The 144,179-nt window shown below is 36.3% G+C and overlaps 1 long non-coding RNA gene across 3 annotated transcripts; it reads right to left on the minus strand.

The window, feature by feature from the left end:
• Positions 1-22,148: 22,148 nt before the first annotated feature.
• LOC144332698 (uncharacterized) lies at positions 22,149-103,085 on the minus strand. Of its 3 annotated transcripts, none has more exons than XR_013400675.1 (6): positions 102,829-103,085; positions 73,260-73,425; positions 71,425-71,543; positions 71,147-71,202; positions 31,684-31,799; positions 22,149-24,689 (listed from the first exon to the last, which is right to left on the minus strand). It is a non-coding gene; the product is annotated as an uncharacterized LOC144332698 (long non-coding RNA). The 3 variants fall into 3 exon arrangements; XR_013400674.1 differs by having other exon boundaries at positions 31,684-31,842; XR_013400676.1 differs by lacking the exon at positions 71,147-71,202 and having other exon boundaries at positions 31,684-31,842.
• Positions 103,086-144,179: the final 41,094 nt, after the last annotated feature.

The raw sequence follows: 144,179 nt of genomic DNA on the forward strand, positions 1-144,179 counted from the left end.
GAAATGAAAACGAAAAGCACCTGATGAGGATGCTGTGGCATAACCTGACTTCGTGTTTAGATGGTAATCAGTCCCAGTCTAAAGAAAGAGAGCCAATGCCACGCCAGTAACCTTCTGGGCCATCGTTGTTCACTGATGAAGAATTTGCCTTCCTTATATTTTCTTTTCTTTTTCATTTAACACAAACTTCCCCAAATCTTACTATTCACATTCATACTTACCTCCTTCCCTCAAATCTCAGAGAAAGCAGTGGCATTTATCTTTTCAATATAAATTCTCCACCTGTGGTTTTAATCCCATTTCTTTCAGCCACTTCCAGGGCCTTATTCTGATTATTTTTTGTCTCTATTTTCTTTTGTTTTCATTTTCCCTTCTATTGAAATATAATGACATATAGTAAAGCATACAATTCAATCGTAAGTGTACAACTTTATATTTTTACATACGTACACTCATGTAATCAACACATTATTCACATTTATACACACACTGTATATATGAGTATATGTGTCTACTGTTAGTACTACCAGCTCCCAACTACTACTACTAACTACTATCCTGACCTCTATTACCATAGATTGTTTTACTTACTTTATAATTTCTGATAAATGGAATCATTGCTAAGCATTATATCTGTGACGATCAGTTATGCTGTGGTGTCCATTCTTTTCAATGCTCTGCATAACTGCATTGCATGAATAGATCACGATTTATTTATCCATCCTACTATTGATGGGCATGGGGTTGTTTCCAGCATCAGACTTGTATAAGTAATGTTGTCATGAACATTATAATACAATTTCTTAGTGAATACATTCAACTCATTTCTTTCACAAGTCTACTCAGATTAGAATCAAAGGGCTATGGGATGTACATAGGTCTATCTTTGGTGAATACTTACTAAACAGTTTTTTAAAGTGTTGTGACATTTTTTATTCCTACTAATACTGTATGAGTTCTTATCACTTTGTCTGCTTGTTATCCTTTGGTGTTATCTCTTCTTCATTTTAGCCATTCTGGTGTAAAATAATGGTAATTCACTGTGTTTTTAATTTGCATCGATAATGTTTAATGTTGCTTAGTAACCTTTTATATACTTTTTGGCTGTCTACATCCTCTTTTATTAAGTGACTATTTAAGTCTTTTGATCTTTTTTTTAAAATCTAGATTGTCAATCTTTATCTTCTAATATATCTTAGTAGCTTTTGGAATTAAGTTTGTGTCAGATACATATATTGGGAAAATCTCACAGTCTGTAGTTTACATTTTCATGCTCTTTATTTTGTCTTTTTAGAGACAGCAAGTATTTATTTTAAATAAAGTCCAATTTATCAAACTATTACTTTATGAATAGTGCTTTTGTATCTTTTTAAAGAAATCTTTATCTACTCCTTCATCATAAAGATATTCTCCTACGTTAACTGCTAGAAATTATTCTCCTTTGTTAACGCCTATGTGAACTGCTAGTATACTTCTGCTTTTCTCATTTAAATCTGTAACATCTTTTCAACTACTTTTACTTATGTTATAAAGTAGGGGGTCATAATTCAGCTTTGAATATGGTTATACAATTGATCCAATCAATAGATATTTAAAAACAATTTGTTAAAAAAAATGAAGCCTTATGTCACTGAACTACGTTGGTACCCTAGTTAGATATCAGATGAGCTTCTATACTTAGTCTGGTTCTGGAAGCTCTACTCTTGCTCTGTTGGTATAATTGTTTACCTTTGAATCAATCCTACTCTACCTTAACTACTTTAGCTTTATAATAATTTTTGATATTTGAAAATGTAAATCATCCAGTGTTGCTACCTTTCAAGATTATCTGAATAATCTAGAGCCATTGGTTTCCATATAAATTTTAGATTCAGCATTTCAGTTTATACACATATTGCACTGAATATATATCAAACTGGGGAGAGCTAGCATTTTTAAACCATTTAAACCATTTTAGACTTCAACTATTTTAAACATAAAACTCATTTTAAACCATTGAGTCTGCTAATATATGGATATGAATCTTTCTCCATTTTTTTAGATTTTTTTTATTTCTCCCAGCAATAATATATAGGTTTCCGGTGGAGGTCATGCACATTTTCTGTTTAAAAAATTTCTAGACATTTGATATTTTGTTGTCTTATAAATAACATTGGTTTTAAAATTTAGTTTTCAATTTATTCATGTTGAGTGGCTAAAATACATTTGATTTTTAACATTAAGTTTTTGGCTTTCTCTAAGAAAAGCATACATTTTCAAGTACAATCAGGTCTTCTTATAAGATAACAGTGTTAGTTCTTCATTTTCAGTTTTTATAAATTTATTGTTTTTATTTTTCTTAATATACTGGTTAGAACTTTCACTACCATTTATCGTTTGTCGAAGCTGGACTCTTGCCTCTCCCCAGCAGACACTAGGAGACACAGAACTTATCTTCAGGTGTGTTCTAGTAACACACAGTAAATTCTTTTTATTATTATTATTATTATTATTATTATTATACTTTAAGTTCTAGGGCACATGTGCAAAACGTGCAAGTTTGTTACATATGTATACGTGTGCCATGTGGGTGTACTGCACCCATTAACTCGTCATTTACATTAGGTATCTCTCCTAATGCTATCTCCCCGCCCTCCCTCCTCCCCACAATAGGACCTGGTGTGTGATGTTCCCCTTCCTGTGTCCAAGTGATCTCATTGTTCAATTCCCACCTATGAGTGAGAACATGCGGAGTTTGATTTTCTGTTCTTGCGATAGTTTGCTGAGAATGATGGTTTCCAACTGCATCCATGTCCCTACAAAGGACATGAACTCATCCTTTTTTATGGCTGCATAGTATTCCATGGTGTATATGTGCCACATTTTCTTAATCCAGTCTGTCACTGATGGACATTTGGGTTGATTCCAAGTCTTTGCTATTGTGAATAGTGCTGCAATAAACATACATGTTCATGTGTCTTCATAGCAGCATGATTTATAGTCCTTTGTGTATATACCCAGTAATGGGATGGCTGGGTCAAATGGTATTTCTAGTTCTAGATCACTGAGGAATTACCACACTGTTTTCCATAATGGTTGAACTAGTTTACAGTCCCACCAACAGTGTAAAAGTGTTCCTATTTCTCCACATCCTCTCCAGCACCTGTTGTTTCCTGACTTTTTAATGATTACCATTCTAACTGGTGTGAGATGGTATCTCATTGTGGTTTTGATTTGCATTTCTCTGATGGCGAGTGGTGATGAGCATTTTTTCATGTGTCTGTTGGCTGTATGAATGTCTTCTTTTGAGAAGTGTCTCTTCATATCCTTTGCCCACTTTTTGATGGGATTGTTTTTTTCTTGTAAATTTGTTTGAGTTCTTCGTAGGCTCTGGATATTAGCCCTTTGTCAGATGAGTAGATTTGCAAAAATTTTCTCCCATTCTGTAGGTTACCTGTTCATTCTGATGGTAGTTTATTTTGCTGTGCAGAAATTCTTTAGTTTAATTATATCCCATTTGTCAATTTTGGCTTTTGTTGCCATTGCTTTTTATGTTTTAGACATGATGTCCTTGCCCATGCCTATGTCCTGAATGATATTACCTAGATTTCTTCTAGGGTTTTTATGGTTTTATGTCTAACATTTAAGTCTCTAATCCATGTTGAATTAATTTTCATATAAGGAGTAAGGAAAAGATCCAGTTTCAGCTTTCTACTTATGGCTAGCCAATTTTCCCAGCACCATTTATTAAATAGGGAATCCTTTCCCTATTTCTTGTTTTTGTCAGGTTTGTCAAAGATCAGATGGCTGTAGATGTGTGATATTATTTCCGAGGGCTCTGATCTGTTCCATTGGTCTATCTCTCTGTTTTGATACCAGTACCATGCTGTTTTGGTTACTGTAGCCTTGTAGTATAGTTTGAAGTCAGGTAGTGTGATGCCTCCAGCTTTGTTCTTTTGGCTTAGGATTGTCTTGGCAATGCGGGGTCTTTTTTGGTTCCATATGAACTTTAAAGCAGGTTTTTAATTCTTTTGGCAGTCTTGAGCATTCCCAGCAGACATTTTAAAGACGTGGGGTCATCCCTGGGAAAAAATTTTAATCTGAAAGAAGCCATGTTAGAGTTTGGTTAAGGAGAGACTCTTTGCCACTTCTTATAAGAACTGTGCTGTACCTGCTACCATCTTCACTTCCCAATTTGTTTTCTTAACCAAATATAATTATTATATTATATAATATGATCTAAACCATATTATAATATTGTTTAGATTTCTGTTTTCTATTCAAATAATTTTTGTTGTGATTTTCAAAACAAAATAGACATATCCTTGTTTTAAGACTTTTCTGCAGATTTTGCCTTTTAGCTATCACATCCTTCTTGAAATTCTCTTCTCCCTTGCCTACAAAAAGATCACATTATTCTTCTAGCTCCTCAAGTGTTTCTTTTATTCTTCCCTTGGTCATGTTTCTGCCTCTTTACAATCCTTAAAAACTAGTGTTTACTTGGTTTGACCCTCTGTACTTACTAAACTACTGATCACTATACTATAGCCTAGAATTTTCCTAAATTTTAACGTTTAATTCCTCCTGTATTTCAGACATACTGAGGCAGGAGAATAGGGTTTGGATGTGGGGAACCTAAGGCTGATTCATGCTGGCTTCCTAGATCTGAATCAAAAAGAAAATCCCACCTCTACGCACAGAAATAAAAAAGGATTAAAGACTACTCCCTTTGCACTGCATTGCAGAAGAAAAATGGAAAGTACCTTTGATTGGTACCTTCCTACAACTAATCAGGCTAGTCACAGTCCTAGACTTCATTTATATAGGATGCAACTAAGTAACCAATGGAAAATGGCTAGAGCATATTTAAACCCCCCCAAAATTCTGTAACCAGCGCTTTAGAGCCTCTTGCTAGAGCCTGCTCCCACTCTGTGGATTGTACTTGGGTTTCGGTAAATCTATGCTTTTGTTGCTTCATTCTTTTGTTGCTTTGTCTGTGCGTTTTGTCCAATTCTTAGTTCAAACTGCCAAGAACCTGGACAACTTCTAGTCAAGACCCTCCACTGGTAACAGTATTTCCAGCCATCTGGTGAAAATCTTCTAGCTGGGTGGATCCCTGTAAGACTGTAATTGACAACAACCAAGTTTAATGCTGCTGTGTCTTCGTAATTAGTGTATCTCCTTCTTAGAAGGCTTTCTCTTTTCCTTCAATCAATTCATGCCTTAACTCATTATTTAGCATTCTAAATTTAACTTAAATATTATCTCTTGTGAGAAACCTTCCCTAAACCTTTGAGGATTATTCTGTCTTTTCTCCTTTTTTCTTTTCCTTATCATAAAACTTGTTTTTTCTATCGCAATTATGTAACTTATTATAGTTTTTAAAATTACTGACTCTATTTTTGCCCCAACAAAACGTTTGTGATAGCTTGTCTTTATTTAACATATCTCTTTAAGAGCAGGGTTCCAGAGTAGGATGTTGAATTAGACTCGAATTTCCTTCCAACTCCACAGGTATTAGGACTTTGTTAGTTCATTTTCTATCTTTGTACCTAATGAAGTGTCATGCATTTGGAAGATGATCAATACAGTATTTTCCAAGAATGGTCACTAAGTGGCTTGTGAAAAAGAGAAAGTATGCAATCTTGTCTTCTCTTACCACTATCTTGCTGATGGTTACAATTCTGGAATACAGAAAAGCAGAAGAAGCTTTATGCAGACATCCTTAACATCCCTTGAGACTCTCATAGAGAAGGGTTAGCTAAGTATAGGCTGGAGCTACAGAGATTTATCCATTCTCCTCAAGAATCCGGTCTTCAGATGGATGACTGATGCCTATCAGAAAAGATAGGGACATTTTGTATATATTTGGAGAACTGACACATTTTTGAGTCCCTAACTTTGATACATTTCTAAATTAAGCTTCTCTTCATTTAACATGCCTCTCTTAAAACAGTATTCAATTATTAAATATTGAAATAGACTAGTGTTTTCTCTTAACTCCAAAATTTGCATTTCATTCATAAGGTGTCAATAAATAAAATAAGTGCATTCATCTCTGCATGAATGAACCAGTCAAAGATTTAGTAATTTTGGTAATTTGCAGGTGTTTGCTGTTTTATCTTTAAGTTCCATCTCTGTTTCAATTTTAACATCACCTAGATTTTTCCTTTTTTCAGAAATCTTGTTAGTATCATGACAATTTAAAAGTTCTTTGTTGTTAGGTTTCTAGGAATAGTGTTCCATATCCCTAATATTTTTAGGTCAAAAATTTTATTCTTCGAAGTCTACCAACATCTCATTTCTTGAACTTTCTCTAACTACTTTATTGATCTCATCTGCATTCTGGAATTAATAACTAAACATTTTCTTTGCTCTCCATCCTTCCACTTCTTCCTTCTTACATAAACTTTGTCTCTCTTCTTGTCTTCAAAATCTTTTATGGCTCATACCGTGGATAGAAAATGCACACTTAAAAAAAATTTGGATCAAATCATACTTGTTTCCAATTCATTTTGTTACAGGATTTCTTCTTTCTTATCATCATTGTGTCCTACTCATTCAGCAAACATATTAACATGTCTAAGATAAATATTTATATTTTACAACTTTATCTACAAGAGAAAAACTTACAAATAATACTATTTTCTCTATAGCACATGAATTTGAAAAGTAAAAATAATAGTTTCAAAAGTCAAATATCTTCCAAATTTCTTACAATTTGAAAAATAAGTTATTAATAAAGTAAAGCACTTTAAATACTTTCAGGAATGAAGTGGGATTAAAATATTAAAATGACAAAACTTAACTGTTGCTATAATAATGCCTAATGTCTATGAGGTGATTAAAATGTGTCACAAACTATGTTAAATGACCCAAAGGCATTATTTCATGTAATCTTCAGAACAACTTTATGAAGTTTGAACTACTATTATTTCCATTTTATGGATGAGGCTACTGAGGTTCAGAAAAATTAAGGAATGTGTCCAAGATCCTACAGAATGTAGAAGGAAAAGCTACAGGCCTATAATCTTCTTCATGATGTGACTCTTGCCTATTTTTCCAGCTAGACAAATGTGAAATTCAAATACATTGGAGACAGCAATAGTGATACTGAATGAAGATGAAACTATCATTAACAGTTTTTATGGCATCGTTTTCCATTATTTGGCTGTCATTTGAAACAAGAATGGCCTAGCATTTTTTAAACTAGGTCTAGTCCCCATTTTTCTTAGTTTTCCTTAGAAGAAAGTGGATGGTCTATCAAATAAAGTGTCCTCAAAATGACCTCAAGATATACACTCATCAAAAGAACAGACTTCCACCTCAACAAGAAAATAACGGACTCTCTGTAAAAGGCCAGCTTGTAGGAGAATACTTGGGTATTTAGGAAACAACTTCGGGTAAAAGGAAATAAATCACTTTATATAATGTAAAATGACACTTCCACTTGTGTAAATTCATCCTTAGCCTTTTTTTTTTTAACGAATTCTGTATAACTTTACTCAGAAAATATTTTATGTTAAACTTTTTAATTTATTTCAAAATCAACTTTATTTTAACTCTTCCCCAAAGTTCCTTGGAAGTTTATTTTTATATATTTTAATTTTGATGTTCTTCTTCAATCTTTTTAGCATCTGTATAGCAAGAGTTTTTAAGATCGCATTTTTTTTGTAAGTTGGAAAATGTTTTCCAAGTATTCAACTTTTTTCCAGTTGAACCAATAAAATGCTGCCTTCCAGATATAAAACTAATCAGGTTGGTTTAACTTGGGATTGCAATGGAATGAATAAGACTGTGTTTTGAACCTGATGTTCCCTCCATTAGCCTGATCAAATTATGTTTCAATTAATGGATATGCAGTTTTAGGAACACCTTGAAAAGCGTAGAAGAGTGAGCAAACTATATAAATATTGTTGCAAAGATGACTTTTGTCCACTATATGTGGCCTGTGGAGGCAGGTCTTGATTGGTTATCATAAAGCAATTCATGAGGACATTGGCACCTAATGGTGGTGGTAGGGAAAAGGCGAATATGAAGGTCTCCTTGCCTATAGATATGCTGTTCTCCTTTTAGTAAAACACACTGCCCTCTTCCCATCTACTCAACTCTTACTCATCCTGAGATGCTAAACTGACAGTTGGTTCAGACATATGCATGTGAAACTACTGAGTTAGGGAGCTGGGCCTTGGTCAGCTCATAGACCACCGGCAGTGTCTAACTCCATATGGAGTTATCTTCCTTCTTCTTTTTTTTAAACCCAGAGAGTTTCTTTTTATTTTAAAAACTACTCTGAAGTTGGAAAACAAAACAAAATGAAATACGAACTCGATCATTCAGTCTTCCAAAACCTTACTTTTTATATCTCAGCAAAAATTTAATGCCTGTTTTCCCCCTGGTTCTGTTGTGACGATTCCCTCTTGGGTCAGTGAATGCTTTACAACTAGCTATTGATGTAAGAGAGGGCCTCAGGATCAACAAAAGTACAGTGCCATTTCCAAAATTCTTCTTACTTTCTCAGTAACTTGGGGCTAATACATGTTAATCAGATATTTACACTTACATTAAAGAGCTGGGTTAATTAATAAGATAATTATCAAAACCTAGGGCTAAAGAAGATTTTGCATGGTAATCTTTCACCTTCTTATAAGACCAAATTTAACCTCTACAAGGCAGATAATGATTATATTTTCTACTTCTAATACTACAGCCTCTGATTATGATCCAGCTCAGGTATTTCTTATGCGATGTAATTACACGACCATCTAAAATTTGGTTAAGATGGAAAGGGTAGGAAACAAAGAACCCTTGATTAATCTCTTTTGGTGATTATGCACTAGTCCAGCTTGATTCTTTTTTTGTTGCAAATCATTTATGATCCCAATGTGTCTTCCAAAACAGTCACTTTGCCTTGTTTTCAGAGAAAAAGTCCAATATTAATAGAAATAGTATCAAAACACAAATTTTCTGAGCACTTATATTCTAGAAAGGCTCAGTTCCTATGTACACAAAATGTAAAGTCTAGGAAAATGTTTTAAAAGTTGATTCTTTTTTCATTATTTTTAAAATTGTATATATTTGCGGTGTACAACATGTTATGACATATGCATACCTTGTGAAATGGCTAAGTCCAGTTAGCCTATTAGCCTATGCATTACCTCGCCTACTTATCATTTATTAGTGGTGAGAACACTTTAAAATCTACTATTGTAGAAATTTTTAAGTACACAATGCATTGTTATTAACTATAGTCACCATGATATACAATAGATCTATTCAATGTATTCCTTCTGTCTAACTGATGTTTTGTATCATTTGACCAACATCTCTCCAATATCACCTCCCCATGTCTCCCACAGCTCCTGGTAACCACTATTTTAATCTCTGCTTCTATGAGTTCAGCTATTTTTAGATTCCACATGTGGTATGTAAGATCATGTGGTATTTGTCTTTCTGTGCCTGGCTTATTTCACTTAAGAGAAAGGTCCATCTCTGGGTATGGATAACAAGGGTTCTTCTTTAATAAAAAGCAAACACAGAAGCCATGATAAATAAAACATTTCAAATGGCAATGTAATTTTATGTCAGATGTAATCGATGAAAATCATAGAGAAAATCCTGATAATTAAAAGCTATTCACTCCTTGATGCCAAAGCTCTTTCAGGGAAGACAGGGCTGTGGGGCAGTGTTTGAGGGCATTCACCCTAGAGTAAGGCTGCTTGGGATTAAACACTGGCTTCACCATTTACTAATTGTGCAGCAGACTTTGTGACTTAACCCTTTTCAATTTCAGTTTCCTCATTGCAAAGTGACAATAATGATAGAAGCAACTTCATGGGTTGTTGCAAATATTAATTGAGCTAATATAAGTAAAGTGCTTAGCAAAGCAAGCATTCATGTTTTATTTATTTATTTATTTATTTTGAGACTGAGTTTTGATCTTGTTGCAATGGCTGGATCTCAGCTCACTGCAACCTCCGCCTCCTGGGTTCAAGAGATTTTCCTGCCTTAGCCTCTTGAGTAGCTGGGATTAGAGGTGCCCACCATCACGCCCAGCTAATTTTTCATATTTTTCGTAGAAACGGAGTTTCACCATGTTGGGCATTTTGGTCTCGAACTCCTGACCTCAGGTGATCCACCTCCTTCAGCCTCCCAAAGTGCTGAGATTATAGGCGTGAGCCACCACGCCCAGATGCATTCATGTTTTAGCCATTAACCACTGTTTATATTGTTATTCATTTGACAGTTGTTGACAAACAGCTTCTGAGATATGAAAGATAAGTAAGTCCCCTGCTCTCAGTGAGCTTATGTTCCAAAGAGAAAGGTGAATATGCAAACTGTTGTAAATCACATTACATGAATAACAGAGATGTGCCAATTGTGCTGTAGAAAGGAAGAAATGGGGCAGAAAACAGATAAAGATAGAAACAATCAAGTTACATTTTTATGTGAAACAAGAGAGCTCTTTGGACCTCTTGAAACAGAATAATTAGATGCTTCATCAAACTCCCATTGGATTTTTAAATCATAGTAAATACAAGTATCTTATAAAACCAAGTTTACTGGTATTTAATAGATTGAGAATGAAAATAGAATACTCAAACTTAGCAACACCATCCCATTTATGTACCAGGGTGAGGAGTTATGGACAATAATATAAAACTATGTTTACTAAAAAATATGTTTTCCAAATAGGAAAATAATTGCTCTTCTAAAAATTGCAGAGAAGTAATAGTTTCAAGAAAGCACTGATGAGAGTCATTTTACCCTCAAATGCAGTTTAATTTCAACAGCAGACAAGTCTAAATACGTGTATGCAATATGATAGGAAAATCACTCATTTTTTAGACCTAGGTCTTCAGCAGGCAATGAACAGTATTTAATGCCATATGGAGGTAATTTAATAAGAATTTTGCAATACTTGAACAAGCATCATCACCAAATCTGCTAAATGGAGTTAGTGATTTTGTTTCTTTCTAGCATAATGATTTAGTTGTGCAATGGTGCTGTCACCAGATGAGATTAATCACAATAATGATGCGTCTTTTTGCTAAGGACATTATCATAAATCATTTGAATACAGCCCAAGAGAAAAAGCTTCTAGTTGAACTTTCTAAATGTTACCAAATGGTTATAAAGCATGAGCTGTTGAAAACAGGAATATTTTTATTTCAGTTTGGAGATCATATGGTAAAATCATTATTCATTGACACTGAAGTTATTACACACACACACACACACACACACAAATCTCAAGAGATATTGAAAATGATGATTCGTATTGTTCAAATTACATTCATATGACCTTAGTTAAGTGATTTAAAATTGGGTATTAGTTTCTTTACCTGTAAAGCAAAAATAATAATATCTATCTCTTAGAATTTTTATGAGGCAACATATTTGTAAAGTACTTTATAGCCTAAAATAATTCTTTTTTCTCCCCTTTTTTCAACTCTGTCAACTCATTTTTCATCTTGCTCTACTTCTTCTACTTTTTCTTTATTGTCTTTTTTTCTCTCTTTTATCTTCTTTTTCCTTTTTCCTATTTTTTTTTGTTCTATTATTAATTAGCCTTAATTTTACCAGGTCAAATATATATGATGTGCACCTTCAGGAATACTTTGTATGCTTGCTTCATCATCACAGAGCTAAAGCTAAAATCAAGGAAATTTTTACTGTTCTACAATTGTGGGTTCCAGTTTATGCAATTTTCATATTGTGTTTGTTTTTTCTAAAATCTACTTACTAATCAAAAGAATATAGTATCAAATTGACAATATAATCTCTTAGTTGAAAGCTTAGCACATGAACTTTGATTTCCTTATCTTTTAATAATAATCAATTTAAAACAATTGAGCATAATATGTAGTTTAAAATATTCAAGTGTTACATAATTTTAATCACACAATCTGTAACACCTGCTTTCTTTATGGCAGTTTTGTGAAAATTAACTAGAAAATAATTGTAAAATTCATTGCAAATTCTGAAAACTTTTGAAATACTATTAATGAGAAAGTATGGAAAATATTATTTTAACATTTCAGTTCCCAAATTTTTTAAATTTGATTTTGCCTTTTTAAAAAATTTTTAGTTTATCAGTAATTACTGATAAGTATGACTCCTAATGTAGCCACATATAGTAACCGCTAGAAAGCTAAAGAAAAGATGAGCTTCTCCTAAAACAAGCTAAGGGTTAATTTTTAAAAATCTCTTTGGAATACAATGTTTTATAAACATTTGCATCACATACACACTATATTTCATTCCCCTTAATTGAAATAGAAAGAATGAAGTTAATTTCAGTACTTGCAAAAACATTTTAAATATCCTGTGGTTGCTTTTTAATAAATGCGTCTTACCCATTTTGTGCTCCTGTAACAAAATGTCACACTGGGCAATTTATAAACAACAGGAATTTATTTTTCAGAATTCAGGGGTCTGAGAAGTCCAAGATCAAGGTGCCTGCACCTAATATCTGCTAAGGGCCTTCTTGCTGTGTCCTCACATGGGAGAAGGTGAAAGGGCAAGCTAAAACGGGACAAAATTTCTCATTCAAGACTTCTAATAAGGATGCCCAATCCCATGCACAAGGGAGGTGCCCTCTGGACCTAATCACGTCCCAAACACCCGATATCTCAACACCGACACATTGGCAACACCTGAATTTTGGAGGGGCCACATTGAAACCATAGCAAGATGAAACCTTTTAATTGATCACACTATGGGATACCACAACTGGAAAATCTGGTTTTCCGTGGTGCATTAGATATTCTAACTTAATAATCAAAGAGGGACTTAAACAGAAGTTGAGGTTCCTTCAAGAGGATAGGGTGATGGGGGAGATTAGTCAATTGCTTTTAAGAAGAAAAGGAAAGAGCAGTGTGTTTTCTCCAGTTGCTTATTTTTAAAATATTTTGTTTTATTTTATTATTTTTTTGAGATGGAGTTTCACTCTTCTCGTTCCGGCTAGAGTACAATGGCATGATCTCAGCTCACTGCAACCTCTGCCTCCTAGGTTCAGTGATTCTCCTGCCTCAGCCTCCTGAGTAGCTGAGACTACAGGCATGCACCTCTACGCCCAGCTAAATTGTTTTTTGCTTGTTTGTTTGTTTTGTTTTATTTCATTTTGTATTTTTAGTAGAGACGGGGTTTTACCATTTTGGCCAGGCTGGTCAAACTCCTGACCTCAGGTGATCTGTCCATCCCGGCCTCTCAAAGTATTGGGATTACAGGCATGAGCCACCGCACCCAGCCTCCAGTTGTTTATTTCTGTGCCTGAGCTTTCCCATGTATAAAGATGGTAATGAAAATAGTATCTACCTATCTCGTAAAGTTTTTCACATAAAGAATGTATCAGTTAAAGAACATACTAAAACTACATCTGGTACAAAAACAAGAATAGCAGTTGAAAAAAGAGTGTTGTTAGGATAAATAAGTGTGCTGTGTCTGTAGGGCTTCCTATGGTTTTCATAACAAGCTTCTCAGTGCCTTCTCCCCACCTGCTGTTGCTTCCCTCTCCTTGCCAGCTTCTTCTCTTCTTTTCTTTCCTCTTACTCCCTGACTATGGTACGACTACGGCCGTTTTATTTTTCTCTCTCACTCTCACTTTCAGACTATGAGTTCCTGAATTCTTCTCTCCGAATTCCCATCCACCCATTCTTCTCTCTTTTTATCTCAGTTCTTGGCCTTCTATTTTTGCTATTGGAGGTTTTTGGAAATAAAACTAAATTATTCTTGATCTCTGTTTTAAGTCAACTAGAATACAATGGCCATCACAGAGTTGACCTTCGGGTGTGAGTGCTGGCAGGAGAAGGGTCTTCCAGAGAGATTCCCTCAGTGTTTTGAAGGAGTGTCCTTCAGTGTTGTGGGTAAAGGAGGCACAGTGATGCTTCTGGGATGTCCCTTAGAGGAAAAGTACCAATTTCACAGGTTCCCATGACAAAAAACTCTTGCATATTCATTAAATATCTTTACGCTGATTGCATGTGGTGCTGGTTAGAGGTCTGAGGCCAGGTATGGCCATTATTCTGTGACTCATCAAGCTCCAATGAGGTGCCACAACACAGATGAATCTGTCTTTCTCAGATGAGAGGCACAAAGCTGAATGGGAAGCTATGGGTAGGCTAAAATCCAACAGTTTACTTGTGTCCCACTGTTTTTTCTCCTTAAATCACAGTTCCCTTTTTTACTAGTCCAATAACAAGCTTGAATCTTACTTGACAGTGATTACTAAAATTTGTTAAATATGTATTTTGTTGACCAGTACCTATAACACACACTTTGATGGTACCATCATGTGTGATTTTTCCAGTGTTCAGAGGTATTTTTGTTTTACACATAAGGAAACTGAGACTTACAGGATTTATATAACCTACCTGCTTTGATACAGGAGATTAGTGTCAGAATGTTGATTCAAACCCAAGCATCTGAGGCCAGAGCTCAGATTCTTAATCATTTTAGGTTAATGCAGGGAAGAAAAGTTTGTGCAACTGCAGTTACATGATTCCCTGTGGGAAATACTGAGCTGGGTCTTCAAAAGTATTTCTACTTAGCTAGAAAATGTAGAGCTATTGCTGTAAAATACTGAGTAGATTTATGTTGTTAACGATGAAAATGATATAACACATACATTTGCACATGTATGTTCTTTCTAATTTGTGCAAAAAATTAATTCAACTAAATTCTCCCCTTTAATCTCTCTCAGCTCTCTTATCTAAATTGATCCTAACATATGTAGTTTCTTGGCAGGATCCAAATAGCATCTTATACTTAAATAGCAATCCATTGATGGGAACTCCTATTATATACTGAACAGTATTAATTATTAATGGTCCAAATGCAAGCAAGTCCCTGGGAGCTGCTGAATCATTAGAAATTCTGAGGTTCATCTTCAAGGATGTTATGTAAACCAATTCTCTGAAGGATGACCATCTGAGGGACAATGTAAGCCATGACTAATGAAGTCATTACAGAAAAAGAAAGCACTGTTTTCAGACAGGAAAGGCAGCTTCTCTTTCCCATCTTAGGAAATACTGTGTGTTTCGGGATTTAAGTATTTTATTTATTTTTGAGCACAAAGTAGTACAGTTTTATTCACATGTTTTCTGAATATTTAATATACCTCTATTCACATGAAAGATATTCTTGGAGGAAAGCACAGAATGAGAAGCAGACACAGCATTTCTAAATTATAGACAAGAATCAAATACATTTTTTTCCAATCATTTTTTGTTTGTTTGTTTCATTACCTAGGTAACCCTCCTGAGGAAATTAGCAGCATTGACAATGGAAAATACTGTTTTATCTGTCTTCCCTATGAGAAAGAAATCTGTTTGAAATAGAAAAAACAGTGAAATAGGGCTCCATTTCTGAACAGATTTACATCTACAGAAGTTATATCACCGCTGAAATCCTTGGGATGCTGTGAGGATTTTTTTGGTTAAACTGAAATATCAACATAGAGATATAAAAAATAAAATAAACTGAGAAAACTAACCGCTTATATTTTGGAAAATTAAATAGCAAATTTATCTTTTATATATGGTTTCAAATGTGTATTTCACCTCACAGTAAAACTTCATAAACATTTATTATTTATAAGCGTGTAATAACTATTGTACAATTAATTAATTGCAGAAATGTAAGTGAAAACTGTGTACTTTCCGGTGAAGTGTTATATAAACGTGTAATGTTCAAAATCATCTACAGATTTATAAACCAAAAGTCAGGTGGACTGACAATGAAAAAAAATAAATTTTAACAACTAATTATACCATGAGAAAATTATATTATATTTTGGTAAATTATGACTGCCAAATGTGTCTCAATAAGGGTCGCTTCTTTTTTCCTAGACTTATTTATTCAATTAGTTGTGCTTGCAAAATTGAGTAAGAAAATAATTTTACCTGAAATTAATTAATTACATGTCTTTTAATTCAAATGTTTGAATTATCTAATTCAACAATTATTATGTACATGTAAAAAGGGAGATTTAGAAAAATTTTTAAATATGCACTTTATAATCTTTTCCCTGCTTATTTCTGATGCTTGTAGGAGGAGAAAATGCTATTAATTGAACCATTTTTGTGACATGAAGTAGCTTCCCTTATGCTTACAGACAAAATAAGATTAACATTGCATTTGTAAAAGCTACAAGGCTTTTAGAAAATTATTTATTATATATAAAGTTTAGGTTTTATCTCTGCCTATTCCTTTTTATTATATATCAGGCATACATATTAACTAACTTGAAATATCACATATAAGAATCCTGAGGTACATTATGATATTTTTAACTCTTCAAGCATAGAATTGGATGTGTTTTTATCTGGAATGCGTGAAATGTCCTCTTCTTTACCTAATAGTAACTGGTATGTCTTGGCTCAGCAATGAAACAACAAATTTAACAGCCAATAGATGGCACTGGAAGTGTTCAAAACATTTTCTATATCTTTTCTGTTCCATTGAGTGTAATTATTTTTTAAAGAAAATGACAATTTATATAGTTAAATTAAAAACAAAGGCACATTCAGAACATCCATATTGAAGAAACTCAAATATTATTGCCCGGCCGTTGAAAATTCTAGCACTTTAACAATATGAAATGATGCCTGCATTCTCTCCCATGTTATAACTTACTACTGTGTCATTCAAAGATGTTTTACCACCACCTGTTAGGATTTCTGAAGTCTGTAAACTCAATTGGTATGTGTGATGTCTGCAGAGATTTCATTTTTTGGTACTATTCCCCTGATTATGTGATCCTGGTAGAGTAAGGATTACAGCCAAATGTAATTAAATAATTTCATTATTGGTTCTCACCTGCATTTTTCTAAAACCAACTTCGCAAATAAACCTTTCATCCTCTGTGGTAAACAAGCCCATAAAATGTTCAATGAATCAAGCAGAGTAAAAGAGAAAATGCATGACAGTATTTAAACACAGATTTCAGTGAACAGAGTAATCCATTTATGGGATGGGACTAATTTTCCTCTAAAATTGGTTAACAATGTGCTTGGTTATTTAGGTGTGGTAGAAAAAGATCCCATGAGAATGAGATGCCACCTACGTAGAAAGCCAATGAGAATGCCACCTACGTAGAAAGCCAAACTACTACTATATCTGTTTTTTAGTGAGGTCCAGCAACTATGCTTTAATCTTTGCCTTTGGTTATTTATTTATTTTTTTATTTTTGCTGTTACATCAAGCATCTCACAATGCCAGGTGATATTTTCAAAGAAGTGTTATCAGCATGATACGGCATCAAACATTACAGCTATTCCATCTTCATATAACACCCCTCCACTTTTTCAAAACTTTGTCTTAAAACTATTGAAGGAGCTATTGCTTTCACCTAAAACAGTTTTAAATCATTGCTTATGAAAATTTAGAACCTAATTAAAATTTGCGTAGCTAGGGAAAGACTTCCTTTTAATCTATTTGTGCATAAAATAATAAAACATTTAAGTTATAAATGTGTTGACATTTTATTAACACTATTTCTTTTACATAGGATATCACCATGAAATAAATGCATGCATGCATATGTTTATATTCATATGCATATTTTCATGATGATGCCTCTTGTGTATGTACATATAAAATGAGATAACGTACCTAGAAGGCCTATCACAGACCTGGCTATTTTTTGAGTGCCTACCACAATAGGTTGCCGGATAAACAATCGACTGAAAAAATCTGTTACTTGTTCAAATACTAAATATGTGTTTTTGGAAATAATGGTAGTACAACGTCCCACATCACACTTCACTAAAACCATCCTTCTTTAATATCTGGCTTTAAGAAACTTTCTACATATCATTCCACATAGGAACACTCCCTGCCCTAGAAATCATTGTGTAAGTGTGATCATATTCCTCAAACTTCCTATACCACACTAGCTTTATATATATACAAGGAGTAAGTCTGTTTTTTAATTCTTCTCAACAAGATTGGATGTGTTTTCTTGAGCTCTGTGACACCTGCAATTGAACTAAGACAATTCTTTAATGAGTCCAAGGATGTTTGAAGTTAATATGTTAAGCGAGACATGGGGTTGGGGAAGAGGTTCACAAAAGAAGTGTTCACAAGTAATCCTCAGAAACTTTTAGAATTCTATGAGGGAAAACTCCTACAGAGTACTGCACTATGGCCCGCAGACACTTTTATCTGTAATACAACAGTGTGACTTTGATGCCTTGGGGGACCAGAATGACAACATTCATCTTGATGTCTGCATTTTCCTCTCAATATTTTCTTTTTTTCTAAAATCATTAAGTTCTCTTTTCCAATAAAGAAAAAAACAGACCACAACTACTCTTATTTTACAAATCAGGTACATTTTTTAGAGCAAAGGATGTGGAAATGTATGAAAGTTTAACAGTGATTATTCAGCTATCATACTGCAAGATTGTTAAATAAGGGTTGCAAATGAATGAATGAATAGATGCATACATGCATTACAATGTAGGCAACATGACACTGAGAAAATTGCTTAATAAGAAGTAACTCATACTAAGAGAAAATAGGAAATTTAATTCAGAATGTTTAAGAGAACAAATTCAGTTTAAGAGAACAATGAAATCAGTGTCAAAGCTGTAGGCCTTCTTCATATCACAAGGAAGAAAAAAACACATATGTCAGGAATGTTTTTTTCTGTCTGTGTTTTTATGGACTCAGCCTTATGGCTGATAGTCTTATGGTTGATGAACATTGAATGAGGTAATCAACAAATTGTAGGTGGTAACTTTGAGTAAGTTCCCTAATTTCTCAAACCCTCAGCCATCTTATTAGTGTAATAATTTCTACCTACCACAGGAGTGTCTTAAAAACCTCATTTTAAAATTCATATGCTGGCCAGGTGTGGTGGCTCACACCTGTAATGCCAGCACTTTGGGAGGCCGAGGCAGGTGGGTTGCTTGAGGTCAGGAGTTTGAGACCAGCCTGGCCAACATGGTGAAACTCCACCTCTACCAAAAATATAAAAAATTAGCAAGACGTGGTGGTGCGTGCCTGTAATCCCAGCTACTCTGGAGGCTGAGGCAGGAAAATTACTTAAACCTGGGAGGCAAAAGTTGCAGTAAGCTGAGATCATGCCACTGCACTCCAGCCTGGGTGACGGAGCGAGACTCTGTTTGAAATAATAATAATAATAATAATAATAAAACAAATTTCATGTGCTGAATGTAAAATAGTATGACCACTGTTGATAACCATTTGTTGATATCTCAATAAGTTAAAGATAGATTTACCATATGACTCAAAAATTACACTTCTAGGTATTTACCCAGAATAACTGAAAACAGATATTCAAACAATAACTTGTACATGAGTGTTCATAGCAGCATTTTTCATAATAGTCAAAAACAGAAACAACCCAAATGTCCACCACCTGAGGAATAGATAAATAATATGTGATATATACATACAATGGAAAATCATTCAGGAATAAAAAGAATGAAGTATTGACACCTGCTATAGCATGGATGAGTTTTGAAAATATGCTAAGTGGAGGAAGTCAGACACAAAAGGCTACATATTGTATAATCTTATTTATAGGAACTATCCATAATATATAAATCCATGGAGACAGAAAGCAGATTAGTAGTTCATAGGAATTGAAGGAGGAGAGGAGGGGGAAGAGAGAATGGGAGAAGAGGGAATGGGAAGTTATGGATAATGGATGCAGTTTTCATTTTTGATGATGAAGAAGTTATAGAACCAGATCATAGTGATAGTTGTACAACATTCTAAATGTAGTGAATGCCACTGAATGGTATATTTTAGAGTCATTAAAATGGTAAATTTATGTTTTGTCTATATATAACCATTATGAAAATAATAAGATAAATAAAAACAAACACTGTAAAAGTTCTGAGCTCTCAACATTGACCAATGGACACAATTTTGAGCTTGCCAGAATTTTTTACAATATGTGGCATATGTGAAGATTAGGAAACACTCAAAGATATATTGATAAAAGACTCTAGCTTGGGTAAATCACAATGAGGTTATAGTTGCAGATTCCATGTATATATCATCTAATTAGTGAAAGCAGCATTGTAGAGTTCAAGGTCTAGTCTGGTAGATTTTGGGTGGCTGTTGATAATATTATTATTATCATTATTGCTAATAAATATGCTGCGGCAGAAAAGACATTTTGTTCATCTGGGCCGTATAAAAAGTGGACTTTAGGGAGAACACACAGGATCCAGCTGTGTTTTGTTCACCTTAAAACAATTATTGTTTTGCAGGCTGTTAGAGCTAAAGAAAATTAGAGATAATATATCTCAAGTACTTCAATTTTTAAATGAGTAAACCAACACTCAAAATGGTCAAATAACTTGCCTAAAATCAGTAAAAGAAGGTGTATGACATTTTGATGCTGCCTAAACACTTTATTGTAAAAAATATTGTCAAGTAACAGACACCTCCCTACCTATCCCCAACCTCTACCTACCCACTCTTCAATCAGATTTGCAAATAAAGATGCTGCTCAGAGAGGTTTGTTCCAAACACATTACTTGGAAAGAAATTCCAAAACTTTTACACTTCGATGAGAAAACACTCATGCCAAAATATCACATTTTACACTAATTGGTGGCAGATTGAATAAGAAATATTTTTCCCGATTCCCAAATGATTGTCCCACATTTCAAAAACTTTTGTAAAACAGTCTTATGATCATTGTATGCTTTTTGTCCTTCTTCCTAATTCCTACACCCTTGTAACCCCACCTGTTTTAATATATTGCATACTAAGCCTTCTTCTTAGAGTTGACTCATTTAGAATACTATTGCTTTATATCGCTTCTTAATGGAAGAAGCTCTCAGATAACATCTCAAGGACATCCAATGCTGTTTTCACTACACTGGGGCTTTTATTAATAGAAATGTCTAATAATGTATTACTACTCTCCGATTGTCAAGTAGTAATAATTGGATGATTTTAAAAGTACTGTGTAGTCTGCCCATGTCATCACCAAGGCAATGAGTCATTTCTTAATAAACGTAGGTAACAGAGTAGAGGTGTTTCTACATCTCCCACCAGCCCCACGTGCTGGCATTGCTCTTGGGGCCTGACAGCTTGCCTTGCACATGCTGTCCCTCAGTAAGTGGTTGCATAAAAAACAACTGAACTCTACATAGGGAATCCCCTCTCTAAATGAATATGAAGAATATAGTCTCTGATTGTGTCTCTCACCTAAAAGCCATATCCCAATTTTCACTGAGTATGCAGTGCTCATGACTGCACAAGGTTCTGACGTTCTGACTCTGTCTTGAAAGGTATTCATTAGGTACAGTTAGATAATAATATATGACCAGTGTTCATTTCAACTGTGGCCATATTCCTGGTGCTGGTGAATCTGAGCCTTGAGAAAATACTTGCTCATCTTCAGCGCTGAGTAAAATCTGTTGACTTAATTTGATTTGTTTTCATTGTTTCTTGCTGAAAATTAGGCTAAGCAAAGCTCAGGAATACACTGATGGATAGTTTGTTTATTTAATTTAGAAGCTAGGTCCCTCATATATTGTTCTAAATTATTTGACTTTGAATGAAAATATGAAATGCCTATAATCCCAGCATTTTGAGAGGCTGAGGTGGGAAGATCACTGGAGGCCAGGAGTTTGAGACCAGCCTGGACAAGAAGGCAGGACCTCCTTCTCTACACAAAATTTAAAAATAGTAGCCAGATGTGGTGGCATACATCTGTAGCACCAGCTATTCAGGAGGCTAAGGAAGGGGGAGTACTTGAGCCATGGAGTTCAAGACTATAGCGAACTTACAGTGAACTATAATTGCATCACTCTCACTCCAGGCTAGGTGACAGAGCAAGATGAAAGAGAGAGAGAGAGAGAGAGAGAGAGAGAGAGAGAGAGAGAGAGAGAGAAAGGAAGGAAGGAAGGAAGGAAGGAAGGAAGGAAGGAAGGAAGGAAGGAAGGAAGGAAGGAAGGAAGGGAGGGAGGGAGGGAGGGAGGGAGGGAGGGAGGGAGGAAGAGAGAAAGAGAGAAAGAAAGAGAGAGAAAGAGAGAGAGAGAGAGAAAGAGAGAGAGAGATGGAGGGAGGGAGGGAGGGAGGGAAGAAAGGAAGGAGAAAAATAAGAAAAGAAAACCTAAACATTTCCCAGTAACAGGTTAAAATTTTTGTTAATACCTTGTTATAAGTGGATAAATATTTTCTTACCTTAATATTGCCATTTCTGTTTTGTTTTGTATTTTTATTTTTTGTGGGTACGTAGTAGATGCATATATTTATGGGGTATATGAAATATTTTGATACAGGTATAAAATGCATAACAATCACAATAGAGTAAATGGGATATCCATCACTTCAAGTATTTATTCTTTTTTTCACAAACAACCCAATTATACATTTTTAGTTATTTTTAAATGTACAAAAATTGTTGTTGACTGCAATAGCCCTCTTCTGCTATCAAATACTAGATCTTATTCATTCTGTCTGACCATAGTTTTCTATTCATTAACCATCCCACTGCCCCACTACCACCACTACATTTCCCAGCCACTGGTAGCCACCGTTCTAAGCTCCATCTTCATGAGTTCAATTGTTTTCATTTTTAGATCCTACTCAAATGAGAATTCACAAAGTTTATTATTCTGTGCTTGGTTTATTTCACTTTACATGATGACCTTCAGTTCCATACATGTTGTTGCAAATGACAGGATTTCATTTGTTTACATGGCTAAATAGTACACCATTGTATATATATATCATATTTGCTTCATCCGTTATCTGTTGATAGACACTTAGGTTGATTTCAAATGTTGGCTTTTGTGAATAGTGCTGCAACAAACATGGGAGTGCAGATATGTCTTAAATATACTGATTTCCTTTATTTGGGGAATATACCTAGCAGTGGGATTGCTGGATCTTATGGTAGCTATATTTTTACTTTTTTGAAGAACCTTCAAACTGTTCTCCATAGTGGTTGTACTAATTTACAATCCCACCAAGAGTATATGAGGGTTCTCTTTTCTTCACATTCTTGTCTGCATTTGTTTTTGCCTGTCTTTTGAATAAAGTCATTTTAAGTGGAGTAAGATGATATATCATTGTAGTTTTGTTTGTTTGTTTGTTTTCTGAGACAGGGTCTCACTTTGTCACCCAGGCTGGAGTGCAGTGGTGTGATCTCGGCTCACTGCAACCTCTGCCTCCTGGGTTCAAGAAATTCTCTTGCCTTACCTCCCAAGTAGCTGAAATTACACACACACACCACATAGTCTAGCTAATATTTTATATTTTTAGTAGGGATGGGGTTTCACCATGTTGGCCAGGCTAGTCTCAAACTCCTTGCCTCAAGTAATCCACCTGCCTCACCCTCCCAAATTGTTGGGATTACAGGCATGATCTACCACACCCGACCTCATCATAGTTTTGATTTGCATTTCTCTGATAATCAGTGATGTTGAGCACTTGTTCATATATCTATTTGCTATTTGTATGTCTTCTGTGAGAAATGTCTGTTCATATTTTTTACTCATTTTTAATTGTAATGTTAGATTTTTTTCCTATAGACTTGTTTCAGTCCGTTATATATTACGCTTATTAATCCCTTGTCAGATAGTTTGCAAATAGTTTCTCCCATTCTGTGAATTGTCTCTTCACTTTGTTGATTGTCTCCTTTGCTGTGCAGAACCTTTTTAACTTGCAGGGAGGGAAAGAAGCTTTTAATTTTAAGTGACCCTGTTTTTTCATTTTTGCTTTTGTTGCCTATGCTTGTAGAGTATTAGGCAAGAAATCTTTGCATAGTCCAATGTCCTGAAGAGTTTCCTCAATGTTTTCTTGTAGTATTAATAGTTTTACAGTTTGATAAGTTACTTTTAAGCCATTAATTCATTTTGATTTTATTTTTGTATCTGGCAAGGGATAGGGGTCAACTTTCATCCTTCTGCATATGGACATCCAGTTTTCCCAGCACCATTTATTGAAGAGACTGTTATTTTCCCAATGTATGCACTTGGCAACATATCACAATGAGTTCACTGTAGATGTGTGGATTTAGTTCTGGTTCCTTATTCTGTTTCATTGGTCTATTTTCCTATTTTTATGCCAGTACCATTCTGTTTTGGTTACTATAGCTTTGTAGAAAAATTTGAAGTCAGGTAATGTGATTCCTCCAGTTCTTTTCCTTTTGTCCAGGATAGTTTGGCTATTCTGGGTCGTTTGTGGTTCCATATAAATTTTAGAATTTTTTTTTCTATTTCTGTGAAGAATGTCATTTGTACTTTCATAGCGATTGCATTGAATCTGTAGATTGCATTATGTAGTACGGACATTTTAACAATGTTGATTCCTTCAATCCATGAACCTAAAATATCTTTCCATTTGTTGGTGTCCTTTTCACTTACTTCTGTCATCAGTGTTTTATAATTTACAATGTAGAGCTATTTTACTTCTTTGGTTGATTCCTAGATATTTAATTTTATTTGTAGCTATTGTAAGTGGAATTGTATTCTTGATTTCTTTTTTGGATTGTTTGCTTTTGGCATATAGAAATGCTACTGATTTTTGTATGTTGATTTTGTATCCTGCAACTTTACTGAATTTATCAGTTCTAATAGTTTTCTTGTGGTTTCTTCAAGTTTTTCCTAATATAAGATCATATCATCTCAAACAAGAGTAATTTGACTTCTCCCTTTTCAATTTGTGTTGTGGGAAGTAGGGACCTTGAACGGAGGAACCGGCTGGAGCTGTGGGAGAGGAACATAAATTGTGAAGATTTCATTTTAATATGGACATTTATCAGTTCCCAAATAATACTTTTATAATTCTTATGCCTGTCTTTACTTTAATATCTTAATCCTGTTATCTCCATAAACTGAGAATATATGTCACCTCAGGACCACTGTGATAATTTTGTTAACTGTACAAATTGATTGTAAAATATGTGTGTTTGAACAATATGAAATCAGTGCACCTTGAAAGAGAGCAGAATAACAGTGATTTTTAGGGAACAAGGGGAGACAACCATAAGGTCTGACTGCCTGTGGGGTCAGGCAAAAAGAGCCATATTTTTCTTCTTGCAGAGAGCCTATAAATGGACATGCATGTAGGAGAGATGTTGCTAAATTCTTTTCCTAGCAAGGAATATTAATATTAATACCTAGTGAAAGGAATGCATTCCTGGGGGGTGGTCTATAAATGGTTGCTCTGGGAATGTTTGTCTTATGTGGTTGAGATAAGGACTGAGATATGCCCTGGTCTCCTGCAGTATCCTCAGGCTTACTACGGTGGGGAAAAACTCTGCCCTGGTAAATTTGTGGTCAGACTAGTTCTCTGCTCTCAAACCCTGTTTTCTGTTGTTTAAGATGTTTATCAAGACAATATGTGCACCGCTGAACATCAACCCTTATCAGTAGTTCTGTTTTTGCCCTTTGCCTTGTGATCTTTGTTGGACCCTTATCAGTAGTTCTGCTTGCCCTTTGTTCTGTTCCTTCAGAAGCATGTGATCTTCATTAGACCCTTATTAGTAGTTCTGCTTTTGTCCTTTGAAGCCATCTGATCTTTGTACCTACTCCCTGTTCTTACACCCCCTCCCCTTTTTAAAACCCTTAATAAAAACTTGCTGGTTTGAGTCTCAGGAAGGCATCATGGTCCTATCGATATGTGATGTCACCTCTTGTGACCCAGCTGTAAAATTCCTCTCTTTGTACTGTCTGTCTTTATTTATCAACTGGCTGACACCTACAGAAAATAGAAAGAACCTATGTTGAAATACTGGAGGCAGGTTCCCCCAATAAATTTGGATGTACTTTATATTTCTTTTTCTTATCTGATGTCTCTGGCTAGGACTTTCAGTACTATGTTCAGTAACAGTGGTAAAAGTGGGCATCCTTGTTGTGTTTCAGATCTTATAGGAAAGGCTTTCAGATTTTTTCCCATTCAGTATGATACTAGCTTTTGATCTGTCATATATGACAATACATGTTGAGATACGTTCTTTTTATATAAAGTTTTTTTTAGAGTTTTTATCATGAAGGGATATTGGGTTTTATCAAATACTTTTCATAGATAATTAAAATGATTATATATATATATTGTTAAATTTACTTTAAGTTCTGGGATACATGTGCAGAACATCCAGGTTTGTTACATAGGTATATGTGTACCATGGTAGTTTGCTACACCTATTGACTGATGCTCTGAGTTATCTCCCCTCATCCCCCACTTCCCAACAGGCCCTGGTGTGTGTCCTTCCCCTCCCTGTGTCCATGTGTTCTCAATGTTCGACTCCCACTTATGAGCGAGAACATGCTGTATTTGGTTTTCTGTTACTGTATTAGTTTGCTGAGAATGATTGGTTCCAGCTTCATCCATATCCCAGCAAAGATATGATCTTGCTCCTTTTTATGACTGCATAGTCCATGGTGTATATGTACCACATTTTCTTTATCTAATCTATCATTGATGAACACTTGGATTGGTTCCATGTTTTTGCTATTGTAAATAGTGCTGCAATAAACATACATATGCATGTGTCTTTATAGTAGAATGATTTATATTCCTTTGAGTATTGACCCAGTAATGGGATTACTGAGTCACATGGTATTTCTGGTTCTAGATCCTTGATGAATTGCCATACTGTCTTCCACAATGGTTGAACTAATTTACATTCCCACCAATGGTGGGCTTTTGTCCTTCATTGTATTTATATGATTATATTTATATGACTGATTGGTTTGTGTATGTTGAACTATCCTTGCATGTCAGGGATAAATCCTACTTGGTCATGATGAATGATCTTTTTAGTGATGTTGAATTCAGTTTGCTAGTATTTTGTTGAGGATATTTGCATCAATGTTCATCAGTCTGTAGTTTTCTTTTTTTGATGTGTCTTTGTCTAGTTTTAATATCAGAATAATACTGGCCTCATAGAATGAGTTGAAATATTTCCTCCTCCTCAATTTTTTAAAATAATTTGAGTGGGACTGATATTATTTCTTCTTTAAATGTTTGGTAAAATTTAGCAGTGAAGGCATTGGGGTCTGGGTTTTTCTTTGCTGGGAGATGTGTTATTACAGCTTCAATCCTGCTTGTTACTGGTCTGCTTAGATTTTGGATTTTATCATGGTTGAATCTTGTTATGTTGTGTGTGTCTAGGAACTTACTCATTTCTTCTATGTTTTTCCAGTTTACTGGCTCATAGTACCCTCTAGTGATCCTTCACATTCCTGTGGTATGAGTTGTAATGTCTTGTTTTTCCTCTCTGATTTTATCTATTTGGGTCTTCTTTTATTCTTAGTCTAGCTAAAGGTTTGTCAAATTTCTTTAGATTTTCAAAAAAAATCACTTCATTTTGTTGATCTTTCATTTATGTTCTTCATTTGAATGTCATTTATTTTTTACCGTAATCTTTATTATTTCTTTTCTTTTATTCATTTTGGGTTTGTTTTTCTCTTGCTTTTCTAGTTCTTTAGATGTATTGTAAGATTGTTTATTAAGTTTTCTATTTTATTGATGTAGGTGATTATAGTTGTAAACTTTTTTCTTAGAAGTGCTTCACTGTGTCCCAGATGTCTTGGTATGTTGCACCTTCATTATCATTTGCTTCAGGAAATTTTTTTATTTCCTTCTTGATTTCATCATTGGCTAACTAGTCATTCAGAAGCATATTGTTTAATTTCCATGTGTTTATACAGTTTTCAGAATTCCTCTTGTTATTGATTTCTAGTTATATTCCATCATACTCAGAGAAGATACTTCATACAATTTCAATTTTTTTTAACTTTTTAAAGACTTTTTATGGCCTAACATATGGTCTATTCTTCAGAATGATCCATGTGCTGAGGAGAAAAATGTGTATCCTACAGCTGATGGATAATATGTTCTGTAAATATTTATTAGATCCATTTGTTCTACAGTGTGAATTAAGTCTGATGTTTCTTTGTTGACTTTTTGTGTAAATAATCTGTCCAGTGCTGAAAGTGTAGAGCTTAAGTTTCTAGCTATTAGTATATTGGAGTCTATCTCCTTGTAGCTCTAATATTACTTGCTTTATATATCTGGATTTCTGGTGTTGGATGAATATGTTTTTACAGTTGTTACATTATCTTGCTGAACTGACCTCTGTACCATTATGTAATGACTGTCTTTGTCTCTTTTTGTAGTTTTTGTAAATAAATCTGCTTTGTCTGATATAAGTATAGCTACTCCTGCTCTTTTTATTTTTTCCATTTACATGAAATATCTTTTTTCATGCCTTTATCTTTTATCTATGTGCATCTTTATAGGTGAATTGTGTTTCTTGCAGGTAATAGATATTGGGTCTTGATTTTTTAATTCATTCACCCACTTTATATCTTTTGATTGGAGTGTTTATTCCATTTGCATTAAATGTTATTATTGATAAGAACTTACTTCTGACAGTTTATTTCTTTTCTGATTGTTTTGTGGTCTTCTCTTCCTTTTTTTCTTCCTTCCTGTCTTCCTTTCAGTGAGGATGATTTCCTCTGGTGGTGTTTTAATTTCTTGCTTTTTATTTTCTGTGGATCTGTTTTATGTCTTTTGATTTGAGTTTACTGTGAGACTTATAAATAATACCTTATAACCCATTACTTTAAACTGATGACAACTTAGCATTGATTGTATGAACAAACTGACAAACAAGTAAAGAGAAAACCAAGAAAAATTCTACACTTTAACTTCATCCCCCATTTTTTAACTTTTTGTTGTTCTATTTATATATTATTGTGCTGTCTATAGTCATGAAAAGTTGTTGTAGTAGTTATCATTTTTGTTGATTCATCATTAGTCTTTCAATTCAAAGTATAAGTAGCTTACACACCACAATTATGGTGTCATAATTTTCTGTTTTTCTGTGTGCTTACATTACTACTGAGTTTTGTATCTTCAGAGGACTTATTTTTGTTCATAAATGTCCTTTTCATTCAGGTTGAAGCATTTTTTTAAGCATTTTCTCCTAGAAACCTCTGGCATTGATTAAATCATTCAGCTTTGATTTGTCTGTGAAAGTCTATTTCTCCTTCATTTTTGAAGGATATTTTTGCTGGATATACTATATTATTCTATACTGTACTATACTATACTATAGGGTAAAAGGGTTTCTTTAACTTTTTATTTTTTGTTTTTCCTTCAGCACTTTAAATATGTCATGCACCTGTCTCGTAGACTGTAAGGCTTTCCACTGAAAATGTCTGCTGTCAGCCATATTGAAGTTCCATTTTATGTTATTTGCTTCTTTCCTCTTGCTGCATTTAGGATCCTTTCTTTATCCTCGACTTTTGAGAGTTTGATTACTAAATTCCTTGAGGTTGTCTTCTTTGGGCTAAATCTGCTTGGTGTTCTATAACTTTCTTGTACTTCAATCACAATGTCTGTCTCTAGGTTTGGGAAGTACTCTATCATTATACCATGAAATTAACTTTTTATCCCTATCTCTCTCTCTGCCTCCTCTTTAGGCCAATAACTCAATTTGCTTTAAGGGTATTTTCTAGACCCCGTAGGCATGCCTCATTCTTTTTATTCTTTTTGTTTTATCTCCTCTGATTGTGTATTTTCAAGTAAACTGTCTTCAAGATCACTGATATTTTCTTCTGCTTGATTAATTCTGCTGTTAAGACTCTGATGCATTCTTCAGTGTGTCAATTGCATTTTTCAACTCCAGAATTTCTGCTTGATCTCTTTTAATTATTTCACATTATATGTTAAATTTATCTGATAGATTCTGAATTCGTTCTGCATGTTATCTTGAATTTCATTAAGTTTCCTCAAAACAGTTATTTTGAATTCTCTCTCTGAAAGGGTACATATTTCTGTCTCTCCAGGATTGGTCCTACATGACTTATTTAGTTCATATGGTGAGGTCATGTTTTCCTTGATGACCTTGATGCTTGTGGATGTTCATTGGTATCTGGGCATTGAAGAGGTAGGTATTTATTGTAGCCTTCACAGTCTGGGCCTGTTTGTACCTACACTGCTTGAGAAGGTTTTCCAGGTATTTAAAGGGAACTGCATGTTTCTGTAATCTAAGTTTTTAGTCACTACAGTCATATTTGCATTTGCCAGAGAAAGACTCTCCTTCTCTTCCCTTATTTTCTCCCAAACAAACAGAGTGTATCTCTCTGTGTTGAGCTGCCTGGAACTGGGGAAGGGGTGACATAAGTAGCCCTGTGACCACCACTCCTGGTTTGCACTGGATCAGAACTGAAGCCAGCATATCACTAGGTCTCACCCAAGGTTCATAGTAATCACTGCCTAGCTACTGCCGATGTTAGCTCATGGCCCCAAGGCTTTACAATCATTGGCAAACCCAGACAGGCTTGTGTCCTTCCATTCAGGGTGGTGAATACCTTTTGGCCCTGGGTGGAACCAGAGATGTTATTCAGGAGCTAGGGCTTGGAGTTGGAAACATCAGGAATCTACTGATTGTGGCTGAGCTGGTACCTGAGCCACAAGATAAAGTCTTTCCAAACTTCCCTTGCCTTTCCACAAACAAAGGAGTCTCTCTCATGGCTACCACCACCCTAGGCCAATGGAGAGTACTGCCTGGCTATCTTCAATGTTAATTCAAGGCCTAAGGGTTCTTTCATCAGCTCATGGTGAATGTTTCCAGGCCTGGGACTCTCCTTTCAGAGAGGTGGGCCTCACTCTTCCCCAGGGCAGGTCCAAAAATGCTGTCCAAGAGTCAAGACCTGAAATTGGGGATCCCAAGAGCCCACTTGGTACTCTATCCCACTGTGGCTGAGATGATATCAAAGCTTCAAGACAAAGTTCTCTTTATTCTTCTCTCTTGTTGTCTCAAGCAGAAAGAGTCTCTCCCTTTAGCCACCACACCTGGAAGTGTGCTGGGTTACACCTGAAACCAGCAGGTCTCTGAGTCAAACCCAAGGCCCAAGGCAAGTACTGCCTGACTACTACTACTGAATATTCACAGCTCAAGGTGTCTTTTGGCAGCAGGTAATGAATCTTCCTAGGACTAGGTTCTTCTTTTCAATGTAGCAAGTTTCCTTTAGGCCCAGACAGTGTCTTGAAATGTCATCTGAGAGATAAGGCCTGGAATGGGAACCTCTGTACTCTGTCTGGTGCCCTATCCTAGAGTGGCTGAACTGGTATTCAAGTTGCAAGACAAAGTCCTCTTTACTCTTTCCTAGCCTTTCATCTGACAGAGGAAAATCATCTCTCTTGGAGCTGTGAGGTCTGCTGTCTGGGTTTGGGGAGGGGTTGTGCAAACACTCCCTTAGCTACTCCAGCTGCTATCTCACTAGGTCATGCACCCTTAAGTCCACTGGCTCCAAGGCCAGCTGAGTACTAGAACTTGCCCAGGAATTGCAGTCCCTGTGGTCTAGACTGCCTTTTACGTTTATTTAGAACCTTCAGCACTTTAGCTTGCAGTGATGGGGCTTGCTGGAACTCAGGTTCCAATAGCTGGGATGAACAATTTCCCTTCGGCTGGGGCTGATCTAAATGCTCCCTCCAAGCATGCTGGCTAAGTTCTGTCCTGTGTTGTGTTTTGTTGTGACTTGGCAGCACTGAATTCCAATGCAAAGTCCCATAATCACTGTGCTTTCTCTCCTCCAAGCACACAGATTTTTTTCTCCATGCCATGTAACCTCTGCTCAGAGGATGGGGGAGAAGTGGCATCAGCAATTCAAGACTGTCTGTTGTACCCTCTTCAGTGCCTCTTTCAGCGATATGAAGTTAAAACCAGGTACCTTGATCACTCACCTGATTTTTGGTTCTTATTAAGGTGCTTTTTGCGAGGATAGTTTTTCAATTTAGAGCTCCTAGGAGGAGCATGATCAGTAGAGGCTTCTATTTGGCCATCTTGTTCTGCCTCCATCCTGCCATTTATTATTAAAGTCAGAACACAGATGAACAGAAATACTGAGTAAAGAAAAAATACATATGCACATATCATTCAAACATTTCTGAACTCAATGACATACTTTTGCATATATACTTATTTGTTCCCATAAAATAATTAACTGCAGAAACCATCTTTCATATAGTCTTACCTGGAATGGTTTTAGAAAAGTTAATGCTTACTGAATTCAAGCTTGAAGAACATATTATCCTGACTTACCAAAATTACATAGTGAAACTAGGAATAAAACCCAGGACCTAAACAACCTGTATTCCTTATATGTAATTTTGTATTACATTAATTACAATACATTAAGATAAAAAATACCTATCTTGATTAGGAAAATATCAAGTGCCAATTCATATAAGCATATTGTCTTAGATTATGTTTGTGCATTCTTGTGTGCATTCACACATACATGCCTGCACATATGTTTAGTGTTTATCAAGCAGATGAGGGAGAAAAGAAGTATGGGAATAGGTATGAATAAGACACAATTTTTGTCTTGAAAACTCTTGTTTGTCTTAGAAGCAGTTAAATCAAGAGAACTTATTTTCACCTTTGTATGTGATTTTGCTTAATACATTCTTAAGTGTTTTAATAGAGAAACTCATAATATAAAAATTCCAGTTGCTTTCAGTGCAACTCAGCAGTACTCTCACCCTTTCCCCGTTGACTTCCTACTAAATATCCCCCTAAAGTAATTTCTAATTTCCTCTAATCTTCCCAGGTATCCTGATCTGCCCTGCTTTTCTATCCTACAAGCTGGTAACCCCTGTATTGATTTTATTGAGATTAAGGTCATCAGATAAGAGCTCCCTCAACTATCTTTCCCTTCCACCAAAATTCTCTGTGAATTATGCAGGCATTTCTACAGTTCATCTTGCCCAAGGAGGAGTGTCTTTTCTGATCTAAACCATATTTCTTTCTGAGCTAAACTTTCTCCTTCTCAGTATCCTGCTAGTTGTTCTACATTTGATCCTTTCCATCCGTACATGATTTCTCGCCTTTGCTGCCTTGCTGTAAGTTCCAGAAGTCTAGCCTCTTTAAGCTAAGTCACTCAGCCACTCAGGCCCTCTGCTTTTCAGCGGGATTTAGACAATGGCAGCAACTGGAAGAAATCAGAGTATGGGAGGCAAAAGAGATCAGGCTATTTATTCCTCCATCTCTATACTTCTCCTGCTTTGCTACAATTCTAGCTGATTCTGTATGTGGGTTCTGGCTCCTGTGAGTGACACCTCTTGCTCTGCTTCAGCTCTCAGTTGGACTTGACTGAATCATTCATTCTCTCCTTGCTCCCTTATGCCTAGGGAACTTAAGGGACTTCCTGCTGTTACAAGTCCTTGGGTGCCTCACCTACCCTTTTTTTTTTTATTCTCCTTCCCCTGTTCACACCTCTATGGACACTTCATTCCCTTCAAATAAATCCTTTTGAAAATGCCATCTGTATCCAACAGCTACCTTGACTGATCCAAGCTTCTTTCATCCTCTCTGGGTTCAAATTGCAACTCTTTTTCTCACAGTTGTATAGCTTTTGTTTCACTGATTTGTAAATGTATTCAAATTTCCTCCATATTGTGAAGCCCTCTCTCAACTCTGTTACAGTTTTAAGTTGTTGCTCTGTGAAAATTTTTAAATTCTTTCTTCAAAGTGTTGTCTACAGATATTAAAATAAGGTATCGGTTCCACAAATGTTTAAATATAATTAAGCCTTATTTTTATTAATATGTAACAAAGCAAAGAAGTCGTAAACACCCAGCTTGACAAATTAATGGAGGATAATCACTCTGCAGTCCCCGCTCAGATCAAGACGTCAAATATATCAGCTCCCTAAAAGCTTCCTACACAGGCCTTCTTGATCATAAATTTCTACCTGCTTCCTGTCTTAATACCTAACGTGAATATCATAGTATTTACTTCCTTTCTTTAGAGTATTACTACCAAAATATACATCAGTAAAGAAAGGTTAATTTTCCTATTTTTTAATTGTATATAATGAAATCATACAGTACGTATCCTACTGTGTTGGCTTCTTTCCCTTAGCATTATGCTTTCTGGCCAGGTGCAGTGGCTCACGCATATAATCCTAGCCCTTTTGGGCCAAGGCAAGAGAGGATCACTTGAGTCCAGGAGTTTGAGACTAGCCTGGGCAACATAGCAAGACCATCTCTACAACAACAACAAAATTAGACAGGGGTGATGGTGGCACGTGTCTGTAACTTCACCTACTTAGGAGACTGAGGTGGGAGGATCTCTTGAGCCTGAAAAGTCAAAGACACAGTGACTTGTGATTGTGCTACTGTACTGCAACCTGTGTGGCAGAGCAAAACCCTATCTCTAAAAATAAAATAAAAGAAAAAGAAAAAAAATTGCCTTTAAGATTCATGAATGTTTGGTTTGGGTTATTTGTAGTTTTGAACTATGCACTATGAAACTTCAAGTACATGTGTGCTGGTAAATATAAATAAGCATTTCTGTGGGGTTTATACCAGTGCATGAAATAGGCTGTACTATACTATGTCTTCCAGATCTGTGAGATATGACCAATTGTTTTCCAAAGTTATCTTAACAGTTTACAATTCTGCCAGCAAATTGTAAGAACTCTATTGATCTATGTCCTCGCCAATACTTAGTATTATTACACTATTGGATTTCTGCTATTCTGGGGACTCATGAGTTGTATTTTATTGTGATTTTCAGATTGTGTTTACTTTCCTGATTACTAGTAAGTTTGAGCATTTTTGAAGTGGTTTTTAAGATGTTTTTCCTTTTCTAGTTCATCTTTTGCTTCTGCTTTTAAAGAAATTTTAATATGTTCTGAAGTTTTTTTTATCTTTTATTTTATTGGTTATATATATTGCAAATATATTTTTTTCTATCTGTGGATTGCCTTTATACTCTTAGAAACTCTATTTTGATGAGCATGGTTTTAAATTTTAATGTAGTGTACTTATCAGTCTTTCTGTTTTTGCTTAATTTTTTTTTTCTTTTACGTCTTGTATAAGAAATCACTCTGTAGTCCTAAGCTCCTAAAGAGTATATTGGAAATCTATTATACTATATTCTGGAACTCTTTTTGTGTGCTTTTCAAATTTAGGTCTGTGATTCATCTGGAATCGATTTTGTGTGTGTGTGTGTGTGTGTGTGTGTGTGTGTGTGTGTGTGTTTGTATTAAAGTAGAAATTTATTTAATTTTATTTTTTCTTACAGATAACTAGTTTTTGCAAGATTTATTGAAAATACTATTTCCTTTAATGTTTTACAGAATTACCATTGTTAAAAGTTCAATGCCGATTTTTATGTGGCAGGCTCAAGCAATCCTCCCACCTCAGTCTCCTAAGTAGGTGAGACTACAGCAAAGAAGCTCATTTTGTGAGTTCTATTATGGTCATTCACGTCTTTGCTTTTTCACTAACAACCTGCTCTTAATTATTGTATCTTTATAACTATCACTGATATTTGTAGAGCAAGTCATATATTCTTGATTTTTGTCTTCAAGCCGCCTTAGCTTTTCTAGCCCTCCACATTTCCACAAAAATTTTAGAGTTTGTTTTCAAGTTCCTAAAAAAAAAGGAATTTTATGGTATTTTTATTATAATTGTAGCAAATCTATAGATCAATTTGGAGATAGTTGATACAATTCCAAAATTAAATTGCCCAACCCATGAGCCTAAAAATATGAAGCATTTTGTTAATTTCTAAATTAGCGTTACACAGGGCCATGCTAATCTCTGTATTGTTCCAACACAGGCTTGTTGAAACTGGAAAATCAGAGTAGGTGACTTAGAAGAATTTGAAGTGGTAGTAAAAAAAATAGAATACTGGAATTTGAGCTTTTGTAAGTGATGCACCTAGTAGTGATGATAATATAAGGAATGTAATCATGGGCATATGAGCTAAAGGAAAGTAGGAGAAATAATTATTATACATGAGAAGCCTGAGCAACTGAAAGTGCAAGATCTAAACTCCACGTACCGTTTTCAACTCATAAAATTAGGATAACAGAAGTACCTACTGCTGAATATCATTGTAAGTTTTAAATGAGGTAATCTATATAAAGCAGTAAAAATAGAGTGTGGCATATTCTGAGATTTTTATATTATCCACTATTTAAAAACATTTTGAACTAAATTTCTCTTCTATAATTAAGGCAGGCTCATTACTCAGAGAGCTTTCTAATCTTATGTATACTGTAGACATTTAGATGCTTTCCTTTGACCCTGTGCTAGACAGCTTTTGAAGCAGGGACAAATGAAATACATGTATGTAAGTTTGTGTTTTTTAATGTACAGTTAATCAATAAACTTAGAAATAGAAATAAATATAGTTTCTGAAGTTATGTGTAAGACAACTATGCATTCTATATATTGTCTCCTTCAGTCAACCATAAATAACATTAAGTCAAAAAATACTAAACTTTAAAACTATTTAAAAAGCACATAGTGAATTGTTTAATATTCAATACATTACAAAACACCCCTTTAGATATAGTCTTCTAAAATAAGCATAATCTGTAAAAGCAAAAAAGTACTAGTGTTTCCTCTTCAAGTGATTTTGTTCTTTTTAAAAAATATAAAAGAAAAAAATAAAAATCAAAACTCTAACTCCACTGAACACTGCAATATAAATGGATGATGTGGCTTCACTTCACAGTAACTATATTCTAAGCATTCTGACCTTAGGTAAGATTAGCATATAATTTACGCAACACAGTTCTTAGAAAGATGACCTAAGAGACAGACCTGCTGATTAAATGCGCACTGCCAGAACAGTCTTACAGCTTTCTTAGAAGGAAAGATCTGTAGTGCAAATTTAGTGCATCTTCAGAAAAGCCCCTTAGAATTATATAGGAAGATGGACATTCCAAATTGTAGTAGTACAAATTTTTAAAAACCGAAGTAGACAAAATCTACCCCCAAAAATAAAAGTAGGCAGTTGAATGAAGGCTACCAATTTTAAATCCTTTCTACTGAGTAAACAGCAATATCTTAGAGCCTTGCATCTCGAAGAGCATAACTTAAACTTTCCTAGTCATTCCCAAGATCACTAGATGGGTGAAGCGGGGGACGGGGGTGGGGGAACCACTGTGAATATTTTTAAATCAGGAATCAATTTGTGAAAATTAATAGAAATAGTTTGGAATTAAATTATCCAGGAGGACTTAGGCATGACAAATTTGGTAATAACTATTTACTGATGCACACGCTTATCAGCCTGAAGTGACCACATACAGGCCACTGCTTCTACGATCTTTTCCTCAATCTGGAATAAAGAACCATAAATGTCCTGCTCACCCACAAGTATATTAATGTCGGACTGCCAGCTACATTGCCCTCAATCCACTGACAAGGGCATGTTTGAGCCGTATTTAAATTTGTAATTGCTTTCTTCGTTACTTATTTCTTAGAATTCTCAGCATCATGCCAGATTGGTGACTAGCATGTGACTAAATGCTTGACCCTTGTCTGAGTTATGCAAACTTTCTCATTCCTCTGACATTGCTTCTGATTCATCCATTTACCAAATCTTTATTAGTAGCCACAAATGTTCTAGGCACTATATTGGCAAATGAGTAGACACTCTCCATAGCTTTATAGAATGAATAGTTTGGGGATCATTATTCAGTTCCTACAGCCTATCTCCTCTCTCATCCTGCTTAGTAGCATATCCCACAGCACTTATCACTACTTTTAAAACAATACATTTTCCAGTAGATATTTATATAATTAAGGAAACTAAAATAAGAGGTTCAAAGGGCATTAAGAGCATAGAAACTAAAGTTACTGGAAGAAAGCTCTAAATTACTTTTCTGGAGCTGGCGTTCACCTCTTCTTTCTTATCATTTTCTGAGGCTTGAGAACTGCTATGGCAACAAGATAACTCCCAAAGGGATAGTCATCTGTTCCATATTAGTAATGCTAATGCTGTTCTCCATTAGTTTGGAGAGCCACGTGCTGACTCTGTGAGCACAGAGAGAAAACCAAACAGAAGTGAGCATGATTAGGAGTTATTAATTTATTATCAGGACAAAATAGTCTCATTCTTTTTGTTGCTTGCATCACACATCTGACAGCAGGAGTCTCAGCGCCTGTCATTTATTTTTCCAATGACCCTTTATCTGACTTGAAATTGTTGGTCTTTTCACATTTACTGATTGCATTTTAAGACAAATTAATTTAAGTTAAATTAGGAAATTTCATAAATAAAATTGTAAGATAGTGATTTATCTCTGGGGTATGTGAATAATTTGTCTTTGTGATGAGTTTGATACAGTTTTCTAAATGTACTATTATAATCACTCAGATTTTAATAAATTTTAAACAGTGCAATATAATTTAAATGGTTGTTCTGTGTAATTTTCTATCTGAATATATATAGATATAAAATAAGCTGATATCAATTTATGTCTATTAGGTTATCTGCTTTTGTTTAAAAAAAAAAAAAAAAAAAAAAGAAGCCCAGTTTGCAATGGATTAAATCAGATGGTGCAATTTTCAAACAAAGATTTTTTTTTTTTTAATGAAAGAAGAAGGGTAGTAGAATGCAAATGAAGTTGGTTATCCCATACCCACTGACCTGTCCCTGTAATTTGTGGCCTCTCCCAGTGTGGACATCTTACACTGTGGGTGGTTATGTAGCAGGATCATCCCTGAAGCTGAGTTGAGTTCAGTGAAGTTGGAAAAGGAGAGAACATTCTCTAGAAAATCTAAGAATGTAGCTTGTATACTATGCAAAAGAGGTTCTAGGCACACAGGACAGAGAGTAGGAATAACGGATGGGAGAGAAATGAAACAAATAATTTCTAGATGAGAACTTGTGAAAGACTGAAAAATAAAGCAGCCTCTATTTTCACAGAACCAGAGAGGGTAGAGGCATGAGGAACAGTAGAAGGCTTCAACATTCCAGATGGAAATCGGACACATAGTAGTCTCTCCATGAGTATTCATCTCATGAAAGAATAATGTTATTTCAATTATAATGTTAACCCGGATGGTGGCATAACAACTTCTGACTAGTGAACCAAATATAATGTAAGATGATTAAAAAGCTAAGAACAGTATCTGACACATAGAAAGTTCTATGGAAGTGTTGGCTGTTATTGTTATAGCTATTTTTATTATAATTACTAGTATTACCAGCTTCCTTACCTGGTTTGGAAAAAAAGTAACATTGTCTGGTGAAAACTATGGGCCCAAACAGGCATATGAAAAAATGGGAAGTGCAAATCGAAGCCACAATGTGATACCACCTTACTCCTGCAAGAATGGCCATTATCAAAAAATCAAAAAACAATAGATGTTGGCGTGGATATGGGAAAAAGGGAACACTTTTACACCGTTGCTGGGAATGTAAACTAGTACACCTACTAGGAAAAACAGTGTGGAGATTCCTTAAATAACCAAAAGTAGATCTATCACTTGATCCAGCAATCCCACTACTGGGTATGTACCCAGAGGGAAAGAAGTCAATATATGAAAAAGATATTTGCACACGCAAGTTTATGGCAGCATAGTTTGCAATTGCAAAAATATGAAACCAGCTCAAATTCCCATAAATCAACAGGTGGATAAAGAAAGTGTGGTATATATACACCATGGAATACTACTCAGCCATAAAAAAGAATGAAATAATGGCATTCACAGCAACCTGGATGGAACTGGAGACCATTATTGTAAGTGAAGTAACTCAGGAATGGAAAACCAAACATCGTATGTTCTCATTCATAAGTGGGAGCTAAGCTCTGCGGACACAAAGGCATAAGAATGATACAATGGGGGGGAGGCGGAGCAAGATGGTCGAATAGGAACAGCTCCAGTCTCCAACTCCCAGCACCAGCGACACAGAAGACAGGTGATTTCTGCATTTTCAACTGAGGTACTGGGTTCATCTCACTGGGGAGTGCCTGACAATCAGTGCTGGTCAGCTGCTGCAGCCCGACCAGCGAGAGCTGAAGCAGGGCGAGGCATCGCCTCACCTGGGAAGTGCAAGGGGGAAGGGAATCCCTTTTCCTAGCCAGGGGAACTGAGACACACACCTGGAAAATCAGGTAACTCCCACCCCAATACTGCGCTCTACCAAGGATCTTAGCAAACGGGCACACCAGGAGACTATATCCCACATCTGGCCGGGAGGGTCTCACGCCCAGGGAGCCTCCCTCATTGCTAGCACAGCAGTCTGTGATTTCCCAGCAAGGCAGCAAGGCAGCAGGGAGGCTGGGGGAGGGGCGCCCGCCATTGCTGAGGCTTAAGTAGGTAAACAAAGAGGCTGGGAAGCTCGAACTGGGTGGAGCTCACAGCAGCTCAAGGAGTCCTGCCAGTCTCTGTAGACTCCACCTCTGGGGACAGGGCACAGCTAAACAACAACAACAACAAGAACAACAACAAAAAGCAGCTGAAACCTCTGCAGACACAAACGACTCTGTCTGACAGCTTTGAAGTGAGCAGTGGATCTCCCAACACGGAGGTTGAGATCTGAGAACGGACAGACTGCCTGCTCAAGTGGGTCCCTGATCCCTGAGTAGCCTAACTGGGAGACATCCCCTCCTAGGGGCAGACTGACACCCCACACCTCACACGGTGGAGCACACCTCTGAGAGGAAGCTTCCATAGCAAGAATCAGACAGGTACACTCGCTGTTCAGCAATATTCTATCTTCTGCAGCCTCTGCTGCTGATACCCAGGAAAACAGGGTCTGGAGTGGACCTCAGGCAATCTCCAACAGACCTACAGCTGAGGGTCCTGACAGTTAGAAGGAAAACTAACAAACAGGAAGGACACCCACACCAAAACCCCATCAGTACATCACCATCATCAAAGACCAGAGGCAGATAAAACCACAAAGATGGGGAAAAAGCAGGGCAGAAAAGCTGGAAATTCAAAAAATAAGAGCTCATTGCCCCCTGCAAAGGAGTGCAGCTCATCGCCAGCAACGGATCAAAGCTTGACGGAGAATGACTTTGACGAGATGAGAGAAGAAGGCTTCAGTCCATCAAACTTCTCAGAGCTAAAGGAGGAATTACATACCCAGTGCAAGAAACTAAAAATCTTGAAAAAAAAGTGGAAGAATTGATGGCTAGAGTAATTAATGCAGAGAAGGTCATAAACAAAATGAAAGAGATGAAAACCATGACACGAGAAATACGTGACAAATGCACAAGCTTCAGTAACCGACTCGATCAACTGGAAGAAAGAGTATCAGCGATTGAGGATCAAATGAACGAAATGAAGTGAGAAGAGAAACCAAAAGAAAAAAGAAGAAAAAGAAATGAACAAAGCCTGCAAGAAGTATGGGATTATGTAAAAAGACCAAATCTACGTCTGATTGGGGTGCCTGAAAGTGAGGGGGAAAATGGAACCAAGTTAGAAAACACTCTTCAGGATATCATCCAGGAGAACTTCCCCAACCTAGTAGGGCAGGCCAACATTCAAATCCAGGAAATACAGAGAATGCCACAAAGATACTCCTCGAGAAGAGCAACTCCAAGACACATAATTGCCAGATTCGCCAAAGTTGAAATGAAGGAAAAAATCTTAAGGGCAGCCAGAGAGAAAGGTCGGGTTACCCACAAAGGGAAGCCCATCAGACTAACAGCAGATCTCTCGGCAGAAACTCTCCAAGCCAGAAGAGAGTGGGGGCCAATATTCAACATTCTTAAAGAAAAGAATTTTAAACCCAGAATTTCATATCCAGCCAAACTAAGTTTCATAAGTGAAGGAGAAATAAAATTCTTTACAGATAAGCAAATGCTAGGAGATTTTGTCACCACCAGGCCTGCCTTACAAGAGACCCTGAAGGAAGCACTAAACATGGAAAGGAACAACTGGTACCAGCCATTGCAAAAACATGCCAAAATGTAAAGACCATCGAGGCTAGGAAGAAACTGCATCAACTAACGAGCAAAATAACCAGTTAATATCATAATGGCAGTATCAAGTTCACACATAACAATATTAACCGTAAATGTAAATGGACTAAATGCTCCAATTAAAAGACACAGACTGGCAAACTGGATAAAGAGTCAAGACCCATCAGTTTGCTGTATTCAGGAGCCCCATCTCACATGCAGAGACATATATAGACTCAAAATAAAGGGATGGAGGAAGGTCTACCAAGCAAATGGAGAACAAAAAAAAGCAGGGGTTGCAATACTAGTCTCTGATAAAACAGACTTTAAACCATCAAAGTTCAAAAGAGATGAAGGCCATTACGTAATGGTAAAGGGATCAATTCAACAGGAAGAGCTAACTATCCTAAATATATATGCACCCAATACAGGAGCACCCAGATTCATAAAGCAAGTCCTTAGAGACTTACAAAGAGACTTAGACTCCCATACAATAATAATGGGAGACTTCAACACCCCACTGTCAACATTAGACAGATCAACGAGACAGAAAGTTAACAAGGATATCCAGGAATTGAACTCATCTCTGCAGCAAGCAGACCTAATAGACATCTACAGAACTCTCCACCTCAAATCAACAGAATATACATTCTACTCAGCACCACATCACACTTATTCCAAAATTGACCACATGATTGGAAGTAAAGCACTCCTCAGCAAATGTACAAGAACAGAAATTATAACAAATTGTCTCTCAGACAACAGTGCAATCAAACTAGAACTCAGGACTAAGAAACTCAATCAAAACCACTCAACTACATGGAAACGGAATAACCTGCTCCTGAATGACTACTGGGTACATAACGAAATGAAGGCAGAAATAAAGATGTTCTTTGAAACCAATGAGAACAAAGATACAACATACCAGAATCTCTGGGACACATTTAAAGCAGTGTGTAGAGAGAAATTTATAGCACTAAATGCACACAAGAGAAAGCTGGAAAGATCTAAAATTGACACTCTAACATCACAATTAAATGAACTAGAGAAGCAAGAACAAACACATTCAAAAGCTAGCAGAAGGCAAGAAATAACTAAGATCAGAGCAGAACTGAAGGAGATAGAGACACAAAAAACCCTCCAAAAAATCAATGAATCCAGGAGTTGGTTTTTTGAAAAGATCAACAAAATTGATAGACCACTAGCGAGATTAATAAAGAAGAAAAGAGAGAAGAATCAAATAGACACAATAAAAAATGATAAAGGGGATATCACCACTGCCCCCACAGAAATACAAACTACCATCAGAGAATACTATAAACACCTCTACACAAATAAACTAGAAAATCTAGAAGAAATGGATAATTTCCTGGACACTTACACTCTCCCAAGACTAAACCAGGAAGAAGCTGAATTCCTGAATAGACCAATAGCAGGCTCTGAAATTGAGGCAATAATTAATAGCCTACCAACCAAAAACAGTCCAGGACCAGATGGATTCACAGCTGAATTCTACCAGAGGTACAAGGAGGAGCTGGTACCATTCCTTCTGAAACTATTCCAATCAATAGAAAAAGAGGGAATCCTCTCTAATTCATTTTATGAGGCCAACATCATCCTGCTACCAAAGCCTGGCAGAGACACAACAAAAAAAGAGAATTTTAGACCAATATCCCTGATGAACAACGATGCAAAAATCCTCAATAAAATACTGGCAAACCAGATCCAGCAGCACATCAAAAAGCTTATCCACCATGATCAAGTGGGCTTCATCACTGGGATGCAAGGCTGGTTCAACATATGCAAGTCAATAAACGTAATCCAGCATATAAACAGAACCAAAGACAAAAACCACATGATTATCTCAATAGATGCAGAAAAGGCCTTTGACAAAATTCAACAGCCCTTCATGCTAAAAATGCTCAATGAATTCTGTATTGATGGAAGGTATCTCAGAATAATAAGAGCTATTTATGACAAACCCACAGCCAATATCATACTGAATGGGCAAAAACTGGAAAAATTCCCTTTGAAAACTGGCACAAGACAGGGATGCCCTCTCTAACCACTCCTATTCAACATAGTGTTGGAAGTTCTGGCTAGGGCAATCAGGCAAGAGAAAGAAATCAAGGGTATTCAGATAGGAAAAGAAGAAGTCAAATTGTCCCTCTTTGCAGATGACATGATTGTATATTTAGAAAACCCCATTGTCTCAGCCCAAAATCTCCTTAAGCTGATAAGAAACTTCAGCAAAGTCTCAGGATACAAAATTAATGTGCAAAAATCACAAGCATTCTTATACACCAGTAACAGACAAACAGAGAGCCAAATCATGAATGAACTTCCATTCACAATTGCTTCAAAGAGAATCAAATACCTAGGAATCCAACTTACTAGGAATGTAAAGGACCACTTCAAGGAGAACTACAAACCACTGCTCAGTGAAATAAAAGAGGACATAAACAAATGGAAGAACATACCATACTCATGGATAGGAAGAATCAATATTGTGAAAATGGCCATACTGCCCAAGGTAATTTATAGATTCAATGCCATCCCCATCAAGCTACCAATGAGTTTCTTCACAGAATTGGAAAAAACTGCTTTAAAGTTCATATGGAACCAAAAAAGAGCCCGCATTGCCAAGACAATCCTAAGTCAAAAGAACAAAGCTGGAGGCATCACGCTACCTGACTTCAAACTATACTGCAAGGCTACAGTAACCAAAACAGCAGGGTACTAGTACCAAAACAGAGATATAGACCAATGGAACAGAACAGAGTCCTCAGAAATAATACCACACATCTACAGCCATCTGATCTTTGACAAACCTGAGAAAAACAAGAAATGGGGAAAGGATTCCCTATTTAATAAATGGTGCTGGGATAATTGGCTAGCCATAAGTAGAAAGATGAAACTGGATCCTTTCCTTACTCCTTATTTGAAAATTAATTCAAGATGGATTAGAGACTTAAATGTTAGACCTAATACCATAAAAACCCTAGAAGAAAACCTAGGTAATACCATTCAGGACATAGGCATGGGCAAGGTCTTCATGTCTGAAACACCAAAAGCAACGGCAACAAAAGCCAAAATTGACAAATGGGATCTAATAAAACTAAAGAGCTTCTGCACAGCAAAAGAAACTACCATCAGAGTGAACAGGCAACTTACAGAATGGGAGAAAATTTTTGCAATCTACTCATCTGACAAAGGGTTAATATCCAGAACCTACGAAGAACTCAAACAAATTTACAAGAAAAAAACAACCCCATCAAAAAGTGGGCAAAGGATATGAACAGACATTTCTTAAAAGAAGACATTCATACAGCCAACAGACACATGAAAAAATGCTCATCACCACTCGCCATCAGAGAAATGCAAATCAAAACCACAATGAGATACCATCTCACACCAGTTAGAATGGCAATCATTACAAAGTCAGGAAACAACAAGTGCTGGAGAGGATGTGGAGAAATAGGAACACTTTTACACTGTTGGTGGGATTGTAAACTAGTCAACCATTATGGAAAACAGTATGGCAATTCCTCAAAGATCTAGAACTAGAAGTACCATATGACCCAGCCATCCCATTACTGGGTATATACCCAAAGGATTATAAATCATGCTGCTATAAAGACACACGCACATGTATGTTTATTGCAGCACTATTCACAATAGCAAAGACTTGGAATCAACCCAAATGTCCATCAGTGACAGACTGGATTAAGAAAATGTGGCACATATACACCATGGAATACTATGCAGCCATAAAAAAGGATGAGTTTGTGTCCTTTGTAGGGACATGGATGCAGCTGGAAACCATCATTCTTAGTAAACTATTGCAAGAACAGAAAACCAAACACCACATGTTCTCACTCATAGGTGGGAACTGAACAATGAGATCACTTGGACTCGGGAAGGGGAGCATCACACACTGGGGCCTATCATGGGGAGGGGGTAGGGGGGAGGGATTGCATTGGGAGTTATACCTGATGTAAATGACGAGCTGATGGGTGCTGACGAGTTGATGGGTGCAGCACGCCAACATGGCAGAGGTATACATATGTAACAAACCTGCACGTTATCGACATGTACCCTAGAACTTGAAGTATAATTAAAAAATATATATATCATGTATTGTATGTATAATCCCAAGTAGGTAAAACACATGTGTGCCTAGGAAAAAAAGGTATCAGAGATTATGATTGTGTAGTAGGATTTCAAGGAAGTTTTATGCTTTTTACTATCTTCCAAATTCTCAACATAGGCAAAAATTTCTTCTATAACCCCAAAACAATTCAGTGTAAAAAGTAAATGTATGCAAACAGCAATAATTTTCTGTAGACTGTAATATTATGGATTTTTTTCTTTAGTCTTTTGTACTTTCCATTTATTGTAATGTAAGATTTTAAAATTTCACACTGAAAGAAAAAGAAAATAAACTTCTAAAAAATTAGATAAGTTTATAAACGATGTAGCAAAAATGGGTATTTGCAAGGTTTTAGAGTTACCTTACATGGACCCATTAAACTTTTGAGATGATGTCACAAGGAAAAAAAATAAAATTAAATTAAAAAAAAGAACGATACAATGGACTTTAGGGACTCGGGGGAAAAGTAGGAGGGTGGTAAGGGATAAAAGACTACATATTGGGTACGGTGTATACTTCTCAGGTGATTGATGCACCAAAATCTCAGAAACCATCACTAAAGAACTATTCATGTAACCAAACACTACCTGCTCCCTGAAAACCTATTGAAATAAAAAAATAAATTTAAAAAAAAAAGAAAAACATGGGCCCTCTGAAAGGGGCTGGGGTTGATCTTGATGGGTGGCTTACAGAAGGCAAATGTGACTATTTGGGGAGTTGTTAACTCTCAGGACCCTTACCTATATAGTAAAACCACACTCATTTCAACAAGTAGAAAGACTGTACCTGATTTTTCTACTTATAGAATCACTCTGTCAGATATTGAATGGAGATACTTTCTACAATGTGTTAGCTTTTTCAGGAGCTCAGTTTGAGGGCATCTTGAGAAAAACAATATATATTATCAATATGAGTAACACAATACTGTCCTATATTTATATATTCAAATTAACAATTAATGACAAGTTCTCAACTATTTGCAAATAGGTAAAAACTTAATTATTCCTATTTTAGAGATGTGCAAACCAAGGTTCAGAGAGGTTACCTCATTTGATTGATGGCAACAATAACTGTGGAGGCACTGAGGCTAAAACTAAAATCCTTTACTAACAAATTTATTCTTAGTAATCAGCAGGTACTTATGAAACATTCTCTAGGGACTTTAATCTCATTTGGGAAATAGTTTATTTTTTTTTCCCTCACTGATTTAGCCAGATGAAGAAAAAAAGACACAAAGGAGAAATCACATTTGATATAAATTAATTATTTACAGAATGACAAAGTTTCCTCTTATATAAATAAATGATAATAATGGTAACAATAGCAGTTAAACATATAGCTCTTACCATATGCCAAACATTCTAAGCATTTTATAACTTCAAAGGAAGCCATGAATGCAGTATTATCATCTCAACTTGACAAGTTGGGAAACTAAGGCACAGAAAGGTCAACTGATTTGTCCACCATCATACAAACAGAAAATGAGAGCGCCAGGATTCTAACCCAGGCTATTCAACTTCAGAGTTTGTGCTCTTAGCCATGAACATGAGCCCAGGAATTCCTTAAACCTGGCATCTGGTATCTGGGTTCCAGAATACTATTTTACTTTAAGGAAGCAAAATTTTTTTCCCAATTATGTTATTTTATTTTATTTTTTGAGACAGAACTCTGTCACCCAGGCTGGAGTGCAGTGGCTCAATAACAGCTCACTACAATCTCCACCTTCCCGGGTTCAAGCGATTCTCGAACCTCAGCCACCTGAGTATCTGGGATTACAGGCGTGTGCCACCGCGCCCTGCTGATTTTTGTATTTTTAGTAGACATGGGGTTTCGCCACTTTGCCCAGGCTGGTCTCAAACTCCTGACCTCAAGTGATTCACCCACTTCGGCTTCCCAAAGTGCTGGGATTACAAGCATGATCAGTGTCAGGCCTCTGGTAATTTTATTTTAATTATTTTGTATCTTTTCTAAGGAATTGAGTTTTGCATTTAAATTATTCCAAGTTAGCTAGAATATGTTATATTGTACATATAGATCCACAAATGATTTCAAACCATTACAGTGTTTTTGAAAATATTAGATAGACTTCAAATATGGGTGTCCATTGGATTAAATAAATAAACTGCAAATTTGATCGTGTGAGAAGCCACATGTTTTATATTATAAAGGCAAGCTGCTACTCAAAAGTATGGCAAGGCTGCTGATGTATAGCTCAACATCCAGATCTTTGATTTACTCTTTAACTTATATGACTTAAAAGTCTCTTACAAATATAAATTGGGAGCCCACTCTTCTACTTCAGAGATATGAGAAACTGCTGTTTAAACAAATTCATTATTCAACTGTTTTAGCTTATAAACAAGCAACTTCATATGATTCCAACTTAATAAAATCATATATGCCAAATTCACTGAGGGTAGAGTGTTTTGTTGTTTTTACTTTTTGTTTCCTGTTATATACCTAGCAGTGTCCCAAACAGTGCTTTAACATAAGTAATAATAAATTTTGTTTAGTTAGAATAGTCAGTAGAAAAAAGTAAAAATTGAGGTTAATTAACAACTTTAATTAGCAATGAAAACAATGGCTTAGATTGAGCAGTCACTGTGTACTAACTCGTCACTGAGTTCAGCACTTCAGCCCTATGAAGAGAGTAATAGTATCTATCCACCTTTTATAGTAATTCAAATATTTAAGCACTTTCTCAAATTAACAGAGCTAGCAAATTATGCCTTCTTCCTATCACAGCAGTCACCATGTCTGCTCTTATCTTACATTTTATTTTTTGCTTTTTTTTTCTGTGTCCTCCTGCCATAATATTAAAAATACATATATATAAGGTCAGGGATTCATCTGTTTTGTTTTCTGTTTATCTACAGTATCCAAAATCTGGCCCTTGGTGGGTACCTTTTGAATAACTGCTGGATAAATAAATGAATTATAAATTATAAATAAATGAATAAACGAATAAATAAATAAATAAATAAATAAATTACATCTGAGCCCAGGCCTATTTGATTCCAGTGCCTATTTCTCAATGACTGTATACTGTCTGTGAAACAGAACCATGAAAGGATCTTACTGAATACCCTCACCCTAAGAGAGCAAAGGTGATCAGGTAACAGTGTCTTTCCCTAGGTTCTCATGGCTAAAGACATGACAGAAAATGAATGGGGCCCCGTTTTGGAGTCACAGTTGTGGGTTTAACATTATAGAATAACACCAGCTATTGGTATCATTGATTAAACCAGATTGCAAAGATGGAAACACAGAAGAAAACCCTGAATTTTAAAAAAAAAAAAACCTTTATTTATAAACTAATTTAATTTAAACTGAAGAACAAAGATTCTTTTGCTATTACTCTAAACTTGTTGGTTACTGTATACCATTATTACTCTTGAGATCTTCCTATTATTTTAAAATTGTGAGCTCTATGAAGTTAAAATTAGTAAAGCGATTTGAGTCTCTGTATTTCCCAGTTGGTTTTCCTTTAACCTGAATAATTTGCATGCACACACTCAGGGTTTTGATTCAGTAGTTTTAATGCTAGTTATGAAACAATCAGGTTCTAGCACCAAGTTAATAAGTAAAGACTACAGTAGTGTTACAGCAACAGGGCTTTGGTGGCATCCCAAAGAAATCAAAAGCAAAGATAATAATGTTTTGTTAGATTCAAGCTGTGTGGTTGTTTAGAGTGAGTGTGTTCTATACTCCTTGTCTAAAGTCAGTCTAGGTATCTCCCTATTCATGTGTTTCTCGATGGCACCTTGCAATTATAACTAACTGTGTTCTCCTCTGTGCAATTGTTGTCATAGAGCCTCCTTCCAGCTGCTACTTTACAGATAAGTTTGTTTGGAGCCTGATTCCATAGCAAACAGATTGAAGAAATCATCTATATTAGTTTTGCAAAGTAATACAGGCCCTGAAAGATACATATGGAAAAAAAGCATAAATAAAAATGGAATATATGATATATTATTTATGTGCTTCCCCAGACTACTGTTATCCATGGTACCATTGTAACAAACTTAAAGTTGGTATCAAAACAAAACAAAACAAAACAAAACAAAAAAACACCTCACTGATATGCTGTGTAATGGTTACCACTTTCTTCTCATGGCAAGCCAAAGAGAATGTCATCTTTGTTTCCCATCAAAGTAAATGCTAATTACTAATGACTTATTTGCCAAAAGTTTTCCAAAATTATTTCTAATCCTTTTTACAAATGTGTAAGTGGCAATAATGTTGCCCATTAAGAAGCAAAGGGGCTGGGCGCGGTGGCTCACGCCTGTAATCCCAGAACTTTGGGAGGCCGAGGCAGGCAGATCGCCTGAGGTCGGGAGTTCAAGACCAGCCTGATGTACATGGTGAAACCCCATCTCTATTAAAAATACAAAAATTAGTTGGACCCAGTGGTGCGTGCCTGTAGTCCCAGCTACATGGGAGGCTGAGGCTGGAAATCTCTTGAACCTGGGAGGCAGAGGTTGCAGTGAGCTGAAATTACACCACTGCACTCCAGCCCAGGTGACAGAGCCAGACTCTGACTCAATTAAAAAAAAAAAAAAAAAAAGGAACAAAGGAGTTTGCCTGGAGTCACATTACTAGGTATGGAACCCTAATTTGTCTGACTATAAGGCGTACACGCTAACATTTACTTAAAATGCATAGCAGATAGCTTGCTATTGATGAGTATCCAGTCTTTTATTTAGTAAGGCCTGCTTCTAGGTCACGTGAAAAATGTGTTAATGAATGCTTTTGGGTGATGATGATGAGCTTCATGTCTCTCATTTGTGCTTCTTTTCTGAAAGTGTACATATATTCTCTTTTTATCCTTGTTATGTTTTAGTATATATCCTTCTTTTAATAGTCACATTAGGAAAGAATAAAGAAATAAAGGATTGTCTTTCATGAAGAAGTAAAATACAACTATATCCAACTGTTTGGAGACGGGAGTGTGGATTACCTCTTCATAACACAGCCAGTTCTTCCATTCATTCAGGGTATTCAGTGCCTGCTGTGAAGCAGACACTATGCCAGGAAAGATACTGATCAATGAAAAAAAAACTGTCACATCAAGAGACTCCCTTTATCTTATGAAAGTAACACTCCATGCTTTCAAGAAAAACTTACTTCAAAATGTAACTAAATCTCTATTATTTTGCATGGTAATATAGCATAGTGTAGTAAAATTTACAGTCTTTGAGCCCAGGCAGACTCAAGATCTAACCACTTCTCTGTTACTCTTTCTTTGATAAGCTCAACTGGGAAAAAATATTCAATTTCCCTAGGTCTCCATAACATCCTCTGTATTATGGAGACTATGGAGTTTGACTGTTCTGATTATTATATCACAGTGTGTGTGTGTAAAGAAACTGGCATGTTACTGATGCTATTATTATTATTGAGACAGTACTTTACACAAATTCTAGTGAAACTTTTAAATTTTTTGGCAATCAACACTGATCAAGGAGTTTCTCAGTGACATCCTTACATTACAAAGCAAGGCAGACATAGTGCCCAGAAGTCCTGATCTTACTTTGTTTTAAAAAAAAAAAAAAATTGAAGGAGATAATATGCCCTTAACCAGGGCTAGGCTCTGATTTTTGTTTTCTATTTCTCATCATTATTCAGAAAATCTAAAATTATATCAGAAACTATGTACAGAATGTGAATATTAAAGTGATTTTTTTAAATTGACAATGTAATGGATGACTTGCAGTAAGAAAAATGTGGGGATTAGCCAGTTTCTAAAGTTGGGAACTCCCTGCCTTTTTATCTGCCTTCCTGGTTTCATATTAACAAGAACAGTTAGATCAAAATGCCGTAACTGCAGCGGTAATTCACAGCCACACATTATCACTTAGATCTTTCTTCTGCTTCAGAGCCCAGAAATGGCAGTCAGCTGATGTTAAAGGACTCTGGATCATTTGGAACCGTCTGTATAACCTTGATCTCGCCTATCTCAGGGAGCTATTATCACACTATTGTCCCTGAATGAACACTCAATTTCTGAAGTAGTTTGACTCCTGTGGATTCGGGGGAGGTCATGCTTAGGGGAGCCATTCTTTCTGAATTAAATCTTCTCATCCTCAGACCCCTTGCTTCCATCGTTAGGAAGCAGAGACCTTGACATATTCACGGTGGAGTCTATTAGGTGCTGCCTTTTCTGTAGACATCTTTAAATGTATCTTTTACTTTTTGGATTTTCTTTTGATAACCCTAATCCCTATCTTTTCTTTTTTCTTGTAATTATTTATATCTAAGATTCAAGCCAGGCTCATTGTGCCATGACACATTTGGATGTAACATGATATGATGAAAAGTGATGTTTCAAAATTCTTAATCAATATACTGCACCCAGGCTTGATTGGTAAAGTCAAATTGGATTCTGGGGCTAATTTTTCATTTAAAATGCTAATATAAATGGAAATTCCAGTGAATAATAATGTTGCCAGATCAGAAAATTGTTTCTGGGTATAATATTCCCTTTTGACATTTATTTATTTATTATGGACAAATATCAAATTGTAACTACAACAATATTTCAGACATTCCCTAGTCTTTAAAAAGTTATGTGTTTTTTTTTAAAGAATATGATAAGGAGACATTAACATAGCTGCTTTATAGTGTTTATGACTATTAGAGGCAATTAAGTTAATTTTTAATATACTTTTTAGAAATTTTATAAAAATACAGTATAGTGTTAAACAATTGAAGAAAATAAGACATTTTTAAGAAGCTTACACTAGATTTAGAAAAATGGTGTACCATGGTTGTAAAGCAGAGACAACTCATTTTCTAACCTACTTTGATACCCATACATCAAGTGATTTGGCATCCAACATAAAAACTGCAGGCCACCCATCTACAAAATGTGTTTCTCCATTGTATCTGGAAACTCTTTCTCATTATATTTGATACAGAACCATAGAATTCTATCTTATGGAAAATCTTCAATCTCAGTTCACTAACACACATAGTATGTTTTCTCGCATATAGTGGGAGAAAAAGCCTGGAGAAAGTAATCATTTCATATTAAACCAAAACAACTTTTAGAAAATATTTTCACTATTGACATAATAGAACGCTGTAATGAGATCAGTATAGTGAGGGGAAGAGTCTGAATTTTAACACTCTACTCTACCATTAAGCCTTGGGTGACCTGGGACTAATAACTGAACTCCTTTTCACATCAGTTTCCTTGTCTCTAAAAATGAGGTTACTCAATAATCATTTTTGCCTTCAATTATATTATACCACATGCTTTTAAGTTTTGTCAGAAGGAGAAAAGATTCAGTGTTTTTCTCAGGACTTGGAGCAGGCAGACTGAGGATTTCAGCAGCAATCCTTTGACTTCAGCATGCAAGATTCTCACATCTGCCTTCTCTAAAGGTCTTCCAGTGTACTAGCAAAGATCACAGGGGTCAGCTCAAGGTGGCAGTAATCCATGTCCTCACCATGTCACCTGGTTTCATTAGTTTCTTTTTTATCTTTCTTCCATTTGATAATTACCTTTTCCATTCTAAGATTTATTTTATAAAAGGGAGAAGTGTAAAGATTATCTTACTGATTATTACCTGCCAATCAAGCATATTTTGTGTAATTTTTCTTTCATAAATAATTGCAAGTGCAAAATACTTAGGCAGAGCATTTCTCAAATGATAGAGGGCCTCTGAAATTCTGTTCCTTCATAAAAAGCAGAAAAAACACTAACAAAAATTTTCAAAATCAACGTCATCATAACTCTAGAAACTAACCAAAGGATTGTCATCAAGGATAATTTAAAAATGACTAAATATTCATAAAACAGTAATCTTTGGAGCTTGACCTACTTTCCTACCTCTTACCTTGCCTCTGTGGTAGGCATGAATACCAGCATTCTCATAATTACAGTAGCTGAAAAACCAGCAGATGAGCAATTACTGGAGGGGAGTAGAATGTATTTGGAGCATACCCAGACCCCTATCTCTAGAGAATTGTCACTGTTTTATCTGAAAGCTCTCCAGAAAAGCGTAATTCATAGGGTTGGTCTTTATTTGACCTTCTCAGAGCTCTCTCAGTGTGCACAACTCTATCCCTAGGGTATTTGTTGAAAATAATCAATGTCAATGTTAGTCATTGTGGGTTCCCAAGACAGTGATAGCAGTTGGAGGTAACAACAGAAATTATATATAGATTAGATATAGGTATAGATATATGAAAAACTAAGGAATAATATGCCCATAGAGGGCTTTGAAAAGTTCCAACATATTCCTGAAAATATAGAAGGTGATATACATGTGTAGAACTATGCACATATCCGAGGAAGAATAAGAAAACTCTATTCGCCTACCTCTAACTGATTTTGAAGCTCTGTATAAGCAGGAAGTGAAAGATAAAGAAGACTTGTAAACTTCCCTCTGGACTACTGAAGACATGTCCCAACGCATACACAGAGCCCCTTGGTAATGGCTGGGAGAATTATTGGTTCAAAATATTGAATAAAATCTGTTTTTAATAATTGCCTAACTAATAAGATAACTAAGCAGAGACTTTAGTAGCCAAACATAACAAGGAATATTGTCTTCATAGAATTAGTCTAGGAAAGTCACTAAAGGAACAAACAGAAACAGCAGCAGTAACACAAAGCACAACAAATCCTGGCAGTTAGCTGGGTGTCAGAGCTACCACATTATATTCCTTAAAATGTAAAGTTTTCAACAACAGAAAATAATGCAAAACTCACCAAATATAACCCATACATGGGATAAAAATAAGTCAAAAAAATTATCCATAAGAAAATCTGGATACTGGACTTACTAAAACAAATACTTCAAATCAGCCATTTTAAGTATGTTTAAAGAACTAAAATTAAATGTCTAAAGAATTAAAGGATAGTATAAGTATGATGTCTTACCAAATTAATATTAGTAATAAGCATATAAATATTATTTTTAAAGAACCAAATAGAAATTTTGAATAACAGAAATGAAACATTCATTAATGGCATTCAAAGATAACTTTGAACTGGCAGAAGAAAGAATCAATGAACTTGAAGATAGGTCAACTTAAATTGTCCAATGTAAGGAACTGAAAGAAAAAAGAATGAGAAGAATGAATTGGGTCTCTAAGACCTAAGTATAACACCTAAAAATGCATATCAAATTGTACTAAAAATTGTGTATCAGGACTCTCAGAAGGAAAGAAGAGAGAGCAGAAACAGTATTTGAACAAATAATGACCCAAAACTTTTTGAGAAAAAGTATTAACCTATGCATCCTCAAAAAACTTCAGTAGTGTTATAAAGATATACACATGGACACATTATAGTAAAGCTGCTGAAAGCCAAATCCAAAAGAATTTTGAAAATATCAAGAGAAAATCTAGTCGTCATATACAAGGGATCTTCAGGAAGATTACTACCTGACTTCTCTACAGAAACCATGGAGACTAGAAGACAGTGGGACAACATATCCAAAATATGAAAAGAAAAAGTCTGCAAGCTACACTACCTTTCAAGAATGAAGGCGATATTAAGACATTCCTAGATAAACAAAAACTAAGAGCATTCATAGCTTATAGATCTACCCTAGGAAAAAACATAGGAAATTCTTCAGACTGAAATGAAAAGGCAGTAGATACTAACTCAAATGTGTACGATAATAACACAATGGAGGACCGGCATACGGAGCTATACAGAAAGAATATTTTTGTATACAATTGAAATAAAGTTTATATTAATCGAATTAAATTGTTTTTAGTTAAAATATTAATTGTAATCTCCAGGTAAACTATTGTGATAATAAGTCATAACAAATACAGTCAGAGAAACAAGACTTATGTTTCTAGGCAGATAGAGTAGACAAACTTGTTCCTATTCCTCTCTTTAAGTACAACAAAGAAATCTCAACAGTATATGTAAAACAAACAAAAGAAAATTCTGAAAAGTGAAGACAAAAAGAAAACAGCTACCTTGGGGTCCAAAGAACAGTATGGTGGTGACTTCCCTAGGTTTTCTTTTTGCCTTATAGATCTTATATTTGGAGCTTAGAAAGCCAGCCAATGAGTGGAGATTAAAAACAACAACAGCAGCAGAAGTCAGCTTTTTCTAGCCATAGAAAAGAATACCCTAGCAAAACAGGCAATGTATAACAACCATTGCTCTACTGCAGCCAAGCACTACAGAATTAAACTTGGTAACACTCCCATTTTACATTAGGAAAAGATGAATGTGGACCCTAGACTTCTATTCCTATGAAGCTACAATGAAGTGCCCTGGAATGGTGCATTTCTGCTGGAATGGTATCAAAGAAAACCAAGGAAGGAGTTGGGACTTTCATCCCCAATAGTCAGCAGTAAGACCTCATCACCAGAGGTGTCAACAGAAAAACTGTGTAGAGATTAAACTTCCACATTCACTCAACATAACAAACTACCCTTTCCACTCCTCAAAGGAGTGGCGTCAGAAGAAGCCTAGTAGGGATTCATGACTTTTACCATTCCCCAGTGATAATGACTCCTATGTCAGTGTCAGTGGTGATCTTATGAGATAGCCTACTTAGCAGTAATAATGACAATCTCTTGGTGTATCAATGGAGGCTCAGTTGAGAATCTACTCTTCTGCCTCCTCCTGGAAGTGATGGAAGAGTACATCCCCTTCCCCAGCTCTATTGGTGTCACAGAAAAGCAGCTGAAAATGAAAGATTTAGGTAAGATTCAGAATCTCTAACATATTATTAAAATGTTCAGATTTAAACTTAAAAGTCACTTGTGATCAAGAACCCTAAAGGTCTCCACTGATTGAAAACGATCAATCAATAGCTGTCAACACCAACAATACAGAGATATTAGAATTACCTGGCAAAAATTTTAAAACAGCCATGATAAAAATGCTTCAACAGCAATTGCAAATATTCTTGAAACAAATGAAAAATTAGAAAGCCTCAGGAAAAAAATAGAAAATCTCATTAAAGAAAGATAAAATATAAAGAAGAATAAATAAATATGTTAGAACATAAAAATTCAATAATTATAATTTAAAACATCTAAGTGGATGAACTCACTGGCAAAATGTAGAACAAATAGAAATATCAGTAAACTAGAGAAAGAACAGTAGAAATTATTATTTTAAAACAAACAACAAGGATAACATAGGCTGAAAAAATATTGAGACAAGTAGGATTACAACAAAAGATGTTCAATTCATGTCATTGGGGTTCTGAAAGGAAAGGGGAAAGAAGACAGGGCTAAAAATGATTTAAAAAGTAATAACTAAAATTCTCCCAAATAATATTTCTATTTAATATCACTACAGACAAATCAAAATGAAATTCTAAAAGATACTCAAGTAGTATATAGGAAGACAGAAAAAGAAATCAGTGAAATTAAAAAGAAGGAAGAACAAATTATATACTTAATGCTCTTACATATCAATATTTACAATATCAGAAAGAAATATGTGAAATTCACTATTACGTGGAAATTAAGCAATATACTCTTAAATAACCAGTTAGAAAAACTAGATGAAACTGATGATTTTCTAATAAAAATAAACTACAAAAAAAGATGCAAGAAGAAAAAGGCAAGCCTAACAAATTAATAACAGGCAAAGAGATGGAATTAGTAACTATAAATGCACTTTGCTTCCCCAACCATGTCCAAAAAAAAAAGCACAGCCTCAGATAGTTTCACTGGTGAATTCTACCAAATGTTTAAAGAAAACTTAACATGAGTTCTTCACAAACACTTCCAAAGCAGAAGACAAAGGAATACTCTTCAGTTCATTCTGAATCCAATATTATTCTGATACCAAATATAACTGTGATTTTCACCTTTACTTTTCCAACAACCTAATACAAAAAAAGAATATAAGACAGAAATACAAAATATGTTAATGAAAATATTACTCAACACTAAGAGATAGAATGGAACTTTCTCAGCTTGAGGAAGAACATCTACAAAAAAAACCCACAGCAAGCATAATACTTAATAATAAAAGAGGGAATATTTGCCCCTAAGAGGGAAAACAAGACAACAATGTTTACTTTCATTCTATTCAACTTTGTGTCTATTCAACCATTATATTGGAGGCTATAACCAGAAAAATTAATCAAGGAAAATCAATAAGATACATACAGATTCAAAAGGATCAAATAAAACTACCTATTTGCAGATAACATAAAATTGAATATAAAAAATCATAAGTAATCTATGAAAAACTATTAGATTTGTAAATGAACTCATCAAGTTTTCAGGACATAAGTTCAAAATATGAAATTCAGTTGTATTTTTACGTACTGGCATGAAAAGTCTAAAATGTAATTTTAAAGCAATTCTATTTACTATAGCATTGAAGAATAAGATTGCCACAAGCTTAACAAAAGTAGTACAAACTTGCACACTGAAATACAACATGATGGAGAGAGCTGCATTGGACTTAATATTAAGATGGCAATATTCTCCAAATTGACTTGGACATTTATAGCAATTCCTATAAAAAAATCTGCTGACTTTTTTTGTAGACATTGGCAAACTGATCTTAAAATTCATTTGGAAATTCAGAAGACCTAGAATAGCCAAACACTGTAGAAAAACAAAGCAAAACAAAATTAAAGAACTTATGCTTCCAGATGTCAACACTTTTTTACAGTGCTATAGTCATCAAGACAGTGTGTTATGGCAAGATCAAAGGAATAGAATTAGGAATCAAGGAATAAACCGTCACAGTTATTGCTTTTCAATTGTTTTTCAACATAGATATGTGGTTTGTGCTTCTATAACATAATTCCCAAGACTTAGTAATTTATAAACAATGGAAATTTATTTGTTAAGTTCTGGAGGCTGGAAAGTCCTAGATTAAGGTGCCAGCATTTAGTAAGTAAAAGCTGATAAGATAGAGTGTTGAGGCTGACTTCTCACATGGCAAAAAAGATGAATGCTGTGTCCTCACATGGTGAAAATCAGAAGAATAAAAAAGTGTCTTTAAAAGTTGTTAATCCCATCCATGGGGGCAAAGAGCCATCATGTCCTAATTCTCTCCTAAAGACTCTTAACACTTTTGCATTGCAGATTAAGTTTCAGATGAATTTTGCAGGGAACATAGGCATTCAAATCATAGCAGATGTCAAGACAATATACTGGGGAAAGAATAGTTTTTTCAAGGAATGGTTCTGTAATAACGTAATATTACATACTGAAACTAGGCCTCATAAAACTTAGAAACTAGGCCTCATATAGAAAAAATTAACACCAGGTGGCTCTGGATAGGGTCCCACCCTGCCTCAATAGGGTCCCACCCTGAGGGTCCCACCTGAGGGTGGGACCCTGCCAATTCCGGGAAACAACCTCATGGGGTCCCACCCTGCCAATTCCGGGGGTCCCACCCTGCCTCGAAGTTCCCGGAATCAACAACTCCAGGAAAAAAAACCTCATAAGGTCCTGCTCTAACCAATTAGCATAAGACACCTTGCTCAGGCCATAGACAGACCCAATTACCACGCGCCTAAAGCTTTGTTTGAATTTCGCGCCCTAAGCTGTGTTTGAACTTGTATTTGCCTCTATAAACAGCCTGTAACAAGCAGTCGGGGTCCCAGGGCCAACTTAGAGCTTGGGACCCTAGCGCGCTAGTAATAAATAACTCTCTGCTGTGAATCTCGTGTCGGTGATCCTTCGCGGCGACCCCTGCCCAGGAGGGAATCGACAGTTCGGTTCCAACAATACAAAAGAATGATGTTGTGCCCCAGCCTCACACCATGTAGGGAAATTAACTCAAAATTGATGATAAGCCTAAGGGTAAGAGCTGAAAATGTTAAACTCTTAGAAGAAATTATAGGTGTAAATCTTCGTGACTTTTTTTTTCACTTTAAATTCTGGGATACATGTGCAGAACGTGCAGGTTTGTTACACAGGTATACACGTTCCATGGTGGTTTGCTGCACCTATCAACCCAACATCTAGATTTTAAGTCCCACATGCATTAGGTATTTGTCCTAATGCTCTCCCTCTCCTTGCCCCCAGCTCCCTGTGAGGCCCCAGTATGTGCTGTTCACCTTCCTGTGTCCATCTGTTCTCATTGTTCAACTCCCACTTATGACTGAGACTGAGAGGTGAAGCCAGCTGGACTTCTGGGTCAGGTGGGGATTAGGAGAACTTTTCTGTCTAGCTAAAGGATTGTAAATGCACCAATCAGCACTCTGTAAAAATGTACCAATCAGCGCTCTGTGTCTAGCTAGAGGATTGTAAATGCACCAATCAACACTCTGTAAAAATGCACCAAACAGCACTCTGTGTCTACCTAAAGGATTATAAATGTACCAATCAGCACTCTGTAAAATGGACCAATCAGCAGGACGTGGGTGGGGCCAAATAAGGGAATAAAATCTGGCCACCCAAGCCAACAGTGACAACCCTCTTGGGTCCCCTTCCACACTGTGGAAGCTTCGTTCTTTCACTCTTCACAATAAATCTTGCTGCTGCTCACTCTTTGGGTCAGCACTACCTTTATGAGCTGTAACATTCACCAGGAAGGTCTGCAGCTTCACTCCTGAAGTCAGCAAGACCATGAACCCACTGGAAGGAAGAAACTCCAGACACATCCGAACATCTGAAGGAACAAACTCTGGAAATACCATCTTTAGGAACTGTAACACTCACCATGAGGGTCTGTGGCTTCATTCTTGAAGTCAGCAAGACCAAAAGTCCACAAGAAGGAATAAATTCTGGACACATTTTGGCGAACATGATGGGACTATCACCAAGCAGTGAGTACCATTGGACCCCTTTTGCTTGCTATTCTGTCCTATTTTTCCTTAGAATTCAAGGGCTTAATATCAGGCACCTGTCGGCCAATTAAAAGTGAATAGTACAGCCACTGGACTAAAGACATGGGTGTCAGGCTTTCTGGTAAAACGTGCTCTAACAACCTCTGACTCTTCGGATTTGGGAGCATTCATTTGCCTGGAACCAGCTTCTGCTTTTCCTGTAATTTTGGGCTGAGCTGAGGGTCAACAGAGAGGAAAGCCATTTAGCTCCGGGGTCCTGACAACAAGCTGGTTGACCCTGAGGCCATGAGCGGAACTCTCAAAGTTACGCCCAAGTGAGACTGGCCTGTCTACCGTATCTATCCTGACCCTCACCTCCTGGGTCCTAATGCCTGTCAGACAACCTTCCTCTCACCTCTCTTCTCCAAAGCTAGTCCTGCTTCTAAAAACCTCTCCCTTTCTCTGGTGCTTTTCTAGTTTCTCCTATAAGAATGATTTCTAGTATAAACTCCAGGACTCTATTCCCTTCTTTAGGCACATGGACTTACCAATCAGAAAGACATAATCTTTGTCCAAAGCTCCATCTGGGGGTTGGGGGGAGGAACTATCTTATCTGGAATTTTAGGATCCCTCCTCAGAATAGCAGGCCTAACAAAAGCTATTCCTGAAGCTAGGGTATGGGGAGCTTCAGAAATGATATCCTTCCTATTCAAGTGAGGACAAAATGTGTTACTCTTCTAACCCTGGAGATCCTTTCCCTCCCTCAAGGTATGGCCCTCCACTTCATTTTGGGGGCATAACATCTTTATAAGACAGTGGTAAGGTCCCATAACTAACAGGAGAACGCTTAGGACTCTAACAGGTTTTCAAGAATGTGTCAGTGAGGGCCACTAAATCCAATTTTTCTCGGTCCTCTTTGTGGTCTAGGAGGACAGGCAAGGGTGCAGGTTCTCGAGGATGCTTTGGTAAGGGCCACTAAATCTGACCTTCCTCGGTCCTCCTTGTGGTCTAGGAGGAAAACTAGTGTTTCTGCTGCTGCGTCGGTGAGCTCAACTATTCTGATCATCAAGGTCCACAGACAGTCGCAGGTTCTTTGGCAGGAGACAAACAAAAAACAAAACTGCAGGTGGTTTTGTCTTTCAGATGGGAAACACTCAGGCATCAACAGGCTCACCCCTGAAATGCATCCTAAGCCATTGGGACCAATTTGACCTGCAAACCCTGAAAAAAAGGCAGCTCAATTTTTTCTGCACCATGGCTTGGTCCCAATATTCTCTCTCTGATGGGGAAAAATGGCCACCTGAGGGAAGTATAAATTACAATACTATCCTGCAGCTTGACCTTTTCTGTAAGACGGAACACAAATGGAGTGAAATACCTATGTCCAAGCTTTCTTTTCATTGAAGGAGAATACAGAACTATGCAAAGCTTGCAATTTACATCCCACAGGAGGACCTCTCAGCTTACCCCCATATCCTAGCCTCCCTATATCTCCCCCTTCTATTAATGATAATCCTCCTCTAATCTCCCCTACCTAGAAGGAAATAAGCAAAGAAATCTCTAAAGTACCACAAACCCCCCGGGCTATGGGTTATGTCCCCTTCAAGCTCTAGGGGGAGAGGAATTTGACCCAACCCGGGTACATGACTCCTTCTCCCTCTCTGATTTAAAGCAGATTAAGGTGGACCTGGGGAAGTTTTCAGATGATCCTGATAGGTACATATATGTCCTACAGGGTCTAGGGCAAACCTTGGATCTCACTTGGAGAGATGTCATGCTGTTGCTAGATTAAACCCTGGCCTTAAATGAAAAGAATGCGGCTTTAGCTGCAGCCTGAGTTTGGAGATAACTGGTATCTTAGTCAAGTAAATGATAGAATGACAGCTGAAGAAAGGAGCAAATTCCCTACCAGTCAGCAAGCCGTCCCCAGTGTGGATCCCCACTGGGACCTCAACCCAGATCATAGGGACTGGAATCGCAAATGTCTGTTGACCTGTGTTCTAGAAGGACTAAGGATACTTAGGAAAAAGCTGATGAATTATTCAATGATGTCCACCATAACTCAGGGAAAGGAAGAAAATCCTTCTGCCTTCCTTGAGTGGCTATGGGAAGCCTTAAGAAAATATACTCTCCTGTCACCCAATTCCCTCAAGGGTCAATTGATTCTAAGAGATGAGTTTATTACCCAATCAGTCACAGATATCAGGAGAAAGCTCCAAAAGGAGCCCTGGGTCCTAAACAAATTCTGGAGGCATTATTAAATCTGGCAACCTCAGTGTTCTATAATAGGGACCAAGGGGAACAGGCCAAAAAGAAAAAGCAAGATCAGAGAAAGGCCACAGCCTTAGTCATGGCCCTTAGAAAAACAAACCTTGGTCATTCAGTGAGGACAGAAAATGGAGCAGGCCAATCACCTGGTAAGGCTTGTTATCAGTGTGATGTGCAAGGACACTTTAAAAAAGATTTTCCAATAAAACTACCCTCTCACCCATGTCCACTATGCCAAGGCAATCACTGGAAGGTGCACTGCCCCAGAGGACAAAGGTTCTCTGGGCCAGAAGCCCCCAACCAGATAATCCAACAAGAACTTGCCCAAGGCAAGTGCCAACTTGTGTCATCACGCTCATTGAGCCCCGGGTACATTTAACCATTGAAGGCCAGGAAATTGACTTCCTCCTGGACACTGGCATGGCTTTCTCAGTGTTTATCTCCTGTCTTCGGCTGCCCTCAAGGTCCATTATCATCTGAGGAATCCTGGGACAACCTGTAACCAGGTGTTTCTCCCACCTCCTGAGTTGTAATTGAGAGACTTTGCTACAGATAGTAAGTATGCTTATCTAATCCTACATGCCCATGCTGCAATATGGAAAGAAAGGGAGTTCCTAACCTCTGGGGAAACCCCCATTAAATACCACAAGGAAATCATGGAGTTACTGCACACAGTGCAAAAACCCAAGGAGATGGCAGTCTTACACTGCTGAAGCCATCAAAAAGGGGAAGGAGAGAGGAGAACAGCAGCATAAGCAGCTAGCAGAGGTAGGGAAAGACTAGCAGAAAGGAAAGAGAGAAAGAGGCAGAAAGAGAGAGAGAGACAGAGAGACAGAGAGAGGAAGAGACAGAGACAGAAAGTCAAAGAGAGAAGGAAAGAGAGGAAGAGACAAAGAAAGAGCCAAAGGGAGAGAAAGAGATAGAAGTAGTAAAGAAAAAACAGTGTACCCTATTCTTTTAAAAGCCAGGGTAAATTTCCGTCTACCCAGCCAAGACATATTCTTCTTATGTGGAACTTCCACCTATATCTGCCTCTCAGACGGTTTGCAGGAAGTAACGAAATCTATCCTTACTCTACAATCCCAAACAGACTCTTTGGCAACAGTGACTCTCCAAAACTGCCAAAGCCTAGACCTCCTCACTGCTGAGAAAGGAGGACTCTGTACCTTCTTAGGGGAAGAGTGTTGTTTTTACACTAACCAATCAGAGATAGTACGAGATGCCATCCAGTGTTTACAGGAAAAGGCTTCTGAAATCAGACGACGCCTTTCAAATGCTTATACCAACCTCTGGAGTTGGGCAACATGGCTTCTCCCATTTCTTGGTCCCGTGACAGCCATCTTAGTATTACTCACCTTTGGGCCTTGTATTTTTAACCTCCTTGTCAAATTTGTTTCCTCTAGGATTGAGGTCATCAAGCTACAGATGGTCTTACAAATGGAACCGCAAATGAGCCCAACTAACAACTTCTACCCAGACCCCTGGACTGATCCACTGGCCCTTTCACTGGCCTAAAGAGTTAGTTCCCCACTGGAGGACACTACAACTGCAGGGCCCCTTCTTCACCCCTATTCAGCAGGAAGTAGCTAGAGTGGTCATCACCCAATTCCCAATAGCAGTTGGGGTGTCCTGTTTAGAGGGGGGGAATGAGAGGTGAAGCCAGTTGGACTTCTGGGTCAGATGGGTACTTGAAGAACTTTTCTATCTAGCTAAAGGACTGTAAATGCACCAATCAGCAATCTATAAAAATGTACCAATCAGTTCTCTGTGTCTAGCTAGAAGACTGTAAGTGCACCAATCAGCACTCTGTAAAAACGCACCAATAAGTGCTCTGTGTCTAGCTAAAGGATTGCAAATGCACCAATCAGAACTCTGTAAAATGGACCAATCATCAGGATGTGGGTGAGGTCAAATAAGGAAATAAAAGCTGGCCACCCAAGCCAGCATCCGCAACCCTCTTGGGTTCCCTTTCATGCTGTGGAAGCTTTGTTCTTTCACTCTTCACAATAAATCTTGCTGCTGCTCACTCTTTGGGTCCACACTATATTTATGAGCTGTAACACTCACCGAGTGTCTGCGGTTTCGTTACTGAAGTCAGTGAGACCACAAGCCAATGGGGAGGAGCAAACAACTCCAGACACGCCACCTTTAAGAGCTGTAACACTCACTGCGAAGGTCTGTGGCTTCACTACTGAAGTCAGAGAGACCACAGACCTACTGGGAGGAAGAAACTGCAGACACATCTAAACATCTGAAGGAAAAAACTCTGGACACACTGTCTTTAAGAACTGCAACACTCACCATGAGGGTCTGCAGCCTCATTCTTGAAGCCAGTGAGACCAAGAACCCACTGGAGGGAAGCAACTCTGGACACAAGATCATGTGGTGTTTGGTTTTCTGTTTATGTGATACCATCTCACACCAGTTAGAATGGCAATTATTAAAAAGTCAGGAAACAACAAATGCTAGTGAGGCTGTGGAGAAATAGGAACACTTTCACACTGTTGGTGGGAGTGTAAAATAGTTCAAATATTGTGGAAGACAGTGTGGTGATTTCTCAAGGATCTGGAACCAGAAATACCATTACTGGGTATATATCCAAAAGATTATAAATTATTCTAATATAAAGAAAAATGCACATGTGTGTTTCTTGCAGCACATTTACAATAGCAAAGACGTGGACCCAATCCAAATGCCCATCAATGATAGGCTGGATAAAGAAAATATGGCACATATACACCATGGAATACTCTGCAGCCATACAAAAGAATGAGTTCATGTTATTTGCAGGGACATAGATGAAGCTGGAAGCCATCATTCTCTTCATGACTTTTTATTGGTAGTGGTTTCTTTGACATGACACCAAAAGCACAAACAACCAATTTTTTAAAAAAATAGTGTGAAATTATCATAACTAAAAATATTGTACTTCAAAAGACACCATAAAGAAAATAAAAAGACAACCCAGAGAATGGGAGAGCATATTTGCAAAGCATCTGAAAAAGGACTTAAATATGAAATAAAGAACACTTACAACTCAATAATAAAACACAAATATAAATCTACTTAAAAATGGGCAAAAGATTGAATAGATATTTCTTCAAATATGATACACACATGTCTGATAAACACATAAGAAATGGTCAACATCATTAGCTGTAATGGAAATGCAAGTCATACCCACAATGAGATTTCACCTAACACCCATAAGATGACTATAACCAAAAATATTGATAATTTGTAAGTAGCAAGAAAGTAGAGAAGCTGGAGCACTTACACATTGCTAGTGGGAATTTTAAATGGTGGAGCTGCTACAAAAAGGAGTTGGCTCAAAATATTAAATATTGAATTAACATATAACTCACAAATTCTACTTTTAGGTATGTATCCAAGAGAATTGAAAACATGTATCTATATAAAAGCTTGTGCATGAATGTTTATGGTAGCCATATTAATAATAGCCAAAAGATGACAAAATCTCAAATGATTTTCAACTGATTAATGTATACAGAAAACATGATGTATCCATATAATGAAGTATTATCCAGGCACAAAAACTAATAAGGTACTGATACCACAACATGAATGTATCTTGAAAAATTATGCTAACTGAAAGAGCTCAGACCAAAAAGACCATTAAAAAATCCATACAGACAGAAAACAGTTTATTGTTTGCCAGGAACTGTGACTAAAAATAAACTATTTTCTCTCTGTCTGGATCATACCTCTTGTGTCAGGGTGAAGGGTTGTGATTGTTAATGGATGTGAGGTTTCTTTGTGAGGTAATAAAAATGTTCCAAAATTAGATAGTGGTGATGATTGAACAACTTTGTGAGTATACTAAAAGACACTGAATTGTATACTTTGTAAGGATGAATTTTATAGTATGTAAATTATATCTCAATGAAACTTACTTTTTAAAATTCATAGGCACAAATAAATAAGATCTCCTGTTATGGTTCTTTATAAAACCATTATACACCTTCTCGGAGTAGCTCAGTCTGGAAATACAGTGCATAAGCAACATTAACAAAGAAGGACTGAGTTTTTAAGAAACTAAAACAGCACTTATTTTAAGATGGGATTTAAATAAACTACAAATTTCATCTGTGTTTCCTATTAGTCCAATAGGAAAAATTTATTACTTGGTTTACTATGCCAACAGAAGTTAACAGCAGTGATAATCTCAATGAACCTGTTAACTGATTCTTCTGGACTTTACTTTAATATATTCCAGTATAAAGTCAGCTTTATTTTCCTACTTCTATGGGTGATTATAGCCTTAAGCAGTAATGTTTCTAACAAATGTAATTCACATTCCGATCAATCTGTTTTTTATTATTCTAGTTATTGATAGTTTGCAATAATTGTATTGCTCCTTAAGTTACACTAATAACATTTCCAAGACTAACTTGTTTATAGTGTATTTTACTAGAAGGTTAGTTGCCATTTGTTTAGGAAGAAATGCAAAATACACTTTGCCTTATGTACCCATTACTATAATACTATACTATTTCTATTTCTTTTAATTATACATTAAAATTTTAAGTGCTCTAAATCTTAGGAGAAAGAGTATTTATTTCATATGCCATCAGGTGAGACATAAAAACTCAACTTCAGCAAAATGGAATTATATTCTTCCCTTACATAAAAGAAGTCTATGACTGGTACAATGGCCCCATGAGGTACACTTGCAGTTTTCTGCTTTTATCCCTGACAAGGCCCTCATCTTCCTGATCCAGAATGGATGCTTGATCTCCAACCATCACATTTCCCATCACATTCCAGACAGCAGAATAAAAAAAGGGCAAAGATCGGAGATCTCACAGACGTTTCAGAAACACTTTTACATACATTTCACTGACCAATATTTAATTACTTCACTACATCTAGCTTCAGGGAAGGCTGAAGTATGTAGTGTCATACTCTCTCCTCTGGAAAACAGACAAAATTTGGTTTCTTATTAATAAAAAAGAAGGAAAGAAAGGGTATTGAAGTAAACCAACACTCTGTACCATATGTACTCCAGTCCTTTACTTTCGTTCAGATGACAGTCTTTTAAATATTCTGCCTATATCCTCACATTTCTGTCCAAAAATACATAAAGAAGGAGTAAATATTCACTTCCTAAATGCCAGTATAGCTTGTCCTAAATTCTGTTAGATGATAAATTCTATGCAAAAAGAAAGAAAAGTGGTTTTTTTCTGATGCTTGCTTTACAATACTGAAATCTTTCATTGTCTTTCAGTCAGAGTTGTGCTTACATTTATACTAATAATTCCAAGAATAAAAATGCCTTATAAAATGTAAATCATCTTGAAGTTATTACTTTCCTTCATTAATTATAATTTTCTGGTTTCATATCTATAAAATGCGTATTATTCTTACTTTTAAAAAATTAATATATATACAATGGAATTCAGCCATAAAAATAATAAAATCCTGTCATTTTGGACAACATGGATGAACCTAGAGGACATTATGTTAAGTAAAAGAAACCAAGCACAATAAGACAAATAACACCTAATCTCATTCATATATTGAATTTTTTAAAAGTTACTCTTAAAGAGGTAGAAAGTAGAATAGTGTTTACCAGTGGCTGGGGAGAGTAGGAAGAAATAGAGGATAGGAAGAAGCTTGTTACTGGGAAAACAAAATAAGAGGAATAAATTCTGGTGTTCTATTAAACAGTAGGATTATTAGAGTTAGCAATATTATATTGTATATTTCAAAATAGCCAGAAATAATGATTTTGAATGTTTTCACAAACAAATGAAAAGTGTTTGAGGTGATGCATATGCTAATTATCCTGATTTGATCATTACACAATGTGTTGATTTATTGAAATATAACTCTGCTCTGTACACCATAAGTATGCATAATTATATGACAATTAAAAACAAAATCAAACTTTAAGATAAAGAAAAAGAAAATATTATATATAACCAAGTTTTAAATTCAAGAATTAATATATTTATAACAGTAATAAGAGTATTGATATTAAAAACTATCCTTTTGTCTATTCCTCCCTATTTACCTATTATTACCCAGAGGCAAACACTTTCAAAGCCTTTTAACTGTTTCTTCTGATACTAGCATCCATTTATCTAAATAAAATATACTATTTCTTCTTAACCATTTTTTTTAAATATCTATTTTCTTTTTCTTAGGGTAGTGAAGAAGATTATCTCTCTACTCTACTTCCTCTAACTTCACCTTCCCTCTTCTCTCAAGATATTTGTATTGTTTGTTTTTGTTTTCTTTTCTTAAAAGCAATAGTCAGAATTTACATTATTAAGGCAATGTGCAATCTGGTCACCTCTTGTATCTCACTTCTTGGAAGAAGTCAATGTTGTTGCATCCTTAGTCCGAGGGCACTTTGGAGGCTGAAGAAAAGATCTCAGTATTTTCTCTGAAGGCCAACAACTGATTGGATGAAGCCTATCTGCATAATGAATGGTAATCTGCTTTATTCAGAGACTATTAATTGAAATATTAATCACATTTAGTAAAAAACCTTCACAACAGCATCTAGTCTGGTGTTTGACAAAAACAACTGAGTGCCAGAGCCTAGTCAAGGTGACACAGAAAATTAACTATCATTGAGAGTGTGAGGAGAACCTCCTGTAAAAAGATTTCTTCCTTTTTTCAACCCAGTACTTCAATGTATTTCCAAAGAATAAAGATACTGTCTTACATAGCCACAAAAGAGTTATCCACATCAGTGCATGTCATATTGATGCAACACTTTCATCCAACATGATGTTCATATTCCAATTTTGAAAATTGACAAATAATGTCATTTCTGAACTATTTATTTTTCCAGCTCCAGTTCCAGTACAGAGTCATGTATTGCAGTTAGTTTCCAGGCTTCTTTAAAATTGATAGTTACTTAGACTTTGTCTTTTATGACATGGATGCATTTTAAGAACACAGTCACCCCCTTTTTTATTTTTATAATAGAACACTCTTCATTTTTAGTTTCATATTGCTTCATAATTAGACTACATAAGTCTAAGTTTTACTAAAAACATTTCTACCTGGAAAACTACAAAAATTATGGTGTGTCCTTCTCAAGGTATCAAGTCTGGAGGCTACTTGGGTGCCAATAATTTTGATCACTTGCTCAAGATATTTTCAAATATCTTCCATTTATAGTTACTATTGTTTTCTGCAATTAATAAGCAATCTGTTGGAAGACACTTTAAGATCATAAACATATCTCACTCCTAATCAAACCGTCTCTACCCAGATTTAGCATCCATTAATGTTTCTTGGAGGAACCAATTAAAACTATGATGGTTTTGAAATGGTTTTCAGACTCCAGCTCTTCCTCCAAATTTTCCAGGCAACATTTCTTCCCAATTTATTTTAGTATTTATCTATTTAATATTAACATAAGTATAGAAATTTATATTTCTTCAAAGATTTATAACTAATTATAGTCTCATTATTTTACTGCCCAAATTATCTTGGGCTTGGCCAGTTGAAGATTCTTTGGTCTCCTGTATTCTTGTTATCATCCCTTGTCACTTTTTCTAGGCAGTTCTTTAATTTCTGACTTAACAAGGTGTTCCCTGCTCATCTTGCTTTTATCTGAATGCAGCCTTGGAATCTAATTTTTCTAAGATGTCCTAGTTTCTTTTAGTAAGGAATGGTATTAAAAACCAAATTCTGGGCACTAGGTGTGTTCATTGTCATTGCTGTTTCTTTGGTTGTAATTTCTCTCAGTGGAGGCAGGTAGGAGCTATATGTATGTAATGCATACAACCAAATATAGCCATATAAATACATGTATGCATAAACACATACATATATTTGCAAATATACCTGCAGTTACACATACATATATATTTTTTAATAATACTTTCAATTACATTTATTGTCATGGATTTTCCCTTGTTTCCCCTGATTTCATATGTCTTCCTTTTTATACAGTGAGAACTTTACATCTCCTAACAACATCGATTTCTTTATTCATATGCTCGTATTCCTATTATGTATCTAAGATAGATTCTGAATTGCTTCATCTATACCATGACAAAAACAACCTAGCAAAAAAAGCTCAGGATTTGTTTTTAGTACCTTTCACTCTGCCTAAAACTTGTTGAATACTGTGCTCATATATTATAATAATAGAATTATTATTTTTTATGAGAATATTATTCATTTGACATAGTTGGGTTTCTCATATATTCCTTTGTTTTTATCCTTCTCCCAATTCTTATTGATTTAACATTATTAAAATACATTCAATATTAACATTTTTCAACATTCAAATGAGATAAAAAGAGTAGATTTAGAAAAGTGTCACTTCCTCTTACTTTACAGACGTCTTCCTGTTTGTGGGTTTCACATCCACAATTCAAGCAACCATGGACTGAAAATATTCAAAGTCAAAAAACAATAAAAATAACTACAACAATAATAAATAAAACGAGAGAACAACAGCTATTTACATATTATTTATATTGTATTAGGTATTATGAATAATCTAAAGATGATTTAAAGTATATGAGATGTGTGTATGTTATATGCAAATACTATGCCATTTTATGTAAGGGACTATAGCATCTGCAGATTTCAGTATCCACAGGCATACCTGTAAATTGGTCCTGGAACCAATCCCCTGTAGACACCATGGAATGAATATTTTCCTCTTTCTCCATCCCACCCTTGTAATTGACCAACTTCATTGTATTCTGGTTTCCTGAGTTTCTTCTGTAGAGATAAGCAGATATGTTAATTTCCTTATTTCTCCTTTTTCTCTTACACCAAAGTAGCATACTATATATGCTATTTTGCACTTTGGTTTTTCTCCTTAATATTTTCTGTAAGTAACTTCATATCAACTTATAAAGTGTTTCCTCAATTTTTTTCAACTACATAATTATTCCATTGTGTTTAAGTACCATTATTTCTAGAATAATCTCTTATGTTTGAACATTAGGGTATTTTCCAGTATTTTTCAATTGCATATAACATCATTATTTGTAAAAAAAAAAAATTTATTCCTTTTTGGTGTTTCTATGTGTGTTTTTGGCCCATTTTCTATAGGATTTTTCTGTTTTATTTCTCAATTTTTTTCAAAAGCTATTTGTGTAAGAAACATATTAGCCCTTTGTTTATTCCAATCACTTTTCTTTTGATTTTACTTATGATTTTCATTTGTCTTGAAGATCATGAAGATACTTTAAAAACCAATTTTTGTAGTCAAATTAGAAAATCTTTTCCAACACCCAGTTTATAGAAAAACACACTTATGTTTTCTAGTACTTACATAGTTTTGGGTTTTACATTCACAATAAAAGAAGGGCAAAATTGAAGGATAAGAAATTTCAAGTTCACTTTTGGCATATTGAGCTTCAAATGCCTATGAGACTGTGATGGTTAATTTCATGTCAGCTTGATTGGACCACATAATGCCCAGCTATCTGGTTAAACACTATTTTTAGATGTGTCTGTGAAAGTGTTTCTGGAAGAAATTAGCATTTGAATCAGTAGAATGGTAAAGTAGATTGCCCTCCCAATGTGAATGGGCATTATCCAATCTATTGAGGGCCTGAACAGAATAAAAAGGTAGAGGAAGGGAGAATTCTCTTTCTCTGCCTGATTAGCCTGGGACATGAGTCTTCACTTTTCCTCAGACTGGCACTTATTCCATCAGTGCTCCTGGATCTCAGGCCATTGGACTTGGACTTGAACGACACCATCGGCTTTTCTGGGTCTTCCGCTCACACATGGCAGATCATGGGACCTCAGGTTCCGTAATCATATTGGCCTATACTTCATAATAAATATCTCTTTGTCTTTCTCACTGTCTTCATTTCTCATTTCTCACCTCTCTCTCTCTGTCTCTATATATACGTGTGTGTGTGTGTGTATGTATATGTGTGTGTGTGTGTATGTATATGTGTGTGTGTGTGTATGTATATGTGTGTGTGTGTGTGTGCACGTGTGTGTTTATATATATATGGTTTGGTTCTGTGTCTCCACCCAAATCTCATCTTGTAGCTCCCATAATTCCCATGTGTTGTGGGAGGGACCTGGTTAGAGATAATTGAATTATGGGGCAAGTCTGTTTTTCACATGCTGTTCTCCTGATGGTGGTTGGATTTCATGAGATCTGATGGTTTTAAAAAGAGGAGTTTTCCTGAACATGTTCTCTTTTTGCCTGCCACCATCCACGTAAGATGTGACTTGTTCCTCCTTGCCTTCTGCCATGATTGTGAGGCCTCTCCAGCCACATGGAACAGTGAGTCCAGTTAAATCCCTTTCTTCTGTAAATTGCCCAGTCCTGGGTATGTTTTTTTCATCAGTGTGAAAATGGACTAATACATACATACATACACACATATACACACACGCACATATGCACATATATGTGTATTGGGTTCTCTTTCTCTGGAGAACTCTCACTAATACACAGATACGCACCTTGAAATGCTCCAGCTGCAAGGCCTCCTTGATGCTGCCTCAGGATTTTATCCTTACTGTTCCCTCCTCCTGGAAAGCTGTCCTTCTAGGTATCAGCATGGCTCACTTCTCATCATTTGGCTTACTGCCCAAATGTCAGCGCCTCAGACAGGATATTCCTGATCACCTAACAAAAAATAGCAGTTAGTCATTCTTTTCCCCATACCTTGCTTTTACCTTTGAGGGTTTAATATTATCTAACATTCTAATAAATAGCTGCATGCTTGTTGTCTGTCTACAGACATAGAAATGTAATTCTGAGTCAATGATATGACCTTTTAAATATTTGACAGCTCCAAATATAAGGATTTCTCCTTATAAAAGTATTTTTCCTAATTTCTGCCTCCATCAATAGTGTATGAGAGTGGCTGTTTTTCCCATGCTTGTGCCAAAACGCAGTTTAAAGTGTTTTAATCTTTGTCAATCTGATATGTTGAAAATGTAATTTCAGTTTCAATTATGATTAAGATGTTTAAAATTCTATCCAACCATCTTTCAATAAATTGTTTATTCATATTCTTTCCCAATTTTTCTTATTGAATTTATAGTATTTACAATCTATGTTGTGACTATAATGCCACTCGTGGACTACTACCTTGGCATTAAAAAGTGATTAAACCTGGCCTCTTAATTCTTCCTTACCTTTTTAACTTTCTTGCCTTTTCATACTTTGTTGAGATTCTGTTTCAGTTCTCAATGTGAGGTCTACTGCTACTAGAAGTCCTAAATTTATTACTATTATTATTATTATTATTTTTGAGACAGAATCTCATTCTGTCATCCAGGCTGGAGTGCAGTGGCATGATCACTGCTCACTGCAACTTTTGCCTCCCAGATTCAAACCAGTTCTCATGCCTCAGTCTCCCAAGCAGCTGAGATTACAGACATGCAGCACCACACATGAATAAGTTTTTGTAATTTTAGTAGAGATGAGGATTCACCATGTTGGCCAGGCTGGTCTTGAACTCCTAGCCTCAAGCAATTCACGTGCCTCGGCCTCCCAAAGTGCTGGGATTACACGCATGAGCCACCGCACCTGGCTAAATTTTACATGCTTGTAATTTGGTGTTCACTTTCAAACCTTTGATACTAATATCAGTACCTTAATTTTGAACTTATTATTTTGCTTTATCTCTACTTTGGATAGATTTAATTAACACTTTTTTTTTTTAAGAAACACCATAAGTTGTAATCCTCATATTCTTATATGGCTGGGTAATTTTTCTATTGCTTTTACCTTTTAATTGTGATTTGGCTAAGTTGAAACTCTTTGTTTAGGTATTATTTTGTTGTTCTTGTTAGGATAAATGCTGTTGTGAAAATGTCTAAGTTTATCCTAACTTTTCATGGACTGCTTGGCAAATTTCCTTAAATTAAAACAGCTCTATTAGACTTCAATTCAGTGTTGATTTTTTCCAAGTAGATACTTATTTATTCAAGTTTATATTCAATTTATTATTAATGCATTTAACAAATATCTACTAGGTGATTTCTTTTTATCAGGCATTGTTCTAGGCACTTAAAATATGTAAGGACAATATCTCCAACGGAAATTGTCATCTAATTGAGATAACTAGTTGGTATTTTCAGTAAACACACAAAAGTCATCTTTTCTTTGCAAACTAAAGAACCAGTTATTTTAAAGTTTACTTCTATTATATATGTTTGTATTTTCTCTACTGTTTTGTTTTCTTATTCAGAAACTATAATTACATGCACTTTAAATTTGTTTTTCAGTCTAGATCCATAATTTCTTGCCAATTATGTTTGTATCTAAGTTCCATTTCTTCCATTTCTATTTTATTTTTCTTGATTTTTTTCAAGCCTGGTCTTCACATTTATGTCTGTGTTTCTTAAGGATTTATTTTAATTTATAATGATAATGTGAAAATGTTTAACGTTTTCTTTTCTTTTCCTTTTTTTCTGAGATCTGCCAACTTCTTTGTCACATCTTTCAGTTATAATATTATTTTTTATTCTATCTCATGTATCTTTTCAATGAGGCTGTTCAATGACACTATGATTTCTTCAGTTCTTGAGAGCTTTAAAACCAATGCTTGGCTCAACGTTTCTGTTGCTTTGCTGTATAATTATTTATCTGGGTCTTTGGATATTTTCTCTTTTTTTTTTCAATTCCACTATCTATGATCATTGCTTCCTGACTATTTTAACTTTTGCTAATTAAGAAGTTCTATCTAGTCCAAATAATTGTTTTTAAAAATGTATGGTGGAGGCTGGGGACGGTGGCTCACGCCTGTAATCCCAGCACTTTGGGAGGTCGAGGTGGATGGATCAGGAGGTCAGGAGATTGAGACCATCTTGGCCAACATGGTGAAAACCCATCTCTACTAAAATACAAAAATTAGCCAGGCATGGTGGTGCGTGCCTGTAATCCCGGCTACTTGGGAGGCTGAGGCAGGGGAATAGCTTGAACCTGAGAGGCGGAGGTTGCAATGAGCTGAGATGGTGCCACTGCACTCTAGCCTGGAGACAGAGCAAGACACAGTCTCAATATATATATGGTGGAATGGCAAGGGCCAAGAAAATGAATTGGTTATGGGGTGCTTGAAGGCAGCTATATGGTTATAGAATGATTATATGTACTTTCTTATGAAATTTGGTATATTCCTCATCTTAGTAATGTTGCTGTTCATTATTTTCTATATGGAAATTTGAAGTTTACTTGCTATAAACGACTTGCTTAGCAGCCACCATATTAACTGTCAGGAAATTTTCGCCTCTAACATTCTACTCATTTTGTCTCTTTATTGAAAAGAGGATAAGTTCATATGGCTTCTCCTTCAGCCCAGTTAGTCTGATGTGCTGTGGTATGAAATCAGGTCTAGAGATGTTCTTGTTGCCCAACCATACCCTAGGTCTTACTTTTCTAAGAAAGGCATTATTGGTTAGGCTCTCCCTAGCCTTACATCTATTTTGAGAGTACTTTGAACCCTGCATTAATTAAATCTGTAAAAGGTTTTGCTTTTTCCTATTTTTACCTCCCAATTTGATACATTTTCCACGTTTTCTTTTTCAGCTAGTCTATGAGCTTGTGATATAAGGTTCTGACTGAAGTAAGGTTTAATCATAATAATGGAATCTCTTTCTTTATGCTAACTTTCTGTGGATTTTAGTTCTGTTCTGGAAAAATGTAATTTCCTATAGTCCTTTCTTCCTTTATCATAGGGTGTAATATTTTAAAACAAATTTGATTAATACATATTTTGGGTGTAGTTACTACTCAGAGACGTTCAAAAAGAATGGTTCTCCAAGTGCTTAAATTCTAGTATTGGAGATGATATGTTTGCAAGTAGAAATAAGAGCATTATAAGTTCATATAAAATGGGTTACTTAAGAATGGTGCAGATCACAGCCGGGTGCAGTGGCTCACGCCTGTAATCCCAGCACTTTGGGAGGCCAAGGCAGGTGGATCACCTGAGGTTGGGAGTTCGAGATCAGCCTGACCAATGTGGAGAAACCCGGTCTCTACTAAAAATACAAAATTAGCCAGACGTGGGGGCACATGCCTGTAATCCCAGCTATTTGGGAGGCTGAGGCAGGAGAATCGCTTGAACCTGGGAGGGTGGAGATTGACATGAGCCGAGATTGTGCCCTTGTACTTCAGGCTGGGCAGCAAGAACAAAACTCCATCAAAAAAAATAAAAATAAAAATAAAAGAATGGTACAGATCACAATTACCATGTAACTGGGAAGAGTTGATATTTTGACCAGCTGGACTGATTACAGAGTTTTTATGGAGGAGAGAGCATTTGACCAAGATTGGGGGAAATTATCAGAGTTATAATAGACAGAAGAAAATTATTTGAGTTAAAGAGAATTGTATTACTCCTTTTCTATACTGGGATGTGAAGAATCTTACTGGACACATTTTAAGTGTGACCCCTGAAAGATAACTCTCAGGTATGCATAATGCTTTTTAAGAGTGCACTTACTTTCTTGCTTTGCTATGCTCAAAATAATAGCTGTTTTTCGTGAGCTAGAATCCTAATTTAAAAGAAAACACTAATGCAAATGATGCATAAATAATAAGATAGTGATGTCTTAAATTTTGAGGAGCAAAATAAGCATGTACAATAATTTATTTTTCCCCCTAACAAAGTTTCACATGCAAAGCACATATCAAGATTTTTAGTTTGAGATACTTTGATATATGGCCACTTTATTTTTATCTTAGGTATTGTCAGCAATATTATTTCAAATGAGTAATACATGTTTTATTACTGTGGTAGACTGAATAATGCCCCTTCAACCGTGTTCTTATTCGTATTCTTGGAACCCCAAAATGTGTTACCTTACATGGCAAAAGAGACTTTGTGATGGTGAGAGTAGCCTGGACTCTCCAGGTGGAACCAATCTAATCACGAGTCCTTAGAAATGGAAGACCTTTCTTACTGGAAGTCAACAGGAGATGTGACTACAGTAGAGAACCAGAGAGGTGAAAATGTGAAAAGGACAGAACCTGCAATAACTGGCTTTGAAGATGGAGGAAAGGGACCATGAGCCAATGAATGCAGATAAGGTGGAAAAGACCAGGAAATGGGCTCTCCCTGCAGAGTTCAGAAAGAAATGCAGTCCTACTAACACGTCAATTTTAGTCAGTTAGACCCAGGTGAACACAGAATTTGTGATAATGTTATGGTAGCAATAGAAAACTAATACACCACCTTCTGTAACCTATCACTTGAGACTTCCATATTGGTCCTTCTTAGGACCCAATGGTCCTGAAAAGGCAAAGAAACATTCTCCATTGCCATGCTGTAAGTCAATCTTCGAAGCTATATTACTTTTTTCAAGACACTAAAAAATGGTTTTACCAATCAGTATGCTTTCAGATACAAGTAAGAGAAAATCCTGCTTCAAGTTGTCTTTAGGTAACAAAATTTATTACTTACATATTGATATGACAAATATTAATTGAGTACCTACCATGCACCCAACCAATCTAGGCTTTGTAGATACAGCTGTGAACAACACAATGTCTTTGTTTCATAGAGTTACAATCTAGTGGGGAGGCAGACAATATATAAATGAAATAAATGAGTGCAATACTATATTATGTAACTGGAAATCCATTGTAGAGTAATTGCTTGAGTTGGTTTATTGAGCTGTCAACAATGTCTTCACTTCCCTTAATCTGTTCTGTGATCCTTGGTACTCACTTTGAATTCAGGCAATAGAAAGATGGATACAGAAGTTTCTTGTGCCTATTCTTCCAGAGGAAAAAGACAAAATATTTATCTTTTTTGCTCTCATTAGAGAAAACTTTTCCCAGATCCCTCAGTGGACTTTTCATAACTTTAGATCGAAAAGACTTAGTCACACTTCCATTCTAAACTAATTATTGGTGAGGAAAAAGAAGGAATTGTCATGATTAGCTCAGGAAAATAATTTGGAAAGGAATAGATGTCTGAGATCACTACAATAGCTTGACAGTAATATGTGAATAATAAACATTTTAAATATAAAGTTTGTTTTAATTAAATGGTTTATTAAAAATATTTTCTGTATTTTCAAATTCCCTAGAGAAGAAACAAAAAGGGTTCAGAGGGTTTCATTAGTCTCTTTAATTTGTAATAGGCAAAAATTAAATAGTTCTCTTTGAGAAGCTTATTTGTGCCTTATTTTATTACAACCTTCCTGGAAAATTTTGTCTTCCAGTTACAATTAATTTGAAGCAATCTAAGCATAAATTTATTGTGAGCAGAAGTCATAGATTCAACTAATTATATAATATTTTTCAAATATTAGAATTATGTGAAAAATACATTCATGTAAGGGAAGTCATTTAATTTCTAATGTATAGAAATTAAATGGAATAAACCTGAAATGTAGCTGTTTTGTAGTAGAAATGAGTAAGTTTTCTGTATTTGTTGCTGAGAGTATATAATTTTTTATAGTTGTTTATTAGAGTTCATACCAATTGAAGTAGTTGAAACTTCACTTATTTTCCTTAAGCCCACTCTTCATAAATATTACAGTTAGTTTCCAGCAAATATATTCATTACTAAAAATAGTGAATATTTTTAGGTAAACACTGCAATGGTTGCATCTAAGTAATGCCACACTACTGTTGATTCGGAAGAGAATCAAAGAAAATGTTAGTAGTGTTTTCTAAAAATAAAGTAATTAAATTCCCACTCTTTAAAAGAGGGCATCTAGCATAGATATTTAATGTTGCCTATATGTCTTATTTTTAATTCTGGATTTTAAGTTCATAAAATATGCTGGTAGGCTGAGCTCTAAGTAATATACACATTTAAGATATGAGAAAAGAAGGTTGCAGAATATTTCTGTTTCACTTACTAATTATATGTATTTCAAATGCTGTGAATGAGGAATAGAAATAGACAGCATTTGAGTTCTAAGGGATTACATAAACTATGTATTTCTTTTTAAAATCAGTGGACAAATTGAAAACCAAGATGAAAATTCCATAAGATACAGTCTTCAATGCCAGTAACATTCAACTATCTTTGTTTTATCTTTGTCCCAAGGAAACAAGTATTTCCTGGCTATTGAGTGAGTTATTCATTGGTGTTGAACTCAAATCCAAGAAATCTAAAAATGGAAAGTTCTAGGTACTAAGCAACATGTTGGCGATGGCCTGCATTTTCAGAATTTGTTGGAGTAAAGGATACATGGCTACCTCCCATAGAATAAAAGTGGGTCACTTGAGCAAAGCACTGCAATCTCGGGCTACCTTGGGTCATGTCCATGAGGCCACATAGAGGTCTGAGGAGACCCTGGCAGAAGGCAGCGGGGAGCATGCTGCTGGGTGTCTCGGGGCTGAGCAGATATATACACAACCAGTGAGAAGAGACAATGCAATGCATTTCCGAGATCTGAAAAAGATAGATTTCCAGGATTCCACAGTTTCTAGAAAACTCCCAAATCCAATCCAAAATCAAGAAAAGGTGTTTGTTTTAAACCTCTGCCAGACTCAGAGCACTAACAACTCACAACAATCTCAGTCAAGTAAGAATATACCTGCCACTCACCTCTCCTGTGTCTCAGAGGAATTTGAGGATCAAAATGGTGGTGGAAGGGACACCACAGGCAGGAAAACAATGATAAAGGATACCAGGCCTTTCTTTTCCATTGCAGTTAGTACCCCTGACACAGCTATGTGAAAAAAGAGGCCAGAAATCTAAGCATGAGTGATCAAATCTAAAAGTTATTTCCAGGAGAAGATAAAAGCCTCAAAGCTGAAATCAGGGACATTAGTAGTAGGTAGCAAAATAGAAATGGAAGAAGAAAACTTGTCAAAAATGCTTACTTTGTGTCAGTTTATATACATTATCTGATCTTTATGGTGATTTTAGGAAAAGGATGTTATAATGCCCATTTTATTATTGATGACATCAGGCCTCAGAGAGGTTAAGTCCCACTTCTGAGGTCAAACATCTAGTGATAGAGACAGGACTGAATCCAAATCTGTCCAACACTTTTTCTTTGCACCCTATAGAGGATCTGAGGCCACTTACATGGCAAGTCTTGATGACCTTTTTTATTTTCTACATCTTCACCCAAGGCGCTCCTGCTATCTACCCATTCTATAGAATCAGACTTCTACTTCTCCCTCTTTTTAGACGTATTTGGAGAATGTAGTCTATCATGCTGGCCTTTTCCTTTTAGAACAAAATAAAACAAAGCAATGCAGAAAAGGACATGAACACAGTGTAGGAAAAAAGAATGCCACGGAAAGTTAGCCCTCCCAGTATCTCTCTGACTTTGTATTCAGGTATCTTATCATTGATTCACTCTACTCCAGACATACCGACCCTTACTTGTGAGCCAGTCAAGCATGGTTCCACTGCAGAGTCTTTGCATTGAAAGCCTTCTCTTTCTCCAAATGATCTGCATAGCTAATTCTCTCATCTCTTGCCTTGAGGGAGGTGATATCATCCTCATACCAACTGCTCTTTTAGCCCTTTACTGATCACCCTACTTAAAATTATAACTTGCTCCACACTCAGTTACTCTGATCCCTCTCGCTTTGCCCTACTTTTTTTTTTTGCCTTATTTTTCCCATAACACCGATCGCCTTCCCACATTTACTTATTATTTTAGTTTTTTACTTCCTGTTTCTTTCTATTACATGAATATAAGATCTTTCCAACTGGATCTGTCACTGTTTTACCTCAAGCATCTAAACGAGTGCCTAGCACACAGTAGGCAAGTGCCACAGATTTACTAAATAAATGAATGACTGAACACTGATTTTTACTCCCTACCACAGCTATCACATACTGCTTTGACTTCCTGGCTTCTTGCTTTTTGCATTGCTTGCTGGTCTTCCGCTAATCATCTTGGAAGGGGCCATTCTTCAGTTTGATCCCATCATACAGGTCTGGGTTTCAGCTGCAGAGTCCTTGAGTTTGCCCACTCCAGCACTGACTGAGCTCCAGCCCTCATTGTATTAATCTTCGTCAAAGTCAAGTGACAAAAAAATCTTAAGTTTTATACCACTTCTATTGTCAGCAAACTTTAGGGATTTATTAATTATGGCCACTGCTTTTGATAAGACACATAAAACTCAATGAAAAAATACTGTTTTACCACAATGAATTTTGATATGTGAGTAAATTCTAGTATTTATTAGGTAAGCCGCTTTCCAAATTCTACATATTGATATTTGATTTCACTTTGTAATTATAATATAGGCATAAACTAATGTTTGCATGTAATATATGGTAGCTGATTTTGCATAAAACTCAGAAATAAATGTGTGTTTGAGGTTGAAATAAAATAAATTTAACATTGTCTATGGATGTGAAATTCATAATCCGTGATCCTACAATGAAAGATTTGTAGAGAAAATTGTCTATTCACGTCTGTTCCCATGTGTATCCATTTAGTGAAACTTTACTTGCAAAAATCTGTAAAAATGCTAATAAACCACATCCCTCACCAGCTTAGGCCTAGCTCTTTATTTGTTTCTGGCTTTGAGATAACTTTGAATAGGCAATATGGTGTCACCATGGGTAATGAATGATGCATGTATAAAATAGTGACCTTAAAACAGCATATTTCTCTTAAAGGAATCAATTTACACACCATTGCTACTTAAATTTTATGAGCAGTTATGTATCATGTCTTTCCTACATAAATGATGGAAAATCTATTTTAATCAACATTAATTTCCATGAAATTGTAACTTTGCTAGTGTCCATTAACAAGAATGAACTATATATGGGAAATAGTTTTAAGAAAACAAAGATTAAGGAAAAATGCAGGAAAGATGTAACAAAAAATGCACTTTGCTTCAAAATTAAATGTTTTGGAAAAAATACAGAAAATCTCAGCAATGTGCCTGGGGCATAGTAATACTAGCAATCTCTAGCAGATTCTCCCAATGTAAGTACATTTAGAACAAATGGTTGTAAATTAGAAGAAACTCTAGGAAGTCTCCAATGAAGTCATAGTATTATAGAACAGGTAATTAGCTATGATGCGTATTTTTTTTAGTTCCCTCCCTTTAAATACTTTCTTTCTTCCAATTTTAATCTTACAGAATCACAATTTGATGAACTATTATCACTTTTTTGCTTACCTGTGTAATCCAGAAATTCCTAGTGATGCTACAGGGGTAGATAAAATGTATATATTTAAATTTATACCCCGGATTTGCTATTGTTCGCAGATATCCTCAACTTTCTTACCAAAACAAAATAATACCAGAAAGACTCTAGCCCTGAATGAACCCAACCATCTACTTTATTTTTCTTTTGGATTCATATGGAATATTATGAAAGAGATCCAATCATAACACCAGGTTAACTAGTATCACTATAAACATTGTCTCACAAAACTCAAATGAGTACTTACCACCACGTGAAAATTCCATCGTGTTTCTGTATTTTACTCTCTCATTATCCCTGGCCACTATTTTACTTATTCTTAACTCTCCCCTCATCTCCTTCCCCACTGCACCTTTCAGGTGATGCCTTACCTTATGCATCCTGTCAAAAGAAGAAATAGACAGAAAGGGGCTCACTTTCCCTTGCTCTATACTGAGGCTCTTAGTCAAATCCCAATTCATCACTTACTAACTATGGGACCTGTGCAAGTTGCTTATATTTTTGTGTCCCTCTATGAAATGCTGACAACAATACCAATCTTAAAAGTTGTTAGAAAGATTAATAAATTACTTCAAGTATTATTAAAATAAAATTAATACACACAAAAACATATATATCAGAAAAGGGTGCAGCACATAGCAAAAACAATGTGTAAATTATCATCATTTATTATTCTTTTCCATTAGAACAGAAAAAGTTATCTTTTGCCAGAAATTCTCCACCTCTTCCCATCTTTTCCAAAAGTTTATGCTTCCGTTATTTATTTTTCCAGATCATCAACCTTCCTTACTTCGTGTAGATTTCCCATTATTATATGAACAGGCTCTTCTATATTCTTTCTCTAAAAAGTAGTTTCCCTCGATTCCAAGTCTTCAATTTTTACTCTGATTCTCAGCAAACTTTTTCTGACAAGATTTTGAACAGTAGAAAAGGCCTGAAAATTGTTCACTGGGTTTAACCACATGGAGGACACTCACAGCCCTTTCTGAAGCACTCAAGACAGTCGACCACCCCATTCTTGAAACCCTCTCTTTTCTTGGCATCCATAACACTAAAACCACCTTTGCAAAAATTATAACAGTGAGAAAATTATGGCAGTAAATGACATCTAATCTAACCCACCCTCCCCCGCCCCGCCCCGCCCCGCCCCGCTCCCACCCCCACCCCGCATCTTCCCCTTCCCTTCCCTTAATCGTTCTTGGGCTTAGGCTAACTAACTTTGGAAAACATTTAGTTAACAGTTTAAATGACAACAGGCCTTCCCCAAAACTCAGCTGCCTTTGTAAAGCTAACAAAAGGCCAGCAGGCTGCCGCGGGGAGGAGAGGAATCTGAATCCTGCTAAAGCGTAGTCATAAACGATTGCCAGTCATTCCTACAAATAAAATCACCTACAAATAAAATCTAGAAAGTTCTATTCTAGAACTTAATATTGGTCTTTTCAAATAACTTTTCAGGTTTTTTTGCATGTCTGACACCCGTGGCTCCACCTGGACCCGCCAACTCCACTCCTATGGCCCCACCCAGAAGCAACTCAGCTCAGGAGGACAGCTTCCACCTTCTACAATTTGGTCTCCACCACAGCCAATCAGCAGGCATCCATTTCTAGCCATGCCCCGTTCCCCTAAACTGTCTTTGAAAATCCCCTAACCTATAGGCTTTAGGGGAGATTGACTTGAGTATTAACTCCATCTCCCACGTGGTGTGGCCAGCCTCAAGTCAGTTTAACTCTTTCTTTACTGTAATGCCATGTTCTTTAATTGTGCAGTGGGCAGAAAGCACCTGTTGGGCAGTTACAACACCATCAGTCTGCTGATTTTCTTCTTATGTCTCTGGCTTCTAGTTCTCAGTTTCATTATCTTTCTCATTTCCTGCTTTCGTTGTTTCTCATTCTACACTTTCTCCTTAGGAGAGACCTTTTATTGCCATGGATACCATCTTTGTGCTCAAAGAGCCCACACACATACACACATATATATTTCCATCCAAGTTCTTCCTTCTGAATTTGAGCCTGCTCCTCTATAGCGTTCCTTTTCTCAGCATATGACCCTCTATTCTCTCTTCACCCACTTGCTAAAGACAGAAAATTAGAAATCATTTTCATTATGGCTTTGTCCTGATGCCTCCCCTCTCCTCATCACCCAGTATGAAGCTCAGACTATTCTGAATCCAAATGTATTTGTTAAATTGTCCTTCATTCCTACATTTTTGTTGCTAATTTTAATTAGGTCTATCCATCTTTCTCATTTGGACTATTCCAGAATCAAGCTTCTACAGCTATACAATGATCATTTAAAATGCAAATTAGACTCTGTCTTTCTCTTTCATCTCTGTTTCAACATAGAAGAATTACTAAGAGTCTTTAGTCTTAACATCAAAGGCCTCAGAAATCTGGTCAACTGAATCCAATATCGTGTGGTATCACTTTATCACTTGTTTTCTAAGCTGGCCACATTGGTCTTCTTTCAATTCTTAATAGTACCAAGCATTTTTGTGTCTCAAAGACTTTTAACATGTTAGTACTTTACCTGGAATGCTTTTATTTCCACCCTTTACTGTGCTAATCTTACTTATACTTCACATCGTAGCTCAAATGTCACTTCTCTACATACACTGTCTTTGAGTCTCGATTTAAATTAGATTTCTCTTGTTATTTTTGCTCTTATAGCACTTATCACAAATTATAGTGTAGATCAATTTATCTCTTTGGCTCTTAAACTAGTCTGTGAACTCCATGAGAGCAGACACCAGGTGTGCTTTGTTCAATCTCAGGTTTCACCCTTTGTAGCCATTTACTATATCAATAAATGAATAATAAATATGTCAATAACTAAATAAATGCGTGTTTGCCAGTAAGTTACCTAAGGTGTCTGACTCCCATCTATGAAGTTGATACAAGAATTTCTTTCTTACCAGGTTGCTGTATTAACTGATAGAGCAAATGCTTCTACCCAGCATAAATTCGCCACAAGAGCTTCCTCTGTCCCACCCTTCACCCTATCCACGCCAGCAGCCTGATAGAGCAGAAAAAGCTTTACAGTTTGATGTAACTGAATTTAGTTTTTTATTTTCTAGTTATTTCCTGTGTAACCCTAGTCAAGTTGCTTAACATCTTTGAGCTTGTTCTCTCATCTATAAAACTGATATAATAATATCTACACTTATATGATTGTGGCTAGGATTAAATAAAGTAACATGTATAAAGCGCCCAGCATGTGCACATTCCATAGATGTGAGTTCTCAGTCTCTGAATGCCCAAGGTACTGTAGATAGCATAATTTTTCAACATTTTCATCCAAAATCACATATGTTTTTCACAGGTTTAACCTAAAATATTATTTTAGAAGGCAAATAAACCTGAGATGTGTGTCAAATTGCTGTCTTTAAAAGGCATATGAAGCACCTGGGGAGCTTAATCAAAATGCAGATTCTAGGCCCCCACTCACTGACATCTGATTCACTAGATCTGGAGTGAGCCCAGGAATTTGCATTTTGATAAGGCCCATAGAGTGAGTCAGGTGTTCCATTAACTTCACCTTGAAGACCAGTATTTTCATGTATCCAAGTTTGAGACATGGTGATATTTTCAACTCCAAACTCCAAAAGTTTGCATGAGCCACAATTGATAAATGAGCCTATGTTTAGTCAAAGGGCACATTTATTTCCTTAAGAGTTGTGGATTTATTCATGCTGCTTTATGAAATAAACTTCATGTTGAACTTAGGAGATATAAGAGCAACTGCTTTCACAAAGGCCCTGTTTATCAGACTATAAATTGTACGTGAATCTTAACTCTCAAAGCTGTGCAAATTCTCTTATGTCTAGCAAGGAACTCTACCTACCAATGAGAATAACAGGCATTATAGATGTACATATGCTTTGGAAATAATGCATTTTTTTAAGAAAAAAACCTGCTATTACTCATTAGCCTGACAGATAGGCTTGCATTTTATAAAGGACACACTTTAGAAGAATTATTAGTATACAGTAGTAGTAATGAGATATAAAAATATTAGGAATAAAACAATGAAAGTGATGTAAACAGAGTTTTTTGTGAATTTAAAAAGAAAAGAAAGTTACAAAGAACTCTTTATAATAATCAGTGTCAAATATGCTATCTTATTTTTTCTCATAAAATGATTGATAGTAAACATTTTAGATCTCAATGGCTTCTATGCGAAAACCATTTAGTTGTCTTTTTTTAAAAAACAAAAGTGAAAAAGAAAATTGAGTACCAAGTTACTAAGACACTCAAGGCATAAAAGTCTGTAAAGACTACACAAAATATCCCCAGGCACCATATGCATGCAACAAACATCCCAGAGTTGCTCCACCTTTTAATAAATATATGATAGATTTTTGTATACTCCATAAAATTTAAAGAATGATTAAAATGCATAAATGCATAATACTTACCTTGATAAATATAAATTTACTTGCTAAGACAGGAAAGATGAAATTTATGTCCTTCCATCTTGCTATGTTGGTGCATTTTCCTCCAAATTTGTGTAAATACTGTTCTGAGTTTTGCATTTGTAACTGAGATGACTCAAAAACACATTGTCCTTAGTTCTTGAAATGTCATAATAAATATTTAAACTTTGAGAAGCTATCTTAGAGTCTTGCTTCTTGCTGTTGAAACTAGGGTAAATTTTCTTTTATCTAAATTGAAGAAATTGAAAAGTAGAGCTGAAAAGAATCTCAGTCACTGAAGTGCCTGCTCCTTTCCACAAAGTCAGGCTTTAGAAATTTACCTGTTCTTCAGGATCCAATTTAATCATTTCCATCTACAAAATTAATCCAGTCAAAAGTATCTCTGACAATATTTTAAACCTTACAAATGTCAATGCATTGTCCTAAATAACCTAAATCACCCTGCCTCCCTCACATACCATACTAAATGGATCATCGAATCTCAAAATCTCAAAAAATCTCAATAGCTCATTCTCCCCTTCTCACTGGTGTGACTTTGGCACCAACCCCTTCCATCTGTTTGAAATATTGCAGGAATCTCTTACAGGATCTCTAGGTTTGGGGTCTCTCATATTGTGCCCTCTGTTCTCCACATTCTAAAGTTGTGTTTAACTTATATTAAAATATAAAAATTGTCATACAATACAGAAGTTATGATCCAACCCCTGTTTTATCCATCTCCTCATGTGTTCACATACACCAACCTATTTTGTCATCTCACAGAGCTTCCTATCTCCCCCAAAAAAACAATATTTTTGGTTTGTTTTAATTTTTTATGAATGACTTTGCACATTATATTTATCTTCCTGGAATGCTTTTATTTACATTTTCTTTATCAGCTGCCCCCACTCCTTGGGAGGTTACAAGTAATATTTCAAGGCAAATTAGTTGCATGTCTTCCAAGAGAAGTCAAGGGACATTGTTCAATTAGGCTTATACATCAGTTATATCTATATATGTGTGGCATTATATTAGAGCTTACCTATTTATTGCCCAAAAGACCTTAAATTCTCCAAAGATAGAGCAATATTTGATTCATCTTTCGATCTTCATTACCTATCTAGGTAGTGGCTCATGGTATTAATAATAATATCAATAATAATAATAAGCACTTTTATAACACTGTGTGAGGCACTCTTTTACTTAATCTGCAAACTTAGATATGTACAATCCTATGATGTAAATAATTTTATTAGCTAATTTTATAAAGGGTAAAATAAGGTACAGTGTGGTTAAATAACTTTTTCAATGTCACATACCTAGTAAAGTTAAAACACTAGAGTTTGAATCTAGTAAGTTAAAACATTAGTGCTTAATTTGGTTTCAAAACTCATATTCTTGTCTTCTTGCTAACTAAAATATGCTAACTTGCTTATTAAAATATGAAACTTAAAAAAATCATCTCACTCTCTGTTACTCTGGCTATGGGAATATCTGACTCTAGGTTTCTCAAGGTGAACCTCAAAGATAGATCTTGGTTAATAAAAGTTGCAAAATATTTGAAGTTACTAGTGAGGATCTAAAAATGGATACTTTGAATATATAACAGAACATGTCAGTGTGCAGATGATGTTGGTAAAATTTTAGGTAATGGAGTTATAAATATGAACTAATAATGTGTAGTATCATGAATTGAAATAATTTAAAACAACAGAATAATTTTGTCTATGAAATGTAAACAGAGGAAAAACTGTGTGTTTGAATGTATTGTGGTGATGAAGGGAAAGGATCCTTGACAGAAGGATCACAGGTTCACTTACATGAGCAACACACAGGTATCATTCTCGTTCAAGATCCTGCATCATTTCTACAACTAAGCTTTAAATACTTACTTCAGGTGCCTCCAAAAAAATCAATGCAGAAGAAACTAACACTGTTGTTCAAGGAATTTGCATCATAATATGTAAAACAAATAAACACTAGTAAATATCTATTAATTCTTCAGCTGGTTAGGATATAAATGGTCATAACTCATCCTTATTCCCCCAGAAATCACTAAAAAATAATAAACTAAAAATTATATATACACATACATAGATTGGTAGGTTATAATTGGATGGATGGAAAGAGAGAAGAGAGAAAGAAAGAAAGAAAGAAAGAAAGAAAGAAAGAAAGAAAGAAAGAAAGAAAGAGAGAGAAGAAAGAGAAAGAAAGAAAGAAAGAAAGAAAGAAAGAAAGAAAGAAAGAAAGAAAGAAAAAGAAAGAAAGAAAGAAGAAAGAAACAAAGGAAGGAAGGAGGAAGGAAGGAAAGAAAGTTAATCTTGACACAATGAGGTCTAAAGGAGCTAAATTTCAAATAGAAATAAGGTCTTCCTATGTAAATAGAGATTTGTGGCCATCAGGGTCACAGAGGTAAATCAGTCAGTAGAAGAAGACACACACATAACTCAGAAGTTAGAATTAACAAAAACTTTAAAGTGAACATAAATATGTGAAACCAATTATTTGAAAAGCTGAATAAAATGAATGGAAAGAAGGATAACATAAACCATGTGTGGAATTTTAACAAAAAAACCCATACAACTAAAACATGCAATATTTAAGAATTTGTTGGAGCACTTTAGAGCTCAATAAAAATGGGCAAAAACCATTGTGAAAATTGGTTTTACAACTTGTGTCATTCTCATCATACCAAACTGAATCAGATTTGCGGAGCCAGGGGAAAAAGCACTTAGGGGACATAGATAGCACCTGCTGCAAGAACTAAATTTTCCATAAGCCCAGCTGCTAAAACTGCCTATTATAAGCTGAAGCCAGTTTCATCTAATAGCCACCAAAGCACTTGGGTATAACTGTAAGACTAGCTTTACCCACTTTTGCCACTCAGCCATCAGAGCTCGTCAGCTCCCCAAAACATTGCTAGTGTCAATGAACTTTTTTCAAAGCAATACATAACATTTTTCTGTTTTAGAAAACCTCCAACCTTCTCTTTATTTTTCAGACATAACGAAGACCACCTAATCTTGTGTGTACGCCATGAAATGAATCTTTGCTGCACAAATACAACTTTCAAATTTTAAAATTTGCCTTTATAAGTTGTTTGACTTTAAACTAAATGGGCCATTAATATGTAAATAGATGCTCAAAATCATTATTCAGCAGAAACTGGAAATTAAAACCCTAATGAGTTACAAGACTGAAAATAGCACATATGGTTGAGATTGAGGAGCACGTGGAGCTTTTATACAATGCCGTAGATGTGAAAAACAGTATTATCTCTTTGGAAAACCCTTTTGCAGTTTCTAATAAAATTAAGAATTATTCTTCTAGATATATATCCAAAAGAAACGAGTGCTTATTTTTACAAAAAGTCTTCTATAATAATATCCCTAGTAGTTTAATTTAATAGCAATATAACAATTATAACAGATAAAATCTGTTACCACCCCAAATACTCATCAACAGCAGAAGGGATAAATAAATAAGAGTATAATCACAAAATAAAATATTTAGCAAAAGGAAACATTTAAAAAATGAGCTGTGATATACTCAACAAAATGAATGAACATCATAAACAGTATATTGAGCAAAAGAAAGTAGACATAAATGAATACACACTGTTCAACTGAAATAAGGTTTAGGAATGAACAAATTAATCCATGACACAAGAAGTAAGAATAATGATTATGGAGAGGGTTATATTGTGATTCCAAGTGGATAAGGCAACTTTCTAGCCAAGGGATGAAAACGTTTTTTATTTATATCTGTTTGGGTTGCACGTGGGTTGCATGCATATATAAATTATTAAACAAGTCTCTTTAAAATGTGTGTGTTTTGCTTCACAGAGTGTATACCGCGATTCAAAATAGTTTTTTGTTTTGTTTTGTTTTTAAATTTTAGACGTAGTTTTGCTTTTGTCGCCCAGGCTGTAGTGCAATGGTGCAATCTTGGCAACCTCCACCTCCCAGGTTCAAGCAAATCTCCTGCTTCAACCTCCGCAGTAGCTGGGATTACAGCCACCCACCACCAAGCCAGGCTATTTTTTTTTTTTTTTTTTTTTTTTTTAGTAGAGACAGGGTTTCACCATGTTGACCAAGCTGATCTCTAGCTCCTGACCTCAGGCGATCCATCCACCTTGGCCCCTCAAAGTGCTGGGATTACAGGAGTGAGCCACAGTGCCTGGCCCAAAATAGCTTTTTTAAAGTCATACTTAATTTTTAAAAAATAATCTTGTGTACTTCTGATGAAGGAAATATCTCTCAAAACTAGTTGATTGAAATCGTTATTTAAAAATTTATATGCATAATTTAAACGAATACATCTATGCACCCAAGTTTACTTGGTTGTTACTATTGTTGTTTTTAAGATAAGGATCTTGTTCTGTTGCCCAGGCTCGAGTGCAGTGGCACAATCACAGCTCACTGCCTCCCTCCAACTCCCAGGCTCAAGCAATCATCCTGCTGCAGCCTCCCAAGTAACTGGATCCACAGGAACATGCCACCACACCTGGCTAATTTCTGTGTGTGTGTGTATGTGTGTGTGTTTGTGTAGAGATGAGGTCTCACTATGTTGCCCGAGCTGGTCTTCAACTCCTAAGCTCAGTTGATCCTCCTGTCTCGGCCTCCTAAAGTGTTGAGATTACAAGCATGAGACAATGTGCCTGGCCTTGATACTAAGTTTAAATCTAATATCTTATATTCTCTTGGGAGGTTTTAGTGCTTTTATGTTCAATCATTTGTAATACTTTTCTTCATTTATTAATTTATCCACTGAATGATTATTTATTGGGTTCTATTATGTGGCAGAAGCTGTTCTGCAAACAAGACGAATTTTTCCCTTCATGGAGTTTATATTTTAGTAAATAGACTTTAGAAAAATCAGCTACAAATAAACTAATATGAAACAAACAACACATAAACTAATAAAAAAAGTAGATAACATAGTGTTATTTTTCCCTAAGTTAGGAAGAAAGATGTTATATAAATGGGTTCTAGAGATACACTTTAAATTGGAGTATTTGTCGAAAAGTAAGGTTCTTGTGTAAGTGTAAATGCTGAGAAGGGGTCAGACTAGGGGAAGAAAAATATGATAATTCAGTATAAGAGAAAGCAAGAGCAAAGAGTCTGAAACAGGGATTTAACATCTTCAAAAGTAAAGCAAGAAGGCTGGTGATAGTGAGCATGGGTGACAGTGGGAGGAAGAGTGGGGCAGAAATGACATTTGAAGGAGTAACTGAGAATTGAATATATAGTTTTATAAATCACTATTTTATTTGTATGATGTGTAGAATACTATTACAGACATACCTCATTTTACTTTGCTTCATTTTATTGCACTTTGCACATTGTTTTCTCACAACTTGGTTTGTGGCAACCCTGCAACAAGCAAGACTATCGGCACCATTTTTCCAGCAGTATGTCCTCACTTCAAGTCTCTGTATTAGCCTTTTTTGATAATAAAATATTTTTCATTAAGGTATGTACTTTTTTGACACGATGCTACTGTACACTTAATAGACTACAGTATAATGTGAACATAATTTTTATGTGTACTGAGAAACCCCAAAATTTGTGTGATTTGCTTTAGTGCAGCATTCACTTTACTGAAGTTAGCTAGAACTAAAGCTACAATATCCAAGTTATGGATATATTATTCCAGGAAATGAGAAGGAGTTGGAGGATTTAAAGCAAGGTAATAGTGTGATATATTTTTATACAAAAAAACTAATGTAAATGCTGTGTGCAGGTCTGGTGCAGTGGCTCACACCTATAATCCTAGCATTTCCAGAGGCCAAGGCAAGAAGATTGTTAAGGCCAGGAGTTCAAGACCAGCCTGAGCAATGTAGGGAAACCCTGTCCTAAAAAGGAACGGATAGCTGGTCATGGTGGTGCTTGCCTGTGATCCCAGTGACTCAGGAGGCTGGGGCAGCGGATACCTTGAGGTTGGGAGGTCAAAGCTGCAGTGAGCCATGATTGCATCACGGCACTCCAGCCTGGGCAAAACAATGAGACACTGTTTCTAAAAAGTAAATAAATAAATGCTGTGCATAGAATAGATTTTAGGAAATGTAGAGGATTGTCAATGATGAAAAAGGATAAATCAACAAATAATTATAATTTATGTTATTCATCAATGTCACAGTGGGTTCCAAACTTATCTGCAGAAAGGAGACAATTTGGTTATTCAGTACAACAATAGCAAATGAAAAAGGTTTTGTTCTGCATCACTAGGTATTACAAAAATGCAAATCAAAACCATAATGACATATCACCTCACACCAGTTAGGATGACTACTATCAAAAAGTCAAAAGATAAATGTGGAAAAAAAGGAACCCTTATACATTGTTGATAGGAAAGCAAATTGGTACAACTGTCATGGAAAACAGTATGGAGATACTTCAAAAAATAAAACAGAACTCCTATATGATTCAGTAATCATACCTTTGCATATATATACTAAGAAAATAAAATTATCTCAAAGAGATATCTGCACTTTCACATTTATTGCAGCATTATTCACAATAGACATAATAAGAAAACAAGTAATACCATTTATAATAGTTACAAATTAAAATAAAACATCTAAGAATAAACTTAATCAAAGAGGTGAAAGACTTCTACAATGAAAACTATAAAACACTGATGAAAGAAATTGAAGAAGACACGTAAAAACAAAAAGATAATCCACGTTCATGGATTGGAATAATCGATATTGTTAAAATATCCATATTACCCAAAACAATTTACAGATTCAATGCAATTCCTATCAAAATACCAATGAGATTCTTCACAGAAATAAAAACAATCCTAAAATTTATAAGGAACCACAAAAGACCCAGAGTGGCCAAAGACACTCTGAGCAAAAAGAACAAAACTGGAGGAATCATATTACCTGACTTCATATTATACTAGAGTTACAGTAACCAAAATAGCATGATGCTGTCATAAAAACAGATATATCGAACAATTGAACAGAATAGAGAACCCAGAACTTAATCCATAAATCTAAAGTGAACTAATTTTTGATGGAGGTGCCAAGAATATACTTTTGAGAACGGACAGTCTCTTCAATAAGCAGTGCTGGGAAACCTGGATATTCATATGCAGATGAATGAAATTAGACCACTACCTCTCACCATATACAAAAATCAAATCAAAATGAATTAAATACTTAAATTTAACACATCAAACTATAAAACTACTACAAGAAAACGTTGAGAAACCTCTCCAGAATATTGATGTGTGGGAAGATTTTTTGTGTGGTACTCTACAAGTACAGGCAACCAAAGCAAAAATGGACAAACAGAATCACATCAAGTTTAAAAGCCTCTGAACAGCAAAGAAAACAATCAACACAATGAAGAGATAACCACAGAATGAGATAAAATATTTGCAAACTACCCATCCAGCAAAGGATTAATAACTAGAATACATAAGGAGCTCAAATAATAGGAAAAAATCAAATAATCTGATTTTAAAATGGACAAAAGATCTAAATAGATAACCGTCAGAAGAACACACACAAATGGCAAACAGGTACATTAAAAAGTGCTCAATATCATTGATCATCAGAGAAATGCAAATCAAAACTACAGTGAGATGTCATCTCTCCCCAGTTAAATGGCTTTTATCCACAAGACAGGCAATAATGAATGCTGGCAAGGAGGTAGAGAAAAGGGAACTCTTATACACTGTTGGTGGGAGTATAAATTAGTACATCTACTAAGGAGAACACTATGGAGGTTCCTCCAAAAACTAAAAATAGAACCACACTATGATCCAGCAAATCCCTCTGGTGGATATATTCCCAAAAGACAGAAAATCAGTATGTCAAAGAGATATATGCACTCCCATATTTGCTGTAGCATTATTCACAAGAGCCAAGATTTGGAATCAACTTAAGTGTCCATCAGCAGATGAATGGACAAGGAAAATGTGTTACATATACACAAGGGAGTATTATTCAGCCGTAAAAAAAGAATGAGATCCATTCATCTGCAACAACATGTATGGAAATGGAGGACTACTATGTTAAGTGAAATAACCCAAATAGAGAAAGGCAAACTTCACATATTCTCACTCATTTGTGGGAGCTAAAAATTGAACTCATGAAGATAGAGAGTTGAAGGATGGTTACCAGAGGCTGGGACTAGTAGTACAGGTAGGGGGAAAGTGGGAGAATTATTGAGTACAAAAATATGAGTTATATAGAATGAATAAGATCTAGTATCTGATAGCACAACAGGGTGAGTACAGTAAAAAATAATTTACTGTAGAGTTAAAAAATAACTAAAAGATTATAGATGGAATTTTTGTAATACACAAAAAATGACAAAAGCTTGAGGTGATGGATACCCCATTTACCATGATGTGATTTTTATGCATTGTATGCCTATATCAAAATATCTCATACATACCATAAATATGTACAACTACTATGTGCCCATAAAAATTGAAAATGAAAAATACAACAAAGTACAAAAACAATCTCATTGTCCATCAATGAAAAAATAAATACAGAAAACATCATATATATAAACAGACACCTTTCAAAAGAAGACATACACATGGCCGACAAGCATATGAAATAATGCTCAACATCACTAATCATTAGAGAAATACAAATCAAATCACAACGAGACACCCTCTCACACCAATCAGAATGACTATCATTAAAAGGTAAAAAAGAACAGATCCTAGTGAGATTGTGGAGAAAAGGAATGATTGTACACTGCTGGTGGGAATGTAAATTAGTTCAGCCATTGTTGGAAGCAGTTTGGTGATTTCTCAACTTAAAACAGAACTACTATTCAACCCAGCAATCCCACTATTGGACGTATACCCAAATCATTCTACCATAAAGACACACACATGCATATGTTTACTGTAGCACTATTCACAATAGAAAATACATGAAATCAACCTAGTTATGATAGATGAGATAAAGGAAACATGTGACATATACACCATGGAATACTGCATAGCCATAAAAAAGAACAAGATCCTGTCCTTTGCAGTGACATCGATGAAGATGGAGACCATTATCCTAATGCAAGAACAGAAAACCAAATATTGCAAGTTCTCATTTACAATTGGGAGCTAAAATTGATTATACATGAACACAAAGAAGGGAACAATAGACACCAAGGCCTTCTTGAGGGTGGAGGGTGGGAAGAGGATGACAATAGAGAAGCTATCTATTGGGTACCATGCTTATTACCTAGTGACAAAAAATCTGTACACCAAACCCCCATTGCATGCAACTTACCCATATTACAAAGCTGCACATGTACACCTGAAACAAAAAGGTTTTTTAAAAAAGTCATGTTTGTATTACACACACTCACACATGCAAGTATACATACACACAAAGGAATCATATTCAACCTTTAAAAAGAAGGAAATCTACCATTTGCAATGACATGGATGAACCTAAAAGATACCATGCTAAGTGAAATAAAACAGACACAGAAAGACAAATACACATAATCTCATCATGTATATGTGGAATGTAAAACATTGAACTCACAGAAATAAAGAGTAGAGGTGTGGTTACCATGTACCACGAGGTGAGGAAAAGGGGGGGATGTTGGTCATAGGGTACAAACTTGCAGCTCTAAAGTGAATAAGTTCTGGAGATCTAGGGTACAGCATGGTGACTATAGTAATAATAATGCGTCATATACTTGAAATTTGCTACAAGTAGATCTTAAATATTTTCACACTACCACCAACAGCAAAGGCAACTATGTGAGATGGTTAATTAGCTTGCTTGTGGTAATCATTTTACATTGTAGTTATATCAAAACATCACTTGTACACCTTGAATATATATTATCTCTGTCTATTATAGCTCAATGAAGATAAAAATAAAATAAAATGCATTGTTCTAGTGTCCTTTTACTCTTTTAATAAAAATCCTTAAATAATTTTGGTCTTACTTATTTATACTGGCAGATGGTAGCTACTTCATCTTCAGTTAGGATTTCATAAATTCTCACTTGGTGCATGGTTTTGCCCTGGAGTTTCATATAAAAAGAAATGTGCTTTTTATTGAGTATGTTTCCGAATTACACAATCCAGGGGTAAATTCAGTAGTTTTTAAATTTCTAAGTTATGTGGAATTATGAGTTGTGAACTTTTTGTCAATTTTGGGAAGCATCTACTTTATAAACCACTAAGATCTTCTCTAAAGAAAATAAAAGAATTTTTGAGTGAATTCATGTTTTATGACCAAAAACCTTAAATTGTTCCATGGGGGACTCTGAATAAGTTAGCAGTTTAGATAAGCAGCCTTTGTGTTTTCACACTTCAATTTTTTTATTAAGTAAGAAAAATGTAAAGATTTTACAATGTTATTTTCACCAACTTTGAGCTTTCTTTATTTGTATGGCCACTCACTCTGACTTCACCACATCCAGCCCAGTACAAAAAAGCTAGAGAACAAATTCAAGAAATTCTTGGCTTTATGTTTAAAAATCCTGATTCAGGTTTGAAACAGAAAAGATTGTGAAAGATATAGGATACATTTAGTTTATGTGCTTCCTCACACACTCGTTTTAAAAATTTATTATGTATGTGTGTGTTTTTGCTATACCACCCAGAAAAAAATGTCTCTCCTTTTATAATGTTATAGTCTACTGTGGCTACAAATATTGTCACCATTGTACTGTCCTCCTGCAGACATTATTGGTTCTCTGAATTTTATATTTCATTATGCTCTAGATGACATTCAATTGCCATTATCTGCATGATGTTGCCCCAGAGCTTTCTTAGAAGCCATAAAAGATAATTTTAAACCCCTAACCACAGACCTGAAGTGCCAGGGATTAATACACTTGGAGCAACCCTCAAGCTATGACAATCTAAAATCAGTCATCTGTCATCTCTCAGCTGGGACAGCTCTAAGAACTATGTTACTCACCTATTCCCAAACAGTCCTGCCATTACCTCAATGATAGGCCAACTTGATAAGATTTTTTTTTTACATCTTATCAGGAAGGAAGATGGCTTCCTTCTCTTCCCTGTTTCACTATCTCACACCACTACTGAACATACTTTAACTTCCTCCGACTATTTAAATTGAAATTCTTTTCCCAGGGTCTATTTCAGGGAAAAACGAGCTATAGTACCTACTATATTTTAAGTCTTTTAGAGTTAGGGACAGTACAGTATTATATTATTCTTCATATCCACAACACACTCACATGAAAGTCTCCTAAACATAGCAAATACTTCAATAAATAATCAATCAAATTGAATGTGTGGTTACAATCGCAAATATTCTCATAATGTTGAGAAAATACGTGATCTATCTTTCATAAATCTACTGCACCTTTTTTGAACCCTGGCCTTCTCCTTTTACTGTTCCAAAGAATCTGAATAAGGATATTTGATACATGTTTTAAAAATGAAATAAGTTCATTAAACACATTTTTAAAGTAAATAAAAAGTAAAAATCATTTTGTAATTCCATAATTCTGAAGTAGCCACTGTCAACATTGTATAGCTTCTGTCAGTATTTTAAAAAATGTGTATTGAAGTCAAGTTTGGAATCATATATTTATTATCTTTTTATCACAATAATACCATGTAATAATAGAAGGAATTTTGCTTCCAAACAAGGTAGATAACAGGGACTGCCTTCATCCTGCCTCCTGAGAAAAATGAAAAGAACAAAGTACATGAGACAACAGTTTTCAACACAGTAGCATTAGACATCAATTAACAAAAGACAGTGATGCCTGAGAGTCAGGAAACAATATAGGTGGGCCCTATGATTGCCCCCAAATTATTGTCTAAGGAGAGAGTTGACGCTTCATTTCAGGAAAGAATTTACAGAGAAAGGCAGTCGTTCTGGGTAATGGAGATACAGCTGGAAGCTCAGGAAGATCAAGAAAGCTGGAATAAACTGAGAAGGTTGCCAGAGAGAAGAGAAAAGAGTGAAGGAAGGAGGGACAGAGATAGATAGATAGATAGATAGATAGATAGATAGATAGATAGATAGAGAGAGAGAGAGAGATAGATAGATAGATAGATAGATAGATAGATAGATAGATAGATAGATAGAGAGAATATCTAGCCATCTGCAGAGGTGCCCCCTCAAGACTAAGCTGTGTATTAATCATCACATGAGTGGGAAGAATCTACTAACCCTGGTAAAAGTATGACCAGAAAGGATTTGAGAGAACAGCCCCCAGATATTCCATAGGATACAGTAGAAAAGTTCTAGCAAACCTTATAATTATGGAATATTAGGTAAAGTATTCAGAAGGGTTTTGCCTCAATAGTGGGAAAATTAGGTTTACATTAAATATTATTCTTGCCTTGCCTAACAAAGTGTAAAAGTGAGAACTGGGCCTGGTGCACTGCTTTATGCCTCTAATCCTAATACCCTGGGAGACTGAGGCATGAGGATTGCTTGACTCCAGGAATTTGAGACCAGTCTGGGCAACGTGGAAAGACTCTGTCTCTATAAAACTTAGAAATAATAATAACAAAAAGCTGAGAGTGGTGGCATGCACCTGTGGTCCCAGCTTCCCTGAAGGTAGAGGAGGGAAGGGCACTTGAGCTGGGAGGTCTAGGCTGCAGTGAGTCAAGCTCCTACCACTGCACTGCAGCCTGGGCAAAAGAGGGAGACCCTATCTCAAAAAAAAAAAAAAAAAAAAAAAAAAAAGAAAAAGAAAAAAAGAAAAAGAAAAAGAAAAAAGAGTGAGAAATGAAAGGATTAAACTCTTCCAGATAACTCATTCCCAAAAACAAGCTCAAATATTATTTATAGGGAGTACCTTTACACAATAAGGAAAAATTTACAACATCTGGCTTCCAATTTAAAAAGTAGCAGATATGCAAAGAAGCAAGAAAATGTGACTTATTGTGAAGAGAAAGATGAATTCATGAAATCAGACCTATAAATGACTCAAGTAATAAAATTAATGGAAAAGGACACTAAATCATCTATTATAACTGGAAACCATAGGTGAATTCTTTTTAAATAATAGTTTTAACCTTTGTCTTTCATATTGGCAGGTAAAAAGTCAACCACCAAATTTGAAGCATAGAAGAAAATAGTTGCTGAGGTTGTTTATAATCATTCCTACTCTCTGTGCTCCCTTAGATACTCCTATACTGCTTAATGTGAATAGTTTGTTAATATTGCTGTAAAGTATTATGTTGTATAATTTGAAGACAATGTTATTTTATTATATTCCATCAATTTATAATATATTATTAGTTTGATGCCTTATCAAAAATGCCTTGAGTTTTTATAATATATTTTGACAAATTTTACTACCATGTGTTCTGTAATAAGTATGTATTTTTGTACTTGCAGAAACTGCTGCTAACTTTTAAAGTTGTTTGGTTTTCAAGGCACTGATAATGGGTATGTATGAAGTCCATGCTGTCTGCAGAATTAACCATCACACCAGAACAATATTGCTTTTTGTAGAATTGTCCTAGTTAATGAGCCCAAACTCTGCCTGACATTGGAAATTTCATAGAGCGTAATTAATGTTGAATTGAATTTTGAGATTTTAGTCAGAACCTATGGTCAAGTGTTTTTTGGAAAAGTTTTTTTTTTTTAATTGTATTTTACTTTAAGTTCTGGGATACGTGTGCAGAACACGCAGGTTTGTTACATAGGTATACATTTGCCATGGTGTTTTGCTGCACCTATCAACCCATCATCTAGGTTTTAAGCCCCACATGCATTAGGTATTTGTCCTAAAGTTCTCCCTCCCCTTGCTCCCCACCCCCAGGTGAACATTTAAAACTAGAGATCAAAATCAAACTTCATCTATAGTACAAAAAATGTTAAAGGAAACCCTTCAGGCAGAAAACAAATGATGCAAGTGAAAAGCTGGATGTTCACAAAAGAACATGAGAAATGATAACTACGTGGGTAAATATAAAAGATTTTTTGTTATTACATCTCTTAAAAATATATAAAGCAAAGATGATACAACTTATATGGAAATAAAATGTATGGCAACTATAACACAAATGTAATGGGGGAAGAATGAAAATATAATTTTGAAGGTCATTGTATTTATGGTGAACCGTATATCTTAAATGTAGGGTGTGATAAGGTCAAGATATATACAATAACACTGAAGCAACCACTGAAAGCACTAGTAATCCAATGAAGGATACAAAAAGAATTTATAAATAATACTCAATCCAAAACACAACAGAAAAAGAAGAAAAATAGATTTAACAAAATATAATATAAATAGAAAATAGCAATATATCAGATTTTAACTCTATATTATCAATAATCACATTAAATTTAAATGGTCTAAACACACTAATTAACAGATATTTTCAGAATGGATTTTAAAGGTCAAGAGCCATCTAAGTAGTTTCTTTAAGATGTCCACTTTAAATATAAAGACACAACTAGATTAAAGGTTAAAAAAAAAATAGAAAACATACACCATACTAACATTAATCAAAAGAAATCGGGAGCATCTATATTAATATCAGTCAGGCAATATTTTAAAATGATATGTGGGTCAATTCATCCAGAGAATATAACCATTCTAAATGTGTATACATCTAATAAAATTCATGAAACAAAAACTGAGAGACCTGTAAAGAAAAGTAGGCATATCCATAATTATAGTAGAAGACATCAACACTCCTCTCTCAATAACTCATATAAGTAGTCACAGAAATCAGTAAGAATATAAGAGACTTTAAAAGCATTCTTGACCAACTTTATCTTCTTGATAATTACTGAATGCTACACCCAAGACAATGTAAAATACATATTTGCTGGAAGTACATTAAGAACAATTACAAAGTAAGACCATATTCTATGCCATAAAACAAAATTCAATAAATATAAAAGCTTTCATAAAAAGTTCAAACATGCACAGACCATATGTCATACCTATTACACTCCTAGATATTTACCCAAGAGAAATAGCAGCATTTCCACACAAAGAACTATCCACAAATGCCGATACCATTTATTTCTTAATAGTCCCAAACTGGAAGGAACCCAAATGTCATCAACAGGTGAATAAATAAATAAATTGCAGTGTATCCATAAAATGGAATACTTTCTGCAATAAAAAGCAATGAGTCATTGTCACACACAAAGAAATGGATAGATCTGAAAATAATTACGACAAGGGAATGAAGCCAGATTCCAGGTCTACAAAATTCTAGAAAATTCAAACTAACTTATAGTGACAGAAATCAGATCGGTGTTTGCTCAGGGAAGAAGAAAAGGAGCAGTAAGGAGAGATTATAAAGAGGCCCGAGGAAACTAAACCTTTGAGTGTAGTTAATATTGTCATTTTTCTGATTTTGCTAATAATTATATGAATGTATACATACATCAAAATATTGAACTATACACTTTAAGTATGTGCAGGTTTTTGCATGTCAATTACAGCCTCAATAAACTTATTTTAATACAATAGTCATTGTATTAGTCAGGATTCTATAGAGGGACAAAACTAATGGAATATATATATTTATTTATATTTATTAAATATTAACTCACATGATCACAATAGGCCATCTGCAAGCTGAGGAGCAAGGAGAGCCAGCCGGAGTTCCAAAACTGAAGAACTTGGAGTCCAACATTTGAGGGCAGAAAGCATGCAGCACGGGAGAAAGAGGTAGGCTGGCAAGCTAGGCCAGGCTCTCTTTCCACATTTTTCCACCTGCTTATATTCTAGCCTCACTGGCAGCTAATTAGACAAATGTGTATTTCACTTTGTGCCCACCCAGACTAAGTGTGGGTCTGCCTTTCCCAGCTCGCTGACTCAAATGTTAATCTCCTTTGGCAATACCCTCACAGACACACCCAGGATCAACACTTTGTATCCTTCAATCCAATCAAGTTGACAGTCACCACAAGCCCACCCTTTGACAACTTGAGCCCATAAACATCTCTTGAGATCATACATAATCTTCAAATGAAAACAATAAAAAGGTCATAATTATGCCTAACATAATGTAACTATCTTTGCACCACCAGAAGCACACTAATCCCAACCCAAATACTATTACATAAAGTTAACAATACTTAAATGCTGATGTGAAGTCAATAAATTTTACTTGATAAAGGAGATAAAGGTAATAAAGGATAAAGGAGAACGGAAATAAAGCAAGATTATTTTTTAGTACAAGTGTACAGATGCACAACATGTTTTTAACAAAAGAAGGAGGAAATACTCAGGACAATTGCAGTCCTCGTTTCTACATCTCATTACGTGGTCATCACTGGTATTGATGACTACCTTCTTCTACTACCCATTCTGTATTCCCTTTGTCTTCAGAAAGAACCTCAGCAGGTAACGTTTTTCTTTTTTTTCCTGGTGGAGTGACCCAAAGCTTCATTCGTGAAGGGTCTGGGTCATTTGTAGTCCTGCCTGGATTGGGTTGTTATAGATTCCCATTGACCTTAATTGCAGGGCATGGTAATAGTAAGAGACACCCTAATGGATAGCCTGTATTCCACGCATACTCTTCCTTACCTCCATTGAAGTAGTAGTACAGAGGAGTAGAATGATTACATCTTGATAGTCTGGGTCAATAACCCTACCAGTCAGGAAGCCAATGTGGGTGTTCTGCCAACTGCTAAGTATGTCTATGCTAATTATGCATTCTGGCACTGGGGAAATGACCACAGGATAAATCTGGGGACCCACTGGACCCACTGTAAGTCAGACCTGAGCTAAAACTCCATTAATCACTTGATCTCCAAATGACCCTACTTTAACTGGAGGACCACAGTGATGTTTTGGATCCCCTGGAGTCAATATCGGCTCAGAGCCAGTGTCCAATAGTCCCTGAAATGTCTGATAATTTCCCTTTCCTCAATGCACAGTTACCCTGGTAAAAGCCCAGTGGTCTCCTTGAGGAAGGATGGGAGAAAGATTTACTGAATAAATTGTCAGTAATACAGTGGGGTCCTTCCTAAGGAGACCAAGCCTCCCCTTTATTCAAGGGGTTATCAGTCCGTAAACTGGAAATTGAGGGACAGTGATTTTCTGTTTTTATCATTCAAATTAGTCTTTTGTTCATTTAACATAGAAGTTTTATGCTTATATTAATTAAGTAGGAATGCAGTAGGCTTCCTATCAATTTCACTTCTAGGAACACTGTGATTAATTAGCCAATGCCACAGCTCTACGTGAGTCAGACCATTCTGATGACATTTTGCCTCTGCTGTTCATTATGGTAGCTACACCTACCTTGCGTTTGATGGTTGAGTGCTGCCACTTGGCCCCTGCCACCTCAGGATCCAATTATTCCCATTGTATTTAAACTTTGTAGTTGAGTGACTGCAGTTCCCACTCTTAGATCTGACGTACAGAGAAGAGCAATTACAGGTCTCTTCAAAGATGCAGGTGCCGACTTTGCAAATCAATTTCACAAGGCATTAGTTAAGGGTATATTTTTTGAATCATCCCAGTTAGGATAAGTAGGTCTAAAGTGACTAATCCACTCCACCATTCCAATCTCCCTAAGCCTTTGGATCCCTTCCTCTACATTAAACCAAGGGAGATCAGACATTTCCAGCTTGTTCACAGTGGGCCATCTTTTAACCCATATTTCAGCTAACCAAGCAAATAAACTATTATAACCTTTCTTTTAACTCCCCAAATCGCAACATTAAATGCAGGATCCCTACTTAGTGGGCCCAAATCAATTAATTCAGCCTGACCTAACTCTATGTTCCTTCCACCATTATCCCACACCCGTAATATCCATTCCCATACCTGTTCTTCAGTTTTTGGTGTATAGAAATTAGAAAACTCAAGTAGTTCTTTTCTAGTGTAGTGTACCTCCTCATGGGTCACACTCTCAACCTCACCTCTAGGGGACCTCTGAGACTTTAGTCTAGTTATAGGTCTAGAAGCAAACAGGGGTGTTGGGGGTGGCTCCTGAGGAGAATCAACAGTATCTTGCTTGGCATATGTCTCAGGGTAGGCCATCACAGTTGCCTCAGGCAGCACAGGGCTTTCTCCTCAGACAAAGGTGGAAAGGCTGATGGCAGCATGGGTTGGAGAGGGGATGCTGCCATTTCTGGGGATGAGGAAACTGTTTCTTCTGGCAAAAAAATGTTCATTAGACTTTCCAAACTCAATATTTCCAGCTTCATCAGGGTCCTCCCACATATCACCATTTCAAATTGCAGGGTCCTATTCTTTTCTAATCAATGCCCTCACTTTAACAGTAGACATCTGGTGAGGCTGTGCATGCACCTTTCATTGCAGATCAGCCACTTGCAGGATAAGAGCTGGTTTCTGTTTTTCCATAATTTCAGCTCTTTCTCTACAGGAGATAAGACTGTCACTCAGGGCAATCTTAGCAGATTTGAGGCTCAGTGTCTGCTTCTGAAGCCAGGAGACAGAATCCCTGAGTTCATCATTTTCTTTCATCATTTCGTCCACTAAACTTAGGAGCAAACAACCAGCTTCATTATGTTTCTTGGTTCTCCATATATAGTCAAAGGTATTTTGTAGAATCACTAAACTCCCTACCTCTCATGAATGATGAATCAGGAGTGTCAAATGCATTTATTTTGCATAACTCTCTAAACAGCTCAAGCCAAGGATTATCAGTGTTCTCCATAGTATTAGAAGTAGAGTTCTAGAATTTTTCGTTCTAATCATATTAAGCAGCCAACTCCAGAAACCCCAAAACCAGTGAAAGAATTCCATCCTTAATATTCTATTCCTCCTGAACCACTCCTGGTACCAAAATCTGTATGAGTCAGGGTTCTCTAGAGGGATAGAACTAATGAAATATATACACATGCATATATATATACAAATGCATGTGTATATATATGTGTGTGTGTATATACGTGTATATATATGCATGTGTATATGCATGTGTATATAATGTGTGTGTATATGTATATAAAATATATATGTATATAAAATGGGGAGTTTATTAAGTATTAACTCACATGATCACAAAGTCCCACAATAGGCAGTCTGCAGGCTGAGGAGCAAGGAGAGCCAGTCCAAGTTCCAAAACTGAAGAACTTGGAGCCCAACGTTCCAGGGCAGGAAGCATGCAGCACAGGATGCTAGGCCAGTCTCTCTTTTCACATTTTTCTGCCTGCTTAAATTCTAGCAGTGCTGGCAGCTTATTAGATTGTGCCCACCCAGATTAATAGTGGATCTGTCCTTCCCAGCCCACTGTCTCAAATGTCAATCTCCTTTGGCAACACCCTCACAGACACACTTGGGATCAATCAATACTTTGCATCCTTCAATCCAATCAAATTGATACTCAGTATTAACCATCACAGTCATACATATTACCTTCAGGAAATCATCATTGAGCTATTTGAAATACACACATAGAAACCTAAAGAGTACAGTGGTTATAAGAAATGGGCAACAAGAACCAGGCTCCCTTACGTTTCTAAAGTTCTTTCATTAATCCAGAAGAAACAAACCTACCAGCAGGATTTTATCATAATATCTAAAAAATATTCCCTGGGAGTAATTCAGTCCTATAGCAACATGCTTTCATGGTTTAAACTTCTAGTTACATTTAGTGCAGAGCAGAAGTAATGCATTAAATGTTTCCTCAGTTACCAAAAGGAATGAATACATCGGCCAATGTTTCTAAGCAAGTCCTATGCCAGGAGAAGAAAATTGATTGGCAAAAAAATACTATTTTATTTTTTAAAAAATTTAACTGTCCCCAAATTACAAAAGCATATCAATCCAGTATAGCTTCAGATTTGCATTGCTTACATACAGATTAATAGTGCTTATGTTTATTTTCATAACTTCCTCCACCAAATTATTTGTTTGGGAGATCAATACATATTTTGCATTGCTTATAAGTAATTAAACATGACTTTTTCCCCTTAGATTGCTAATGTACTTTGGATCTTTTATTCTAATAAACTTTTCAACTTTTTCTTCTTTAACTTTCATGGTGCCAAAACTAAATTCTCTAATAGAAAAATAATGATAGAAAATAAACTTACCTTTTAAAAATAAATTTAACAGTTCATCTTTCACATTTCATGTTCTGATTTGAGCTATCAACAAATAATCTTACCCACGATATTTCTAAATCTAAATGTTCTGGAAAAATATTTTGTTTGATTTTCACCATTTCATCATATCATAGAAGTTTAAAGAGTTTATTTTGGCCATATGTACAAGAAGAAACTGTGTTACATAGCTATGGGAATAGACAGGATGGAAGATAGATGGTAGAATGGGAAGGAGACCTTTTGAAGTCACTCAGGTTATTTTCATATGCAACACTCTTTAACAGAAAATAATGACAAAGTGTGGTAATATGTAATTTATTCGGTGCTTAACATTTTAAAAACACTTCCTTGTACTTTGTTTTATGTGCACAACGTTTGATTTATACTAAGTCATCAGGTATCAAATATCGATGTGGCAAGTGACAGACAAGGCAATAGACTGAGATACAAAACTAGTAGTTGGATAGGTGGGTAGGTACATTAAAGAGATTAGATAGGTAGATAGATAGATAGATAGATAGATAGATAGATAGATAGATAGATAGTTTTTAGAAATAAAGACTTATTTTAGAAATAAGATAGATTGATAATGGTACTAGGGTATACAAAATTGTTTTTTCTGTATCATGAGTTACAATTCCTTTTATAAAGTGTACCAGGTCATAAACAGCTGATTTTCTACATTATCTTTTAATACTTTACACTCACAAAAAAAAACAGTGATTTTCTTAAAAAATAAACTAGACTACGTTTGGCATTAATCATGTGTCATTAAACAAAGCGATCTGACACAAATACATAGCATAACCTAGTGTTCAAAATTAAACACCAAATTCAAAAAGACTATTTGTGATTGATTCTAGAATATGCTACGGCATTTTTCCATCCATGCAATTGATCATACATATCTAAGAATTTTTAAAAATTCCTTGAGAGATTGACTTGAGAGAAGAAAAAGCAAAATATTTTTTCACTCAGGAACATAGGATATTTTCCAAGTTTTTAAAATAAGAGTATTATATTAATAATTTCTGCATTTCACAGATTTAACATTTGTATTGTTACTTTTCTAGAGGCTTTAGTCATTTTGCTCGGCCCATTACAAATCTTATTTGAGAGCTTGAAACATACATTAATTTGATTAACCAAAGGTCTTGATACATCATTTTTCTATGACGCCCCACTGACCTTTAGAAAAGTTGTGTTATTTTCTTTATGATGTTTTATCTGATCTCAAAAAGAACGTGAACAAAAGACAATAAGCCTTTGCACTCTGAATCTCAAGGTGACATTTAAGACTGACATCCAGCTAGCAAAGGTACATCTCAAAATTTATTCTTGTCCCATGGGGATAAGCAAATCATTAATATAAGAAGGTATCAGGCCATTAAGTGCTTTAAACGTCAACAATAAAACTTTAAAATCAATGCGAACCTTGACAGGAAGCCAATATGAAAACTGGAGGACAAAAGCGATGTACTTTGAACAGGTAAGTAGCCTCACACTGTGAATGAGCTGAACCTTGGAGATTGATTTATCAAAAAATCAAAACATCTGGATGTTGAACCAGTCCAGTCTCTGTGATTATCACATTGCAGTAGTTTCAGTACTACTTGCATGTCTTTACTCAAAAGATGTGCTGTAGAAGATGATGGTTAGCAAGAGCAGTATTTTACATTGAAACCAATAACTAGGCTTAAATTAATAAGAATACCAACTTTTGTACAATACTGTAGAGTTCACAACATGCTTTTTCAAATAGCATTCCACAAGATCTAGGAACAAGGACGTTCACAGTTGAAAGAATATATTTATGTGCTTACTTTTGTGCTACTAATATTCCAATAATAAACTTTAAATTGTTGAATAAAATAATAAAAAGTGAGAGTTATTTGGTTCTAAATCTTACTTCTAATTGGCAAGGTTTGCAATACATGGGAAACAGTTCTAATTCTTGTTCAATATACTGTCCGTTTGATGACTTTCATAAAGATAATGATAATAATAATAGCTAATAGTAACTGAGCACTTATGAGCCATGCATGGTCTTATATAATCTATTACTGCTATTCACATTTTATGGATGATGAAACTGAAGCACAGACAGACAACACAAAGTGACTAAGATCCTGCAACTTTTAAATGTCAGAATTAGGAAGGACATTGACCCCAGAAACTGCTAAGTAACATAAGTCTTATATATTTGGTCATATATGTATATAGTGTATATGCTATTTTAATACATGTGCTATTTTAATCATCCATATCTTTGTGTGTGTAAGCGTATTTGTAATTTGAAATATTGTGGTACTGCTGTCACATTACAATAGCAAAAATGTAAAGTGAGAGGTAAATGTAGTCTTCAAATAATTATCACCCTTTCTTTAGTGAATAAAATCTTTGTATGCCAGTGTTTATTGGCAAGTGACTATTTCGAACCTCAGTCATTGGAAAAATTGTTTTGTACGCTCTTTTTTTTTTCCTTCCTCCCTTAAAGGAACCCTACAGAGGGTGACTTTGCTTTGATTACACAGGATTGGATAATTATATGACAAACAAGACTCCCCAAGGTGTACTCACATAAGTCTTTATTAAAAGAAAATGGTATGGTACAACAGGAGAAGGACAGTACAGGTAATCAGTGACGGTTCCCAGCCCCTAGAATCCCATCTCAGGCACATAGAATGTGCTTTGTTTTCAGGTTATGAACCACAAAGATTCACATAAACTGTCTTGATCTGAAGGGAGCCTGGGCAAAACTTTACAGCAGGGTCTTTTATATCCCACTACTCACCTAAGTAAAGCCAGTTGTGTAACCAGTTAAGTAGGGAGTAAAACATTAATCTGAACATCTCTAAACAATATAAAAAAGCATGCTCCAAGCTGCACCAAGCCAAGGGTCAGTTTCAGTTGTTCAGGCACGGTGTTCATTATCGAGTGAAGCAATTTATTGAGCAGTAAGTATTAGTGGACTCTTTGGGCATTCACCTAAAACTTGATACTTCTCTCTTTGTTGACCAGAGAAAAAATATACCAGCCTCCTCTGGAAGCAGCGAGGGAAAATTTAAGAAGTTGATATTTACTGTGTATCTTTAAAAAATTCAAAACATCCACCCACAATTTTTAAAAAATATGAATGACAAAGTTATAGTCATCAAATAAAGACGAAAAAAAGGTGAGAACATGGGAGTGAACATTCTTCTCTGGGTCTGGGAGATGCAACGGTAGTGTTCCCATTCTTCACGTCTTTAGCAGATAAAAACAAAAAAACTGGAAGATGAGAATATTAGTGGTAAGCAATAAGGAATGAGACAACTCATTTGAGCAGCTAGAAACACAATACCCACCTGTGGCTCAGAAACAGTAATGTATAATTAATGTGCTTCCAATTTGATTGGTGCCAACCTGAATCATGAACGGCAGCTCAGGATACTTGTTCCTGGATCAGAAGAGAGGTTTCAAGTCAGAATGTTGCTATGTTCACTATTGTTCCTGCATTGTGAGTAATAAATCACCTTATTATCACCACAACCCCTACATCATAATGGTGACTATATGTTGAATATTTACTTCTAACTTATATATTTGTTGTTGCTCTGGTAACATTATTATGCATCTAATAAATATTGTAACATAATACATATTTTTTTACTTTTAAATAAATAAGAAACAAAATCCAAAGACATCAAGTTTTTCTCTTGTCTTCAGGGTTGGGAGGCTACATAAGTGTTCAAGTCTATTGGTCAAGTAGGTGAGGGTAGATGCAGGCGGTGGAAATAAGTAGGTGGTAGGTGCGGAGAACCTAAGATGAAGCCATATAATTTTTTTTTTTTTTTTGAGACGGAGTCTTGCTCATCACCCTGGCTAGAGTTCAGTGGCACAATTATGACTCACTGAAGCCTTATTCTCCTGGGCTCAAGTGATCCTCCCACCTTAGCCTCCCCAGTAGCCAGAACTACAGGTGTGCACCAGCACTCCTGGCTATTTTCTTTTTTTCAGTAGAGATGAGGTCTCACTACGTTGCCCAGGCTTGAACTCCTGAATGCAAGTGATCCTCCCACCTCAGCCTTCCAAAGTACTGGGATTACAGGTATGTATGAACCACCGTGACCAGCCATTTGATTCTTCAAAAAGAGTGAACTGTGGAGTCGGATTCTCATCACTTATAAGATTTTTTACCTTTTTTGTCATATCTTCCAATGACCTTCTTATATCTTAAAGTAAGCTGAAAATGTTAATACCAAAACTCATACTGACCAAGACAGGTATGACAGAATCAGTAAATTGTCTTTACTGCTATAAAATTTTCGTATGCCCGTTTATATCAAAAGTGAATGTGAAACAGCAGGACATCAAATTACTTTGACATTTCTGTAGCCACACATGTGTAGTTTATGAAAAAAACATGAATTCCGATAATGCTGTCGGGAATGTGGAGAAATGAGACTTCTAAAATAGTGCTTAGAATCAGTGAGCTAAATAGTTAACTATCATCTATTCATGCTGATATCTTATTAGTAAGCAATTTTCTATTTTTTTCCCTAGAGGAAACTGACTTTTGTTCATTGTTCCAGCTATTAGAGTGCATGTCTTTCAATTTAAATGCAAATTGTATGAAGAGTCTTATACATGCTTCTTAATCTAAATTTGACAAAGTTTGGTAATAGAGAAATGGACTACCAAATATTTATCTTTCAGCAACGATTATCAATATTACTAAATTGTGTAACAAATGCATTTAACATTTTATTGGCTCACTGGTACATTTTTGACCTTTGATAGGATAATAACAGCCCTATAGAAAGACATTGCTGTTTCTCAGCAGGAGAAGCTAATCATTTCCTGAAAACGGAAAATATGAACATAGTAGGTATTGGTGTTCATTACAGGAAACCCTGGTTCTATGTGACCTCCAAGCTAATTTCAGCAGAAATTCATCAAAAGGGTTAAAGACCATTCCCTTATTTAGGAAATGCTCTCTTTGCTGAATTGAAATTTAATAGTATGACATAAATAATATTCTAGGCAAAGAGGAAAGTTGTGTAAAGTATATCCTAGTATATCCTAATGAGAATGAGATATCTGGCATAGCTGGACTGTAGGTGTTTCAAGTTATTGATTATTTATATTTGCTTCTCACTTAGGGTGTAAGACTCATAACTTACTTGTACTCAATTCCGTTAGAACCAGGTTGAGCACCACACTCCTTTCTGGTAGAAAAGCCAGTGTCAAATGCTGGGTCCCCTTAATCACACAAGTAATTAAGAAGTTGATATCATGGGAAATGGATGTCCAGCAGGCCACCTTTTTCTTTCTTTCTTTTTTTTTTTTTTCCTGAGACGGAGTCTCCCTCTGTTGCCCATGCTGGAGCGCAGTGGCGCGATCTTGGCTCACTGCAAGCTCTGCCTCGCATTCTCCTGCCTCCGCCTCCTGAGTTGCTGGGACTACGGGCGCCAGCCACCAAGCCCGGCTAATTTGTGTTTTGTTTTCTTGTGTAGTTTTAGCAGAGATGGGGTTTCACAGTGTTAGCCAGGATGGTCTCGATCCCCTGACCTCGTGATCCACTCGCCTCGGCCTCCCAAAATGCTGGGATTAAAAGCCTGAGCCACTGCGCCCAGCCACAGGCCACCAATTCTAAGCATCGAGGAGTGCTCAAGTTTGGCAGCCGTGCCTGCTGCTATGGTCGTCTTTGCTTCTTGCTGTCATATAGCCCTGCTATAAAAAAACTGGTTCTCGCCTATCTCTCCAATGATGCTGTTTGCACTGCACTCAAGTCTTACTTTTCTTAGCTTATGCTAAGGGATTCTTCTCTTAGAAGAAGGTTACTTCAAAAAGGGAAGCCCTCCCCTTTTGCGCTTCATTCACCCCAGGCTGACATCTACCCTAACCTGAAACGCTCCATGCTTTACAGGCTTCACAACCGGCAATCTCTTTCCTCTAAAGTCTTACTGCCTGGGAGATTCTCTGCCCGTATAAATTTAGGCCTAATAACATCTTCAACCACCATTCCTCCTTCCCAGAGATATCACCAAGGAATCTGCTTTCTTTTCAACCTCTGAAACACAGAGTTCTTTCTGCCTCCTTTCCTTTGGCAATACACTATCCATAGAGAAAGCTAACATTTCTTGATAGTAAGGAAGATCCACAACTTAAAAGCAGGGAAAGTTCGATGTACCTTGGAAGTGAGCAAGAAGTGGTCCTTTTGTTTCTTCATATGCTGCCACTGTCCTCAAATACCAGAAAATAATTAATACATAATACTCAATACTATCATACTCTGATGAAAGTATTATAGATAGTGGTAACGCAAGTTAAGGGCCTTGAAACTGGAATAAAGTTATCAAATTTTGTGACAATAAGATTAGTATAGCTGGGGCAAAGTAAACAAGAGGGAAGTTAGAAGACAGTTGTGGAGAAAAATGCATGAACTAGATTTACTTAACCCAGGAGCTACAGGGAAGGGGATTGAAATTCAATTGAGTGTTTTGAGCTGAGGCATAATGTTATCTCGTGTGTTGTTTTTAAGATAAGTACTTGAGATTTTTATTTTGAAATGTTTCAGACATAAAAGTTATGTACAAATAATTATACAATATTTGTCTTATATTGTTCAAGGAATAAAAGAGCAATATAGCAATATAGTTGATGCATCCTGTACTTTTCTTGATCATTATGATCATCATCTTTCTATTCCATTATCCTCAAACACTGGTAACTATTATTCTAAATTTGGTGGAGGTAATTTCCATTACTTTTTACTTTCAGAGCATATTAAATGTTTATGTATATGGCATTATACTGTACATATTACTTTGCATTTTGTCATATAACAATCATCCATGTTGATATGAGTAGCTTTGGGTCATTGGTTTTTGCTGCTGTGTATCATTCCAAAGGGTACAGTTGGGTGTACACCATGTATGTAGACTCCCTGTGATATTATTTATAAAACCCTGGCGAGATGTTACATTTAATGTCACAGTGGATGTACACTCTGTGATATTATTTGTAATTTCCTAGGGGGATGGTACTCCTAATGTCACAGGGGGTGTTACACTATGTGTATACATTCTGTGATATTATTCATAATATCCTAGGGGAATGTTATTCCTAATGTCACAGTTGGTGTACACCGTGTGTGTTCACCCTGTGGTATTACATGTAAAATCCTAAGGGGATATTACTCCTAAATTCACAGTAAGTGTACACCTTGAGTGTACACCCTGTGACGTTATTTATATAATTATAGGGGGATGTTGCTTCTAATGTCACAGCGGATGTACACCATATATGTACACCCTATGATAATATTCATATTATTTTAGGGGGATTTTGCTCATAATATCACAGTGGTTGTACAGCCTGTGTGTACAACCTGGGATATTATTCATAATGTACTAGAAAGATATTACTTCTAATATCACAATGGGTGTACAGTCTGTGATATTATTCATAAAATCCTAGGGAGATATTACTCCTAATATCACAGTGGGGGTACAACCTATGATATTAGCAGCAATATCCTAAGGAAATAGTATGCCTAATATCACAGGGTGTGTACACCCTGTGATGTTACTCATAATATCCTAAAGGAATGTTACTCCTAATGTCATGGTGGGGAAATATACCCTGTGATATTTATCATAATTTTCTAGGGGGATGTTACTTTTGATTTTACAGAGGGTGCATACCTGCTGGTATTATTTGTATTTTAGGGAAATGTTACTCTTAATGTTACAGGGAGTGTACACCCTGTGATATTACTCGTAATGTCCTAGAAGGATGTTACTCCTAGTGTCATAGGTGGTGTAGATTCTGTGATATTATTTTTAACATCCTGGGTGGATGTTACTTCTAATGTCAAAGAGGATGTACACCCTGTGATATTACTGGCAATACCCTCGGGGGATGTTACTCCTAACATCACAATGGATGAGTACACACCATGCGTGTACACCCCCTGTGATATTATTCATAATATCCTAGGTAGGTATTACTTCTACTATTACTTTCATAATATTTTAAGGATATATTGTTCATAATATCCAAGGGAGATATTACTCCTGATATCACAGTAAGTGTATACCCTGTGATATTATTTGTAATATTCTAGGAAAGATATTATTCTTAATATCACAGTGGGTGCACACCCTGTGATATTATTCATAATATACTAGAGGGATGTTAATATGATAGTTGGTGTACACACTGTGATATTATTCATAATATACTAGGGGGATGGTACTCTTAATGCCACAATGGATGTACATCCTCTAATATTTATGATAATATCCTAAGGAGGATGTGACTTCTAATGTCACAGGGGTTGTACACCCTGTGATATTATTCATAATATTCTAGAAGGATGTTATCTTTGACGTCACAGGGTATGTATGTCTTGTGCTATTTTTCATAACATCCTAGAACGATGTTGCTCTTAATGTGTACACACTGTGGTATTATTTGTAATATCCTAGGGAGATGTTACTCTTAATATCACTGTATGTGTGCACCCTGTGAAATTATTCATAATATCCTAGAAGGATGTTACTACTAATGTCACAGTGGGTGTACACCCTATGATATTATTCATAATATCATAGGAAGATATGACTCCCAATAGCACAGTGGGTGTGCTCTGTGTAATATTATTCATAATATTCTAGAAAAATATAACTTCTAATATCACAATAGGTGTACACCCTGTGGTTTTATTCCTAATATCCTAGGGAGAAATTACTCCTAAAACCACAGTGAGTGTACACCCCGCATGTGATATTGTTCCTAAAGTCCATGGGGGAAAAATGACATTACTCCCAATATCGCAGGGGGTGTACAACTCTTCTGCTTTATTTTTCCTTATATTGGGAAAGAGGATGATATTACTCCCAATGTTACAGAGGATGTACACTGACCTTGTGATATTGTTACTAATATCCAGGGGGGAAGAGAATGATATTACTTGCTACATCACAGGGAGCGTACACCAACCCTGTGACATTGTTCCTAATATCCTTGAAGGAAGAGAGTGATATTACTCCCAATATCGTGTGGGGGTGTATGCACCCCATGTGATATTATTTCTAATATCCATAAAAGGAGAGGATAATATTAGTCCAAATATCACAGGAAGTGCACATCACCCTTGTGATATAGTTTCTAATCTCCAGGGTGGGGGGAGAGGATGATTTTACTCTCAATATTGCAAGGTGTGTACACCCCTCCCCGTGATGTTGTTCTTAATATCCAGGGGGCGAGAGGATGACATTACTCCCAATATCGCAGGGGCAGTATAGCCCCCTGTGATACTGTTGCTAATATGAAGAGGGAGAGAGGATAATATTATTCCCATACCTTCACCTGTGATATTGTTCCTAATATCCAAGGGCAGGAGAGAATAATATTACTCTCAATATCACAGAGGGTGTACAACCCTCCCACCATGATATTGTTTCTAATTTGTTTCTAATATTCAGGGGGGAGAAGATAATATTACTCCAAATATCTCAGGGATGTACAAGGCCTGCATGATATTGTTTCTAACATCCAGAAGGAGGTATAGTATGCAACATTGAAGGGAGTGTACACCCACTCTGTAATATTGTTTTTAATATGCAGGAGTGGAAAGGATGATATTACTCCCAATATCGCAAGGAGTGAACAGCCCCCCCACCACCACGATATTTTTCCTAATATCCAAAAGATAGGGAAAGGATAACATTGATCCCCATATCGCAAGGGGTATACACTTTCGCTGTGATATTGTTCCTAATAACCGAAGGGGGATATAGAGTCATATTACTCTCAATATCGTGAGGATATACACCTTCCCTTGTAATATTGTTAATAATATCCAGGTGGTGTAAAGGCTGATATTACTCCCACATTAACAGGGTGTGTACACCCCCCCCCCGTGATATTGTTTCTAATATCCAGGTAGGTGGAAAATGATATTACTCCAAATATCTCAGAGTGTGTATACACCCCCTGTGATGTAGTTCCTAATATAGAGGGGAAAAGAGGAATATATTAATGCCAATATCGCAGGGGGTGTAAACCCGGCCTGTGATATTGTTTCTTATATCCTGGTGGTGAGAGAATGATATTGCTCCTAATATCTGGGGGTGAGGAGAGAATAAAATTACTCCCAATATTCCAGGGGTTGTACATATCCCCTGGGATATTGTTCCTAATATCCAAAAAGGAGAGGATGATATTACTCCCAACTTCACAGGGAGTGTACACCCCCTCTGTGTTATTGTTTCTAGTATCAGGTGTAGGGGGAAGATGATATTACTCTCAATGTCACAAAGGGTGTACACCACCCCTTGTGATATTGTTCCAAATATCCAGTGTGGGAGAGAATAATATTATTCCTAGAATCTCTGTGGGTGTACACACCCTCTGTGATATTTTCCCTAATGTCCAGTGGGGGAGAGGATGGTATTACTCCCAATATCGCATATCGCAAAGGGTTTACATCCCCATGTGATTTTTTTAATATTCAGGGACAAAAAGGATGCTATTTCTTTCAATATTGAAGGGGGTGTGATTACTGAAGGGGGTGATATTACTCCTAATATCGCAGGAGGTGTTCACTTTCCCTATGATATTGTTCCTAATATGCACAGGAGAAGGGAAGATATTACTCTCATTATCGCCGTGGGTGTGCACCACCCCTGTGATATTGTTTCTAATATTTTGAGGTGAAAAACATATTACTCCCAATATCCTAGGGGCTGTATACCCCTTCCTGTGATATTTTTTCTAATATCCAGTGGGGGCGAGTATGATATTTCTCCCAATATTGCAAGGGATGTACAGCCTTTCTGTGATATTTTTTGTGTTATCCTGGGTGATAGAGGATAATATTACTACCAATATCACAGGAGATGTACACACCCACTATGATATTGTTCCTAATAGCCAGGCAGGGAGAGATAGATATTACTCTCAATATTGCAGGGGATGTACACCCCTTCTGTGATATTGTTTCTAATATCCAGGAGGAAGGGGTGATATTACTTCCAAAATCACAGGGTGTTTACACCCCCACTGTGATGTTGTTCCTAATATCAAAGTTGGACAGGATGATATTACTTCCAATATCGCAGCAGGTGTACATCTTCTGTGTAATATTGTTTCTAAACCCAGGGCGTCAGAAGATGAAATTACTCCCAATATCTTACAGGGTGTACACCGCCCATGTTATATCATTCGTAATATACATGAAACGTACACATCCACTGTGGTATTGTTCCTAATATCCAGTGAGGGGAGACGATGATATTACTTCCATTATCACGGGGCGGTGAACACCCCCCATGATATTGATTCTAATATCCAGAAGGGGAAAGAATGATATTACTTTCAATATCGCATGGGATGTATATCCCCCACCCCGTCATATTGATTGTAATATCCAAAAGGGGGAAGGATGATATTACTTTCTATATTGCATGGGATGTACACCCGCCCTGTAATATTGTTCCTAATATCCAGGGGGAAAGAGCACGATATTACTCCCAATATCGCAGGGGCTGCACACTTCCCTGTGATATTTTTCCTTATATCCAAAAAGGGAAAGGCTGATATTCCTCCCAATATGGCAGGGGGTGTACACCCACCGTGTGGTATTGTTCCTAATATCCAGGGGGGAGAAGAAAATATTACTCCCAGTATCACAAGGGTTGTACACCACCCCCACACACAGTGATGTTGTTCCTAATATCTGAAAAGGGAGAAGCTGATAATACTCCCAATATCGAGGGGTGTGTACACATCCTATGTGATATTGTTCATAATACACAGGGAAAAAGAGGATAATATTGCAGGTGGTGTACATACTCCCCGTGATATTGTTCTTAATATCCAGATGGGGAGAAGAATATATTACTTCCAATATCTCATGGAGTGTACACTTTCTCTTTAACAGTGTTACTAGTATTCAGAAGGAGATAAAATGATATTACTCCCAATATTACAGAGGGTGTACACTCTCCTTGTGATATTGTTACTAACATCCAGGAGGGAAATGGATGATATCCTCTCAATATCGCAGGACGTGTACACCCATCCTGTGGTATTGTTTTTAATATCCAGGTGAAGAGAGGATGGTATTATCCGTAATATCACAATAGATGCACACCCCACCTGTGACGTTGTTCCTAATATCCAGGGAAAGAGAGGATGACATTAGTTTCAATACTACAGTAGGTGTACACCCTAACTCTGATATTGTTTTTACTATTCAGGGAGGGAAAGATAATATTACTCCCAATATTGCAGAGTGTGTACAACCCCTGCCCCGTGATATTGTTCCTAACGTCAAGGTGGAGAGAAGATCATAATACTCCCAATATCTCAGGGCGTGTACACCCCCCTGTGATATAGTTTTTAATATCCAAAAGAGGGGAGGTTGATATTATTCCCAATATCACAGTGGTTGTATACTCACCATGTGATAATATATTCCTAATAACCAGGGGGGAGAGGATGACGTTACTCTCAATATCACGGGAATGTACACTTCCCTTGTGATATTGTTTCTAGTATCCGGGGGGAAGAAGATGATATTACTCCCAATATCGCAGGGGGTATATACCCCCTATGATATTTTTTCTGTTGTCCAGAAAGGGAGAGAATGATATCACTTCTAATATCACATGGGGTGTACACCGTCTCTGTGATATAGTTTGTAATGTTTCGGAAGTGAGGATGATATTACTCTTAATATCACAGAAGGTGTTCACTCTCAATGTGATATTGTTCCTAATATTCAGGGGGTTAGAAAATGATAATACTCGCAGTATCACAGGGGGTATACACACTTCCGGTGATATTGTTCCTAATATACAGGCGTGTAGAGGATAATATTATTCCCAATATCGCAGGGGGTGTACAGCCCAACAGTGACTTTTTTTTTTCTAAGATGCAGAAGAGGATAAAATGATATTACTCCTAATATCATGGGGGAATGTATACCCCCCGGTGACATTGTTCCTGAAATAAAGGGACGGGAGAGGATGATATTAGTCTCAATATTGCAGGGGTTTTACCTGCAATCTATCACCCTCTGTGATATTGTTTCAAATATTCAGTGAAGAGATTTTTATATTACTTTTAATATTCCAGAAGGTGCACACCTCCCCTGGGATACTGTTTTTAATATCCAAGAAGGAAGAGGATACTATTCCAAGTATCACAGGAAGTGTACACATCTCTCGTGATATTGTTCCTTATATCCAGGTGTGAGGATGATATTACTAACAATATAAAAAGGGGTGTAAACCAATCCTATGATATTGTTCCTAATGTTTAGGCGGGGAGAGGACAATATTCCTTCCATTGTTACAGAGGATGTATACCAACACTGTGATATTGTTCCTAATATCCGGGGGAGAGATTATTGTTAACCTCAGTAGCGCTGTGAATAATCACTCACGATGTAATATTGTTCCTATTTTGTAGGGAGGGAGAGGAGGATATTATTCCCAATATCGCAGGGGGTGTATACACTCTTGAGATATTGTATATAATATCCAGAAAGAAAGATAATAATACTCCAAATAGAGGAAATACCATGTGTGTACACACCCCTGTGATATAGGTAGTAATATCCGGGGGGGAGGGGAGACGGTGATATTACTCCCCCTATGGTGGGGGTTGAGTGTACACTCCCCTGTTACAGGGTTCGTAATATTCATGGGGAGAGAGAGTGATATTATTCCCCATATTGCAGAAGGTGTACATTTTCCTGTGATATGGTTGGTAATATCCAGGCATGGAGAGCACAATATTACTCCCCATATCGCAGGGGATGTACACCCCCCTGTGATATGTTTCATAATATCCAGGGAGGGAGACAGTGATATTACTCCCTATACCATGGTGGGGGTACACCCCGCTATGATATGACTCATAATATCCAGGGATGGAGAGGGTGATCTTACTCCCTATACCATGTGAGGGGAACACCCCCCTGTGATATGGTTCGTAATATCCGGGAAGGGGAGGTTGATGTTACTCCCCATATCACAGAAGATGTACACTCCCCTTTGATATGGTTTGTAATATCCGGGAGGAGGGTGATATTAATCACCATTTCGTGGGGGTGTACATCCCCCCCCGTGATATAATTCATAATATCTGGGAGGAGAGGGTAATATTACTCCTCATATTGCGGGGGGTGTACACTGTGATATGGACCCTGTAATGTCACAGAGTGTGTACACACTGTGATATTGTTCATAATATCCTAGGGGTATGTTACTTGTAATGTCACAGGTGCTGTACCTCTGTGATACTATTCCTAATATCATAGGGGGATGTAACTACTAATGTCACAGGAAGTGTACACCCTGTGATATTACTTCTAATATCTTAGAGGGGTGTTACTCCTAATGTCACAGAATGTGTACACATTATAATATTATTCATAATATTTTAAAGAAATTTTACTACTAAAGTCACAGAGGGTTTACACCCTGTGATATCATTCCTATTATTCTAGAGGGATGTTACTGCTGAAGTCACAGGTGGTCACACACCATGATATTATTTGTAATATTCTGGGAAAATGTTACTTCTAATGTCACAGGGGGTGTACATACATATTATTTGTAAAATCTTAGGGGGATGCTATTCCTAATTTCACAGGGGATGTCCACCATCTGTGCACACCCCAAGTAATATTATTCATAATATCCAAAAGTGATGTTACTTCTAATGTCACAGGGGTTGTACCTCATGTGTGTAAACCACCAGTGACGTTATTCATAACATCCTAGGGAAATGTTACTGTTAATGCCACAGTGAGTCAAATGATACACGTACAATCAGTAATATTATTTGTAATATTTTAGGCGGATGTTACACCTAATGTCACAGTGGGTGTACACATTGTGTGTACACCCTGTGATATTATTTGTACATCCTAGGAGAATTCTACTCCTAATGTCACAGTGGATATACATCACGTGTGTACATTCTGTATTATTATTCATAATATCCTATGGGGATATTACTGCTAATATCGCAGGTGCTGTACACCATGTGTGTACACTGTGGTATTATTCATAATATCCCAGTGAGAGATAACACCTAATATCACAGTGAATGTAGACCCTGTGATATTATTCCTAATATCCTATGAAAATATTACTTTTAATAGCACAGGGAGTGTACACCCTGAGATATTATTCATAATACCTTTGGAGAAATTACTCCTAATATCACAGTGGTTGTACATTTGGTGATATTATTCATAATACCATACGAAAATATTACTCTTAATATCACAGGGTGTGTATATTCCCTGTGACATTAGTAGTTACTTCCCCTATGTAACTATATTACTCTCTGTGATATTATTCATAATACGTTAGGGAGATATTTGTCCTAATACCACAATGGGTTTACACTTGGTGATATTATTTGTAATATCCTGGGGAGATGTTACTTCTAAAATCACATTGGGTGTACACGTTGTGTATATACCCTGAAATATTATTCATAATCTCTTGAACAGAGTTTACTAATAATATCACAGTGAGTGTCAATGCTGGAATATTATTCATAATATCCTGTGGAGAAATTAGTCTTAATATTACAGTGAGTGTACCCTTTTGTATATCATTTGTAATATCGTGCAGAGATATTGCTACTGATATCATGGTGAATGTAGACCCTGTGAAATTATTCATAGTATCTTAGGAGATATTGGGAATAATATCACAGTGGGTGTACACTCTGGGATATTATCTGTAATATCATGGAGAGATATTATTCCCAATATCAAAGTGGGTGTACCCCCAAATACATTATTCATAATATCCTGTGGAGATATTACTCATAATATCAAAGTGGATGTACACCCTGGGATATTGTTCATAACATTCTGAAGAGATATTACTTTTTATGTCACAGAGGGTGTACCACATGTATACATCCTGGGATATTATTTGTAATATGCTGCAGTGATATTATTCTCCTAATATCACTGTGGGTGTACCCCCAAATGAATTATTTGTAATATTCTGTGGAGATATTACTCTTATTACCACAGTGGGTGTACACCCTAGTATATTATTTGTAATATTCTGGGAAGATATTACTCCTAAAATCACAATGGGTGTAGGTCATGTGGTTACACACTGGGATATTATTCATAATATCCTGGAGAGATATTGGTCTCCTAATATCCCAGCAAGTTTGCACCATGCGTGTATACCCTGGGATATTTTTCGTAATATTCGGGGGAGATATTTTTCTCCTAATATTACATTGTGTGCAAGACATGTGCATACACCCTGGGTATTATTCATAATACCCTGGGGAGATATTACTTTCCTAATACCACAGTGGGTGTACAACATTTCTGTACAACCTGGGATATTGTTCATAACATGCTGTAGAGATATTACTCTCCTAATATCACAGAGGGCGTACACCTTGCATTTACACCCAGGGATATCATTAGTCATATCCGGGGGAGATATTATTCTCCTTATATGACACTGGGCATACACCATGTGCATACACTCTGGATATTATTTGTAATATCCTGTGGAGATATTACTCTTTACATCACAGTGAGTATACACCATGTGTGTACACCCTGGATATTATTCATAATATCCTGGAGTGATATTACTTCTGATATTACATTGGGTGTACACCATATGGGTACATACTGGGATATTATTCATAATAACTTAGGGACATATTAGTCTCCTAATATCACAGTAAATGTGCACGGTGTGTACACCCTGGGATATTCTTCAAAATATCTGAGGGAGATATTCTCCTAATATTACATTGGGTGTACACCATACGCATACACCCTCGATATTATTCATAATATCCTGGGGAGATATTACTTTCCTACTACCACAGTGGGTGTACAACATTTGTATACAACCTGAGATATTATTCGTAATGTGCTTCAGAGATATTACTCTCCTAATATCACATAGGGTATACACCATGTGTGTACCTCTTGGGATATTCTTAGTAATATTTTGGGGAGATACTATTCTACTAATATCACAGTGCATGTACACCCTGTTTGTACATCCTAGGATATTGTTCATAATATCTTGGGGAGATATTACTTTCCTAATATCACAGTAGGTGTTCACCATGTATATACACCCTGGAATATTATTCTTAATATCCTGGGGAGATAGTGATCTCCTAATATCACAGTGGGTTTACACCATGTATGTACACTTTGGGATATTATTCATAATATCATTGGCAAATATTACTCTCCCAATGTAACAGTGAGTATACACTCTGTGTGTACAACCTAGGATATTGTTCGAAATATCCTTAAGAGTTATGAGTCTCCTAATATCACAGTGTGTGTACACCATGTGTGTACATCCTGGAATATCATTCATAATATCTTTGAGAGATATTACTCTCCAAATATCACAGAGGATGTACATAATATCTGTATACCCTGGAATATTATTTGTACTATCCTGGGGAGATATTGCCCTCTTAGTACCACAGTGGATGTACACTGTGTGTGTACACCCTGGAATATTATTTGTAATATCCTGGGGAGATATTACTGTCTTAAAATCACAGTTTGTGTATATCATAAGTGTACACCCTGGAATACTATTAGTAATATTCTGGGTAGATATTTTACTTGATATTGCAGAATATACACACATGGTATAAACCCGGGGATATCATTCATAATATCATAGGGAGATATTACTCCTAATATCACAGTGGGTGTATACCATGCGTGTACACACTGGAATATTATTTATAATATCTTAGGGAGATATTATACCTAATATCACAGTGGGTGCACACCCTGGGATATTATTTATAGAATCCTTTGGAGATAATACTCTTAATATCACAGTGAGAGCACACCCTGTGATATTACCCGTAATATCCTAGGGAGGTATTACTCTTTATATCACAGAGTGTGCACACCCTGAAATATTATTTGTAGTATTTTAGGGAGATATTACTCCTAAAATCAAAGTGAATGCACACTCTGTGTATACACTGACTGTGATGTTATTCGTATTGTCTTAGTGAGATATCACTTTAAATAACACAGAGGGTGTACACCATATGTGGACACCCACTATGATATTACTTGTCATATTCTAGGCAGATATTACTCCTAATATCACAGTTGGTGCACACCATGTGTTGACACCCACTGTGATAATATTTGTAAAATCCTAGTGAAATATTACTTCCAATATCACAGTGCATGCACACCATCTGTGGACACCCACCATGATATAATTCTTAATATTATAGGAATATATTACTTTTAATATCACAGTGTGTGCACACCATGTGTGGACATTCGCTGTGATATTTTCTGTAAAATTTTAGAATGATGTTACTTTTAATATCACAAAGGATGTGATATTATTCAAAATATCTTAGGGAGATATTACGTTTAAAATCACTGTGGGTGCACACCATGTGTGTACACCCTGTGATATTTTTCATAGTATTTAAGGAGTTATTACTCCTATTATTACAGTGAGTGTATAGCCGTGATATTATTCATAATATCCTAGGAAGATATTTCTCCTAATATCACAGTGGGTGCAGACCTTGTGTGTACACCCTGTAATACTATTCATAATATCTTTAAGTAGATATTACTCCTAATACCCCAGTGGGTATACACCCTGTGATATAAGGAGTAATATCGTAGGGAGATAACACTCCTAATGCCACAGTGGGTGTACACCCTGTGTGTAAAGCACCTGTGATAGTATTTTTAATATATTTGGGGGATGGTACTTCTAATGTCACAAAGGTTGTACACCATTTGTGTACAGTCTCTGTGATATTATTTGTAATATCCTGACGAGGTGTTACATTTAATGTCACAGTGGGTGTACACCCAGTGATATTATTCTTAATATCCTGGGGGATGTTATACCCAGTGTCACAGTGGGTATACACCATGAGTCTACACTATGTGATATTACTCATAATATTCTAGGGGACTGTTTCTCCTAATGTCACAGTGAATGTACACACATGGTGTGCACCATGTGATATTATTTGTAATTTCCTACGGGGATGTTACTCCTGATGTCACAATGGGTGTACACTATATGTATACGTTATTTGATATTATTCATAATATCCTAGGGGGACTTTATTCCTAATCTCACATTTGGTGTACACCATGTGTGTTCACCCTGTGGTATTATTCTTGAAATCTAGAGGATTGTTACTCCTAATTTCACAGTGAGTGTACACCCTGTGATAATATTCATAATATAGGAGGATTTTACCAGTAGTATCACAGTGGAGGTACAGCCTGTGTGTAGAACCTGTGATATTATTCATAATATCCTAGGGAGATATTACTTCTAATATCACAGTGGGTGTACATCCTGTGATATTATTTGTAATTTTCTTGGGAGATACTACTAGTATCACAGTGGGTGTATGACCTGTGATATTAGCAGTAATATTCTAAGGGAATATTATGAATAATATCACAGGGTATACATACACTGTAACATTAGGGGAATGTTACTCCTAATGTCACTGGTGGTGTATAACCTGTGATATTATTTGTTATATTCTATGGTGATGTTACTCCTAATGTCATAGAGGATGTACAACCTGTGATATTAATCATAATTTCCTAGGGGGATGTTACTTTTAATTTCACAGGGGGTGTACATCTTGTGATATTATTTGTAATATCCTAGGGGAATGTTACTCCTAATGCTCATGAGATGTACACCTTGTGATATTATTAGCAATATTTTAGAGGAATGTTACTCCTAATGTCACAGGAGATGTACACCCTGTAACATTATTTGTAATACAGGAGGATGTTACTCTGGTAGCATACATTCTGTGATATTATTCTTAACATCCCGAGTGGATGTTACTCCTAATGTCAAAGATGGTGTACACCCTGTGATATTACTGGCAATATCTTAGGGGGATGTTACTCCTAACGTCACAAAAGGTGTAAACCCAGTGATACTATTCATAATATCATAGGGTGATGTTACTCCTAATGTCACAGGTGTTGTACTTTTTTTGATATTATTTACAATATCCTATGGTGATATTATTTATAATGTCACAGTGGGTGTACACCTTGTGATATTATTCATAATTTTCTAGAAATTTTATTACATTTAATGTCACAGGGAGTGTACACCCTATGATGTTATTTGTAATATCCAAAGGAGACATTACTTCAATTATCACAGAGGGTGTACACGCGTGGTGTATACCCTGTGATATTATTTGTAATATTTTAGGAAAATATAACTCCTAATATCACAGTGGGTGATATCACACCCTGTGATATTATTTCTTTTTTTTTAATGTACTCTAAGTTCTGGGGTACATGTGCAGAACGTGAGGTTTCGTTACATGGGTATACACGTGCCATTGTAACTTTCTGCAGCCATCAATTTGTCACCTACGTTAGGTATTTCTTCTTAGACTATTCCTCCCCTAGCCTCCCACCCCCCAACATACCCCAGTGTGATGTTCCTCTCCCTGTGTCCATGTGTTCTCATTGTTCAACTCCCACTTATGAGTGAGAACATGTGGTCTCTGATTTACTGTTCTTGTGTTAGTTTGCTAAGAATGATGATTTCCAGCTTCATTTACGTCCCTGCAAAAGACATGAACCCATCCTTTTTATGGCTGCATAATATTCCATGGTGTATATGCATAACATTTTCTTTATCTAGTCTATTATTGATGGACATTTGCGTTGGTTCCAAGTCTTTGGTATTGTGAATAGGACTGCAATGAACATATGTGTGCATGAGTCTTTATAGTAGAATAATTTATAATATCTTGGGTATATACCGAGTAATGGGATTGCTGGGTCAAATGGTATTTCTAGCTCTAGATCCTTGAGTAATTGCCACACTGTCTTCCACAATGGTTGAACTAATTTACACACCCACCAACAGTGTAAAAGCATTTCTACTTCTCCACATCCTCTCCGGCATCTGTTGTTTCCTGAATTTTTAATGTTTGCCATTCTAACTGGTGTGAGATGGTATCTTGTTGTGGTTTTGATTTGCATTTCCCTAATGAGCAGTGATGATGAGATTTTTTTCATATGTTTGTTGGCTGCATAACTGTCTTCTTTTGAGAAGTGTCTGTTCATATCCTTTGCCCACTTTTTAATGGAGTTGTTTTTTTCTTGTAAATTTGTTTAAGTTATTTGTACTTTCTGGATATTAGCTCTTTGTCAGATGGATTGATTGCAAAAATTTCCTCCTATTCTGTAGGATGCCTGTTTACTCTGATGATAGTTTCTTTTGCTGTGCAGAAGGTCTTTAATTAGATTCTATTTGTCAATTTTGGATTTTGTTCCATTGCTTTTGGTGTTTTAGACATGAAGTCTTTGCCCATGCCTATATCCTGAATGGTATTGCCTAGGTTTTCTTCTAGGCAAGATTTTTATGATTTTAGGTCTTACATTGAAGTATTTAATCCATCATGAGTTAATTTTTGTATAAGGTGTAAGGAAGGGGTCCAGTTTCAGTTTCCTACATATGACTAGCCAGTTTCCCCAACACCATTTATTAAATAGGGAATCCTTTCCCCATTGCTTGTTTTTGTTAGGTTTGTCAAAAGTAAGATGGTTGTAGATGTGTGATGTTATTTCTGTGGCCTTTGTTCTGTTCCATTGGTCTATATATCGGCTTTGGCACCAATACCCTGCTGTTTTTATTACTGTAGCCTTGTAGTACAGTTTGAAGTCAGGTAGCGTGATGCCTCCAGCTTTGTTCTATTTGCTTAGAATTGTCTTGGCTATGCAGGCCCTTTTTTCATTCCATATGAAGTTTAAAGTAGATTTTTCCCAATTATGTTAAGAAAGTCAATGGTAGCTTGATGGGGATAGCATTCAATTTATAAATTACTTTGGGCAGTATGGCCATTTTCACAATATTGACTCTTCCTATTTATGAGCATGGAATGTTTTTGCATTTGTTTGTGTCCTTTCTTATTTCCTTGAGCAGAGGTTTGTAGTTCTCCTTGAAGAGGTCCTTCATATGCCTTGTAAGTTGTATTTCTAAGTATTTTATTCTCTTAGCAGCGATTGTGAATGTAAGTTCACTCATGATTTGGATCTGTTTGTCTGTTGTTGGTGTATAGGAATGCTTGCGATTTTTGCACATTGATTTGATATCCTGAGACTGCTGAAGTTGCTTATCAGCTTATGGAGATTTTGTGCTGAGACAATGGGGTTTTCTAAACATACAATCATGTCATCTGCAAACGGAGACAATTTGACTTCCTCTTTTCCTATTCGAATACCCTTTATTTCTTTCTCTTGCCTGATTTCCCTGTCCAGAACATCCAATACTGTGTTGGATAGGAGTGGTAAGAGAGGGCATCCTTGTCTTGTGCCAGTTTTCAAAGGGAATGTTTCTAGCTTTTGCCCATTCGGTATGATATTGGCTGTGGGTTTGTCATAAATAGCTCTTATTATATTGAGATACATTCCATCTATACCTAGTTTATTGAGAGTTTTTAGCATGAAAGGTTTTGAATTTTGTCGAAGGCCTTTTCTGCATCTATTGAGATAATCATGTGGTTTTTGTCATTGTAAAGTTTATGTGATGGATTACATTTATTGATTTGTGTATGTTGAACCAGCCTTGCATCCCAGGTGTGAAGCTGACTTGATCATGGTGGATAAGCTTTTTGATGTGCTGCTGGATTCAGTTTGCCAGTATTTTATTGAGGATTTTCACATCAATGTTCATCAGGGATATTGGCCTCAAATTTTTTGTTGCTGTTGTTCTTCACCAGGTTTTGGTATCAGAATGATCCTTGCCTCATAACATGAGTTAGGACGGATTCTCTCTTTTTCTATTGTTTGGCATAGTTTCAGAAGGAATCATACCGACTCCTCTTTGTACCTCTGGTAGAATTTGGCTGTGAATCTGTCTGGTCCTGGAATTTTTTTTTTTTTTTTTTTGGTTGCTAGGCTATTAATTACTGCCTTAATTTCAGAACTTGTGATTGCTCTCTTCAGGGATTTAACTTCTTCCTGGTTTAAACTTCAGAGGGTGTATGTGTCCAGGAATTTACCCATTTCTTCTAGATGTTCTAGTTTATTTGCATAGAGGTATTTATAGTATTCTTTGATGATAGTTTGTATTTCTGTGGGATCAGCAGTGATATCCTCTATATTATTTTTTATTGAAACTATTTGATTCTTCTCCCTTTTCTTCTTATTAGCCTGGCTAGAGGTCTATTTTGTTGATCTTTCAAAAAACCAGCTCCTAGATTCAATGATTTTTTGAAGGGTTTTTTGTGTCTCTACCTCCTTCAGTTCTGCTCTGAAATTAGTTATTTCTTGTCTTCTGCTAGCTTGTGAATTTGTTTCTATTGCTTCCCTAGTTCTTTTTCTTTTCATGTTAGGATGTCAATTTTAAAATCTTTCTTGCTTTCTCTTGTGGACATTTAGTGCTATAAATTTCCTTCTACACACTGCTTTAAATGTGTCCCAGCGATTCTGGTACATTGTGTTTTTGTTCTCATTGGTTTCAGAGAACATCTTTATTTCAGAAATAAAGATGCTCTTCATAATTTACACAGTGATAATTTACTGTTCATTTCACAATTTATCCAGTAGTCATTCAGGAGCAGGTTGTTCAGTTTCCATGTAGTTGTGTGTGGTTTTAAGTGAGTTTCTAATTTGATTGCACTGTGATCTGAGATTCTGTTTGTTATGATTTTCTTTTCTTTTTTTTTTTTTTTTTTTCCTGAGGAGTGTTTTACTTTCAATTATGTGGTCAATTTTAGAATAAGTGCAATGAGATGGTGAGAAGAATGTATATTCTGTTGGTTTGCAGTGGAGAGTTCTGTAGATGTCTATTAGGTCCACTTGATCGAGAGCTGAATTCAAGTACTGAATATCCTTGTTAATTTTCTCTCTCGTTGATCTAATATTGACAGTGGGGTGTTAAAGTCTCCCTCTATTATTGTGTGGGAGTTTAAGTCTCTTTGTATGTCTCTAAGAACTTGCTTTATGAATCTGAGTGCTCCTATATTTGGTCCACGTATATTTAGGATAGTTAAATCTTCCTGTTGCATTGATCCCTTTACCATTAGGTAATGCCCTCCTTTGTCTCTTTTGATCTCTGTTGGTTTAAAGTTTGTTTTATCAGAAATTAGGATTGCAACTCCTGATTTTTTTTCTTTCCATTTGCTTGGTAAATATTCCCCCATCCCTTTATTTTGAGCCTATGTGTGTCTTTGCACGTGAGATAGGTCTCCTGAATGCAGGACACTGATTGGTCTTCACTCTTTTTCTAATTTGTCAGTCTGTGTCTTTTAATTGGGGCATTTAGTCCATTTATATTTAAGGTTAATATTGTTATCTGTGAATTTGATCATATTGTTATGATGCTAGCTGGTTATTTTGCGCATTAGTTGATGCAGTTTCTTCATAGTATTGATGGACTTTACAATTTGGTATGTTTTTGCAGTGACTGATATGGGTTGGTCCTGTCCATGTTTAGTGCTTCCTTCAGGAACTCTTGTAAGGCAGGCTTGGTGGTGACAAAATCTCTCAGCATTTGCTTGTCTGTAAAGGATTTTATTTCTCCTTTGCTTATGAAGCTTAGTTTGACTGGATATGAAATTCTGCGTTGAAAATTCTTTTCTTCAAGAATGTTGAATATTGGCCCCCATTCTCTTCTGGCTTGTTGGATTTCTGCAGAGAGATCTGCTGTTAGTCTGATGTGCTTTTCTTTGTGGGTAACTGGACCTTTCTCTCTGGCTGCCCTTAACTTTTTTTTTCTTCATTTCAACTTTGGCAAATCCGATGGTTATGTGTTTTGGGGTTGCTCTTCTCTAGGAGCATCTTTGTGGTGTTCTCAGTATTTTCTGAATTTGAATGTCAGCCTGTCTTTCTAGGTTGGGGAAGTTTTCCTGGGTAATATCCTGAAGAGGGTTTTCCAACTTGGTTCCATTCTCCCTGTCACTTTCAGGTACACTAATAAAAAGTAGATTTGGTCTTCTCACATAGTCCCATATTTCTTCCTTTTCATTCTTTTTCTCTAATGTTGTCTTCTCATTTTATTTCATGAAGTTGATCTTCAATCTCTGCTATCCTTTCTTCTGCTTGATTGCTTTGGCTATTGATACTTGTGTATGCCTCACAAAGTTCTCATGCTGTGTTTTTCATCTCCATCAGATCATTTATATTCTTCTCTAAACTGGTTATTCTAATTAGCAATCCGTCTAACCTTTTTTCAAGGTTCTTAGCTTCCTTGCTTTGTGTTAGAACATGCTCCTTGAGGTTAGAGGAGTTTGTTATTACCTGCCTTCTGACGCCTACTTCTGTCAATTTGTGAAACTCATTCTCCGTCCAGTTTTGTTCCCTTGCCGGCATGGAGTTGTGATCCTTTGGAGAAGAAGAGGAGTTCTGGTTTTTGGAATTTTCAGCCTTTTTGTCCTGGTTTATTCCCATCTTTGTGGCTTTATCTACCTTTGGTCTTTGATGTTGGTGACCTTCGGATGGGGTCTCTGAGTGGATGTGCTATTCCTTTCTGTTTGTTAGTTTTTCTTCTAACAGTCAGGCATGTCTGCTGCAAGTCTGCTGGAGTTTGCTGTAGGTCCACTCTAGACCCTGTTTAACTGGGTATTACCAATGTAGGCTGCCAAACATCAAAGATTGCTGCCTGGTCTTTTCTCTGGAAGCTTCATTCGAGAGGGGAACCTGCCAGGTGCCAGCCAGAACTCTCCTGCACGAGGTGTCTGTCAACCTCTTCTGGGAGATGTCTCCCAGTCAGGATACGTGGGGGTCAGAGACCCACTTGAGGAGGCAGTCTGACCCTTAGCAGAACTGGAACGCTATGCTGGGAGTTCAGCTGCTCTCTTCAGAGCCATCAGGCAGGGACCTTTAAATCTGCTGAAACTGTGCCCACAGTCGCCCCTTCCCCAGGTACTGTGTCCCAGGGAGATGAGGGTTTTTTTCATCTATAAGTTCCTGACTGTGGCTGCTGCCTTTTTTTCAGAGATGTCCTGCCCTGCAGTGGGCTCCACCCGGTTCAAGCTTCCTGGGTCAGCTTTGTTTACACTGTGAGGGCAAAACCGCCTACTTAAGCCTCAGCAATGGCAGACGCCCCTCCCCTTAGCATCCCAGGTGGATCTCAGACTGCTGCTGTGCTGGCAGTAAGAATTTCAAGCCAGTGGATTTTAGTTTGTTGGGCTCCATGGGGTTGGGACCCGCCTAACCAGACGACTTGGCTCCCTGACTTCAGTCCCCTTTCCAGGGGAGTGAGCGGTTCTGTCTCACTGGCGTATCTGGCACCACTGGGGTATGGGGAAAAAAAACAAAAAACAAACAAACAAACAAAAAACTCCTGCAGCTAGTTCAACGTCTGCCTGAACGGCCACCTAGTTTTGTGCTTGGAACCCAGAGTCCTGGTGGCGTGGACACTGGAGGAAATCTCCTGGTCTGTGGGTTGTAAAGACCATGGGGAAAGACCAGTATCTGGGCTGGAGCGCATGACTCCTCAGGCTCAGTCCCTCATGGCTTCCCTTGGGTAGGGGAGAAAATTCCCCAGCCTCTTGTGCTTCCCAGGTGAGGTGACGCCCCACACTGTTTCAGTGGCCCTCCATGGGCTTGCACCCACTGTCCAACTAGTCTCAGTGAGATGAACCAGGTACTTCAGTTGGAAATGCAGAAATCACCTGCCTTCTGCATCGATCTCACTGGGAGCTGCAGACCCAAGATGTTCCTATTCGGCCATCTTGCTAGCCACTGTGATATTATTTCTAATACCCTAGGAGGATGTTATTCCTGAGATCACAGAGAGTGTACACCTTGTGATATTATTTGTAATATTTTAGAATGATGTTACTCCTAATGTCCTAGAAGGTGTACATTCTGTGCTATTATTCATAATATCCTATGGGGATGTTACTTCTAATGTCACAGTGATGGTGTCACAGTGAATGTATGTACATCCTGTGATATTATTTGTAATGTCCTAGGGAGATATTACTGCTAATGTCACTATGTTGTATACTCTGTGATATTATTAGTAATATCCTAGGGAGATGTACTTTTAATGTCACTGTGTGTGTGCACCCTGTGAAATTATTTGTAATATCCTAGAAGGATGTTACTACTAATGTTACAGTGGGTGTACACTCTGCGCTATTATTAGTAATATTTTAGGGAGATGTTACTCCTAATGTCATAGTGAGTGTACACCCTGATATCCTAGGTAGATGTTACTCCTAATGTCACAGTGGTGGTACATCCTGTGGTATTATTCGTAATATCATAGGAAGATAGGACTTCTAATAGCACAGTGGGTGAACTCTGATATCATTTGTAATATCCTAGAAAGATATAACTCCCAATGTCACAGTGGGTGTACACCCTGTGATTTTATTTGTAATATCCTACGGAGAAAGTACTCCTAATACTACAGTGAGTGTACACCCCACAAGTGATATTTTTCCTAATGTCCACGGGGCAAGAAAATGATTTTACTCCCAATATCACAGGGGATGTACACCCCTCTGTTATATTGTTCCCTATATCCAGGGGTAAAGAGAACCATATTTCTTCCAACATTGCAGGGGTGGACACCACCCTGTGATACATTTTCTAATATCCAATGGGGAACAGAATGATATTACTCCAAATATCTCATGGAGTGTACACACTTTCTGTGTTATTGTTCGTAATATCCCCGGAGGGACAGGATGATATTACTGCCAATATCGTAGGGGTGGACACCCGCCCCGTGAAATCGTTCGTAATATGTAGCGGAGGAGAGGAAGATATTACATTCAAAATCACGGAAGTTGTACAGCCCCTTTGTGATATGTTTTCTAATATCCAGGGGGGAGAGGATGATCTTACAATCAATATCACAGGGAGTGTACACCCTCTTGTAATATTGTTCCTAATATCATGGCGAGGAGAAGATAATAACAATTTTGCAGGGGTTGTACACCTGCCCTAATATATCACTCCCCGTATCGCAGGGGCTGAACACCCTCCATGATATGGTTTGTAATATCCAGAGTGGGAGACAGTGATATTACTTCCCATACCACAAGGGATGTTCACCCCACTGTGATCTAGTTAATAATATCCCAAAGTGGAGGAAATGACATTACTCCCAATCTCACAGGGGCTGTATCAATATCACCCCCCCGTGATATTGTTCATAATATCCTAGTGGGGAGATGATGAAACTCTTACTATTTCAGCGGGTGTACATTCCCGTGTGATATTGTTCCTAAAATTCAGGGGAAGAGAGGATAATATTACTCCCAATATGGCAGGGGTTTTATACCCCCCAACCCCCATGATAGTGTTCTTAATATCCAGGTTGGGAGAGGATGATATTACTTTCATTTTCACAGGAAGTGTAAACCCCCATGTGATATTGTTCATTATATTTGGTGGGGGGTGGGGGGCGGGAGTATGATATTAATCCCAATATCACAGGAGGTGTACATCCTTCTGTGATATTGTTCATAATATCCAGAGACGGAAAGGATGATATTATTCCAAACATCACAGGGGTGTACACGCCCCTTTGATATTGTTAGTAATATCCAAAGAAAGAGAGTATTGTATTATTCCCAATATCACCCTATGGTATTTTTGGTAATATCCAGAGACCGAAAGGATGATATTACTCCCAACACTGAAGAGGATGTACACCCTCCTTTGATATTTTTTGTAATATGCAGGGGGAAAGAGGATAATATGAACAATATCACAGGGGGTGTACATTCCCCTGTGATATTGTTCATAATATCCAGGGAGAAGAGGATGAAATTGCTCCAAATATCAAAGGAGGTGTACATCCTTCTGTGGCATTTTTCGTAATATCCAGAAGGAGAGAGGGTAATATTACTCACAATATCGTGGGGGGTGTACACTCCAAATATCACTGGGGGGTGTACACCCATCTGTGATATTATTTATAATATCTGGTGGGAGGGGGTAGAGGATGATATTACTCCCAGTATCAAAGGGGATGTACACTCCCACCTGTGATATCCCTAATATACCGTGGGGGAGAGAATCACACTGCTCCCAATATAGCAGCAAGTATACACCTCTTCTGCGATATTGTTCCTAATATCCAGAAGGGGAGAGGATAATATTACTCCTAATATTGTAGAGGTTGTATACCCCCCTGTGATATTGTTGGTAATATCTAGGGGGAAAGAGGATGGTATTACTCCCAATATCACAGGAGGTGTACACGACTCTGTGATATTGTTCATAATATGCAACAGGGAAAAAGATGATATTACTCCCAGTATCGCAAAAAGTGTAAACTCCCCCTGTAATATTGTTCGTAATATCCAGGAGGAAAGAGGATAACATTACTCCCAATATCACGGGGGGCTGTACACCCCCCGTGATAATGTCCGTGATACTAAGTGGGGGAGAGGATATTACTCCCAATGTTGCAGAGGGTGTACACCTAACCTGTGATATTGTTCATAATATCCAGAGGGGGAGGAAGGTATACTATAACTCCCAATATCACAGGGGGTGTACACTCCCTTTGTGATAATGTTTGTAATATCTAGTGGGAAAGAGGATGATATTACTCCCAATATCGCAAGGGGTATACACTCTCCCTGTAATATTGTTCATAATATCTAGTGGGGAGAGGACGATGTTACTTCCAATATCACATGGGGTATACACCCCATTTGTAATATTATTCGAAATATCCAAGCGGGAAGAGGTTGATATTACTCCCAATATCGCAGAGGAAGCACATTTCCACTGTGATATTGTTCATAATATCCAAAGGCAAAAAGGATATTACATTCGATATCGCAGGGTGTGTACACCCCCCATGTGATCTTGTTCATAATATCCAGGGGAAGAGAGGATGATTTTACTCCTAATATTGCAGGGGGGGTACACTTCATCAGTGATATTGTTGGTTATATTCAGGAAATGAGAAGATAATACTACTTCCAAAATCGCAGGGAGTGTACACCTTCCTGTGATATTGTTGCCAATATTCAGGGAGGGACAGGATATTACTCTCATTATCGCAGGGGGTGTACATCTCTTCGTTGATATTGTTCTTCAGTGTGGGGAGAAGATGATATTACTCCCAATATCACAGGGGGGGGCGGGTATACCAGTTACCCCGCTGGTAACTATACACGGCCCCTGCCGTGATACTGTTCCTAATATCCGTGGGATAGAGAATGATTTTACTCCCAATGTTGCAGCATGTGTACACTTCTTCTGTGATATTGGTTCTAATATCCAGAAAGGGAGAGACTAATATTACTCTTAATATCGCAGGAGGTGTACAGCTCTCCTGTGATATTGTTCCTAATATCCAGGGAAGGAGAGGATGATATTACCCCCAGTATCACAGAGTGTCTACATTCCCTCTTCTATATTGTTGCTAATTTCAAGGGGGGAGATTATGACATTACTTCCAATGTTGCAGGGGGTGTACACCTTTCCTGTGATATTGTTCCTAATATCCAGAGAGGAAGAAGATATTACTCCCAATATTGCAGGGGATGTATACTCCACTTGTGATATTGCTCCTAATATCCAGGTGGGGAGAGGATGATATTACTCCCACTATCACAAATGGTGTACCCCACCCCCGTGATATTGTTCCTAATATTCAGGCGGGGAGAGGATTATATTACTCTCAATATCGCAGGGGCTGTATACTCTTCCTATAATATTGTTCCTAATATCCAAGGAGGGAGAGGATGATATTGGTACCAATATCGCAGGGGTTCTACACTCCTTCTGAGATTTTGTTCCTAATATCCACTGTGGGATAGGATGATATTACTCCTAATGTCAGAAGGGGTGTACACCCCAATGCGATATTGTTCCTAATATCCACTGGGAAAGACAATGATATTACTACCAATATCGCAGGGGGTGTACAGCCCTCCTGTGATATTGTTCCTAGTATCCGGGAGGGGGGGAAAGGATGATATTACTCCAAATGTCATAGCAGGTGTACATCCCCATTGTGATATTGTTTCTAATATCCAAAGGGGGAGAAGATGATATTACTCCCTATATCGCAGGGGATGTGCACCCCCCTTGTGACAGTGTCCCTAAGATTTAGAGGGAGAGAGGGTGATATTACTCCCAATATCGAAGTTGGGTGATATTTCAGACATAAAAATTATGTACAAAGAATTATACAATATTTGTCTTATATTGTTTAAGGAATAAATCAGCAATATAGTTGATGTGTCCTGTATACTTTTATTATTATCGTTTTTCTATTCCATTATTCTGAAATGCTGGTAACTATTATTCTCAATTTGGTGAAGGTAATTTCAATTTCTTTATACTTTCAGATCATATTAAATGTTTATGTATACGACATTATACTATAAACATTTTTTACATCATATAATAATCATCCATGTTGATATAAGTAGCTTTGGGTCATTGTTTTTTTGCTGCTACATATTATCCCAAGCAATATATTAGTGTTGTTTAAGTTGTTAAATTAGCACAAATTGAGGAATATAAACAACACAAATGTATTATCATACAGTTCTTTAGGACAGAAGTCTGACATGTACCTCACCAGGCTAAACTCAAGGGTAGATAGCACTATGCTCCTTCCTGGGGGCCTTGGTGAGAGAATTAATTTCCTTACCCCTTTAATCTTCTTAGAGGCTGCTTATATCCCTTAGCTCATAGTCCTCCTTCCTCCTTCTTCAAAGTCACCAACATCAGGCCAAGTCCTTTCCATGCTGCCATCTCTCCAGTCATCTACCTCCTGCCTCTTTCTTTCACTTCTAAGCGCCCTTGTGATTACACTGGGTCCAGTTGGATAATCCAGGATAATCTTCCCACCCTCCAGAGCTATGATAAATAAATGTGCATTTGTTATTCACTGTCCATAGTATGGCACAGTTATAGGAGCCTGAAGGGATCAAGACAAATAGTATATTGAAACAAAACAGTTCAAAGTTTTATTGTCATATAACATGATTTAAATGGTTTTCTGTTTAAACATTTTATAATTAAAATAGAAAACATTCAGACATGCTTTAAATATCTAAGTCCTGTTTTATTTGTTTGTCTTATAGGTTACTACTCCTTTCTTCACAAAATAAAGATATCATTTTCCTTAAAAAAGAAAATTGACTAATATCATGGGAACATCAACTTTCCTACCTGGATCATCCACTCTTTAGTTATATGTCTTTAATACTGGAATATAATGTGAAGTATTATCAAATAGCAATAAGGTGGTTTCATTTAACCTTTTAGAAAAGCTTTTAGAATAAAAATAATGTTAAAAATATTTAATGGGTGGTAATGTATATATACATCATAGTATGAAAGAATGTCCAGGATATATTTTTAAGTTACAAAAGCAAGGCACAGAACAGTGTATGGTTTGATATATTTTGCAAAAGAATGAAGGGAAAATGAAAATATCTCAATAGAAACACTAACAGGATACACCATGAACTAATAAAAGTGATTTTAAAGAATGAAGACAGGAGTTGGAGCAAGAATAACTGTATACTATTTTATAGTGTTTTAATGTTCAAATCATATGAATGTACTACCTATTCCAAAATTAAATTAAATTAAATTAAATGTTAAAGAGATACAAATAGGCACCAATTTGCCATTTTATTGTTTTCAATATAAGAGTACAGCTGTTACAGAGAGGCCTGATTTTAATCATAGCAGCAATTTAGGAAAGAAATTTGCTCAAAATGTTAGGTAACAAGATAATTGGTATTTAATGCAGTGATTCTCAAATTTTATGGTGCACAAAATCACCCAGGTGATTTGCTAAAAATCTGTATTCTTAGGGTCTAACCCTGATTATGGATTAATAGGTTTGAAGTGGGGTTAAAAATATGCATTTTAACAAGAACTCTTCGTAATTTTTAACTTTCATGCAGAAATTTATTGACTCTACTTTCAGTAGTCTTGACTTAATTTCAGGGAACCAAATATATTAAATTTTTTGTGCTGTTACAATATTAACAGATTCTCAAAGATAGCAAACAAATCATTCCTTTAATGCCTGAAAACATCATTTCTAACAGGAATAATTTTCCTCGTTTTCAAATTTGACATTTCATTGCATTGATTAACTAATTTAGAAAGTTAATGTTTGCAAACCCAAGTCTTTGTATCTAACACTAATAGGTAATGTTATATAATAAACCATAAGAAGGGAGTAAAGAACATTGCAGGTTTAACATTTCAGTAAAAAGGGAAAGCTCTGTATTACTGAGCATTCCCCAGAGAGACAGAACCAATAGGACATAAGAGATGCATTATGGGAATTGGTTCACTTGATTTTGGAGTCCAAGAAGTCCCATAGTATGCCTTCTGCAAGCTAGAGAACCCAGAATTGGCTAGTGTTATTTAGTCTGAGTCTAAAGGCCTGAGAACCAAGGAGGTGAGTGAGGAATGGGAGGGTGCCACTGATGTAAGTCATGAGGTCAGAGAACCAGGAGCACCCATGTCTGAAGGCAAGAGAAGATGCATATCCCAGCTCAAGAAGAGGGACAGAGATAATTCACTGTTCCTCTGCCTTTTTGTTCTATTCAGGTCCTCAGTGGATTACATAACATCTACCCACCCACACAGGTGAATGGATCTATTATACTTAGCCTACTGATTCACATGCTAATGTCTTACAGTAACACCCTCACAGAAGACCAAGAAACAATGTTTTACCAGCCATCTGGGCACCCCATAGTCCAGTCAAGTAGGCATGTAAAATTAACCTTCACAAGGTTTATACCAGTTACAACATAAATTTCAAACTTTTAAAGTGGAGTAGTGAGCATTGTTAGTTTTTGTGCTGGCACATCTTCTGAACCTCATTTCCATGTTAGGAAAATTCCCCATTTTATGAGTTTTCTTTAGAGGTAGGAACTATCTTTTAATACAGGAGCGAGATACTCTCTTTTTAAAGCATATCTACAGTTGCAACAAGGCTTCACTCAAATCTAGGGACACAAATATAGGAAATTACATTCCTGCCCACATGGCCTCCAAGCTTGGTTCTTTGGCCCCATGAGACCCTTTGAACCTCCCAATAGCTTTTTAGTACATTTCTTTTTTTGCTTAATAAAAAGAAATGAGTTGGTTTTGTTTTTTACATCTAAGTACCCTTACATGGGGATTTTAGGTTTAAAAAATCAACTGATATATCAAATAGGGGAAATAAGGCTTTATAGCAGTTAATGCAAAGGAAAATCAAATAGGCATAGTTGATTCCGGCTTAATGTAAGTCAACGATACTATGTGCCTGCCCAAATCACTCATACGCACTTGGAGAGATGAGTAGCATTGATAGGATAGAGTTCAGTACATGAAAAAAAATGATACCACTGATTCTAGAACTCTGCATTGGTCCATTGACACCTGGTGTAAAGTCTTCAGCTCTAGATCCTACATTTTAAAGAAATCTTTATAAATCAGTATTTCCAGAAGAAACCTTGAAAGTTAGATCAGAAGAAATGTAAAATCAAACAGATATTTGCCAGCTTAAAGAGGTGATTTGGTGAAGGAGGTGATTTGGTGATTTGGTGAAGGATATATGGACACAATCTATTAATAATCCAAATGTTTTCCTATAGAAAAATATATGTGTAACACTGGACAGAATTTTCATGGGTTATTTAATTTATTGTGAGACTTACTTAACAATTGAAGCTACATAAAGAAAGAAATAGGCTGGGTGTGGTGATAGGATCACACCTGTAATCCCAGCACTTTGGAAGGCCGAGGATTACCTGAGGTCAGGAGTTTGAGACCAGCCTGGCCAATATGGGGAAACCCTATCTCTACTAAAAATATTTTAAAAGATTATCTGGGTGTGGTGGCACGTGCCTGTAGTCCCAGCTACTCAGGAGACTGAGGCACGAGAATCACTTGAACCCAGGAGGTGGAGGTTGCGGTAAGCTGAAATTGTGTCACTGCACTTCAATTTGGGCAACAGAGCAAGATTCTGTCTCAAAATAAATAGATAAATAAATAAATAAATAAATAAATAGTCACATTCAATAGAGGCTAACAACAATTTCTCAGTATGTTCAAAGGACATTTCTAGAGTACCAGATGGGAGATCCTTGGCATAACTTTATATGTATATAAAATATATGTATTATATACATTATATATTATATATATGCTAGGATGATCTCACATCAATTTTAGTATACAATACATAATTTCCTACTCAGCTTTCTAGAAAACCTTAAAGACCAAGGGAAGAAACTGAGTGACATATTCATCTAGGCATTAGAATTTCCCCTCTCAACTCCCAGTATCATGTCAAATTCTCTCCATCAGATAAAAGCTGGAGCTGATAAAATGAGTTTGGGAATATTTCACAGTGAAATTGGAATTTCTTAAACACAAGACAATGAAAGAACACCTATGTGATTTATTGAAAACAGACAAATACTGTAGTGTAGTGTGATCCTTTTGAGATGGATTGCCTAAAGCTTTCCCTAGTTGGGTATGTGTTCTATTTAGTGATGAGAAATCAGAAGCAAAGAATGGAGTAAACATGCTTTATTTCACTTAGAGGCTAAAAATATGAAAAGTAAGTGTTATTTTATTTACAACGCTAAGATTTAAAAATCAAAAGCACTATTTACTTTTTATTTTGAAAATTCAGTCTATGACTTTGAGAAAGATACCTAACAAGGAACATGATAGAAATCTGGTTAAAACTTCTACGGCAGTCAAGCAGAGATCAGATTTTTTTAAACAACTAAATGAGAGGAGAAATACTTGATTAGATTTTCTAGATAAGTCAGAATTTATCAATAATGTAAAGTAAGGCACACCTACATATAATTATTGATAGTTTCAGAATAGTGACAAACAGAAGGAATTAGATTGAATGGTCAAATTGAGAGGATTTGATTTCTCTTTTGCCTGGGATTTTCCTTGCTTTTTGTTTTGTTTTGTTTGTTTGTTCATTTGTTTTGAGATTTCATTTAGGACTAGTCTGGCTGTGAAACTCGTACTGTATTATTTTTTTTTCAAACAACTTAAAATATGGTATAACCCCAATGTCTGCACACCCTGCAGTTTGCAAAAGATCATTCATTCCTTTATAAGGCAAAGCCTGAGTCACTTTATCAGCGACATAGCAAGTCCAATGTTTATTGCTTACCTTTTCCAACTGTGTCTGAGAAATGTCAGTTAAGTCGTATATTTCTTTTTTCTTTTTTTTCTTTTTTTTTTTTTTTTTTTTTTGAGACGGAGTCTCTCTCTGTCGCCCAAGCTGGAGTGCAGTGGTGTGATCTCAGCTCACTGCAAGTTCCGCCTCCCAGATTCATGCCATTCTCCTGCCTCAGCCTCCTGAGTAGCTGGGACTACAGGTGCCCGCCACCACGCCCAGCTAATTTTTTGTATTTTTAGTAGAGACGGGTTTTCTCCGTGTTAGCCAGGGTGGTCTCGATCTCTTGACCTCGTGATCCGCCCTTCTGGGCCTCCCAAAGTGCTGGGATTACAGGTGTGAGCCACCGTGCCCGGCCAGTGAGTTGTATATTTCTAACAGATACGTTTTGGTCACTCTCAGTGACATAATATACCCAGATTTCTTTCTGGTCATCTCTTCCTAACCCACTATTATGTTTCTTCTACTACTAATGTCTCCACATTTTTATATTTTGAAAGACTTTTTGGTCATTTCTTATTGTCCCAAAGTACAGTTCCACCATGCTGTAATGTTTCACAACCTTTACCGAAAGTCTGAAGATTTAAATAGAGGGTAGTGTGGGTAGGAATTACAAAACAGCAAAGGAAAACACTTCAAGGACAGGAATGAAGCCAATTCATCCTTCTAACC

Source organism: Macaca mulatta, chromosome 11 (genome assembly GCF_049350105.2).
Source record: "Macaca mulatta isolate MMU2019108-1 chromosome 11, T2T-MMU8v2.0, whole genome shotgun sequence".
In the NCBI taxonomy this organism is placed as follows: domain Eukaryota; kingdom Metazoa; phylum Chordata; class Mammalia; order Primates; family Cercopithecidae; genus Macaca; species Macaca mulatta.